The following is a 132,529-nucleotide window of genomic DNA, read 5'->3' as shown; positions in this document are numbered from 1 at the left end:
AGAATTTCCCCTCAAGCAAAAGTTTTACAATCACAAGTACACAGTTAATTTACTTGCCTCTTCTTTCAGAGTGAGTTTGTTGGAACTTTTCAACTTTGACTTGGTGTTTTGTGGTGCAAAATTTTCTCTAAGTATTCATTTAGAAGTCTTTGTAATTCAGCAAGGTTGTTGAGGTCCCTGTTGTTAAAGCCAGTATTTGCCCAGTTGTGGTTGCTATGCCTGCTCAGCTGTTGGGCTGCAATTCTGAATCAGTTTGGTGGTGGTAAGCAAGGATGAATGCAATTTAATTATAGTACAAATGTAATCAGACTTCCTGAACATTCATAGAATCATCACAGAGCAGTGTGGGCTGGAAGGGACCATAAAGGTCACCCAGTTCCACCCCCCCTGCCATGGGTAGAGACACCTTCCACTAGAGCAGGTTGCTCCAAGCCCTGTCCAATCGCCTTGAACACTGCCAGGGATGGGGCACCCTGTGCCAGCACCTCAGCACCCTCACAGGGAAGAACTTATGTCTAATTAGGACATTAGGAAACATTGTCTTACAAACTGGGCTGCTCCATTGTGAGTAAACTAGTGGTTATACCAGCTGTGTCGGTCTTGGGTAGTGATGGCTTCAGGAATGCTCTTCACAGTTACTGAACAAAGTTTGCTCTTGAAACGTCTTCAGAGTAATTGCTTCTTCTTAGACATTTGGACTATGTTAATTTTGCTGACTCAAAGGAACCAAACAGCTTTGTGTAAGTACTAAGTGGCAAGCAAGGGGGCTGTAACAAACACTGTGGAAGCAGCACCATGGGGCCATCTTTATCTCAAGGAAGTTTTCCCATATGTAGTGGTGTGGGATACTTAAGACTATAAAGGTTATCAAAAACCTAATGTATCATTTCTGTATGTCTTGTTCTCTAGGAGAACAGTATCTTTCACTGGCCGTGCCAACTAAGCCTGAGCCAAGGTGGACCTTTTCTAGGACTTGAGTATCTGTTACACTTTGATTTAGAAAAAACACTGCCAACAGAGGAATTGTAAGAGCGGTCATGAGTACATAACACCAAAGAACATTCTTAGTAAGCTTGCAGCTGTAATAACAGAAAAATCCAAACTTATAATAGGTTTTAAACATTCCTCGGTTTTGACCAAAACACTATTACCATGTTTGCAATGAAATAAACTGAGATTTTAATTAACATGTGCCTTTCCTGGTTTAGATTGTGCATATCTTCCATTCATTACGCTTTGTAGGAGAGCAATGCTACCAAGTTGAGCCAAGGTTTCACTCTAATTGGAGGCAATTCTGTCTTGCAGCCAAACTGCAGAAAGCGTTGAGCATCGGGAGGAGAGAGGAGTTGATTTGTGGTGAGTACAAAGATGTGGGTTGCAGCAACACTGCCTTGGGTTCTCTTTTTATTTTAGGGTGACTGGTGCGGTTTTGTAAGCTTTGCTAAAAATATCCTGTATTTAATAAACAAACACATTGTATGTATTACACATTGCATTGCATTTACTACTTTCATGGTTTTATATCAGAAATTACTCATGTTGGTGGTATGACAGTAATGTGGCAAGGTATGTATATTTTTAATAGAGCAATTCTGGTGTTCAGGGAAGGATCAGGTTTTATGTTGGTGTTGCTGCTTCCCATCCCTTCTCGGTTTGTTGGACAAAAGCAGCAATACGTTTCTATGTAGGTGGACTACTTTGAACATCAGAGCATGTTCCTGTGATGCCCAGTCCTGAGAGATGCTTCTATCTGCTGTTCCTGTTGAAAATAAATGAAGTATCAAGGTAGCTCAGAAATCACTTGTGCCGTGCTGACAGTTTAAAAGAGGTCATTCAGAACAGCTTCAAAGAGGTAATCCAGAGAAGTGGAATTGTGGAGCCTTGGGAAATGATGCCTCTGATTTACTGAGACGTGTGGCAATGAAAGCTGAAATCCAGCATTGGACAGCACATCCTTGGGCTCAGTACACCAAATCAAAGCAGGAGGGTGTTTGAGTTGATGTTGGCAAGTACAGTCCTGGTGACAGTTTTCCTGCAGATTAGATTTGAACTTGACATTCTTGTTAAAGGCAGCAATATCGCCATTAGCCAAGTTCTTTCTATAGCCAAGGCAGCAGGAGCTGTGCTAAATTATCTCTTCTGGAAGCAATTCTTGAAGTATCATGTGCTCACGTATCTAACCTCAAAGCTATGAAACCTTGTTTTAGGGTCAGTTAACGCTCTGTTCCCCTTGGATACCTGCAAGCTGTATCTGTAGTTGAAAGGAGCCTTGCATTGAGGCTTGGCAGTATCTACTGTTTTGAGACAATGTCCTTAATACAGTAGCAGAGAAACCACCTATTAGGCTAAAAAATTGAGTTGTCTTTAGTCACTTAAAATTACTCTGACATTGGAGAAGGAGACTGAATTTTGGTCCATCTGAGGTGTAATGGTTTATGGTGCTTGTTCAGCCATTTAGTGACCACAGGCTATTTCACCTCCATGCAGGCAGCAGTAAATTCTCTAGCCAGTTTTTGTGCTAAACCCTCATTAAAACCAAGAACCAAAGCCCCACTGTATATTTAGTAAGTGATTCTTTACAGTAGATGTTCTGCTAATGGCATCAGAGTGATTTTGTGGAATCAATCTATCTGCTTTGTACATCTTATGTTCAAAATGGCAACTTTTTATGAAGTAAGTTTCAGCTTTTGATCTGGATACACATAGTTTTTTATTGCTATTTAATTGATCTGACAAGTCTGCTTTCTGAAACATTAACATTCCAGCAGTCCCATGTTCCTGTAATGCGGACTTTTGTCCCAAGGGCAGTAGATGCTAAGCTCTTGATACGGCAACCACACCACAAACCCTAAGAAACCAAAATACAAGCTTCATAGTTTCACATACCCACGGTAAGGAGCAGGATAATCTGTGGTTTATCCCTGGTGAGAGCAGAAAGAGCACAGTAAGAAACCAATACACAGTATACTCAGTTTGCAGGTATTACAGTTTACCTGTAAATTCTCCTTACAGTGCAAGGAAATGAGCTAGATCTTGGATAAATCTTGCCTGTAGAAGAAAGTACTCTCACAGGAACTTAATTTGGGAAGGGCTCTTGGACTATTAAAAAACATGGCTGTCTTATAATAACAAGACAGCAAGTTTTGTCTCTAATTACTGGCTTTGGCTTTGCTGTAATGCTGCAAGTAGCTGTTGACAGCCTGTGGTGATAGTGAGATGGGTATCAAATTATCAGTGTTATGATTTCACGATGGGATAATACAAGTATGAGGACACCTGGTAACCTTCAAACACAATCTAGCAACAGCTGTAAACCAGAGCTCCCTAATTAATGAGCTCTGGCCTAAAAGCCGTGTGAAACCTGTTGATTTTGTTTAGCATATATGGAGCATTTGAAAGTCTTTCGTGATGTCTTGAAGAGAAATTGGTCAGGATAATGTTTTTCCCAGAAGAAAATAATCAGGGATTTTCTGCTGCCCACCATGGGGTAATGCTCAGCAGACTGGGACTTAGATTCATAGAATCATGGAATAGTTAGGGTTGGAAAGGACCTTAAGATCATCAAGTTCCAACCCCCCTGCCATGGGTAGGACACCTCACACTAAACCATGTCACCCAAGGCTCTGTCCAACCTGGCCTTGAACACCACCAGGGATGGAGCATTCACAACTTCCCTGGGCAACCCATTCCAGTGCCTCACCACCCTTACAGTAAAGAACTTCTTCCTTATATCCAATCTAAAGCCTGTGTCATTTGTAGGCTTGCTAGTGATCTATAAAGAGCATATATATGATTTTATTTATAAAGAAAAAAAGAAGGGGCTGATTAATAACTTCAACCAGTTGAAAAAAAAAACAAAATCTAATGTTTGAAAATAGTCTCTGCAAATGTAGAACCTTATACATGAAGTGTAACAGTAGGAATGACATGTGTTTGGGTGCATGTTTCCGGAGTTGCATTTATGTTTATGTGGTAGGGACAAAGCAGGGTAAAGGCTTCCTTCATTGTTATTTCATTCTACTAAGCAGTGCTATCTGCCCCTTCAAGACAGTCTCTAAACCAAATCAGTCTCAGAATGAAATGTGGCTGTAACACTGGTTAGTGGGTGCTTTTGTTCCTCTTGCAGGGCACCAGGTCTTCAAAGTACAGTTGCCTCTGCAAAGGTACATGCTCAGGTCCTGGGGAAGGTCTTCCTTTGAGCAGCATTTCTCTGATATCAGACAAAAAGCCCTGGTAGAGCAAGAGCTGAGTATGTAAATGAGAACAAGCCCCCTTGTTCATGGATCGGTGTAATCCTTGACTTGTTGACTTGTGGAGTAAAGGGTGGGGGGACTGGTTTGGGGCACTTTATAAGAGCAGATATTTCCTCTCCTTTGTTACACTGCTCAGGAATTTGGCCAGGTATGGTTTCCCTCTGCTGATGGGTGCCAAGGTGAGGCTATGGCCTGATGTGAACTCCAATAGGCTCTCCTGGATGTAGATTGCTCGTAGAGGCCTTTGTCAAAGCCCCCTTTGTAACCGTAAATAACGTACCTTTGTACCACAGTACAGAAGCTTCCTACTTGACCTCATGTTGCAGTAAGTAAATGGTACATTTGCATCCAGAGAGAATCATTAAGAGAGACTTCTTTTACATCTCAAAGCTGACAGCTGAGAGCCCAGGGTGAAGGCTGGTGCTGTGGCAGTGATGGTGATAACATGATTTGGTTGGTACAGGAAGAAGGCTTTGTTCTACTTGCCCCATGTAAAATGGGGCGTGTTTGTGTGTCGGCATGTAGCAGCCTGGCATACACCATGGGAGATGAGGGTAAGAACATCTGAGCTACGGCCAGTGCCTCATAGGAGGTAAAAGAGGCATTTATAAGAGTTATCTTACAAGTATAGCAGCTCCAGCCCTTCCACTACGGGGCCTTTTCAAGCTACTTGCTTTCTTGGGCCGCACATGCACACAACAGTCACAGCTTTTAAAGAATCAGGGAGGACAGTCCAGCACACCAGGCTACAGCAGCCAGTGGGAGACAAATGTCAAAATCTGGGTCTTTTGTTTTCCTTCTGCTGTCATTTCCTCCTTGTTTCTCTATGTTGGCACTCATCACATAGTCCAGCCCTGATGGCTGGGTTCCCTGCCATGAGAGTGGTAGAGAGCAGCCTAATGCCAGGGCTGAGGTTTGTCCTCTGCGCTGTTCAGTTGTTTTCTGTTTTACTTACTGCTGCACTCACTCCTTTTACTTGTTTTAACCTTGTTTATCAAGGTATCAAAACCTGGAAAGAGCTTACTCTGGCTCAGGTCCTGTCCATTGCAGCATCCAGTTCATGTACTTCCTGATAGATATTTACTTAACATCTTCCTCAGTCTTAAATGACAGAGATTCCACAACCTTCTTGACCAGCAAATACGTACACTACTGTCCTGGGTTCAGCAGTAGCAGTCATTTTTCTCCTTCTTGGTAGCTGGTGCAGTGCAGTGTTTTGACTTTCAGCCTGGGAACAGAGCTGATAACAATGATGTTTTGGTTTGGCCAAGGACTTTGTGAGCCTCATGCTCTGCCAGGGAGGAGGGGAAGCCAGGAGGAAGCAGAGACAGGACACCTGACCCAAACTGACCAAAGAGGTATTCCATACCACAGCACGTCATGGCCAGGATGTAACTGGGAGTTAGCCGGAAGGGCTGGGAGACGGCAGGGTTGGAGGAGGTATGGGTCGGTGCTTGGTTGGGCTTGGGGGGTGAGTTATCAGTCGGCTGGTAGTGAGGTATTGTATGCTCTTCCCTTGTTATTTCCTTTATCATTGTTATTATTGGTGGTAGCAGTAGTGATTTGTGTTATACCTTAGTTACTAAACTGTTCTTATCTCAACCCGTGGGAGTTGCATTCTTTTCGATTCTCCTCTCCATCCCTCCGGGAGCAGGGGGAGGGAAAGAAGGGGGGAAGTGAGTGAACGAGTTACCTGACTGGGTTTAAACCACGACAGTTCTTTTTGGCGCCCAACGTGGGGCACAAAGAGTTGAGATAACAACAGATCTGACCGGATTAATAGTCACTCGTCACAATGCTGATTTATTGGCTCTCAGAGTTGTTCTTGTTGATCTCACAGCTTCAGACCGTTGTAACTTACTTAGAGCCGGTATTCGCTGTGATAGTGTTTATCAAGTGTGGGGCCTGGGCTAAGGTTCTTGTCTCACTGTGCTTTATGGCAATGGCTTGTAATACGGGCGGGCTCCAGCAGCAGGGCGGGACGGACGTGGCCGTGGACTTGTACCTGGTCGTCCGGCTGCTCTTCACCGTCCTGGCCCTCACCCTGCTCTCCATCTTCGTGAGGCTGCGGGGAGCTGAGGGGGAGCGGCCCCGGGAGCCGGCGGCAGCCGAAGCGGCCCGGGAGAGCGGCCCCGGGGACCAAGCGGCGGCGGGAGCGGGGCCGGAGGCCGCGAGGGGACGGCTGCCGGTGGAGGAGGTCGGGGCGGTCGAGGAGCGGAAGGAAGGGGCTGCCGAGCAGCGGGAGAAGGCGGAGGAGGAGCCGAGCCCCGCGGAAGAGCCGAGCCCCGCGACGGCCGAGAGCATTTCCCGGCAGCCGCCCGCCGAGCCCCAGGAGGATGCAGGAGACCACGCAGCATTTCCCAGCAAGGCAGAGGAGGAAGAGCTGGACTCAGGAAAAGAGAAGCTGGCGGTGGGAGAGCCGGCAAGCAGTGACAGCAGCAGCTACACCAGCCCCAGTGACAAGTACAGCAGCATCGTTTGAGAGTTCTGAAGGTTTTGAATGGCCTTTGGGTATCCTTGGTACCTGCCTGCTGATTGTGATGGGGATCAGCATGTTGGCACACGCACAGACTGTGTTTTACCCACAACCATTTTGTCTGATCTCAAAAGTTAAGCAGAGTCAGGTTTGGGTCTTGTCTGGGGTTAGATGAGGATATAGGAGGACCAAAAGGTTTTCCCCAAGGCTGGACAGTGATGAGTGGCAGGGTGTGTGGGACAGTATGGGCAAGTATCTAGTCCACTGGGCCCCTCCAGTGCTTTGGAAGCATCGGAGATGGAAGGCAGCTGTATGGAGTCCCCAGCAACAAGCTGCAGAAACTGCTTAAGGGGACAGTGAATTATTTTAAGCCTGGTGGGCCCATGGCACTTCAGGCCATCAGAGCAGAGATGCAACACACAGATGGACTCATGATCGAGGGGTGGACTTAGCAATGGACACTATTGCCCAGGTTATTCACGAGTGTGAACACTGCACACAGTCTCTCCTGCTCTGGAAGACTGTTACAAGAGATGGAGCCTGCCATCATGGACCAGATGGACTCAGCAGCTTTATAGCTACTGGTCCATGCACTTAGATAAGAGTGATGGTATATTGAAAATGTGGGATCTGAGCATGACGTGAATGGTATGGAATAAGGGGTGGATAATGTCCTGGGTTCAGCAGCAGCAGCAGTCATTTTTCTCCTTCTTGGTAGCTGGTGCAGTGCAGTGTTTTGACTTTCAGCTCAGGAACAGAGCTGATAACAAGGATGTTTTGGTTTGGCCAAGGACTTTGTGAGCCTCATGCTCTGCCAGGGAGGAGGGGAAGCCGGGAGGAAGCAGAGACAGGACACCTGACCCAAACTGACCAAAGAGGTATTCCATACCACAGCACGTCATGCCCAGGATGTAACTGGGAGTTAGCCGGAAGGGCGGGGAGACTGCAGGGTTGGAGGAGGTATCGGTCAGTGCTTCGTCGGGCTGGGGGGGTGAGTTATTGGTCAGCTGGTGGTGAGGTGTTGTATTCTCTTCCCTTGTTATTTCCTTTATCATTATTATCATTGGTGGTAGCAGTAGTGATTTGTGTTATACCTTAGTTACTAAACTGTTCTTATCTCAACCCGTGGGAGTTGCATTCTCTTTGACTCTCCTCTCCGTCCCTCCGGGAGCAGGGGGAGGGCAAGAAGTGGGGGGAAGTGAGTGAACGAATTGCCTGACTGGGTTTAAACCACGACAACTACAAATGCTGTTATTACCTGCAAGACCTTCCTACTGCCTGCTTTAGGTCTTCCTTACTGAAATTTAACCTCTGCTACTTTTACCTGCCCTGGGCATGGAGAATAAATTTCACCTTCCTCTCTCTCTCTCTCTTTCTGTCTTACATCCTGGCAGCTGAGTCTGGTTCATGTTTCCCTTCAGGCTCCTTTGCTAAACCACCCTGATGTGCTTGGACCAGGCACAGAACTCCAGCTGATGCCTTTCTACCCAGCTGAGCCAAGCCCGAGGATTTCATCAGCCAGCTTTTAGTTGCCATATCCTGGTACGGGATTTACCTCTTAAAAACAGGATATCACCTCTGACCCCGGGGAGCTTGAATGCGCTGTGAGATTGATATCCTTATTATGGAACTGCCTAATTGTTCCCAAGCCTACACTTGTGCCGCAGCACAGTGCTGCCAAAATGTAAAATCCTGTATTAGGGCTGCTTCGGCTTAATTTTTTACCATGTGTTTCTGTGGTTAGTCAAGTTTGTGTTGAACTCCTGTCATGTAGAGTATCCACAGCCCTTCCTTCCTTTACGTTTCTCTGGCACCAGCGCGATCCTACTGATTAAAAACACTGAAAGCAATGGAGCCTGAAGAGCCCTCTGCAGGACCTTACTGCTGTGTGATGATGGACTGGTGATAAATACTCCCCAAGCAGAATTACCCAACAAGTGTTGTCAACTGCTCCAAGCAATTTCAATCTGTTGTATGTTTCCTTAGTTTGAGAATATCATGTGAGAGAATATCAAAAGCCTCTTGAAAATCAACATATGTGATTATCTGCTGCATCTCACCTTCTGTTGAAGGGAAATGCACTGGTTTAAAATGATCTGACAAATTTATGCTGGCTTTCATTCATCATTGTGTTACTCTTCAAGCATCAAAAGAACAAACCCAGATCTGATTACTTGCCCAGAAAAATTCTGGAACACTGCAGTTGGTTTGCTCTACAGTTTCCTTTTTCCCTGTTCTAAAGACTGCTCTTTTAAATCACAAGGAAACTGCTAATGATTGCCACTTTGGGGTTTTTTTTTGTTTGCTGCCAAGGATAAGACCTGAGCGGAGTGAAAAACCTCACCTACCTCAGTAGTGATGTGACAGGGTCTGTGTGAGTCCCCATGAAACTGCTGGTGGTGTTTGGTAGGGAGAAATGGTGGCTTTGTACTGGTCTGATTTGTCTTCGTGTGGTGTTCCGACAAAGAAGGCTGACACGACTCAAGAAGCTCTCATAATATGTTGTGCAAAGCCTTACTAATGTGCCTTCTGGTGCCTACAGGGACAAAAGGAGGAAAGTGCTAACCTATCACCAGAATCCATGTTTATCAAAGGGCCTTACGGAAGAACAGGGAACAAATGGGATAAACCTCTGAAGTGCCTTGTGATGTCCTAATGTACAGTGATGAGAGTCAAGAAAGCAAAGCCCTGTCAAAGGCAGGACAGTGTGCCATCATAACCCTCAAACACTGGGTGAGGGCTGCAGCTCTGCCCTGTCCTTTGCCACACAGGAGAGGCAGCAGTGTGCAGATCAGGCAGTATTCAGGTAACTAAAACATTCAGGGAAGGGATTTCTCTGTGTTCCTTCCTGTCCTTCTCTTGGATTTACAATAGCTACCTGATTTCTGCTGCGCCTTAGACTTTAGTCCAGATTGAGCTGTTACTGCTTACCGGTGGGCTCCTGTTACTCTTTTCCTCTCAAATCTCACTTAAACCCTCCACGCTCTGGAAAGCTGGCAGACAAAGAGGCTTTCCTTGTCAAGAGGGTTCCCATCTTCCTCAGCAGCTCATGCAATGTTGTCACATGGCTGAGGATGACAAAGCCATCCTGCAAACATCATCTGTGCACTTGTCTCCAGGACGCATTTGGCTCCACCTCATCCTTGACTAGAAGGATAAAGATTCACAAGCCTGGAGCAACATCACCACTACTTTCTCTACTATTTAAGCCCTTCTTGCAAGTATCTTAGCTGAGCAGCCAGGATCACTTGGTGTGACTGTTACTGTCTTTGTGCCTCTCCAATGACTCTGAGGCTTGGGTGCTGAGAGAGACCCCATCTCCCTGCGCAGGAGCCTTTCTGTTGCACCCAGCTGGAAGTCCCCCAGTCCCTGCTGCTCTTTCCTTGCAGTGATGACTGTGAAATGGATTTTCAGCAAGTCATGTGTTATTTTTGCAGCAAAGAGCAAATTCTTACTTGCTGGCAGGATATTGGAGCAGCAATTTAAACCATCTTTAGTCTGGTGGCTACCTGTTAAGGGAGGAAGCAGAGGAAACCTTCAATATGTTCATTTCCTTTCTCCTCACCCTAACAGATAGAGCAAGCAATGAATCACTTTCTTTATAACAATATAAGACTGTTATCATACTGTCGTGGTTTAAACCCAGTCAGGTAACCTGTTCACTCACTCCCAGTGAGTGGTGCCGAGCTGACAACAATCGAGGTCCATGTGCCCCCCCACCGGGGCTCTCCCCTTCCCCGGTCCCGGAGTAATGGGGAGGAGGATCGAGAGAGTGCAACTCCCACGGGTTGAGACAAGAACAGTCCAGCAACCAATGTACAACACAAATCACCACCGCCACCACCAACTACAACAATGACAAGGGAAAACAACAAGGGAAGAGAATACGATACCACCGGCCAAGAAAACCAGTTCCACCCGGAATCCCGTGTCCTTCCGGGTAACTCCCAGTCACCCCCCACCCCGGCCATGACGTGCTATGGTATGGAATACCTCCCTGGCTAGCCCGGGTCAGGTGCCCCGTCCCTGCTTCCTCACAGCTTCCCCTCCTCCCTGGCAGAGCATGAGCCTCACAAAGTCCTTGGTCAGGGTAAACATCACTTAGCAACAACCGAAAACATCGGCTTCACCAACACTGTTCTCAGGCTGGAAGTCAAAACACAGCACTGCACCAGCTACCACAAAGGAAAAAACATGACTGCTACTGCTGAACCCAGGACACATACCTCTTCTTGATCATCTTTTTTCTAGGCTAAAGCTGCTTAATGTTCCTTCCTCTAGACTCTCTGTAACTTGTCTGCATCTTTGAAGTGTCATCTCCAAGAGGAGAGGCAATCCTGTTGAGGCTTCATTGGGAACAAAAACAACAGAATAATGGTTGCCTTTCACTTTATGCCCCATTAATGTATCTTATAGCTGATAAAGTAGATCTTTAACTTGTTTCTGTCAGCATAAACTTTGGACATTCCCATGTAGTGGTACAGCCAACTGCACCAAGTCTGGGCTAGGCTTTAAAAGGATTTAGATGGTAATTAATTTTGTTTATTTCCTAAATACTTTTAGGAAACTGATCTCTTGTATATTCTGTTGAGATTGTTTTTCTCTTTATTAAGGCTTTATTAGCCATAAATACAGATGAATGGTTTTGCTTTGGGACCCTGATGCCTTGGTTACAGATAATCAAAAATCACCTTTTTTCAATACCTGAAACAGGCAATTAAGATGCAATATCAGCTCCACTTACAGTGTCACTGTCTTGATGTGAAATCGGAGAGGTAGCACCGTGAAGGAGATGAAAGGTGCAAGCTTTGCCTGATTTCCTTTGCACTTCAATTCTCTTTAAGCTTCCACTTCCAGTGAGGTGTCAAAGATTTGGGTGTTATATTTTTGGAGGAGAATTGAAATAAAATGCTTCAGGCAAGAAGTTAAGTCCCTGAGCCTGTACTCTCAGTGGAATACCAGCAGATCACACAGAATCAGAGACATACTTCACCCTGACAGGTTTCCCATCCGATGAATGTATTTCATACAGTGATAATTCAGTGTAAAGACCCCACTCTTATCTGAATGAAGAAAATCTGAGGTCAAATACTTGTTAAAAAAAACAAACAAAAACTACCCAAACCATAACCTCAGAACACCCCCCCCCCCCCCCCCCCCCCCCCCCCCACACACCGTCTTTTTAAAGCAAATGACAGCAATTTCCAGGACACTGCAGTTTGCAATAATCTTCAGAATGTTGTGGGGCAGCTCCTCAGTTTGAGCTGACTTTTCCTAATTAAAATATTTAATTAATAATTCCTAGGCTGTAAGTTGAAAGCACCAATATAGCTTGCCCTTCAATGCAGTAACGTTTAAAGATACCTTTAATCTGAGGTAATTAATTAGGAAGCATACTATAGTTCCCCAAGGCAACTCCCCTAGCTAACAACTGGTGCTACTTAAAAGCCTGTGTCTGCTTGAAAGTGATATACATATTAAAAGGTATACCTCAGCTTCTTGTAATGGCTTTCACTTAAGTCAGAATCCGTTCTGCTTTTTGAAATGTACAATAAATCCCTGTGCAAATATAGCATCATGCTTCCACATTTCAGCCCATAATCTCAAAACCGATAAATCTCTATTAAGCTTCACAGCAGCACATTCTCCCACAGTGGGACATAAGAGACTATTTCTGCTTAAGAAATTAATGACACGAAGTACAGGGAATCTAGCATCCTGACCCAAAATCTGTTATCGTAAGGAACAAGGCCAGAAGGATCTATAGCACTGGTCCACGGTAAAGGCAGCACTGCCCTGGAGCAAAGGAAACTGTTTGTTTTACTGTCATTGCATGGGGCTTCATCAAGGGAATGTGTAAGGGTGTTTCAAGCCTGGGATTCAGGATTATCCATTCTTAGTGGATAAAATTCTGAGCAGGTTCACCCTGCTCTCAAGCACCTTGATTGAAACACACCAGGAGATGTGGAAAACACAAAGGTTTGGGTACCATTTTCTTTCCCTGGACCTCCAGGACATGTTTTATATTACCATTATTCTTTATTTTTTTGAAGCTTTTGTCTGTAACTCTGAGAGCTGGAGGCTTTTTCTGTAAACTAAATACATAAATTGCAGATTGTCAGACAATCAGAAGACCCCAGGAGTTCCAGCATTAGGAAATACAGTAAGTGCAAGTACTGCAAGACTGGCAGGACTGCAGCGCACAAATGAGGCTTGCCACCTTAACTAAACATTTTCTCCCTGGGGAAAATGCTCCTCCACTGCAGAGAACCCACCAAAGAAGTTTTGCATTGTATTACCATATAATTATATGGGCTTATTAAGAGCAATCATAGTAAGAACTGAACAAGTCCTAATTCCCATCTCTGTCATGAGCACACTAGTGAGTATTGCCTTGGCTGTGTGTGCAGCTTCATTTCAAGGCAGCAATTACAGCAGACCCTTTTAGGAGCAGGGTTAGCTGATATTTCGCTTGCAGAACAATTTAATTTGACTGAAAAGCTGTCAGAAGTTGTTGAGTTTGCAGTCACATACAGCTCTTGAGCTAATAATATGCTGATAACACAGTGAACACTTTTTCCTTCTTTAATCTATGTCTGAGATAGAATGTGTCTTCCTCTTTCCTGACCTCATGATTTCTCAGTGTCTTTGAATGGTACAATGAGAGGTGAGAAGGCAGGTCTGCTCCAGTTCTGATGTACCACTGCACCAAATTTAGTATGGCAATCTAAAAATGATTGTACTGCTTCAGTGAGGTAACACATATATCAATCACATCTACTAGCTAAGTTGTGACTGTGGCAGCAATACCCTACTGGAGCTTCTCGGTTCATCTGGCAGAAGTGGCATTGGCTATAGTAGAAAGCTAACAGTGGGATCCGGATTGGATAAGTGCTAAAAAAATATCTTTTCTCTATTTTCATTCCATTGAAGCAACATCCTCCAAAGCTCATCAATCTGTGTGCCTGTTGCCGAATCCCGGCCTATAAATCGTTCTTAAGAATGTGATGACATTCACTATGCTCACATGTGTGGAGGATGTGCTCTGTATATATTTCCCTCACAAGCAGGAGTATTTGCTGTTTGACAGCTATAACTACTGTGTCAAGGACAACCACCGTGCTATAGTTCAGGTCACATTGTGTTAGAGGAGCTACAAACATGTAGGGAATGACCATCACTGTGTAGACAGTTGAGGATATTAACTGATGATCTGTTAATTTGACTTGAGTGAGTACCATTTCTTTTGGCAGTATTCCCCTGCAGAAGCTGAATGGGAGCATGAAAATAAAACAACACAGCAATGTCTCTTGTGCTAAACCAGGCAGTTTTCATCTGTTCATTACTCTATTGAAAAATAAATCGAAACTATCTAACTCAGCTTCAGGTTGGAGTTTGTGATAGAATGGTTCTCTTCAATGAACTCTTTCAGTTGTAAAGCTCAAACTGGTAGTTCAAATTTATCTGTTTCCAAGCCAAATCACAAAATTTAAATCAAACCATTCTGTTTCAAAATCCAAACATAATAAGCGTGGATAGTTCTAGCATATAGAACTGACCAAAGACATAGTAGCACTGTTCAAAACAAATGCTGTTTTTCAAATGTTCCTCAATGCAAACACACTATGTGTTCCATTAAGTTCAGAGGGCTTTATTAGGAGACTTTCTTAAGAGAGTCTGCAAGTGGAGTTAACACTCATCTTCATTGTCTTGTTCATGATAATGCAATGAGAAGCCCTAGAACAGCGAGGTTACTGTGCAAAATTCATATGGGAATTACACACCATCTTCACTCTGGGTTGCTGCACAACTGAACCAAGACAGAGAAAGCCCTGAAAGGTCTTTCAAACTGTTTAACTGCAGGAGGAAACTGAACGTGGGATGCATCATTAATGTGATGCTGCTTGTTGACAAAGACTGTGGTGGTGGTTAGAAGAGCCCGAGAAAGATCAAACAGGACGGTGCTTCCTTTCTAACATTTCATCAGCCTTGCAACCAGCACCTTGGCCCAGAGCCCTGTCTTCACAGGTTTTCTTTTAATGTCCTGCTACACGCGCTTTTGCAGCTGTACCCCTGGCAGTCCCCGCTGGCTTCCTCTCTGAGTTCTTTTTCCTTCTCTTGTGCACATATCTATGCCTATTTAAGCAAAACCCAAGTGAACTTTGTGGCTTAGCCTTGTCCTTAATAAGATTCATGGAGGGTTTCCTCTTTAAACAGATATCACTTCTGAAAACACATCCACTTTATTATAGCAGTCCTGTTCCCTTGTTGATTATGGTTTAAATGGGGTAAATCCTGGTAACTGATGGAAAGAAATGAGTTTGAATTAGACTGCCAAGGCTTATTGTGGGGCTTCACACCACGCTTTCCTTCCTAAACAATGACCCTCCTTTTAACAACCATCTTCTAGTTTCAATGTGTTTGTTTCCTGTTACAAGGCCTTTCAACACTTGAATAATCTCATTTAACCTAATGATGTCTTATTTAACCCAGTGGTTCCCACTGTGGGCTTACAGGAGAGCTAACCACGGCAGAGCACAACGATCATCAGAGAGTGTCCAAGCACACTGAACAGCAGCTGCCTTTCCAAAGAAGACCCTTTTTCACTGGCAATAGTGAAGAAATGGAGATAAATGCAGTTATGAACTAGTGCACAAAGAGGGTTGTCAAGAATTTCTCATTTCCAGTCACTTAGGACCACCTTTTCCATAATATCTGGTGTTGATACAATAATCTCTCCCTCTCTGATCTTCCCACTTCTCTACTGCTTATTTCTCTCTCGCACAGTTAGTGCAAGTTGTTTGTGCCTTTTCATGGCCACCATATGCTGGAAACCTGAACTCTGCAGGGAGACTCAGTCAGCGCTGCACAAGCTGTCACAGCGTTTGAACGGAGCTGCTGGAGTTCTGCCAGGGGAGGCTGCTCCAGACCCATCCTGCTGGATTTGTCTCTGTGTTTCCCAGATCCTGTCATATTCCTGATAGTTCTGATTATCAGGGAAGACTCTTGCACACACAGATCTTCAACAGTTGAGAGACTGAACTGGAATCTGGTATCCGTAATGGACTCCAGGGAGACATTTTCCAGCATTATGTGTTGCTCTGTCCAGTTTGATGTCCAGCTCTGAAATGTAAAACGCTATTGTCACCAAAATTCTTCTGATGAGTATCTGAGAATTATTTCTAGTGCAGTCACTATTTCCTCTGAGGCTGCTATTTAAAAAGAAAGCAAAGTAAACCTCTTGCATATTATTTTGAAAATAAGCCCAGTAATTCCCAATGGTTTTATACGTATTCTGACCTGAAAAAAATTAACTCTTTGCATCTGGGATGTATAATTTTCTGCCAGGTAACTTGTCTGTTTTCAAGCTACAGTTGCCCTATCAGTGATTCCAGTGTAAGTCCACACAGCCACAATTGTCTGAACGAGGGTCTTGGATTCCATCAAGCAACAGCCCTGCACAGGAAAAGGCTGCTCAAGCTCTGCCTGTCTCTTAGGTGCTTGTCAGTACTGATGGAGCACTGGGCTGACAGTTTTTGGATGTCAGACATTCCTTCATGATGAATGCTGGCAGCACAATGTGGCAGGCTAACACTGGTGTCGACACTGCTTCATTTGCCAGTCTTGCTTAGATGTGTCCTTACTTTTGCTTTGGCTATTAGCATGAATAGTTTTGGAGAGCCTGGTCCAAAAATGTTGTGTAGAGCACAATTGTATGAAAAGAAGGGGTTCCTTTGATTCTGAGAGCGTGAAGGAGCTCTCCATGACCAATAAACACCATAAGGAAGGCAATATTCACCCTTTATGGAGAATAGAGGGATATTGAGTGATGCAGGCAGGATATGATATGGACCATTGCATGAGTGGAAATATCGCATGAGGGCGAATAAAACTCATATGTCTGTAGTCAACCAAATTGCAGATAGAGAGAAAGAAACAGCTGAAGAGGATGAGATTTCCAATAGTTCAAATACTTTTTATTTCCCCTCAAGGCATAACTGGATGCACCTGGAAACTACTGAGAGAATGCTCCAGGTTGAACAAAAATATCTCTGTTTCTCTGCAACTGGGAATTAAAATAACTGGTTTTTTTTTTTATGCCTTCAGGATGCATGTTGCTCCAAACTGCAGGAGGGAGGATGACATCTTCCCCCTTTCAGCTGGCTGCAGACTGGACAGTGAGCACCACAAACACTGAAAACAAAGACTCTATTGCAGCGTGACCCAGCTGCCAGCTTAAGGATGGATATTTTCTTTATTCAGGCTCTTCCAAACAGGTAATGGGAGAGGTTTCAGCACTGTCATTTGCTTGGTGAAGAAGAAATTTTTCCTTACTCCTTTTTTTAACTCCCTTTTTAAGCATTATTTCTATGCCTTTAAGCAGCTTTGCACTGTGAATCACATCTGTTTTGAAACCCAGAGACTAAGTTTTGTATGAATACCGGTTAAGGAACTGAAACCTTATCAACAAGACTCAAATCCCATTAGTATTGCATTTTGCATAAAATATTCAAAATGAATTACAGATATTTGTAGGGCAAAGGAGGAGTAAATTAGCAAAAAAAAAAAAAAGTGCATTTTATGTAGGAAAGCATGGCCTGACGTGTGTGTCTGAGGCTTGGGAAGCTATGTGTAATGAATTGGTAAGTGTGCTCTTGAATTTGGGTATTTTCTGTAGGTGGATGATGGAAATTTTGCAGCACTGATGTGTAAATAATGCACTTACGCTTTGTAGCTCTGACCAGTTACTTCTAAAACAGAGGAGAATGCACCAGAAGGAGCCTGACAATAATGCTCAAAATAAACCTCTAAATCACGTAGATGCATACAGTTCCCAGCACCCAGGCAGACTGTCAATTTGGGAACTGTATTTCATGATTCCTTCTCCCCTCCTGCCCCCATTCATCACAAGGATTTTGTTGCAACTATATGAAAGGGGGCTTCCAACGCATAGCTTGTTCAAATACTGAGCTTTCCAGCTGCTAGAGGGTAAATTCACATAAATCGTGTGCCCTCTCTGTGTGCTGCTGAAAACAAGTGCATGTGGTCTAATTTGTTTATAAAATTGTAACGGACGTGTTCTTACAACGGACATGTGATATGTAGACAAATCTGAAAGAACAGCTGGCTCAAACTAGATGCTGTGGGTTGGAAATACTAATTAATGTTTTTCTAAAGGCTGTATCTCATACTGCAATTCACCCCAGGACTAGGGAAAAAAAGATACTCACAGCAAGAGACCAAGCACTGCAAGTGTTTGTGTGCCACTGAAACCTTCACTCAGAAGCAGCACAAATTTACCTTGAGCTCTTCCTCTGCTTTCACATCCCTAAGTGGCTCTTTGCAATAAGAGGTCAGTGTTCGTATTTGGGGCAAAATGATTGTAAATAGAGAAGGCAGAGGGCAACTAGCTTTTGTATATCCTGATATTTACTGCCTTTCTGTTCTGGTAGATGCAGTGGTCTTGGCAGTAGAAGGAGCCTCAGGCAACCCTGCCCAGTGGGAGCATGAAGGCACTAGTGAGTGCCTTCTCAAAGCAGGGCCACATGCTGGGAAGTCTTCCTTCAGAACATCCCAACATGTTTTGGTAAGTAAAAATAACCAAGTCTTGTGAAATCCAGAGAAAATAACTCCTCTGAATTACACAGGACAAGAAAACCTTGCCCTTGATCTCCTAGATTAACCCAGAGGACTTAGTTGAAGGTTTGGGTCTTCCTCCAGTTGACAGCAATGTTCTGGTCTTTATTCCAGCCTCCCTCCTCTGAGGCACCAGCACTCCTGCTGTCCTGGCAAACCTCTCCCAAATAAAACAATGTTGTGGCTTTGGTAGCCTCCCATTAGGCTTTTTATTGACTCGCTGGCAAAGTGTCCTTTCCTTGCTGTTTGTTGAAAGAGCTTCAACAGCCTCTTACTGCATGCTAATAAGACTGAAGGAAGATCTTTCCACAGTAAACTTTATCCCTGTCTGAAATACTGTCTAACAAAATTGATAAAGGAATTAAATCTTCCAGTAAGCATTTTAAATAGATGTGATATTTGTGTGTGGAGGTGATGTATGTTCTGCTCTGGAATGGAAAGCTAGCTCCCGTCCAGTGCAGTCAGAACTGGTAAACAAGTTGTCATGCATAATTTTAATGGGGCAAATAACTTTTCATGGGTGACAGAATGAGGATAAATGTATTTAATATGAAATGCTGTTTTATATATGGACACATAGGCTATATTTCTTGTACATAACAGTGTAACTCCTAAAGCATTTTTAAGGTTTTTATAGCTCCAGTTCTGCTTAAAAGAGAAGTCACCAGACTGTGTGGAAACTCTCCCCCTCCTGTAAGTGGTTTAACACATGGGTAAGCCAGGCAGTTGCTGAAGCAGTTGCTGAAGCCAGAAGCCTGACAGGGACAGCCAAACCCCTATAACAGGCAGCCACTGCCTCCTTTGCCTGCTAGAAAGGGAACTGATGCTGGTGCTGAGGGTTTTGGCTGTGTGAGGCAAGGGTGTGCCAGTGGTGGGGCAGAGGCAGCTCTGCCTCCATTCTTTGGTGGGAGCTGTATTGAGGAGACGTTCACAGCAAAGAAAGAGAAGTTCAGCTTTGTCTACTCCATCAAGAAGACTTGCATCGGTTTTGTCCCATCCACACCTGTGTGAAGTTGAACCTGTGTTTGTAGCACAGTGCTCTGATCTCAGCTGAGATCAGTGTTGCAGGGAGAGCAAATAAAAGCATGAAATGGTGGCTAAGATATATTTTGAGTCTTCTGCACTGATGTCAATGGCCATGAGAGCTGCAGGATGTCATGCTGAAGGCAGACTTTTTCTCAATCAAATATGACAAAAGGAAAAAGCACTCAACAATGCTAATGCCGTAATTTAATTTCTAATGGGTATTCTACTATCTGAAACAAAAGGTCAGCACTGCCAGAGGGCTTTTGTATGGTTGTGACTAATATAAACAAGTATTCAAAAGTGATTCTTCCTTTGCAAGCAGATCCCATGGTGAATTTACCTCAGCCATTCTCTTCTGGGGATAGCTTGGTGACACACTTCAAGCACAGAATCACTAAATTAGATTTAGTCATACATACTTGAGTCATGGTTTTGTGTTACTTAATTTAGTACAGGTCGTTCAATATTTTTACCTCTGTATTGGGTCAGGACAGGAGAAGTGATCAGGTGAGATTCACTGAGGCTTTATCTGTCTTCTTCCACTCTCAGATTTACTCCCCATCACATGTGACTGAGACAAATACATGGGGGTCACATATTTCATGTATATACATGTATATTTACTTGTGAGTTTGGTGAGGCTATTGTGCAAGTGTGCAAGGGCAATAGTAAATGTTTAAACCATCTTCATGCAAAAGCAAAGCATTTCAAGGTGAGAATGAAGACGTTCGAGGTGACAGCCAGAGCAGAGGCGCAGAAGCCCCAGCCTTGTCTGACCTGCAGATGTTTTGTTGGTACAAACGCATCAAGGATGTGTGGCAGTGGCACAAAATACTGCTTAAGTCAGGGTGGTTACCTTGGTGCAGGATGTTTGCTGAGGTTTCAAAGCACAAGATTTATTAATATATTAATACTCTGGTGGAAACATCCTTGATACACAGAAGCCTGAAAAAAAAAGACACATTTGGCAAATCTTAATTTGTTTAGCCTTTTTAGCATTCATCTTGTTAAACATGTACAGCACTAAATGAATTTGTGCTGCTTAAATATTTATCAGCTGTCTCCCTGCATGTTTAAATAGCAAGCAAGCAGCCTGTCATAAACATCAACATGGCTTTTTACCACCCCTCCAGGATCATCTACATTTCTTCTTTTCCCCTCAAAGGCTCAGCATCATGGTCACTTTAGTCCCACAGCACGGGGACAAGCCAGGCAGGGTCTGATAGGCTGTGTGGGAGCTGAGACAGAGCCTGGGACCCTGCCTTGGGGCTGAAACTCAAGTCCCTGGCATAGCAGCAGATCCCCTTCACCCAAGCTGCAGGGCTGGTGCTGGGCTCAGCCACTTCAATGGGTTACTCGGTGCTGTTTGTGGCACTGAGCAGGCATTTTGTCACATTTTTATTTGGAATGAGTTTTGTTTACCCGTGCGATTCCAAACCTCACTGCAGCTTCACGCTGTTGATTATTATAACCTTTTGCTGCAAATAAGCTTTGGAAAACTGGTTTGCATCGTTGCCAGAAAGATTAAAAGCAGAAAGGAAAGAAGTCAGCTATTTTAATATGAATGACAAAATCATAGCAACAGCCACTAACATAACCTCATCCCACATCCCATTTCTACTGGTGACTGGTGCATTTTAATGGTGAGAAGGTTTGTGCCAGGTGAACGCAGGGAATTGTAATTAGAATTTGTTTCCAGCTGTGTTTCACACAGCCCTGGTGCCAGCCAAGCACAAATGCACATCCTGCTGACCAATGTTAGAAGAGCAAATCAAAGCAAAGTGTCCTGACAAGACCCCAGCATGGTATAGACCTCGGTTCTGATACCAAGAGTGTAGGTACTACAGATTCACTGGCTTCATCAACATCAGTTTCCACTAGCATGAGTGATGCCAGTGCTGGATACACAACCATTTATATTGTGCATTTCAATACCATCCTCCCCCAAGAAGCCAAGCACTTCACAAGCATCTTCATTTCCCTTTTACAGACAAGGAATCAATGAAAAGAGAGGTTATAATAACTTTTTATATATGTATTAAAAGTTGCGGGAAAATGACAAAAAAAGTTAAAACTCTCTGTCTGACTCCTAGTTTTGTGCTATTACGACAAAACCTCCCTTAACCCTGCACCACATGCAAACAAGCAAACCGATGGCATGTCACTCTTTTCATTGTATGCAACAGGGCGCTTAGGTTTCAGTGGCTCAGTGCCAACCTCTGAAGGCATTTGAAGTGGGGTCTTTTTGGGACACAGTTCTGTGCCTCACAATACTTTCCTCAATGGTACAGCAGGAGTGGAGTGTGTCCTTATAAAATATGCAACTGATGCCAATTTGAGACATAGCAAGCACTGTGGAGCCAGGATTATTCAAAATAATTTTTATAAACTGAGAAAGTCCTAGATCAACTATATGAAGTTAAAGAAAGCAAAGTAAAAAGGAGGGAAAATCAAACACACACAGAAACCCCCAGAATTACTTGCCTAGGCAGCAGTACTGCATAGGAGATTCTGGATATTGCAGGGACGAGCACACACACTGATAATGCACCAAGGACAGGATGTTCTTACCAAGAAGGCAGATTCAGCAGTGCACAAAGAAGAGGCTATGTATGGTATGGGATGTCATCAAATTGCTTTCCTGAGGAAGGGAGCCCTCAGCTGGAGTTGCATGTTTACACAGGAGAGCTATATGTTTTAAAAGACGTACACAAATTGGAGACCGGTCACAAGACAGAAATGAAAACGTGACTTTTAGGATAGCTTTGAAGATCTGGTCTTCAATCCAGAAAACAAAAGACTGGGAGAAGGACATGGTAACTTATCCCAGTGTGAGTATTTTGTGCAGTTCTGGTGTCCTCAACATAAAAAGGACATGGAACTGTTGGAACAAGTCCAGAGAAGGGCCACGAGAATGATCAGGGGACTGGAGCACCTCCAGTATGAAGACAGGCTGAGGAAGTTGGGGCTGTTCAGCCTGGAGAAGAGAAGGCTGCGTGGAGACCTCATAGCAGCCTTCCAGTATCTGAAGGGGGCCTATAGGGATGCTGGAGAGGGACTCTTCATTAGAGACTGTAGTGACAGGACAAGGGGTAACGGGTTAAAACTTAAACAGGGGAAGTTTAGATTGGATATAAGGAGGAAATTCTTTCCTGTTAGGGTGGTGAGGCACTGGAATGGGTTGCCCAGGGAGGTTGTGAATGCTCCATCCCTGGCAGTGTTCAAGGCCAGGTTGGACGAGGCCTTGGGTGATATGATTTAGCGTGAGGTGTCCCTGCCCATGGCAGGGGGGTTGGAACTTGATGATCCTAAGGTCCTGTCGTGGTTTAAACCCAGTCAGGTAATTCGTTCACTCACTTCCCCCCCTTTCTTGCCCTCCCCCCTCCCCCTACTCCCGAAGGGGCAGAGAGGAGAATCGAAAAGAATGTAACTCCCACAGGTTGAGATAAGAACAGTTTAGTAACTAAGGTATAACACAAATCACTACTGCTACCACCAATGATAATAATGATAAAGGAAATAACAAGGGAAGAGAATACAACACCTCAGCACCAGCTGACCGATAACTCGCCCTCCCCAGCCCGACCAAGCTCTGACCAATACCTCCTCCAACCCTGCAGTCTCCCAGCCCTTCCAGCTAACTCCCAGTTACCTCCTGGGCATGACGTGCTGTGGTATGGAATACCTCTTTGGTCAGTTTGGGTCAGGTGTCCTGTCTCTGCTTCCTCCTGGCTTCCCCTCCTCCCTGGCAGAGCATGAGGCTCACAAAGTCCTTGGCCAAACCAAAACATCCTTGTTATCAGTTCTGTTCCCAGGCCGAAAGTCAAAACACTGCACTGCACCAGCTACCAAGAAGGAGAAACATGACTGCTACTGCTGAACCCAGGACAGGTCCTTTCCAACCCTAACAATTCTATGATTCTATGTTCCAGTATTTCAAATGCTGTTATAGAAAGAATGACAATTGCTTTCCCTGTCCACTGAGGGAAGGGTGAGCAGAAGCAAACATAAATACAAAAGAGTATTTATGTAAGATATTAGGAAAACTTTCTAATTATAAGCATAATTAAGTGCTGGACCAGACTGCCTGAGGGATTTTGCCTTCACAGGAGGTGCTGGAGTGCAGGTTGGGCAAGGATGGTCTGGGCAGACTTTGCAGCTGGGAGAGGAACTGGTGACCCTTCTTGCTCTGCTTCTATGTCTAAGTGGTATTTGTGAAGTTCTGAGATGCGGTGCCCAAACGAAATATAATATTTCTGATGTTACTATTTGTCTTAACGTTCATCTGGTCTTCATAGCAGTTTCTAGAGCTAAAAGTTTGCTTCGCCTGATAAAACAACTCAATTGGTAATACTGAATGAAAATGCTCCAGAGGAAATTTCTTGGTCACAAATAGTTCAAAATGACTTCATACTACGATCAAAGCACTGCTAAATCTGTGCTAAACCTCTTCCTGCCCACTGAGAGGAACTGACATTCTGCAGATTTGAAATACAGCAACTGAGGCAGCCTGGATACAAAGGTTAACCTAGACAGATTAATATGAGCTCATATAAAGCTCTTAATGCTATTCCAAATGCTAATAGTGACTGACATTATAGGGTTTCCTGGAACTGATTTAGAAAGTCGAGAACTGCTTGCAATTAAAAGTCTGTTTATCTAATAAGAAGAGCAAAAATTCCTTAATTACCCGGCAATTTAACCAATTATGATCTCATTTTACAGACAAATCATTTCTAAACATGGCATACATCTGCCTGATTTCCCAAGACACTGTACTGTACAATACAGTGCTCTTCAAACAGGGCTCCAGAGGCACTTATGAAATACATGCTGACAGAAAGCTGCAAAAAAAGGCAGGTTTTATTGTAACCATTTTGCTTTTGCCAGCCAGCAAAGTGAACTGCAGCAAGTATACTGTGTTTCTCAAGGTGAGAGAAAGTGGGACAAACAGATTCATAGAGAGAGGTTTTAGCTTTACAATGTCCATCCCCTAGGTTTTTGTTCCAAGCCCTGGGATACACAGCTTCTGGTTAAACAGCAATGCTCTTCAGCACATAGGTGCTCTACAGAGATGCTTTTGAAGCTTTTCAGGCATGCACATGCTTTTCCTTTTTTTCCTTTTAGTGGAAATATAATGGAAAAAATATAATACAGTGGAAATAACAAATATGAGACTATTGTGAATCTGGCAAAGGCATAATGGGAATTTTGAGAACCTTGGGGAGCTGAGCCATTTATTTCACTGAGAGAAATCCTAGCTCACAAACAGAACGGCAGTTGCTGGTAGTATTGCAAATCCTGCTTCAGCAGCAAAACCAGGGTTTTTTCCGCCCTCCCCTCTAAAATCAGCAAGAAAATGTATATTAAAATCTTCTAGTGATTTTGCCAAGAAAGTTTGGTCCAGATGATCCTTGAAGTCCTTTCCAACCTGGTATTCTATGATTTAAGAACCCAATTAGAAAAATAATATACCCCCCCCGCCCCCACCCCCATGGCAGAACTTTAACATTAAAAAAGAAATTGGGCTTCTCAGTCAAAAGCAAAAGATGGGATTTTACTGTCTTTCAGATATTGCCAAGTGACTGCAGAACATAAATATCAGAATGGTTATAATATGCAGAAACTTGGGGTGGAAATTCAGCTGGAAGGCTTTCTCAAGTGTATGTGGTATGCTTTGCCACTAAGTACAAACTAATGACATTTGATGTATGCCAGAATTCAGATTTGGCTGACAGCTACACACACATATATCTCCTCTTGTTGGGTTCAATGTAAACTGTATTCCCATCTCAGGGCAGGCTTTGTTTCCTAGTCTTTCTGGGAATTTTCACAGATTTCACACAGGCAGGAAATATTTTGCATGTGATCTCTCTGCTCTTGCTTTGGCAGCTCCTGGGTGAAATTACTATGCACACTTCTTTATAATGTTTTGCTGGGTTTTGCTCTGAGTATTGAGATATTCTGCCAGCTACTTAAATCCAATTACAAAACCACTGCAATGTGAATGTTTGGCAATATGAAACAGCTGCTAAAGAAAGCTCAAAATACATCTGATGTGCACTTTTTAATTGCATGCCTTTACTGTACCAACTCTCAGATTGCTCCTATAGAATATATAAACTAGCATGTTTTACTGCAGGGAATTGTGGGTTACTTTTTATAGGATGATTGCTTCTATCACTAAAGCATGATTTGGGAATTTATTTCTTTTCCTTACTACAAATAGCAGAGGGTAAAAACTACAAATCTGCAAAAGCAAATATTCAAGCCTGTACAGAGGTAAATGCTTGGATGAGCAAGGTGTGACAGAAACAGAGAACTGGTGGACTGGGTGAATATGGTGAAAATTACCATGGACTTGTTAGGACTTGTAAAGTCAAATATGACAAAACAACAAGCACAAAGTCATTAAGATTATGGGAATGATCTGCCTGGTAGGGAGCTGCCCTTGATTGTCCTGTACTGCCTTTCTGTGACTGCCTCTTCAGACAGGCAGGATGAAACGCAGAGGAGTTAAATGAAGTGTCCATTTAGCGAGAGGAGAGGGAAAAGGAGTTTGCTATCTAAGCTCAGTCTATTAGACCTCCAGCTCTTCAAATGTTGGTAATTCAATATTCAGGGAATTGAAGAGCAGAAAGAATGCCACAATATGAGTCAGGCTCAGATTTATGGATAAAGCATTAGAGTAACAAACAACGGCTTCCAGATTTGTCAAAAGACCTTTTCTACCTTAGCAACTGTGTAGAACTTGCAGATTTTATATGCTGAAGAGAATACTGCTGCTTTCTAGTTGGAACTGCCATCAAAATCCCAGTCTTTTATCTGTCATGTCCACTTTGGACTGCTGCCTCTTCAAAGCACAGATCCTCTTTTCCTATGCTATATAGATTGCACCATATCCATCACAGGCACTAATTTAATCAAGTGACCAGGCAATACCAGTGCTGGTGGGTGTTAAAACATATTATTTAACATGGCTTTTACTAATACTTTTTTTCAGAAAGTGAGAGAAAAGCATCAAAGTTCTACTTTGCAAGATTGTCTTCTAGAACAGTGCTACACTGTCATAACAGCTTTAGTTTGTCAATGGAAAAGACTAAAAGGAGATTCTTTTGTTCAAATGGCACCAGTGTTGGGCCAACAGAGGTTAGGCTTGAAGACTAGTATCTCCACTGTGTGGTACCATGCCTAATTATTCGGTATTGCTTGGTACTGTGGAGCCACTGCACTGTTTATCACTATCACAAGGCTGTTCAAAAGAGTAGAAAAGAAACTGGAAACTGAAACTAGATACCTCAAATGAAGGCTAAAATGTTAATCTTTAATATGAGAGAAGATGGTCATTCAAACAGTTCACAAAGCAACCAAGGTCTGCTGTCATCTGAAACCTAGGTACTCCAGAAGTCTGCCATACTAATGAACTTGATGTTGAAACTAGCATGTGACTTTTCATGGCTTGATGCATGTTTTGCATATAAATCACATGCAAAGTAATCCTAGCAGTTCTCTCTGACTTAAAAGAAAAACCTTACGAATCAAGGAACTTATGAAACAACACTCGATCATTTATTTCTTCATCTGATGCAATGCAGACCAAAGAGTGCATAACTTACTGCAGCCCCTTTCATGAAAGTATGTGATGAGTTAAATATGATGATGAAAGTTAGTCTTCTTTGTTTTGCTTAGCTCTTGTGTGCAACATCTCTGTTTTCTGTGCCTGTGTGGTCCTCTATTCCCAGGCCAAAGGATGCAGCAGGGATGTGCTTAAGTGAATGACCCGCACCCCAGACTTCACTACTCCTTAAACTGTGCCAGCCTGGAGACTACACATGAACTAACACTTGTGCAGCCAGAGACTGGAAACCTGAGCAAAGAACAAACCAGCATGATGACATGGCGGAACCCCTGCTGTACTCATCAGCTTGATTGTGAACTCAGGCACAGAGGAAGGGAAGATGTAGCCTGCAGCAGGGCAGAACCAAGAGGCACACTTTGGCTCTTGAAGCATGAGAGTGATTCTTGCTCTGCTGCCTGCACAAATATAGCTATGTGCTACCTCTTACTCAGGCTAGATTTTAAGCCTACAGTTTAACTGTGAAGTGACCAACCTCTGGTGTCCTCTGAGTGTAAATGTTCCCTGTTCTCAAATGCTTAGTGTTGCCATGGAATAATATGGAAAATCACTGAACATTCAGATGTGCAAAAAAACAAGAGAGCAGAGTTAAAGGTCAGCTTCTCTTTTTATATCTTGCAGGCTTCAACAACTGAAATACTTTTCCCTTACTTGGTCTCTCATAGTTTAATGAGGTGAGAGGTAGAACATGGGAGATAATAAATTAATGAGACCATTAGGAGAAGGAAAAGTAAATCTCCTCCATAAAATTCTGAAAAAAACCTTTCTTGACAAAAACCAAACAAATCAGCAACACCTGGTTCACCCCCCTTATATTACAGAGGGTAAAATGACATTTACTTGGGGCATGTTATCATTGGGGCTGCGATCTTTTGCTCAGCCATAATGAACATTTTTGTACCAAACCAGAGAAGACCGAGGAGGGAGCTGGAGCTGTGAGGTGGCAAAAGGGAGAAGCTGCACTTCTATTTTGCATGGTAACAGTCTGTGGGTAGTAGGCTTCTGTCCCAGTCATCCAGTGGAAAATGGGGGCTTGGTTAGGAAGGAACAGAAGTGTGTTTTTTTTAAGCATGCATTTTAACATGAGGAGAAGTTCACCACCTAAACCAGAAGCCTAGACAAGGTAACAATAAGAATTGTATCTACACTACAAGAAACTTAGGGATCACATAACTGGCACACCTCTGTGAAGGGCATATAAAAGCCAGGCCTCTTACCATCCTGGTAATAAATTTTCAGCTGAGGTACAGTCTGTGTAAGATAAATCGTTATACCTCATACAGTTCATGTGAGGAGACTTGCACTAGGTGTAAAGTTAATAATAGAAACTAGAGCGAAGGGGCCCTGTCAGGTTAATCCTGCAATGTGTGTTGTTTATGTGCTTCCCGCAAGATGTTGTAGGTGGTGGTGTCACTCTCCCTGAAAACATAATGAACGGATGACTTTCTTTCTTGTATTTTGTTGTGCTACAGATTATTTTATACTGATATTAAAAATAACCTTCTTCCAATCTTCTTCACTCACATCAGACAGAATTTACTCCAGAGCAAGCAGACAAAGGAAGGTCACTGCAGCAGCTAAGCTTCTAAGGTAGGATTACATTTTGTGGGCAGCATGGGATAGTTGCCCTGTGCTAAGGGGATTTTTGTTTATCATAGGGTCAAAAAAAACAGATGAAAACTGATCTTTTTTTCTCCTGACAACTGACTGCCAAGATCAATGACTTTGCTTCCGTGCTAGTTTTTATGACTGTACTTGGTTTGTCTACAATGTTTTGTTCTTACTGACATACAGATACTCCTATTAGATGCATAGCTTATTTAAAGCACTTCTCACAGCCTCTCTTGCCTCTGTCCAAGCAGTCCAGCTTAGGTCCTACCTTTCAGAAGAGATGAATAAATGCATTCCTTAAAACAACATCAAACCAAATAAATAAGCCACAAGAGAGAACGAAGAATCTATCAGTCCTGATCACCAGGTGTCCCCTACTGTAGCCTGAGGTGAGGCAGCAGGCTAGGCTCAGTGCTGTACCACATACAGCTCCTGGACACTTGCATCATGTGTGTGGGTGGCTTTGTTAGTCGGGACTCAACTTCATGACTATACTTGTGGAATCCAGCCACAAGATACCAGTATACCACAAGAAACAGCTGTAGTGGTAGTCAGTGATTAACTGGTCACAAGCAAGGAATTACCAGTAGTTTAGAACAGACGTGCTCCATGGACATACCCTCATTTCTGAGGGAAAAAGGCACCAAACCATGTGTGTGAGTTTGGTAAACAGGAACAACCTTATTTAAAATCCATTTTTCTATAAGGTGACATTATAATTGTGCAGGAGGGTTTCATGACTTCATTTGAAAGCTTTTATTTAAGGTTATAAGTTGCTTTCTAACAAACCGAAATGCCCTTGATGACATGGCCATGTCACCGAATCACAGAACTGCAGAATGGTTTGGGTTGGAAATGACTTCAAAGATCATCTAGTTCCAGCCTCCTGTCATAGGCAGGGACACTTTCCACTAGACCAGGTTGCTCAAAGCCCTGTTCAACCTGACTCTGAACACTTCTAGGGATAGGGCATCCACAGCTTCTCTGGGCAACCTGTGCCAGTGTCTCACCACCCTCATAGTGAAGCATTTCTTCCTAATAGTGCATCTAAATTTACCTTCTTTCAGTTTAAAGACATTCCCCCCTTTTCCTGTCACTACCTGCCCTTGTAAAAAGTCCGTCCCCAGATTTCTTGTAGGCCCCTTTAGGCACCGGAAGCTGCCCCAAGGTCTCCCTGAGCTTTCTCTTCTGCAGGCTGAAGAAGCTCAACTCTCTCAGCCCTCTGTCAGGCAGCTCATTACATACAGCTCCCACAGAGAGAACCTGGGAGCTGCTGTTCAGTACCTTTATTCACAAGTGTAAAGTGCTAGAACTGGAACCAAAATCTGGGGAGGTAGATGGCCATTGCTCCTCAAGCTGCTATCAAATAGCATAAGAAACAAGTAATGCTCCTTTGGTTCCAGTGTCAAAAAGACATGTGCCTTTCCCATTTTAATTTCAAGCATTCCTGACATGGTAATTTATCAGGATGGCAAGTGTCAAAGCTTGTGAGCAGAAATAAAACATAGAGACGATGATAGAAAAATGGAGTTGGGAGGAGCTCATAAAAGAAGCTACAAGTTCCAAGTACATGCATCATGTAATCCCTGTCATTTTGTATCTTTGTTTAGCTGTAAAACATGTTATAGCAGCTACTAGTGGTTTCCTCTGATGAAAAGCAATGAATGCAATTTTTAACTTCCTTGATGAGTTGTCATACAGATCTATCACAGTCACTAGAAGGGGGCACAGCATAGCATAATGGCAAGACGTGTAGCTAACAAAACATCAGCTCTCTGAAGGCATCCTAAAGTGATATACAGCAGCATAAATCTTCTGTTCAAACAAAGGCAAGGCTCACTGAAATCATACCCTAAACTGGCATGAATCAAAAGTCTACAATGAAATGTCGTGTTGTTTTCTAGGTTTGAGAATGAATGTGAGTAAGATTGTCCATTTCCTTCTTTTATCTTCCCTCAGGAGTAAGAAATTAGGCAAATAAATGGCAGGCTATAGCACAGAGCAATTGTAAGGTTTCCCACTATTTTATGGATCCTAATCATTCTTTCAAATTTTATGTATTTTATGTCTAACACAGCAACTCCTGCCTGCTGTAATCCTAGTTCCCTGCTCTCCCAGAGCCTGCAGAGCCTGGACTAGCCTTGGCTCTAGCCTGGAAGGATTGGAGTTCAGGCCGTGAACTCACACAGCCCATAATCCCTTAAGCCTTGCATCCCACGGGAGAATTAAGGATAAGGAGGGATGCAGCTGTGGATGTCAGAGAAACAGTGTCAACAGGGAGCTGAGAAGAAGGAGGATATGGGGTATGTGAGTAGCTGGTGGGTGCTGCTGGGCAGCATTAGCTAACTGGGAGGGCTGGCAGAATCCAAAGGGCTAAGCCAGACCTGGAGGGAAGGTGGGCATCAGGTGGCAGGAAGGAGGGCACTGCTAAACAGAGGGCATGGAAGAACTGGGAGGCATAGCCCACAGGAAACTGGGCAAAGCAGACAGGCATCAGGCTAAACTCTAAAGCTGACAAGAGGGACAAATTGCATTTTGGGGTGTTGGCAGAATTCACTCTTCAGTGTGATCTTGACAAAGGTGTAAATCACTTTTTCTCCATAGCCCTGGTGCAGTGAAGATATGCTGCTCCTCTCTGCCACTTCCATGCACCCTTCTTTCTCTGAACACATGATCAGGGGATAGGCAGAGGAAAACTAAACACAATGTAAGAGGTTTTCTACTTCAACCTTTTTCTTTTGGGGAGGTGGTAAGGGTTGGAGTTATGATTTTAGAACTCTTCAGGCAACACTATGCTTTGCTTAACTCCAACTAATGAAAAAGGCTATTTATCTAATAGACCTTTAATCACAAGCTCTACTTAAAAATCAATTACGTGATACAACCATTACAGTTAAGCTCTAAATCTCATGTATCTTCCTGTTATATGAAGATTTTCCTCTGAGATAACAGAGATGACTGATACACAGACAGATTTTCAAATGCTCACCAGAGAGTACGGGCCAGGTTTTATCATCCAGCTGTTCCTGTTTTGGATGCTTATAAAGCAGGTTTTCAAAGGCATTAGCACCTACTGTGCTGTGGTTTGAAAGACTGCTTCCTCATTTATGTGAGCAATTAGGGGTTTAGCTGTCTCACTAACCTGACCGCAGCTCTGAGTGCTGCGATCATTTAAAAGTTTGCACCACAAAGAATAAAGCTAGGAGGCATCTTGATTAATTTTAGCCCAATTGCCCTGAGGCACAAAGGACCACATATAAAAGATGCTGCAGTCCCTGGAGGACAAGTTTTCTTGATGCTCTCTGAGCCTGCCAAGACTACACCATTTTTACACATTCTGCTTCTCTAATGTGCCTGCGTTACACTGTGCATGCAAACCACCTACCAGCAGCACATCCTTTGCAGAACATACAGCAAAACTCCAAGCAAGTAAGTGCAGCTAAGCAAGCCCTGACTCAGTTGCAATTTGGATGGCAGGGAGATAGGGAGTGAGGGAAAGGGCTGCTAACTGGTGCAGTATTTCCCACTTCACCATTGTTCGCCTCTACCTGACATGCAGTTAGTGGAGAAGAAGCATCAAGGAAAGGTCAACAGCTGCTCAGAGCACTTTCAGGTCAGACATTTACTTGGAGTTGCCAGCAACGTAGTAGGAGGCAGCTGAAGAGGTCATGCTTCCATTTACCATCTCACAGTGACAAGCTCTGACATTTTAACTATGTGCTACTCGGAGAGCACATTTGCAGTACCTAATACAATATAAATTATTTTAACTCGGTCACTTCCAGAGATCCGAGGCAAACTCCTTGTATCAGGCTAGATACCAGTAGTACAAAGAAACTTCAGATGTGACTGGAAAGCTTTCTTGTAATAATGGCATCATCCATAAAAAAACAGGAAAGCTGTTATACATGGATAATACTAATCAGAAAATAGGTGTTGGCTTAGTCTGCTGAAGAAATGCCTCTGTTAATAGTGTTTGTCTTGATTTAGTTTCAGTTCTTCTCCAAAAGCTAATATCCTTTTTCTGTAACTCCATTTGTATGCTCTTGTTGATGCAAACTACCATAAATGGTAGTAAACCTATAACTTATATAAATTAACAATCCAAAAGAAAATCTTAATATCTCTGGCTCAAACAAGGCAAGATTTCCTAAAACTTCACTCCATGCTGTTCCTTTCCACATTTCCAGATTCTCTTCAAGTTCCTTCAGACTATTCCACCCTTGCAGTTATTTATCACTGTAGCTGTATGCCTTCACACTGCAGTTTAAACTTGACACTGCCTCTGTCAATGAGGCCATTTTGATTTGGCCCTTTTGTTTTAACCCTATGTGGAAGCAAGAGAATAAAATTCACCAGATCATCTCAGTTCTATGTAAGGTCTTCAGGTATCTCTGCTTAATAAGAGAGATATATTCCCTTCTGCAAGTTTACAGTCTTTGAGCTGAAAAAATCCAAACTCAGGGTGGACATTATCACTCTCTATAACTACCTGAAACGAGGATGGAGAGGTGGGGGTCAGTCTCCTCTCCTAAGCAACAAGCGATAGGACAAGAGCAAACATTCTCAAGCTGCACCAGGGGAGGTTGAGATTGGATATTAGGAAAAATGTCTTCAACAGAAGGGTGATCAGGCATTGGAACAGGCTGCCCAGGGAAGTGGTGGAGTCACAGTCCATTGGCAGTGTTCAAAAAACATGTAAACAAGGCCCTTAGTGACATGGTGTAGAGGTGGTCCTGGCAGTCCTGGGGTAACTGTAGGACTTGATCTTAAAGGTCTTTTCCAATCTAGTTGATCATGTGATTCTATGATTGAGGGTGTTGGGCACTCACATGCCATTATTTGGAAAGGAAATTCTCATGTATTTGGAACAATTTTCATCTAAAGCTTAAGACAGGACCTGTACAATGGATTTGGGGACTACATTGCTAATGTAACACATTTGTCCTTTTGTCAAGCTGTTCTGTGTTTTCCCCAAGACTACAGCATTGCCCCTCTTTGACACATGGCTTAGGGCGCATAGAACTATAAAAAGAAGTAGGTCAAGATCCTTTCTTTGAGCTCTGTGTCACTCCGTTTTGGGTTGTGCCACTATGTCCTCCCGCTGAACAAATCCAGGATTAGCTGGAGTCAGAATAACTGTTCTTTCTATGGGCAGCCAATGTGTCAACTTGTTCTTTGATGCGTATCACTGGCACACCTCCTGAGCTGAAATACAGGTAGAGTTCAGCAACACCAAATAACATCTATGGGAAAGCTGTTCAGTGTTTGGCCAAACACGTTAGCAATACAGACTGCTGCCACAGCCTTGATTTCTTTCTGCCTGCCAAGAGCGAGACTAAACACCTTCTCCATCAGTGTTTTAAGTACTTCCAAGGAACCAGCATGACCTTGGATATCCAGTGCAAATTCTTGCTTTGCCTTATTTGTGATGCTGAAAAATAAAGGGTCTAGTCACAGAGATAAGAACCATGGTTGTTTTAACATTGCAATGGGGGAGACCATATTAAAATACCAAAGCTGCAAATAAAACCTGCAAAGGGCAGGAGGAGGAAAGCACAGGAGCCTTTAGAAGTGTATGTTACTGTAACATATAGGAAAGGTGCTGCTTCTCGTTTTACCTATAAATCACACGCCCTCAGAAACAAACAAACAAGATCACTTAGGAAAATGAAACATGGATACCCGCCCGACACAGAATGATAACCCCATTAGAAACTAAGGACACCCCTCGGGAATGGTAAAACAAGATTTTTTTCCAAAAGATAATGGGGTAAGTCACCTTGATGTGAAAACAAACCCGCCTGAACTCACACCAAGCCCTAGAAGCACCAAAAAGGGTGTGAGGCACGACCACACTTGGGATGGAAAGGACGGGTGCGCCTCGGCAGAGGCCAGCCCTTGGTCCCGGCTTTCCCAGACACGTTATCGGTAGGACGAGGGCAGGAGACAGGTCCTGCCTCGGAGCAACAGGTCGCCGATCGCTGTATGCGCCCGCCGGCCCGAGTACAGGTTCAGCCTGATCCTCTCGGCAGCACTTCAACATCAGCGACACGAAACCTCCCGGGTCCCTCCGGGGTTAAACCCCTCACGCTCCTCCTCTTCCTCCCCCCCTCAGCCCCAGCCTGCCGGGGTGGTCCCGCAGCCCCGACCCGGGGCAGAGCCCGCCCTCCATAATCCATGCGCGGGCGGCAGCACCAGCACCACCGGCCCTGCGCTCTGAGGCGGCAGGCGGAGCGGGCAGTACCCGCCGCGCAGTGGCCCTCCGCGCCCCGCTGCCTCTGTCTCGCGTTTCCCGCTTGGCCGGTGAGTGCTGCGGCCGGGGGGGACCCGAGGAGGCATCCTGGGGGCAGCGCTGCCCCGGTACCGCTCTGCCCGCGGCGGGGCCGGCAGCAGGTGGGGGTGGGGCTCCCCCGCCTTCCCGGCTGCTCCCGCTGCGGGCGGCGGAAGGTCCTGGCCGGGAGAGGAGGGACCCTTCTCCATGGGAGGAGAGCGGGCCCGGGGCTGCTGTGAGAAGCCGGGTGAGGGGGACTGGGGGGGTGAGTGACCGTCGAAGGAAGCGGGTGCCCGAGGGAGCGGGGTGCTTGTGGGAAGGGGGTCGCTGTGGGTCCCGGCGGGCTCAGTCGGGGCTGGGGAGAACGACCTGTGGGAGCGGGGAGTGGCGGGATGGAAGCGCTGAAGGAGGGAGCCCTGAAAGCGCGGGTTGAGGTGGGGACAGAGGGGCCGGCCGGCGGGTTTGTGCTGAGCGGAGCCGGGGAAGCGGGCTTGCGGGCAGGGGCTCTGCGGGAGGGACGCGTTTGGCTGGGGGGAAGGGTCTGCGGCACGGCGGGGCGGTGTGTGCCGGTCCGCGGGGAGCGAGGGCGGACCCGCCCGCTGACGAGAGCGGGGCGGGAGGCTCTACGGGGGAAGCGGATTTGCTGCCCGGGGGGCCCTGTCTGGCGGGTTCGGTTCGGAGGGGTCGGGTTCGGCTGTGAGTGTTTGCCCGCTGAAGAGAGGAAAGGCGGGAGCGGGGCGGGGAGAGCCCCGGAGATCTCCAGCAGAGGGGAATCGCTCCTCGGGGAGGAGGTGCTCGCTGAGGGCACCTGCCAGGGGCGAGGAGCGGGCCAGGCGAGTGGTGGGGCCTGAGCAGCCCGGGAGGGGCAGGGGGACTGGGACATGGTGCTAGCCTCGAAATAGGCTCGTCAGGGGTGGAGGAGGCAGGAGGCAAAGCCTCTACTGCCTTGGTTTTGCGCGGGTGCTGTGGATGTGAGCGGGAGCGGGACCCGCCCGCCGCCGGGGGTCCCTGCTCGCTACGGCAGATCGCTGCGGTGGTGCCGCCCCGGGGGAGTTAATAGAGGCGGTGGTGCTGGTGGCTGCTGCGCTGTGTGTACGTGGGCACATCGCGACAGCTCACCCCAGATGGTCAAACCTTTATGTCGGCAGGGGTGAGCTCTGCGGTGAGCTGGGGACCTCATCCGAGAGCGGGGGAGAAGGGGCAGTTGTGGCAGTCAGCATGGGCTGTGTCTCCCTCTGCACGCGTATGCAGGGGAGTAACTGAAGAAACTACTAAAGCGGTCGATGTTCCAGCAGGGCAGAGTTGCGGTGCCGTGTTAGTATGCAGTTTGCAGATCGAGGACTAAGCACAGTGGTAGAGGAAGAGATCTCTACAGTTCTAGTAATTGGAAAGATGACGGAGGAAAGACTTGGTCTCAGCTGCCAGTGCGAGTATGTGCGGTCTGTTGTTGCAGTACGTTGGTATTGGGACACGTACCCAGCCCTCATCACTTCGCGTTAGCAAAAAAACCCTGCCTGTTTATGTGTTGGCTTTACTGTGTTTCAGCATTTTCTATGTGATGCTGAAAAGTGCACTCACAAGGAATGCTCTGTGAATGCTAGGGTAAATGCACCACTTACAATCGTTAAGTATGTTTTTTTTTTATTGTTCAGCTAGTGAAAATATGCTTTAAACATCTAAGTAGTCGGCTAAAAATCAGACCTTCTCATGCTCTGGGGAACATATCTCACTTGGAATTATTACAGATCTGTTTCTGTTGTTTGCAAATGGTTATGACTTGTAAAACAGTGGGATTTTTTTGGTGTTGGCTTGTTTATTTATTTATTTTCAAATTATTAAGTAGCTGCTCAAAGAGAACTGGCTTCTGAATATCCAGCTTTTCCTGACTTGAACATTTGCTTGTTTTGAGATGTAGCAAGCACGTCAGATGCATATTGAGGCTATCTTGTGTGGAAGATTCTGTTTGTTTGGGTTTTGTCAGTGCTGCCACTCTGTTCTGCAGTCCCTCGTGCTTATTAGGTTTATTTGATTCCTACTACTGTGGCAACAGGATGTAATTGTTGGTAGGCTTGGGACAGACTTTTGTAACAGAGAACTCTGCATTTTTAGCTTGCTGGTATCCAACTTGGCTTGCTCATCATGTCTCTTGAATGGGAAGGTGGTGGTGTGGGGTTTTTTTGATACCTGCTTGGGAATTTTAGTGTACTGTAACTACCTGTTTGAATGTTTTAATTCATTTCATTCTTCTGGTAGTTGCTCCCACTGGAGCAGCATCAAGGGGGATTATGGAGTTGGGTTCTTCAGATGACTAATTAAAAGATGCAACCAACATAGCCAGATCCTTTGTGTTCTTATGTACAACTGCATCTTCCAGTATTCCATCCTATCATGCTTCATGGCCAGCAGGCTCCCATATTGAGCTTTAACAATCAAGCCTTTGGCTGATTGAATTTCAGTTCACAGGGTTAATCATCGTTGCATCACTGCACTGCAGTGTTGTATTTGCATGGATTGCAGTGTTAAACAGAAGGAGGCCAGCCCTTTTGAAACAAAGAGCTGGACACCATGCTGTTTCTGAGCTTGGTTGTTTTAGAGTTGATGTATCATGGAAGCAGTTCCTGAACTAATGCATTTCTTGCTCTGTCTCCTCTCCGCCTCTGAAACTTACAGTGGAGTTCCTGAGGCTTTATTTGATTGGAAAATATTACAATCTTTTTAATAACAGGGTATATCAGAGATACGATAATAGTGCGGCATATTTGGTAAGAGGGTGATGGTGTTCTCCACAGATAGTGTTTAAAACCCCAGGAATTATGTTCAGTGGCTTGTACATGTGGAGTATTAGCGACAACCACAGAATAAAAAGCAAAAGCTCTAGTATTTTAGAGGTGGACACTGGGAAACCACACAGAAAATAAACACTTTCATTATTATGAAGTATTCCAGGTTTGTGTTGTTTTGTGTGTTTTGTTTTTTTTTAATTGAAGCATACTAATCAAATGGCTATCTTGATGATTAATGTATCTTCAAAGATGCACGCAACTTCTTTTCATTCACTATTTATTTGAACTTGGGGAGAGTTGTGCTGGCAGTTGCTGTAGCTCACTGACTGCAGTGATGCCATGCTGGTTTTGAGGAAATGCGATGGCCACATGCTGCAGCTAAGAGCACCATAAACTGCTATGTGTCTCTCTCTGTGACACTTGTGTGTGTCATTTTGCAGTTCTCACAATTACAAATTTCATGGATAGATTTTTTTTTTTCCTCTTTAATGTTGTTTGTCTAGCATGTTCAACTACTAATATGCCCTCACCTAAGTTTCTTTCAGCTATCAAGATAAGGATAACTGCTGAGAGCTTTTTATATCTGAGTTGCTTTAGGTAGGTTGAATATGTATTGAATGCTTGGAGGTAGTAGTGTTTCTGTGAGTTCCTGATCATTATTAATGTAACCTTGAAAATGTATTAGGTTTTTATGTAATATAGAGAAGATCTGGTGTCAGCCTGGAGGAGTTGCCCCGTAAGATTACATATAGCGTGTTTATCATGATATATTTGCCAACAAAGGGAGAGGAAGAAAGTATGGTTGGAATTATGCAGATTCTTTCATTTGCGAGAAACTCACTGCTCTGTTGAAAAAAATCTGAATTTTATAAAAGCTTAACTGAAAATTATGTAGAGTTGGAGAATTCAGCTGGTTATGTACCTCCGCTTAGCAGGGTATTTTTTTGTATCTACAGTATAGGTAGTGTCCTTGCACTTTCAGTAATGTCCTTGTCTTAAAACTGCCAACTTTCTGGCTTGGTTAATACATAACTTCCCATTTCTAGCAGACACAGTGATTATTTCCCTGGATTGTGAGGATGTTTTGATGTTGCTTTATTTGTCTGTTTGTACAATTAGGTCCAATTTAAATTGTCCTTAACCTAAAATCTAACAGCAATGAAGAAGTTGTATGTGCTTTCTGTTCTAATGCCATCTCTCTAGTATAACAGAACTCACTACAGAGAACATGCCCTGTCTTCTAGCTTTGCCTTAAGACACCAGTTAGGGAGGCCACTTTTCCTTTCAATTTCATCTTTCTCAGAGGCACCTAATGTTTCCCTGTATTGTATGCTTTTGTTTCTACTTCCTTAACTCTTGGAAGCAAGGCTCAGTCACTGTGTGTGAGCTTTTTTTCTGACTCACTGAAGTGTTGCAACTGTACTTGAGAAATCCCTAGAAAGCTTAAATTTATTTAGAAAAGTCTTTAAACCTTTTTCTTTAAGAAAGCCAAGTTGAACTGTAAGTATTGAACGTGCCCAGTCTTCACTGTTCTGTCATTAACACAAAATACTTTGGTTTTTTACACAGTTCTGATCTTGTGATATTTTGTCCCATAGAGCTTCTGTAGATTTGATAATAAACTGCAGCATAAGCAGTTTTCAGTTTTTTACCCTATCTGTGTTCAGCCCTACAGTAATAGGCACATAAAGGACAAATTCACTGAAAAATATCTTTTAGGCTGAAAAACTGTATCTCAAGAAAAAATGAAAGGAGGAAAAATATTTTTGAGCTTTACCTTTTTTTTTCATCCACCCCCCCCCCATTGTTTAACAAAACATTCTTTTCCAGATAGGAAAATACTCAGTTTGGTATGTTCTAAATTCTTATGTTCCCGTGTTGAGCGTCATATTACAGAGTGATTACTGACATCACCTTCTGAATAAGGCTTGGATATTTCTGCTATTTGTAGCATTATTACTGTTCATTCTTCCTGATTTTCACTATCCATGAGGGTGAAAAGTAGATTTGAATTTTTCTTCTTCACTCAATTGGACTTCAGGGAAACAAAACTTGTCTCTAGTTCTTTGATGTAGTCTTGTATTCCTCTGTTCCGTGTTTTCATGATCTTGAGCTGTCCTTTGAGTGCAGCACAGACTGCTAAACAAGCCTGCAACATGGGTTCTTGTTGGTTTTCAGAAAGGTAGCCTTTGTTTTAACAGAGACTGTAAAGCATGGGAGAGACATCCTACCTTGTTACTGATTTTTTAGGTCTTTTGTCTTCAGCATCTCTTTGACCTAGAGGCACCTTGGAAGTCAAGGTGTTGGTGTAGGATTGCTCTGACTGAGGCTGTGAGGTGTTTGTGTTATTTTGCTGTCATTCTTGTAAGTGAATAGTCTGAACAATACGGTGGGGATTAAAACATTGCTGTTGGGTAGTGCTGCTGAAAAAAGGCAATGGAGGCAGAACTATGCTAAGCAAATGCAGTTTGTGCTTGGTGCTCCTCAGTTTGAAGTGGGTAGCTTGTCATGAAAACCGTGTTCCCAGGTATTCCCAGCAGCAGCACTCTGGTAAATCACTGAAGCCATATCAAAGATAAGCCAGTCTGATGGGTGAGAAAGTCAGTGTGATCACTTCCATGCTCTTCAAGTACATGCAGCTTTCTGAAGTCAAAAAGTGGCAGAAGTTTTCTGTTCCTTTTTACTTAATGGGTTTTTTCTTGACCTGTTTCCTTGGAGGCCACCATGGCCCATGCTGAGGTGAAGAAATCTTGCCTAGCCCCAAGCAGATGGAGATGTGGTCAGTCGTTTTGTTGGAACCCGAGGGTGTGTGTATGTATGTTCTGTTTACATTTCATCCACCACCCTCATGTGGTGGATGATTAGACTACTGTGATTTTGTAGTTTCAGAGCCTTCTTAAATGTGTAAGCATCCAAACTCACCTTAATGACACTCAGCTTTAGCAAGCCATGGATAAAAATTTTTGAGTTGACTTCTCCAGTTCCTGAGGGGAGAATTGAGATAGCTTGAGTTAATAGAAAGTAATTATTGTCACCTGTCAGGAAGGTGAAGTTTATATGTTATGGTGTTAACTTTTCAGTCATAATTTCTTTCCTCAGTCTTAGAGGATGATTAGCTGGCATCTGGAAGGTTTTACTGAAAGGCTGAGATTAAAGAAGCTATGGGATATGACTTGTAATAATTGCCATAAACTATGGTAACGTCAGGTGGCTGATTAAATGCGTTGTGTAACTGTTGTGATATGACATACTGTACTTAGTTGGAAGTGCAATTCAGATGTGGTTCCTTTAGTTTTGTTTCCCTTGGAGTTGTCCCAGTGCTCTGCTTTGTTTGTATTTGAAAACTCACTGACCTGGAACTATGCATAATTGTTTTTTGCCCCTCTTTCAAGTGCAGTGTGTGTATTAGACCATATTCTTACCAAATCTTGATTTTATTTTTTTCCTTTTCTGTCCGATCTGGCTTGCTTTTGCAACTGTCAGTGTGTTCAGTTTTCACAGAAGATTGCAGGTTATCTTGCACTTTAATATTTGCTTGCATGCACCTTATCAAGCTCTTTCTTGTTTTTGCCAGAGATGGTGTGCTGAGTGATTTCCACAAGAGGCTTCTGCACCCCTGTAAAGCAAGAATATATTAAAGAACCTTGTGTGAGGACACAGCAGTGTATTCCTGGCTGGAAGGCTAACTCCCAGGTGAATGTATTGTGAATGTATTGAAGATTTCTAGACTTGGTGGGACAAATATCTCTACCTCCAATTTATGAATACTGCTAGCTATGGCTGTGGAACTCTGTTTGCTGCTGCTACTATTTTGTGGAAGTACTGTTTCAGAGGTACAGCCTATATACAAACCGCTTCCTGGGACTTTGGATTTTGGATTTGTACCAGCCAAGACATATGATACAGGTGCATACCACGAACCTGGGCCAATAGGAATTTTGTTTAAAATAGTACATGCATATCTGTACTTAGTGCAACCAAATTCTTTTCCACAAGGTAAGCAGATAAATTACTATTTATTTTTATTTTTGTTTTTATTAAATTGATGCATTCATCGTGTTGTAGATACCAAGACCATAATCTGGAAGTAAATTATGTGAAGGGCTTTCTTAGAAGCACATGTTATGGCCTGGAAATGTGTACAGTTCCGTATAAAATAAAATTTTTCTGCTAAGCATAGTGGGGGAAAGGTTGTTAATGAAATTTCTTCAATTTGCTTACATATCGCAAAGCTGTCACTGATGCATTTGAGGCCATTTTTTTTCCTTTAACTGACTTTTTTTTTTTACATTTGCTCAGAAGCATGAGATAGGAGTAAACTGTTTCGTGTTTAATATTAAATTCGTAAGGGACAACTCTTAGATTTTTATGTTATGATAGTCAGGTGGTTATGGTATAATTTAGGTTAGGAAATGGCAACTCAGCAACTTGAAATAAATTTCATTTGCTTCAGTATCTGTGCACCCACAGTGAGGTTTTATATAAGGGCAGTTCCTTTACACAGCTGTGCATAACTTCTTATTCCTTTGTAAGTGGTCAAGACTTGAAACTACATCTGTTTTATTGAAACTTTCTTTTTTCCACTCCTTTCCGACTAAGTTGTCCCTTTTTCAAAGGAAAAGTTAAGATACAGAAACGCGTGCTTATTGAGGTTGCATTGATTAAAATGTGCTTTTGGGAACTGTCTGTGGATGTGAAAGTTAAGTTGTATGAATTTAACTTTCCAACATGCTTTTTGTTTCATTTAGCTCTTAAAATGCTAATGTGTTTGTATAATACTGCCATTTTAAATTATTTTAAGGTGAAACTTCGATAAAATCTAAGAAGGGCTTTGGTTTGTTACCATTTCCTTTTGTTTAGCCATAAATGTATATAATGGGTGTTTATATTTTGTAGCGTGTCTTTCAATTTGTATATTAAACCCTTGAGTATTTTAAAGTCTAATCCTTTGGTCATGTACCGGTATGATACCTGTGAATTATTATTTGCTTGTATTTTTGACATTTCTTCAATAGCTGTAGAAGAATGAGCTCAAATGAACTTGAATGAATGAATTCTATTCAGACAAGTGCCCAGTGTCCCAGGTGTTGAGGAGAGCAAAATCCTGGCCTGTTTCCTGCAGGATTACAGGAGGTGTAATGAGGGCAATTGCATGAAGCTGACAGTAATGTCACCTTTTGGAGGAACTGTTTCCAGATACCTCTGCTTTTGTGCCTTTTACCTTCCATTAAATATATAAACAAACATACATACATCTAGATGAACATACTACGTAAGTATGTAGATGAAGATGATTTGCTTTTCTGTGAGACCTGCTGTGTTAGGATTGTCATCTGCATTCAACTCTTAGGAACAGGCCTTCATTCTACCTGAAGCCCTGCTGGAATATTTTATTCTTTTAGGTTTGTGGAAACTTGATTTCAAAGAGATATTTGCTGTGTCTTTATATTAACAGGAATTTGGTCTATAACCTTGTATGTCAAATATAATATTATGTGTCCTAAGCATGTAAATAATTCTTGAGTATCAAGTTTATCATCACGCTTATACTACTGTGGGACCTCCTGTAGTAAATTCTGCGTCAAGCAGGTGCTGTGAAATCCAGCCTTAAAGAGAAAAGGACACATCCAGAAGAGTTCAAAGTTTGTTCTTTGTTAGCATTTCTTATCTCTTCTTCCTTCCTGGCAGATACTTTTTGCCAAATCAGTTATTTTTTAGAAGTTTGGCTTTCATTATTTGCATTGGGTGAAGTCCTTTTCCCATGGCCCCGCTTTCCTCACTGCAAAATACGGATCCGATGGATTGTGTTGGTTTGAGTCATACCATTTAATTGGTTAATCCCCATAATCTCTTTTGCCATATGCTGTTCTATTTTCACATCAAGTGTATTAATGATGTAGCTACATATTGAAAATAGTGGGTTGTTTTTTTTGTTTTTTTTTTTGTACTGCCAAGTTGACATGGAGTTAATTCTGCTTCAGGGGTGAAAACAAATGTAATCACAAATGTGCACAGAAAGCAGACCTTTTGATGCTTCTAGCTCAAAACTTTGTCATTGTGATTGAGCTGGTGCTTCAGAAGAGTTAGCTCCAGATTAATGCCCCAGTGTATTGCATATAACCATAACAGAGGAGAAGTGTGATTTGTGTGCAGGACTTGGCATCAGTCACTTAGACCTCTAATCTTAGTAGTCTTATATTTTCTTTCATAATATTTGGGAGTACTGGATGTTTGGTTTTCCAATCTACTGCTAGTACTCTTAGCTGGGAGGAAAAAAGTCTCAGGGTTGTCTAAGTGCATGTAGATATTCCAGCCTCTCCAAATCGTCCTTATGCTTACAGTAGCACTCTGATGGAGCAGAATATATACAATATAACATTCATACCCCTTCAGTCCCATGTATGCCTTTTAGGAAGAAAGCCAGTATGAGCTTTCTACTGTTACGATAAGTCAGAATATGAAGTACGTCACAGTCTTTGGGAGACATTGTTCTTAAAGTATTTGCATGCCGCTAAGCCTTACTGTGTATTTAAAAATTCTTATATGCTACTTAAAAGTTGAAAGGAAACATTTAATTTAAAGGAAAAAAAATGAAAAAATTTTCAAGGCTTGTTTTGAGTTCAATACGAGCAAAAATTTTCCATGCCATCCAGTTCGTGGGCATACAACTTAATCTAAGTTTGGATTTAATAGGTAAGATGTTAATGAGATTAAATATAGTGCTCATGTAAAGCACAGTAACAGAACCAGGGCAAGGAAGTTTTTTTACATTGCTGAATCTTTCGGACCAACACTGTGCTCTTTGGATATGGCAAGAAACTAGTTTAAAAAAGTGTGCTAGGATATCTGATTACAATGCTTCAGTGAGCATAAGTAGATTCTCTTTTTTACTCCACCAGTCAAATACTTTTGACCTCACTAGATTATTTACTGGTGTAAATGGGAGTGATTTTACTCCCAAGCATGAACTGTTATGCCGGGAAGCAGCCTCCACTTAGAGTGATGATACACTGGAGTGCAAAAGACTGTGTTTGGTCACTGGTTTGCTACCTGAGGCTCAGTAGGTCACTTTAATCTTACTGTGCCTTGGTTTCTGCATCTATAAAATGGAAACGGTGGTTCTACTACTCCTTTTGTTGAGGACTGTGTAGTAGAGCATCGTTATTCTTTCCTGTTAATAGCACCACTTAGAATAAATAGATGGTAATAAGAAAATTATTAGTTGCTTCCATCTGTCAGCTAAGAGGACATCTAGCAAAGCAAATTGTCAGTTTTTTACTTAGAATGTGTCATAAACTGAAGCATTCGTTTATTAATAAAGTGAAGTCAGTTCATGGCTGTGACATGATGCATGTCACCTCTTGTGTTGGAGACCTTCAGAAGTGAATGTGGTGTAAACAGGGCATGGTCAGTATGCTCCCCTGCCTGCTGTGAATATCTTATCATGGTTTTGTCTTTGTTCCCGTGGAAACTAGTTGTTAGTTGCAGTAAGACAATATTAATCCGAGATTCCACTTGCCAGCAGGATGTGCATGGCAAATCTTCAGCTTCCCAGCTTGTGCCTTGTAATGAGAATGTGAAGAGTTTACAAAGCAAAAAAGCTGGGGTTAAAGCTCCTGTTTTTAGGTGAAGTAAGACAAAGACTACAGGCCTGTTTACTGTACACTGCTGTTGCTGAACATACTGCAGAACTGTGCCACTTAGGTTAGTTATAACTGCTTTTTTCCAGCTTCTGGTTTTTATCCTGGATAAACCTGTTTCCTCTGTAGTGGGAGTAAAACTTTAACGTAAAAATCAACTGTTGAATGCAGGTACTTCCTGGGTAGAATATAAGATGAAGAGTTAAATATACTGTTGGCCTGTGGGGAACAAGAACAGGCTGTTTTTCACACCTGGACTACACTCTTTCTGTTTGTGGAGCCTCACTTGTTGAAGAGCATAAGACTGAGGATCAGAACTTGACTATTTTAATGCAAAGTCCTATCTCTGACCATTTTGGTTGTCTTTCTCCTCCCCTTTGCCAGCCTTTAAAGTAGCTGCAAATTGTGTAGTTCAGCAAGTTTATCCTGTGTTCACTATCTCTGTAATTAATACCTGAAGTGTGTTCAGCAATTAAAACATTTTTACAGTAAAAAATAATCACTTTAGGTGAGAATAAACTGTGTCTGTAGCTGGTGTAGCTGTAATAGAAAATGCATATGTAAAGACCTGTTGAAGGTTGGTTTGATGAGCTCCTAGAATATTGATTTTTAATATATTAGCTGTGTTGGATGTAAGCTTCTAAAGCAAATAAAATGCTTTATCACCCCCTCAGTTAAAAACTCAAATTTTTTAAAATCTTTTTTCTTTTTTAATGTAAAACTGATTTATTTGCCTTTTGTAACCATTTAGTTCTTGGCTGCTTGATTTCTAGTTTTGCTTCCTGTTAATAATAAATTTTCCACAGCTCCCCTACGTAAAAAAGTGCATGTGTCTGGATGTTGCAGCATTGGAGCTAAACTCAGCAATTCATAGTTGGTAATGCCCTTTGTTTTCAAACTTGAGGCTTTCCCAGGAACTTTGGGCATAACCACACTAGCATGTGGTGAAACAACTGTGCTCTGGCTCTGACTTGAGCTTTGACTTGCGTGCAGATGCTACAATCCGGCCCCCAAAGCAATTATGACCTTTTTGTAAAAACATAAATTACAATGACCTTTCTCTTGTGTGCAGTTTTGGTGTGAAACAGCACTGATGTGACAGACTGCTTGTGTTTGACAGTTGCCCCCCTGTGCTTAGGCACTGGTCTTCTTAAAGCTTCTGTGCTGGTGCTGGGTTGGGAGCACAGATGTAGTAGCTGGTGCAGGAACTGAGAAGGGAAGAGGAGCAAGACCTGCCCTTCAGTAAGTTAGCTGTTAGACTGGCTAAACTGTAATGTGAAATGACAATTTCGGTGAGCTATAGAGTCAGTGCCTTTACCACATATGATTGTTAGGGTTGGAAAGGACCTTAAGATTGTCTAGTTCCAACCCCCCTGCCATGGACAGGGGCACCTCCCACTAGACCATGTTGCCCAAGGCTCTGTTCAACCTGGCCTTGAACACTGCCAGGGATGGAGCATTTACCAATTCTTTGGGCAGCCTCCTTCAGTGCCTCACCACCTTCAAAGTAAAGAACTTCTTCCTTGTATCTAACCTGAAGTTCCCCTGTTTAAGTTTGTACCCATTACCCCTTGTCCTATCTCTGAAATCCCTGTTTTCCCCCCTTTTTTTTTTAGTGGTGTAGCTAGAGCTGTGGCATAAATGTACAGTAGTAGCTAAAGTGTGTACAATAAAAATACAGATTTCAGTGACAAGAGTTGTATGTAGCAAGTAGTGGTGGTGTCATTTGGGTAGAACTGGGAAAAGAAGGGGAACTTAAAGCACTCCTTTATTTGGTAGTATGGTGTACACACTGAAAGAAATTTCTTGTATCTAATGTTGGAAATACTGGGGAAGATGGAGCAGCAGAAAGATACAAGATAAATTAGCCTCTTTTCTCTGCCCACTCATATACATTTAAGGAAATAGTGTTTATAAAAAATCACTGCTCGTTTCATGTTCGGAAGTTAAGAGATGCTCTACTTGATGGCATACCCATGTAAACAAGGAACATGCTGAGAATGTTTCTGAAGCAGTTTTAAGGTCTGATTTTTTTTGCTTTCTTAGGTGTCAGAAGAGTGATACCTCTTTCCCTTAACTACTCCAAACTGCACGCTATCTAACAGATTGTGTGTCAAAGGGATTTTCTGTGGGCAGGGAGGAGACAGGTTTTGGGGAGGGGAGGTTTATACCCATTATCTACTAGAGAGTGCTGGAAAACTACAGTTGCAGTCATTGACACTTCTTGGAACATTCGTTTGGATTATGTAAACAAGGACTCTCTTTTGCAGTCAAGTATGATGTGGAAAATATGCAAGTAATTTTTTAATCAGTGCAGTATAGCTGGTCATTTGAAATTCTTCCACTGTACACACATCTGGAATCTACAGTACCCACAGTGCTTTCCCTAATCTGGTTTAATATTGCCTGCCAGCTGTGCCTACGGGAAAAAACATGCCTTGACAGCAATTGGACAATGACAGTCCAGCTTTCCAATTTCAACACTATTAGTTCAGAAGGGAGAAACTAATGAAAATCAACCTCAAGCAGAGTTTGAGGGAATTGAGTTACTTTCTGTGGGGAGGGTGTTCAGAAGTGGCTTTACCACAGATGTCTGTGGTAATAGACTGGAGGGTGCCTCAAACAGTAGTGCTTTTTGGAGGCTAGCTTGTACTAGTAAATAAAATGGTCCTACAGTTGTGTGGTATTGAGACTCAGCTCATATTTCTCAAACCTAACCTGCCTTCCACCCCTTCCAGTCCTTTCAGTCTGTTTGGAACGTTTACTGGCAAGCAGGTTGGGCATTTTCTGGGTGAGGTACTGAGGAAACCTGCAATAGTTACAGCATGGCAGTGCCAGGCCAGTGCTTGAAACTGTCCCAGCCCTGTTCTGTTTGTCTGTGGACATTACTGGGAGACACAAGGTCTCAGACACAAAGAGTTGATCAGCATTTCCTTCCTCATTGTGCAGGGGACGAGTTCTGGGCACAGCTAAATCCATGGGTGCTGCCTGCAAGGAGCAGAAGGGAGGGAGGTACACGGTAGTCTTTTGACAGAAGGTGTCCCTGTTGTTCATTTATTATTCTAGATAAAGAAGCTTTGTTGATAGGGTTTGTATATTTAAAGAAAAAAGCAAAGGCACCATGTCCTAAAAATCCATGTATCTAGATAATTGGTACTACTGTGTGGTGTGTGTATTGGGGGTAGGAGTGATAATGTTGGATATGTTGAATGTGGTGTGGTGTCTGTGTGCCAGCAATTACAGCAAAACATTGAATTAAGTTCTTTGTGCATTCATTTTTCTTTTCTAAAAGATTGCCCATCCCATTTAGTATCTTGTAGCAAAGAGATAAGCACCTTGGGCATCAACCCTTGTTCAAAGCCTAAGTTTTGTCTTTTGGATGCCAGTGAGTCAGAATATAACGATGTGAACAGTTCTTTGTGTCCCTCCCTCTGTTAGCAGGAAATCTAAACCATTAAAAGCATGAAAGCTTATTTGAGACTTCAGAGCATACCTGCAACATCTTATATGGTGAGAAGTGGGATTTAAATAAGTTTTGGGTCAGACACACTTTCTGGTAACTTACATTGTGTGTGAACCTCTTTGAAAATTATCTGTGGCTGCAGACATCTTATGGGTTTTCAGGCCACTCTGCTGAGGCTTCATGAGTTTCCTAGCTTAACAATGGCACCTGCTCTGCTATCAATCCTCCCCCTCCATTTAACTTTTACAATCTCATCTATCTGCATAGCGTTGTACCTCATTCTCTTTTGCAACTTTTGTAGTTCATGGAACTGATGGGGGATGTCTCTGAATTTACTGGAATAATGTTTTCACAGGCCTCTAAGGGTCCTCTCAGTTACTTCATTTGTCTTGGCTGTTATGAAGCATTTGGAGTATTTTGTGAGATACTTACAGATACTGCCTGTTATTGGAAAAGCAGTCATTTGACTTTTTTTTTTTTATTACAGACCATCATAATTAGATAACATTAGCCCAGCCTTCTCATTTTTTGTCTATTTGGTTTGTTGTCTTTTACAGAACGACAAATTCCTATGTTCCATACAATGATGGCTTTTTCTTGAATGATATCAGCTGAAGTAGTAAGAATTTGATAGATCTTCACAACAAATCTTCTTCCCACTGTCCTCACATTCAGTGTTTAATTACAGTGAAGATTGAGAATTTGAATATTTCCTCTCCCTTTTTCTCACATTTTGCTTCTCAAGATGCTTTGCGTAACTCTTAGATCTCAACAAAAGTTATGCTTTTGTTTCCTAAGTGAATATGCACTGTTCAAAAGTTGCTGGAGAAAAATGTGTAAATACTAGTTTTAGTGGGTTTTGTCATCCTTTTAACAGTATTAAATCCTTTCAAATTGATATGAAAGCTTTTGAGTCTAGTTCTTCCTTTTCAACAAGCAAGTTACCTTGTTAGAAGGGAAACCAGCTGCCACAAGTGTCAGCTATTGTAGTTTAAGATGACTAATCTGTCAGTCTATAATTGTAGTGTAAGCCTACCAGTTACAAAAAAAAACACACACACACAAAAAAACCCAACAGTTTTGACACTTTTTTTTTCCCAATATGTAGCTGTTTGGTTTTTTTTTTCCTCATCTATGGACAGTTCTAAGATTAAACTATGATCTGTATTGTGTCCGGATCTTACTTTTCTCTGAAAATACATCAAATTAGTTTATTTTTTGTACTTTTAACAGTGATTACAGTTGTGAATGTGGATATCTTACTAAGTATCACTTTAGCTGTTTAACTCAGCTGAAAGATGCCTGGGTGTACCTATATAGAACAAACACAAACTTGATGCCTAATTAACTTCAAAGCAGCGACCTTTACTTTTGCTTTGATTTTTGAGTGAAGTCACGATCTCTGTAATACTTTAAACCTGTATGCATGGCACAGATACTGAACATATGTGGAAAATTGTGAATCTTGTAGAAATGGGAAAACGGAGAGAAGGAATTCTAAGGAATCTCAATGAAGCTCCCAGAACACCAGTCACTGAGGTAATTAAAAGCTGGTAGCAGCAGGGCTTCAGTGTGTCATTCCCAATTATCTCTGTTCGTATTTCAAATAATTGAAGTTACGCAATGTAAGAGGATTTTATATGCTTCCCTCAGTTTACAGCAACTTCTGAGGAGAGAAGGGGGTAGGAAAAATGTTGTTCATACAGTCTAAATATTTACTACTTTGATCAAAGTTACAAGTCCAATATGTCTACACTGTCCACGCTATCAAGAAGTTGCTCAGTCTCTGCAGTGTGCTAAAACAGTGCACCAAGTTAAATCATTGCCTGTAATCTGTTGTAAATCCTTACCAGATGGTGGCCTAGGGAGACCTTCAGGTAGCTACTGCAGGCATAGTAAGTGGCAAAAAATAGCTGCCATGGCACAGTGTGCTACAGAAGTTTTGTTGCCTTCACAAAATGAGAGAATGCAGTTTCTGTGTGGAATACTTCTTCAAAGCTTTCTACTTTGTGTCTGCGTGATACATGCAAATTTATTACAGCCTCCTAAGCAAAGATTTTTCTAAAGGCTTCTCTCTTTTTGTTCTTTTTCCAGAACTTCAGCAAGAACAGAACTTTCTTTGTAGCAAAGAACAGCTAGAAAGCCCCTGCAAAGGTTATTTTCAAAGGAGAAAGCTTTCATTCTAAGTGTCCTGTAACAGTCAATATTGTGGCTCTTTCTTTTTTTCTCCAAACCTTTTTCTGACCAGGCTCTTTAATGTTGCCTGTGCATGCTGATGGAAAGCAGAATTGCCTAAACAGAAAGTGTGACTGCACTAATGGAAGAACCTCACATTTAGGCAGCTATAAGGTGTGAGGATTTTCTGTGGAAAACTTAAATTGCCCATTTGATCTTTATGACTAACAACAATCCTGAGAAAGCTAAACTTGGAAAACTTCCATATATTTTGAAAATTGGGGAACTTTTTGCATGCATGAATGAAGTTCATGGACTGTTACTATTATCTGATCCTCTGCTGTTTAGTTTCTTCAGTGGATCAGGGATGTTTCTGTCAGGAAGCGTCAAAGGGGGTCTCCTTAATTTCATGGCCTGGCTCCTTCAGCAGCTGTGGCTGCCGTGCAGTTCCTTGTCTTCAGCTGTTCCAACATGCCTAGTCCTACCTCTACTGTGATTAAAGCTCACCCTGTTTAGACTACTTCTACAGTTCCAATCCTGCTCATAGGTGCTCCTCAACTTTCCAACTCTGGAGTTGGAAAAGAACAGTCTAGGCTATGAGTGAGCACATGGATTAGATTCCTCATCTTTGTACTTACTGTGTGGGAAGTGGGAAGATTTCATCTGTGAGGCTTTGCATTGGCCTACAGAGTGAGTCCTCTTGATGATCTGCGGAAAGACGACAGACTGCTTAGGGTGAGCAGTGTGGCAGGACCCTTTCTGCAGTCTCTGCACCAATGAGCATGGTGGATGCTGTGGCCATCAGTATCACTGAATTCTTGCCTCTGTGGAACCACAGCCAAGTGATCCCTGTGGGATTAGGGACGCTGAGAGTGAGCAGAGCCATTAGGTAGGTGGTGGCAGTGAAGGGGACCAAAGGTGGGCTTGGGATACCTGCTGAAGGAGACCTTGTCAATGGCAGGTGAATCTGACCACAGTAAAGGCTAATGGCTCATGGCTGTCTAACTTTGGGGAAGTAACCAAGTCCCCACTCAAGGCAAAGCAAGTATTGTGAAATGACAATAAACTGAACTTGCAGGAAAACTTACCTGAAAAGTTTTTATCTCTGATAAGTCTGAAAGGCTAATACAGATTTCCTGGTTTTCTTGGACTTACAAGAGTTATTTGTTAGTCTGAGTCATAATTACAGAGGAAAAAAACAAGCTCGAAGTAATTTTAATTCATAAATTTCAGTCTAATTCTCGCTACCTATTTATTACACTAAATGTGGTCAAACTGACCCTTATTCAGAGAGATGCTGAACTCTTCTGTATGTGTGTAGTCCATTGAGTCTATTTATTATAGATGAAAGGGAATGGGATGAAATACTGTTTTATGCATTAGAATGAGATATCATTAAAACAGTTATTAATTTATCATGCATATTATCTATGTAATTCTCCCTTGTTGCTCTGAGAAATCTCCATTCAGTGTGACATGAATGCTTCAGCGATGGTTCTTACTGGTTTGTTTGAAGTCCTTGTCAGAATAGAAGCTCAGTATTTTATATTACGCATAAAAAGATAAATTAATTTCTGGCATAATGTGATTAATGCTAGAGTTGCACTATAACTGAACTGGCTCAGTGGAATTGTTTGAGTGAAGAGGAAGTGTAGCATTCCCAAAGGTTTTACTCCAACTATTTTCCCGTCACCTAGATTTGAAAAGCTTTCTTGGAAGAAGAATTTGTAACTAATTTATGTTGGTACTTAATAGCCAGACAGCTTATTTTTAAATCTGTTATTATTTTTGCTATCCCTTTTTGTAGAGCAGTTCTGAGAGGCAAGCCTAGGGATAACCTCATTTTCTCGCTTGGGTAATGAGATACTGAATGTATGTACACAATACTCACGCAGTGCAGGAGTCAGTGATTATGTTTTCTTAACTGGGATTCCTCAGAGGTGCTTAATATTTCATCACAAATCACATTGGTAAATTAACAGTTCATCTGGCTAGTTAGATTTACTAGGGCAGATGGCATTTTGCATGTGTGATGAGAACAGGGAGGATATAGAGAAAACAGTAATGTAATTAGCTGTGTAAATGAGCCTCACAAAGTAAATCGCTTTAACCCCAGTAATAAAATGTGTTCTGTGCTAAAGCCTTGGATTACTGGTCCTGTGAAACAGTGTGTGCAGTTGGTCAAGCTGAGATTTCAGAAGTAATCCTGTTAATTTGAAAATAGAGGACACTGGTTTTTACCACACCTTCCTAGCACTTTTGTGTTTGAAACAGAAATCATCCTCAAGGTGGTGTTCTACCAATAATGCGGAAGAGTTGTGTGGAGTCACCTTAGTTTGATTTTTAAATAAAATCTTATTCCAGTACTAGCTAGACAGGAGATGTACTAGCTAGGGAGGAAAGATGCTTCATAAAAGCAAACCAAAATCACAGGCTGAATTAAATGTGAGCAGAGGTGTCTTTTCACTGAGCTACAGTGAGAGCCGTGTAGCCATACCTGAAAACATGGTGCTTCTGTTTGCAGAGTATCTGGCACAGAACATTCCCTAGCTTAACCCTTATGTGTTGCAGTAGTAGCTGTGATTGCTATGAATGTGCATCATAGTAGGATCATAGAATAGTTTGGCTTGGAAGAGACCTTTAAAGATCTCTTTAAAGTCCAATGCCCTCTGCAATGAGAAGGGAGATTCTTGATGCTGCAAAACCACTAAGGCATGTTTGTACTTGCAAATGTGTGGGTGAGTAACTGCAGGTACTCTTGCATTCTAGGCTGAGAAAGTTGGGGCTGTTCAGCCTGGAGAAGGCTGCGTGGAGACCTCATAGCAGCCTTCCAGTATCTGAAGGGGGCCTTACAAGGATGCTGAAGAGGGACTCTTCATCAGGGATTGTAGTGATAGGACAAGGGGTAATGGGTTAAAACTTAAACAGGGGAAGTTTAGATTGGATATAAGGAGGAAGTTCTTTACTGTTAGGGTGGTGAGGCACTGGGATGGGTTGCCCAGGGAAGTTGTGAATGCTCCATCCCTGGCGGTGTTCAAGGCCAGGTTGGACAGAGCCTTGGGTGGCATGGTTTAGTGTGAGGTGTCCCTACCCATGGCAGGGGGGTTGGTACTAGATGATCTTAAGGTCCTTTCCAACCCTAACTATTCTATGATTCAGTTATAGCCCAAATTTTTTTATGAGAAATATGACTGCCACATTTCATTTGAAAGGAATTAACTGGGAATATGTCTAATCCATTTGATACTGAAGGCTATTGAAATAGTAAATTTGTGGCAATGACTGGTCAATCACTGTGTGCTGCCTACTGAGAAAAACACTCTGAAGCATCACGTTACGTCTGAAAAATCATTGCAGAGTAATATAAGTAGTAAATCTTTATTCATCAGGAAACTCTCAAATTCTGGGAAATTAAGGGGAAAAATGGGCTGTATAATAGTGGCCACTGTGCTGTGAATGAAACCTATATTGTTCTCTCAATTTGACTTATTCAATCCATGTGGGAACTTTATGTACCTATTTTCAGGCTTTCTTATTTATAATAAATCTAAAAGTTATTAGGTTCTGATGAGCAGGATTTAGAACCTCTAAATTTCAAAAACACACTGAAAATGCTGTTTTCTCCATCAGTTTGTCAGTGTATTCAGGTTGATTTCTGTCATTTTTTTTGACTGGCATGCTATAAATTACCGAAACAATATAAATAAACAACTGAATCAGGAACATTCTGAGCAATTTAAACTTGCAAGTAATAGCAACAGTTTTGGTTGATGTTTTCGTTTGTTTGTTTATAAAGTATTGTCTGTTCTCCTTGGAGATACTTTTAAAGCCTGACTGGATGTGGTCCTTGGTAACCTGAGATGGGTGAGTGTGCACTGAGCTGGGGGGTTGAACTGGATGATCTTAGGAGAGTTCTTTCCAGCCTCAACAATCCTTTGTTTTTCTTGAGTAGCTGTACATATCCATACAAATGTCTTTAAATATATGTTTGTATAGATGTATGTAAAGCTTTATGTAAAGTGTTGGGGATTTTTTATTTTAATTTATGAGTGAGACTCACTCAGCTAGAAAAATGGTTAAAAACTTTCAACTTTTATTTAACAGGAAAGGCTAATGCTTTTGAAATTTTACCTTGTACTAGTTCCCAGTGGTTGGGAGTTCAGCTTTCTAAAATGCTTCCTGACAGTGCCTTCACTCCTCCATTAAATAGTTTATAATAAAAAGTCATGATGATTATAGGATAACTTTGGAGTAATTCAGATCGGATGGGACCTCCGGAGGTCATCAGGTCCAACCTTTTTCCAGAGCAAGAGGAACCTCCAAGTTAGGAGCAGTCTGGAAGTGAGGTTGCTTGGGGGGGTCTTCCTGGGTTTGCATCAAAGTAGCAACAAGGAGGGTGATGCCACAGCATCCTGGGCAGTCACATCTGTCATTTGACCACTTGCACACCCATGGTCTGTACTGCCTCATGCCACTAAGGATCACAGAAGTTATCACTTTTTCTTCCATTCCATTGCACTCTCATTTAGGTTGGTAGAAGTTTCTCTTCAGCGGCTCTTCTTCAGTGTGTTGTCAACAATGCAAAATGGTTGAATAAATACGTAAACAAGAGTGCTGGTTTAGCTCTTTTCTCTTCCTGCTTGCTGACAGGCATATTGCTATAGAGAAAGTTCACTGCGCTTGTATTTTGTGAACCAATATTTCTTATTTACATGGTAGGTATATAAGCAAGAAGAATGAAATGTTACTTCTACTGAGGAAGAATTGTCTGACAACATCTTTGGGTTTTGTGCAGTTCTGCCTCAGTTGGCTGTAAACCTTCTTGCTGCTGAAATTCCCAGAGAAGCACAGATGCTGCCTGGGATGATCTTGATACAGGGAAGACTGTTGATCATAGGGTGCAAGATGTCTCAGAGCTGTAGCAGTGGATCAGTTGTGTGTTGCCTATACTGTGGCGTATGCCCTTCAGTGGTCTCGTAACTCTGAAGATGCAGAGCTTGAAAGGATTTGCAGGGATCGTAACTCTTTTGTTCTTCCTGGGTTATTATTCTATGTGGTTTTGGTTTACTTCTGTTACTGTGGGATTCAGCTTTATCTTCTACCTTATGTATGGTCTTTCCAAAATGAGGTTGCCTCACCATGGAAAGTCCTTGATCATCATCTACAGCTAGCACTCTTTCTGTGTTACAGAATATGCTTCCCATCTGTGGATGATTTGTGGCTTGACACTCCTGTGATCCGTTAACAGGTTTTCATTTTTCAGTTGGAAGTCCTGCTGGCTGCAGCTTCCTTGCTGGGAGTGTCTTCCCTAAAACAGCAGTTGTGGCCTCGCCATTGTCTGTTTTCTTTCCTTGGACACAGTTTTCTGTGAGGAGCTCCTCAGGATCTCTGCAAGTTGCAGATCAGTTGAGTCCATATTTCCCTCTGCAGGGTATCGGGGAGGGAGGGCGATGGGTGCTGTTTTGTCAGGTGGTAGTTTTCTGAGCCACATGCAGGGTTAGAGAGGAGTGAGATCACAGCCTCTGTGAGCTCACTGAACGTATTTCATGAGTGCTACAGTAATTTCTGAGAGGGCTTGGATTTTTGGGAGGTCAGCAGTCAATTTTGAACCTTCAGGTCCTTTACTGATCCCCAGGATAGCTAACTTACTGGAGGGTTTTATCAAGTATGTTAATTTCTGTATGGGGCCACTAATGACAGGGCAGTAGTAATACCATGAAGTCCAGCTCTGTATGAACATGGGGGGCAGAGTGCTCTTCCTTGAGGTGTAGTGTGCTCCTTCTTAATGTGCTTCCTCTTCATCAGAGAACAGAAGGTCAGTCATTTCTCCCAAACATCCAAACATCGCTGCTTTTACACAACCAGAGGGTCTGCAGAGCTGGTGGTGCCCCTCTTCAAGTGCAGGGCATCACAGAAATCAAAAGCCACAGTTCCCAGCATAGTTCCCATAGGTTTGTCAAAACCTTGATAAGAGTGGGCTAGTGATGTCCCCAAAAGGAGTTCCATTCATTGCAGCTGCCAGGGTATATTGAAAGAAACTGGTGTGGTGAAATGATATTTACAATGTGAAGTGGTGCTATTTGTATTATATTCCTACTTCGTAGTTTTGATTGTTGGTTTGTTTTATTTTGTTTTTTCTTTTTTTTTGGGGGGGGGGGGAGTTGTTGTTTGTTTTTTTTTCTTTGTGGTTGCTGTATTTTGTCCATACTGTGACTAAGTTAAAGATGAGTGTGTTAGATGGAGCTGCAAGCACAGGAAGTTGTCATCTGTTAGGCTTTCTGATTTGTTGGTGGTGGTGTGTACTCTCATGCAAAGTCTGTTGGTCCAGAGACCAAAAGAAATGAGGGGTATGAAGGAGCAAAGACCAAATGGTTGAGATAATGCTGGCAAGATAAGGGCCTTCTTCCTTGTACCATTCAGTCAAGAAGTCATTGTTTACATGCTTGTTTTATACATTTTGTATTGAATGCTTTACGTGTATCTATAATGTATTCATGTATATACTTGGCATAACCTGAAGCAGAGCTGAACATTGTCCAAATAATTGATAAGTTTGTGATTAACTTTTAATAATGATTTTATGATACAGAGGATGACTGCAGAAAAACCTTCACTGTATTTTGGTGGGAATTGATTCATTGACAGATCACCTGGTTATCTTCCTGTGCACTCAGAGTTAATTAAAAATCTTTTTAGTAGACAGGCTTATGAAAACAGTTATGTGTTTCACTATCCTGCTGACGTCTGTTCTTAATTTTGTTGTGCCTATCTTAATAATAGAATTTATGCCTTCCTCTCTTCCCCCATTTTTATAATGTATGTTGTTTAAAACTTGCATATGCTTGCTTATTTTCAGATCTTGTCAGAAAACTGGCACAGCAGAAGTTTGGAAATGCACAGGGCGATTATCAAAAGGTAAATTGTTTATTTATCTCTGCCTAAAACAATGAAAACTGACTTTGAAATTTAGTTTTGTTTCTAAAGCAGGGAATTTAAAGCTTTAACAACAGGATGCAAGAATCAAATTTGTGAATAAGAAGTCTGATGGTTTCATAGAAAATATGGGACAAAATCCTTTCAAAAAATATTACAAAGAAAATTTTGTAAGATACTATAAAGAAGCTAAGCATAGTTAAGGCTTACTTATAAATTCCAGCTGTAATGTGATTATGGTGTCTGTTGCACAAAGATTAAAGGCTCTTTGTACTGAAAAATACTGATTTTATTTAAAAACACTTAGAGGGAACCATTACTGCTCAGCTCTCATGTTAGCTTCAGCTGTTGTCCTTAAAAAGCTAAATTTATATGCTGGTTCTTGTGCAGCATGAAGTTCCCATGTAAGTTTCCGAGTTATAAAGTATGTTTTATTTTATGTAGCATGCTAATCACGTCGAAGATATTTTTCATTCTCTCTTTTTGGTTTGTGATTGTCCTGTAACAGTTGAAATTCATAGGGTACCTGGTAGCAAGAGAAGATAGAACGTAACGTCCATCTGATTCAGGCTGTTCCCAAGGAGAGTAGCTCATTTTTGAAGCAGTATCACTGGTTGAGTTCCTGCAGTAGGAGCCATGCAATGGACAAGTTACTTTGTATGAATTAGCTTATAGTCCCTGCAGTGTGGTGTACCTGTCAGGAAGATGAGTATGGCGCTTGGCATACAGGCACTCAGCTGTAAATCAGGATGACCTGAATGATTCTGGGATTTGAAGGGGAAAAGTCATGTGCTTCCGTGTCTTCCTCACAATGATCCTATTGCTCCAGTAATAACCTCTTCGTGACATTGAAGAGTGTGGGTAGTGTTATGATGCATGAAGTGACTCTTGCAGATCCCGTATGCTTGTTTGGCGGGGCTCTGTGAGAGTCCTGCATCACAGACAGTGCCTGCACACCCATGAAGGAATGTAGAGTGGACTTGATTGGCAGTCTATGGACAAAACCGTTAGACCATAGGTGGTATACATAAGCACAAGTATAGTATTTTGTAACTAGCACCTACGTCATGAGAAATTTAAGATGAATGACAGCTGTAATTTTGTGTGGTGGAGGCACTTGTTAAAATACAGTGTGATTATAGGGTGGCAAATATAATATTAGGTGTGCTTAAAAAACAAAACAGATATGGATCCTAAATGTGACCTGACTACAGTGCAAAACTTCAAAACAAATTTGGAAAAGGAGACTATATCAGGGCAAATAGAGGGTCCCTCAGAAGCATCAGTGAGAGATAGCTGTGCAGAGGTCAGTGTGGCTGTAGAATGTACCACAGATGAATTTCCAGTGGGAATATGGAATTGCGAATGTCACTGAAGGGTGTGGGTAAGTAGTTAGAAATGTCTGTGGTTTTGATGACTCAAATTCGGGGAGAGTTAACTTGGACTAGGATGAGTTCAGAAAGTGTCTAGTAGGGTGATTTGGGAAGCATGCAGGTCTTCAGAGGAGACTAGAAGAGTTTGCTTTGCTTAGGAAAAGAATTGATAAGGGGTGTGATTTGCCTTTTAAAATATATCTGGAGAGGAAACACCAGGAAGAAAGCACTCTTGTTTGGGCAAAAGATGGTGCTATCACAGAAGCAAAGGGACAGAAATGGGCCATGTGAGAAGACTCATTCACCAAGCATTAGGAACAGACCTTCAATAGCAAGAGCAGACCTGCGTCTGCTGTCATTCCTTCCTATCTTTTTTAATGCTTGTTTTTAATCTATATGTAGAATGTGTCAGTGGCCCAGGAGGCTCTTCCCACTTCTGTGCTGTGTCCCCTAGTGTTCCCAGTTGGACTCTTTACCAATGACATGTCCCCATCCCCTGCCACAGTGCGCAGTCTGGCAGGCCAGCCCAGCTGCTGTGCCTGCTCAGGGAGAGCCAGCTCATGGCTGCTGCTGTCGCTTTACCTCTGCTGGGAGATGTGTTGCTTAAAACGTCCAAAGTTGTACTTGGAACCAGGTTTATAAGGGAGAGTAAGCACTAGTTTTCCTCCCATTAAAAATACAGTTCTGATTTTAAACGTTTTAAGTATATTGTACAGTAGATATTTCATAAAGATATGTGCAATACTAAAGAAAATTTCCCAGGACTTGAGAACGTTTCTGATTTGCACACATCAGACCTTGGGCTGAGTGGTCTTGCTGTCTTTAGCTTGTCTGTTTCCCATTTCCCTTCCACTTATGAGAAAAGTGAAAGTGTTATCAGCTGTGAACTTGTCATACAGAGATGAAGGGGAAAAATACAAGAAATTCTATTTCCATTTTGGAAACAAAGGGGAAGTTGGGTTCTTCTGAAATTCCTGTCATTGAATATTTAGTTTTCAGTGTTCTTCTGAAATTACAGGTGAGAAGACAATTAAGAACCTGTTAAATAGACTTCTTCAGTTGTTCTTGAATGCCTGTTCTTTTTTTACCTTTGAATAATTTAAAATTACCCTCTACATAATTAGTTAAAAGTGAGGGTGAATTTTATCTGTAATGCGTTAAGAACCTAAAACTGCTATGGAAGCTGCTTAAATAAATGTTGAAAAGAAAAAGTTAGTCAGGAATATCGTATCTGTTATGACAGGTGGAATTTATGAAGAAATTGCTAAACCAGAAAGTAATGTGATCTCTGGCCTTCTCTTTTAAGAGATGTGTTTGGATCGATATGAAACAGATGCTCAGTGTGGAAATATTGGTTTAAGATGGAAATATTTGTTGGATAAATCTTAGATTGCTTTCATTTACCAAGAAAACCAGAAATTATCTGTTGTGTATTTTATCGTAAATATTTTTCCATAATTATTTATTGGTGTTTCTATGCATTGTTTTACTTCAGTGGCTTTTTGTTACTGTTTCTATGTCAGTTGTTTTGGTCATGGTTAATTATTCATTATTCATGTGATTTGTTTTTGTGCATGCTGCCTGTGTATTATACACATTCTCCATTTGTTTTGACTTCCACAGCCAGAGAATGTTGTCCTGACTCTTCAGGTAATGTCTTATGGTAGAGGTGCAGCTTTGAAAAGAAACTAACCATGTCTGTATGCACTACTTCTATTAAAACATCAATAACTATTTTCAGTGCTATTTTTAAGTAGCATTTTTCTATCTAACCTATATTAAAATAATATATGTTTTCAAATAATTTCTGAGGTGCTCAGTTAACTAGAAAAAAAAAAACAACAGTAATTCTTTTGCAAGGTCTAGTCTTCCAAGCATCTATTTCATATTCTTCAGAAGGGATAACAGCTTTTAACCAGCAGTTAATAACGATAATAATAATACACAGCCCCCCCCCCCCCCCCGATTTCAAACTAGCATTGGTAATTGGGTCAGAAATTTCCAACTCTGCTAATGGTGATGGTTGCTGTATGTGGATCGGTTGGTAATTAAGGATTGTGAGGAAGGGCATCAGCAAAGCTGGAACTGGAGCATGACTGATAGCTTGTGAGAAATTGTAACTTATTTTGCAGGGCAACACAGAGCCTGCATTTCATCCTTTTACTGCCGAGTTACCCTTGTGCTGGTAGATTTGTAGAATGGAAGCAGACTCTTAAGTACTAGAGTGAGAATTGGTTCTCATAAAATTGAGAAAGGAAAAGAGATCTTTTATCAGGGAAGAAAGACCACCGGGGTGTGCCCAGACTGCACTGTTTAGCTCTGTGTGCGGACACTTGCCTGATCTTGTTCGGGATGTGCTAGCTTGTGTCTGCAGCAGAGGGAAAAATGCATGGCCAGCTCACAGCTTGTCCCCTTGAGGCCACATTGCCTCGTGTAGGACTGTGCCAGGGCTGCCTGCCCCAGCTTCTCTGTCCTGGAGCACTTGCACTGTTTCCAGTGTAAAAACTAGTTAGGGTATTGCACTGCATTGTTCCCTTTCACTCTTTCCAGCTTTTAAAAGCATCCTTGTAGTTGCTGCTGCTTTGCTGTTTGGCAGCAGAACAAATGTCTTTACCTGGGAGAGCTTAAAATCCACTCCTTCATGTTTTCCAATCCCTAAGCACTTTTAACTTCAGCACTTTGGAGCAACCTCTGCCATTGCAATCCATCACCCAGTGGAGTACTTCCCTTTGTGGTCATACAAACAAATCTTTCTCCTCGTAACTGATTAAAATGGAGAACAAGCTAAGCCTCCTTCCCCCCTCCCAGATGAAGTGTTGATCTGGTCAGCCTTTCTGGCATATGTGGAGCCTTTTTGGAAACAGATGTGAGAAACAGTAAATCTGTGGTCTGGGAAATCAAATGTGTCCATCTTTAACACATTTCAATTGCACTGATTCACATTTGTCTCTTGTGAGTGTATTTTTCTCCTAGTACTCACTCCTGTAGTTTACCTAGCTAATATTCTAGATAAATAATTATTAGCTATCAGTATTTGATGTTATGTATCTTTTTGTTAGAAAAGTAGTCAATTGACAAAATATACCAACTCCATAACCTGAGTAACTTAGTAGATGGTTTAGTCTGTAGTTTGATCTTTAATTATTTGCTCTATATTGATTGCAGTTACTTTGTGATATCTGCTGTTACCACTATCTTTGTCTGAATTACAGGCCATCTACTATGAAATCGGTTTTATAGTCTCCGCAGCCTTGGGATTCGTATTTATTTTGTTACTGCCTCTTGTGGGACTTTGCTTCTGTATGTGTCGTTGCTGTGACAACTGTGGTGGGGAAATGCATCAAAGACAGAAGAAAAATGCTGACTGTCAGAGGAGCTGTTTTGCAACATTTCTTTTTGTTGCTTCTTTAATAATAAGGCAAGTGTAATAAAGAGAACAATGCGAAGCTTGGTATAGCACTAACTTTGCAGTTTCATATGACAAATAATGTTACTGTATTACCCTATGGGTGCAGAAATGATTTTATTAGACAAAGTAATACATTGCTTATTAAAGAAAATATAACTGCATTATGAAAATGCTGATACCATTGCTATCCACAGGTCATTGTATACTCGAGAGGAATATAGGTATGAAACCAAACAAAATTTAAGCTTGAATTTGGCAAATGAAGTTTTTGCCAGTCTTAAAATGGCAATTGCAGAATGTTACATTGAATTTATGAACATAAGATACTATGTCCTATGTTCAGTTAGCATCCTGTTGAGAATCTGAGGTACAACGTAATGCTTTGCTGTTGATAGGGTAGTAGGGGTGAAAAAAGCAATTGTGGGACTTCCTTTACTATTTGCCGTACTTGAGATTTTCTCATTAGTTCAAAACAACGGTTTTCTTTGGGACACTGAGTTGTTTAAACCATGCATGCACTCACTGTAAATTTGTGGAGTCTGGAGCTCTTTTTCCATTATTGGTGTTAAGAGCATACATACTCCTGAGCTGGGTGTGTTAACGGGTGATGAGGGACTGCAGTCAAGACTTTTCTTTTTCCTTTAGATGTTTTCAAAATACATTGTTTGCTTCAAGCTTTTTATTTTCCTTCAACTTCTTCATATTTTCACTTGCCTCCTCTCCTTATTTCATGACTTTTTTATATATTAAAAAATCGAGTTTTGCTCTGTACTGTATGACTGTTCAGTCAGATGGGATTTACTTTGTCACTTCAGTGTAATCTAGATTTTTTTTCTTTTTACTACTGTTTGTCCTGACAAATTGAGACCTTGCCTATGCTCAAATGTAGGCCGTGCTGATATGAGATGAGAATACATTCTCTTCTCCCAGCCATCATTAACAAACATGACACTTCAGTATTCTAAAGAACAGGAAGCCAAATGGTGGTGTGGGTGATAGTGCATTCCTGCTATGATGACGGGACGAAAGTTCTTCATAGGACAATGAAGTCAGAGTAAGTTATTAAATTACCTCTTGGCATGCCAAAACTGAAGTTGGCTCACAGAGCTTGCCAGCTATCTTTACACCAGTTTGTAGAATGCTACAATCTGGTTATAATGGCTGAGGAATGTTGCATGCCAGCTGAGAAACTAAGAGATTGTCCTCCCAGTTGTTCTCTCTAACTTGTGTGTTTGCTGCCAGCTATTCTAGTGATATTAACCATATCCCAGCACTGGCAAATGTTCCTTCTCAGGTCATGACTGGCAGATCAGTGATCCATAGTAACATGCTTTCCAGGAGCAGGGAAACTGCCTCTTTAACTCACCCTTTCTTTTCCTTCTTGTGTAAGACATCAGGAGTATCAGATGCTTACCCAAAGGGAGGTGTTGGCCTGAGCTCTGTCTGCAGGTTTCACAGCTGAAGATAATCTCATATGACTCCCTGGCTAAGTCTCTAATGCTGTGAGTGCTGTGTAAGGCAAGATAGGGCTTTAAAAGCTAGTATTACCGACCTCAGTCTGATTGAGTGCTCTTGGTCTCCAGTACACCTCTGTATAAAGCAGGATTCTGCTGTCCCTCCTGGATCTTCTTTCACAAGGGAAAGAAGATGCTGTGCTTGGATCTGTTTAAGCCCATGTCAGCTTTCTAACAACTATGCTTAAACTTGAAAGGACAGTCTTGTTGGTAGCCATTGCCCCAGCAAAACAAGGAAGGTGCTGGAAGGAATGGGAAGGTTTTCTAGGGGATGTACTTCTTCAGGTTTATCATCTAAATGTATGTTATGGGTGACTTTTCTGTGTGCCAGCATGCAGATTCGAACTGACTTACATATGTATGCTGTTAATGTAGATTTTGGAAGATTTCAGCTACTAGATATAATCACAAAGAACATTTCTTCTTACTTTTTCAGTGATATAGTGCTCTGGTAATTAGGATGAGGTTTTAATACCAAGTTTACTGGAATGATGTGTAAATAATATATAAAGATGGCATATTTTTTTATTAAAAGATCTGCTAGATCTTAGATCTGCTCTGTGAAGGTGAGGTATACATGGGAATTATGCTTTCCTCAAGGCAGAGGTATAAGAAACAAGTCAGAAGACTTGTGATAACATGCACAGTTGTTCATCTTAAAGTAAATAGGCCTTAAGTGTGTCATTATCCAGTACACGTATTTTGTGCTTGAAATATTTCTTTCGATAGAGTCAAAAATACATTCAGAGTCTTTGGTAATTCACAGCTTTTATACGTGAATGTTGTCCAACAAAGTAGGATTCTATTGCTGAAGAGCACAGGATGTAGAAATAATGTATATAATGTATCAAATAGATAGCTGGGTAAGTTTGACATTCCATATTTATTATTAAAACAATTACATGTTTTTCTTCAAAGGTTAAGAGTTTAGGGGCAGAGAAATGGGAAAGAAATATAATTTCATCAATTCCTCTATATTGTAAAGGCAAGGAAGGGACATTTGATTTTTAAGAAAGTGTACACTGAATACCAAAAATACCAAATTTAATAGTGGTGGTAGAAACTGTCATGGCTATTGGACAGACTTGGCACATAGCCAAGTTTTTTGTCCTTCCCAAGAGAGCTTGTGTTAAAAGCCCTTTCTTGGAATTGTGAATGTTGTTATATATGAAGCTAGGGAAAGCCAAGTCTGAAGGAAGGGAATTATACTTGTTATTGTGGTAAGTACCTCATGCAGGCTTCATAGGAGTCCTCTTGGCTTTGTGAGATTGGTAATGCTTTTTCAGAAACTGGGAATCAACGTTATGTGAAAGAATTGGTGAAAAAGTTGGTACAGAAATCTGTGGACCATTATTGTCTTGAATTCATTAGCTAGCAGTGAGGAGGTGACATTTTTTCAATACGTAAATCTGTTTCTATTCTGTGACTTGAAATTTTTTGCAAGCACAGCTAAAGGGAAAGCTTGGGTCCCCCTCCTGCAACTGGTTTAGTAACATTTGTATCAGCCTGTGAAACCTGACAAGAAATTGAGGGTGGAATATCTGACTCCTGAAGAGACTGTTTCAACAGTTCTCTAATCTGTTACAAAAAAAAAGCATGTCCTTTTTATTACTGCTTTATGACTTTCTCCTTGTAGCTGCTTACTGAATGTTGGCTGAAGCCTCAGCTACATAATAGATTTCTTCCTTTCTCACATTGTGTGTTTGTTTAGTTATATTTGGAATGTAGCTGCAATTGTCTGCTTAAAGCATCTCTGCTGTCTTGTTTCCTCCCACTCCTTCCATTTAGAAGACTGAAAAGAAAAATGATCGTGCTCAAGTCTTACAAAGTACTGTTTTGTTAGCTTCCAATTGACCTTTCTGCTCTGTGAGCATAACATTGAAAGGACATAAAAATGCTGGCGGGCCGAAGAACAAGGATGTTGTTACAGACTCCAAACCTCAGAGCAATAGAAAAATGTTTACTTTTCTTGATAGCTTGAAACAGTTTGTCTTCTGATATTAAAAAAAAAAAAAGTTTTAAAAAACAATTACCATTTATAACTGTAGAAGAAATAGTCTATTGCATGTGTCTAAAATGAAACTGCTTGCTTCTGCTTATCATGGAATCATACAGTGGTTTGGGTTGAAAGTTACTCAGTTTCTTGGGTGCATTCAGAGTTCTCATTCCATGGACAGTAGCCGATGATTGGCTGCTTGAATGTTGGTCATAGTGGAAATTAAACTATGCCATTTGCTGTTAGTTAAATAAGTAGCAAGAAAAATGTTGGTGTCCCTTCATTCATTAGTGACTTCTGGGAAGGTAGTTAATAGCCAGTTCTGAATACGTAATTGAAATCTTGGGCAGAGGAGCAATCTCTTTATCTCCAACTCTGTCATCCTGTTCTGAATGTTTTTGGATGTTGAGAAAAACATTAGTGAAAAAACCCTAGTAGACCAGCACCTGTAGCATATGGCCTTGCCTTCTTTCCCTGTCTCGTGCTTTGAACTCAGTTTTCTAACTGAGAGTATTTATTTCTCAGAGCAGCAAAAATTCTTGTACTTGACCAGTTTTACAGGGAGAACAAGTCTTTAGGAAGCTAAAGTAGGCAAAGTAAAGATGAAGATTTGGTTTTTGGATCACTGGTAAGAGGAGACAAGCATCATCAGGGTGCTTTCACCTGTCTTGCCCTGGTAAAATACATAAATTGTGTCATTTTATGTCCCCATTTGCTTTCCACCATCTAATTTCTCATTTGTGTGGCTGTATTATGGCTTTCTTTGAACATACATTTGGATCAAGAATTATACTTACCATATGTATTTTGTCCTGTATGGAGCCTGGTATGGGTTTTTCTTTAAGCCTTATTTAAAAACAGTAGTATTTACTACTAGTGGTCTTCACACTCCAACTCAGGAAAATTATCAGTCTGGGAAGAGTACAGTTTTATTAGTGACTCCCTTCTCCTTTGGCTTGGATTTTTGTGATGGCTTCTCAGAGTGCTGCCTCTCTAGTACTGAGCTCCAATGCAAAGTAAGAGGCTGAATAAATGTGCCATCCAGGAATTGCCTGTGATGCACCTGACTGCAGCTTCTAGTCAGTCTCTGCCCTTTGGGGATATTTCGTGCCTGTGTGTTGAGTGGATCTGTGCTGCTCACAAGTTAAATCTGTGGGAAGTCAGTGCTTTGCACAGCCTGCTTTTGAGGCTGTTGCCACTCTGATGGTCCCTCTTGATTTTTCCGGTGCTATCTGAAAGGTTAGCTGTTAGTGTGAGATGTTTAAAAACAAAAAGTCATCCTTCTGTTTAAGTCTGTTTTACACCTGAACTAAACAAAAACCTAAGGATCATGTACACTAAGAGAGCTTTTGAAGCCTCTTATGGGACTTTTAATTGCCTTTTTACTTACTGTTTGTGCAGATCTTCTGGGCTGTAATTAGAATTTCACAGTGGGGAATGATCAAATAGAAAATAATCAGCAGTGCTGACTGGATGTCTAGCGCACTTTCCATCGGGAAATCCTCATATATTATTTTAGTGACTATTCAAGTGCTTTTAAAAGATCTATGCAGTTGTGTAAATAATTTGGGCCATTATGAGTAAATGTTGCTGAAGTTCTCAAGTGTAAAATATTCCTTTTCACAGTTAACTCGGAGCATTTTCTTGTAGCTGTATGAGGGTTAATGGTACTTGTAAAAGAGCCTAACATTCCAAAGTCCCCTCTAATTTGCCTAGGCTGTTTTCTGACAGAATCAGTGCAAATGGATAAGTAACTGACTTCAGAAGACTTTGGGTTAACTTTGATTTTTTCCTTTCTGTTTTTTTTTTATTAGTAGTACAATATCAGCCCTTATGGCAAATTCTTTTACTCCTGCCTCATGGTGCATGTGAGAAGAAAAAGAGAATATGTAAATTTATGAAGCCCTTTATTTTGATAATGTTTACCTTTTATTTGCTGTGATTTTTTTGTTCTGTACAATAATAAATACCCATTATCTGTATTTTTTGTAGTGTTGGAGTGCTCTGTGCGTATGCTGCCAACCAGCATTTAACTAACCAAGTCCGAGGAGCAAAGAAACTGGTTAACAGTAATTTCAAAGATCTGAAAATTTTCCTTAACGACACTCCAGCGGTAAAGAATTTTTTCTCTATGGGGAATGGGGATGGGAGGGAAGAGGTGTAAGAAAGAAGTGCTGCAGAAAATAATTGTTTCTTTCTATACAATATAAATCACACCTGCAGTATTTTGCTTATTCTTTGTGTGTCAGTCTCATGAAGTAGAGTAAATGATGCAAGGTAAGATGTTTTCACACAGCAGTAAATGTTTGGGAGTTATCCTGATGGGTCAGAATTCTTTGAGCAGCTTCTGAGCTGTATTCCTGGGATATGCTATGATGATGCTTGTAGGCCCTTTTCCTCCTGCTGAACTAGTGTAGATCACTAGCAGAAGGTGACTCATTTGGGAAAATATGGTTTTAAAAGGAATACGTATAAAAAAGATACTGTATGAAAACTTGGATTTCTTGTTGCTCTTTCCTGTTTCCTCGTATTAAGGGCTGACTTATATGTGCTCTGGGACTGAGCTACAGTAATTTCTTTTCCAGAAGTATTTTTGACTGCTTTTTCTTTAAAGCAGTGTCATACTGTGCCATACGAAACAGGAAATACTGCCTCTTTTCTGCATTCAGGCTTTCCTTAGAGCCCCAAAAGCAGTCCTCTGCATATCCTTTTTGCACTGAAAGCAAAAAATAAATTCTAGCAAGGAAGACTTGTAAACTTTCTCATGTGCAAACTCCAGTTCTTTATTGGTTAGGAAGAAAAAGGCCAACAGTCCTATTACCTTGGCTTTCATTCATTTTAATGAATTAAATTTAATTGATCTGTTTTAATCCCACATGGCTGATAAATTGGAAGTAGCTGGCATTCCCACAGTTATGAGGGATTCATGAGTATGATAGTATCCCAGTGACAGTAACTCTGGGCTGGTTTTCTGCTGACAGAACTGTACGAGAACAGGAGACATCTGCCTAAGTCATTTTCTCAGACAAGGTACATGAATATCACACACACACACACACACGTGAGAATTTCTTGAGGATAGGAGAAGGACTTCAGCTTCTTGCAAAAAGTTGTGGAATCCAACTAATTGGCTGTAAAGCTCTGAAATCCTGACTGATGTTCTTGACTCATTGGTATGAGGTGTACAGCATATAAGAGGATTTGGAAAAAGAAGTCCCATGTTAAGAGTTCATGTCATAGAAGATTTGCGGACTATGAGTATTGAGCGATAACACCATTAGTTATACAGAATTACCTTTAATCTGTGACACTGCTGGAAACAATGGAAAACCTCTAGCCCTGCAAGCTCTTAGTCCTTAGGTTACCCTAGGAAGACAAACAAATAAAAATATACTTACAGCCTTAGTAGTAAGAATTTTTTTTCTCCTTTTTAGGGAAAGGAGGTCTGACTCACAGTTTGTATTTTAATTACATCCACTGCTGTATGATCAATAGGTTGGTTAAGGGTGCTTTATTGTCTGTTGTTTTGTATTGTTTTTTTTTTCTTTACTCCACAGAAAGCATGAGACTGCCAGATTGGTCCACATTTAAAATTGTAAACCCATTTGTCAAGGTGTTACTTTACATTATTTTAACTCATTTGGGGTAGGATTTATAATACATTATTTTAAACATGCAGAAATCAGTTGAAGGTTATTTAATGTTGTTTCAAAAGAATCATTTGGGATGGTTCTTTTATAGCCTCTTGTCCAAAGCCAGGGTCTGGTGGTAACTAAGTTGCTGGTTTCTATTGTTAAGGTGTCTTGGTAGACCTGAAGTTGTGACTGAACTGGGCCAACTGGGAGTTAGGAAAACCATTTGTACTGAGAGAGAGCAGCCAGCTCCTTTCTGCAAGTTAAGCTCTGAGAGGCTGCCCAGATAAAAGTCAGTTTGGTTGGTGAATTGCCTAAAAATTGCCACCCCATTAACTTGCCACGTGTCTCCATGAAGGAGGACCTAATGACACTAGAAAATAACAGAGGTGAAGACATGCAAAACCTCATTGGGCTGACTGACTTCATAAGAACATGGTTCCTGCTACTGAACACTTATAAGCTGAATCGTTTACCCCAGAGATGTTCCAATAGATTTCCCAATTAAATACATCTTTTATAATGTGTAGCTCTGCCAAGAAAGGTAGAAAACAGTAGAGCGCCAGGATTTTGAGGGTTTGCACAAATATTTTGATTGTTTCAGAAGAGCAGTTTGACTCATTATTTAAAAGCATTACTTTTTTCCAGCTCTTTCAACATGTTTTTTATCATCTTTTCAGCAAATTGACTACTTGGTGAGCCAGTACAACACAACTAAGGATAAAGCACTCTCTGACCTAAATAGTAAGTACTTTGAATTAAAAGGGGTTAGCGATGTGTATTTAAAGACTTCAGTAAGATGATGCAAATACCTCATAATGCAAAGTGAAATTTGTTTATGAGAATGGGGTTTTCAGACAGAAGCACTAGTCTCAGTGATAAATGAGACTAAAGCTGAAAATTCTTTTCACATAAAATGTCTTGGAGCTGATATAATGCCTATTACTTCCTGAAATAATAGTATTTTATTAAATTGCTTATACAGTAAGTCAGGTTACTATTTTATTTTCCATTTTTATAGTTACATAACCACATAGACTTAATGCTTTTTTAGACTATTAGTCACCAGTTTTTAACTGTGGAGCCAAATGTCAAGGAACAGAGCTACTAGCCCTTTTGGTGGTGTGGTTCCAATGAGTGAGAGATCTCTGTTTATTTTGTTGTTATATCTTTGTCCTCTACTCAGCTAGAAGCTGAGGTATAAGCTTATCTTCTTTTTAAAGCTGCTTAACGTATTTACCATTTCAGAATGAGCAGTTGAAGAGCAGGAGGTAGCACTTGAAACAGGACAACTACACTTTCCCCTTCAGTGCAGTTACAGTACAAGGTGTTACCTTTTAAAGCTTTTGGTAAAACAGAAGCAACCAAACAATTGATTTCTTTATTTTTATTTTTTCAACCTAAACATCACTTTCCAGAACTGATACGGAAAGGGCTGACCACATGCAGTGCAGATTAGAATTCAAGATATGTTGTTAGTGGGCATTAATAAATGTGTCTGCATTTCAAACTGAAGTGAAATACAGGAATGCCAAAACCAATTTTTAACAGGATTGTTACTGGGATCAGAGTATGCAATTGTGGCAGCGTGCCACTTATCCTAAATTGGTTTATCATGCCAAGAATCCGTGCTTCTGTCTAGTCTTAAAATGTGTTTTAAAGGCAGTTTTCAAGGCAGCCAGCCTACCTCAGGCATACCCTGAGGCCAGTGTGTCTTATTTGAAGCTACTAAAGCACACTGAATGTGCTTTAAAAAGTATTAATAGCAGTTGTAGCTAACCAGTCTTCTTACTTAATCCTAGGCAGGAACACCCTGGTCTGAAAAAAAAGGTGTGTCATCTTTAGTTCTATAAAACTAATAAATTGACATCTGCATTTCCAGGAGCTTGTAACTTCTCAGCTACTCCAAACTGAAATTTCAAATATTTATTCATTCTCAGCGCCAGTTTAATACAGTAGCTAATAGCGACTTAGGGGGATCTGTGATGAGAGTCTCATCAATAAATAAAGTTAGCTTTCATTTTTGTGAAATATCAGAATTAAGTGTGTGATACCTGGGGACAAAAGGATTTCATTCTAAGGGAATCAACAGTAGCATAAATCTCAAGAGAAATGTAGATGATTTTGGTTTGCCCACCATAAGGAAGTGCTGAAAAGTGTTTTCTGCTTGATAAAAATTCTCATCCCAAGCCAGATATGACAGTGCTGACAGTAATGGATTGTTCTGTACCACCCATCTCATCAACAGCAAAAAACTCAAAAGCTGTTTACCATGATCTGGAAATGGAGGGCACCCAGCAACTACAGAAACGATGTGTAAAATTAAGGTGCTTCACCAAACTCTACTTGGTGTTTATTTGTCATTTAAGCTTCATTTCTGTTTGTGAGCAGGAGGGTTTGGAGGTGGGGATAGCTATGGGTAAGCATGCAGCCAGCACTGTGAGCATCAGTGCTGCATGCACTGTATGAGGGCACAGGGACTAGAGATGCGTGCTTAACACGCTTAAGGGATTTCAGTGGAGGTGACTTGGCAGATCTGTGTTGCAGGTGACCTTGACATTGCTGAGTATATGAGGAGCAGGAGAAAGGAAAAGAATCCGTTTTCTCTTACGCTACAAAGATACAGCGTGTAGCAAAAGAATATGCCATAAAATTCCTGTCCAGATGTTGGACTAGATTGTGGGGAAAAATGTCCAAAAAAAAAGTAGTAAATGCAATAAAATCTTGAGTTTGAAATGATTGTGTTTTTATCTATACGGTCAAGTGCTAGTGAATATTCTCTGCCATATTTTGATTTACTGCTTTTGTTCTTAGGTCTATAGCTAGCTAAAGGAGAACTGTTTTCCTGCAGTATCTTCTGTCACTAAGTTCTGATTGTCAGGCCTTAGAGAAATTTTAATTATCTATTTATACTTTAAGTCTGACAGCACCTAGACTAAGAGGTATTTTGAATTGAACTAATGTATAATGTTTTGTTTGTTTGTTTTTTAATCTCTCCATGCTACAGATGTTGGACCTTTGCTTGGAAGTAGAGTTCAAGAACAGCTGGGAAAGGAAGTACGTCCCGCACTTGATGCAGCTCTGACAATGGCAGGAGGTAAAGATGTACATGTTGTTATATTCTGTTGCCATGGTAAAGCAGGCATCGTCTTTCTAGTGCAGAAGTATGGGATGACTTTATGCAGTACCATGGTTCAGCTTACCATTTTTCTATATGCCTTGAAGCTTCTTTTAAACTGAGGATTTCTGGTATTTTAAGGTTTATAAATGCATTTTAAAATTAAATCAAGATTTATGTGCTATTGTTGATAACCTAGTTTCAGCAGTCATTGAAGAGATGAAATCCAAATCCCCTGCTCTAGGTTGTTATTCTTTTCCATTGAATGTAAGGGGGACTAGGAAAGCTGTGCTTTAAGAGTGTCCGTAGGTCAGCAGGTTAGTTTTTAATAGGTCAGGAACATGTGATGGCCTCATCCTGTACACTGCCAAGCTTATTATGAGATGCTGTCTGTAATGTCTTCATTGTGTCTTTGTGTTTAGCATTCCTCATGCTTAGTTCTGTCTCCTTTCAAAGAAGATATTCCTTTACTACTTTTTCTATCTAAGGCTTTTTTTCAGGAGTCAGGCACAGCTTATAGAGAAAAAGGCATCCATGAATCTGAGTTACTTTTGGGTTTTTTTACCCATGAATTCTTTCCCATTTACTTGTCGTCATTGTCCTTTTTTGATTTATTTCTTTTGTTTGTCTTGAAGTCAAAGTGGAAAGGGCTATCAAAGGTAAAAAAACCAATAAAACCTTGTGTTGTGTGAAGTGCGCTATTTTTGTAACTTGTGTATTTTTAGTTATATGTGTGTGGTTTTTTTGTCTACTAAACACCTGTTCAGTGTTTTGTTTTTTGGGTTACTTCATCTGATTGGATGATTGGGATGAAATCTAAAGCTCAGACAGTGTTGAACATTCATTAATGCTTGGTTGATGCAACACAAACTCTTTCCCTTTTGTTTTGCAACTGTATAATTTGTGAGTTGGATTATAAACAAAATACTGAAAATACTGTTTTGTGGGTATGGGCTTTCTTCTAATTTCTAGTGACTAAGTGTTAGAGTTCTTTGTTGAAACCACTGAGTAAGGAGAGGTAGGGAAAGGGTAGAAGAGTGTAATCTGGGAATCTCAATAAAAGTAGCCTGAGCATATTTGTTTGTAAGAAGATATAAGTGATGCATTTTTATGTGCAATAAATACATATTATATGCTAGAGGGTTTTTCTGGGAGGGAGTCAGAGTTATTTGAATCAATATTATTCAGAATAAAGCATTCATGCATGTGCACTTCCTCTTCATATCTGTATCTATAGCATGGTTTCTAACTAGAGGGATTTTTTGAAATTTCATATCCTTGCAGCCATCAGAGAAACAAAGGAAGCACTGGAAAATGTGAGCGTCTCTGTAGAGGTTTTGCAGGAGGGAACAGAGAGGCTCCATGCAAACTTGACAGATGTTAAAATGCACTTAAGCAACACCCTCAATGATTCTGCATGCTCTGCAACTCAGGCTGCCTCAACTTGCAATATCATCAGGAATTCACTAAATCAACTGAACATCAACGCCAATTTTAGTGGGGTAAGAGAATGTTTTTCAGAGTCCTATGGTGTGATTGCCTTGAATAAGCCCAATAGTATCTCTGCAAGTTAATGGCTTGGTGTATGCTGTCACTGGTGAGATAAATGACCTTCCCATAGTCTGTGTTTCTAGGTAATTCTAGTCACTGTTTTCATCTTCTGTGTAGAAGAGGATAAAATGTGTGTCAAGCAGTTACATTAAAGTGCTGCTCTGGGCAGTGAAATAGTATGTCCTCCCAAAAATGCTAAGGTTAAGCTTTGCTGCTGTACAGCAAAGGTTTCGGGAGTGTGCTACAAAAATTCTACAAATCAAGTTTCTAGTTTCTTTACCCTCTCTCCTACCTTTGTGATGTTTACTAAATTAACGAGTCTACTATTTTGATGTGAGTCAAGAATGCTTTTTGCTTTCTAGTTGCCGGGAGTGAGCTCACAGCTTGCGAAGGTCAATGATGTCCTTAAAATAGACCTTTCTAGTCTGGTTCAAAAGGTATGTTTCTTGACAGGCTAGTAAACTGTTAATTAATAAACTGGGTTACTTGTATATCACTTGTTTTTCCTAGGCTTTCTCATGCAGAATTCTCTTGTTCCTGCCTCATCCTGCCTCATGGTGGATATTTCTCATTATTCCACTGTTTGGCCAAGATTTGAAAGTATGAATGTAGTGCTTTATATCTCAAGGGTACTACAGATCAAAAATGTATTGCTAATTTAATGCTTGACAGAACAATCCTTAAGAAACAAAAAGGCAGAAACATGGATCTGCTGGTGTGCTCTGTATTTTTTGCTTCGAACTAAAGAAAAGTCCACACTTTCCTAATTATTTTTATTGTATTCCAGCTATTTTGAAGTATGTCTTCCAAATTCTTCATGTAAATATTTGGTATTAAATCTGGTGCAATGGACCTAATAGGATTACTGTTTGTGTTGCAAAACACAATGATTTTCACCTATAAAAAATGTCTTAGTTTGAGCAATTTAAAAATCTAGCAATCTGAAAATGTTTTCTAGGAATAGCAGGCACTTTCTGAAATCAAAGGCTATGTAAAGGGGACTTAGAACCTTGCCTGCTTCTGAAGTGATCAGGTCTGCGGGAAGTAAAACTTCAAATATCCGCTGCAGTGGCAGCTTCTTTCTGTCCAGATGAGCTACTGAGCTTGGTCTCTATGGCTTAGACTCTTTCTTTCCCTTTCTCACTGAAGAAAGCATTAACAGAGTCTTCAAAGGCAGTTGGATTTTGTTGTTTGTAACATGCATTTCATTTTAAGAAAGCACACACTTGCAAAGAGGAGGCACTGACTGGTGCACAGCAGCTCCTTTCACTTAATGAGTCATCATATGTGCATTCTCAGTTTTATATCCGATAGATCTGACAGGCAACAGTGCTATAAAGTCTGAGATGTGACTGATGCATGTGTATTTAAATTCAGATATTTTTTTTTCCCAAGGAATATCTTGGAGAGCAAACTGAATCTGCAACAGAATTGAGTTCCTGTTTTGCTTTGACCTTTTATAATGGGCAGCAGTAAAAACGTATTTTTGATGGTATCACCACAAACATTTTAGAATGTGTATAGTTTTACTTCTTGTAGAAAAGCAAAAATGCAGTAAATAATTTAACAGTGAGAAATTTATTACAGTTTTTTCAACTTTTAGGGTTATGCGGCATTTAATGATACTCCAGACTTAGTGGTGAATCAAACGCGGAATATTTTATCAGGTGAGGACAAACTGTCTTTTAATTTTGATTGTTTAATGTCAATGAAACTTACTGATGTTTTTGTTTTGTTTTACCGATAATATATTTTCTGAGCTAAAGAGCATGAAAATGGAAATGTAAAATTTGGGGTATTTTTTTTTAATTTGGCGACACAAAAATCCCATAGAAAGCCACTACGTGTTAATGAGGATCAAAAATTAAATCTAAAAATAGAGCATATGGTATTTTATGGAGGAGTTTTATTTGTTAGGCTTTTTACTGTTCAAAGTCACACTGAAGCTTTATCTTTTTTTGGTTGAAGAGCTCATTTTCCTTGACCAATGTGCCTGTAACATATTTAGGAGTGTGGTGTTAAAAAAACTGAACCTGCGTGCTGCTGTATTAAAATGTAGTGGATGGCAAAGGGGAGGTAAAATTAAGCCTTACGGATAATTTAAATGTCTCTTTTAATTATTTTGGTACTTGGGTTTACACTATGTTCCTGGTTTTTAAACCATGACACATTGTTACTCTCTGATGGTACCTGGACACTTGACATTTGAATAAAATGTAGTATAGTGTGTGTATACTAATCTGTTTTAATTTTTGTTCTTGCATTGTGGACCTGTTCTGCATATATAAACAGCTGTTCCTTGTAAGTTTTTCTTTCTATTTTTCCCCCTCCTGGGCAAAATGAAACACAGTATATATACAACCAGAGGATACTGTGTGAACTTGCCTGAACCGAGCTAAAAGTTGTATTATGCTTTTCATTAGGAAATACAGTATCTGCTGATACATAAACACAGACAAGCCATCTTGATTTATCTATTTATAAATTGCTGGGAGTTTGGTTTTATAAAAACTGAGTTTGAATTACAAAGCAAATAACCTAGGCTTGCTAGGGGAAAAAAAAAAAAAAAGGCATTTATTTGTAGACTTTCAAAATAAGAGTGTTTTGGAATACAGTTGAATTTAGAAGAGTAAGCATCTGAACAAACAGCCAAAAATTTGTCCAGTTGTTTGAGAAAGAGGAGACTGTTGCCTACTGCCAAATAGCAACCTATAGTTTATAGGTCCTGCTGTTTCAAGTACGCTCCAAGTTGAAGGATGGGGAAAAGTGAATAGAAACTGCATTTTACAAATAGAAAATATGTATAATAAGTAAATTAATCATGGCTTTGTGTATCTAAATAGTGTGTACCAAAACTGTAAGCGTAGGGTAGCATATTCATTCTTAATTTGAGGGGGAAAAGTGGCTTAGTTGATCATTATCTCAAGAGTGTTGCTAACTAATTAGAATGACTTTATTTACGTAATCTTTGTTAAGAAGGTTGAAAATAACCAATATAGATTCTCAATATAGGCAGTCTAATTTCTTTCTCACTGTTGTATTCCCAAGGGATGGAATTTAAATAGATCTGGATCATGTCCTCTGTAAACTTAGCGGCTAATTGTCTTGCTCAGTGTTACCGTATGCAATATTGCATGAAAAGCAATATTTAAGATGGCTAGATTAGAAGTGACACAGTAATTATAACAAAAGGAAAGAGAGAACTCTGGCTTGACATCTACATCTTTCATCATTAAATTAAATGCTAAAAATAAAATGTGTGTTTTAAAATGCCATTGTGTTACTTTGAAGCTCAATGTTTTTTGTTGCTGCTTGTCTCTTCCTCATGCTTGTTTTCCTGACTTGCTTGTTTCATGTGGCAAATGGCTTAATAGCTTTTTATAATGCATATATGGAATGAAAATTTCTTCTATGAAATCTGTAATAGCACACTATGTTCTTTTAGATATCAAAAATGTGCTGGAATCCATTGGTTCAAATATCACTACCTTCGCAAAAACCCTCCCTGTTCAGAAGATTTTGGCAGATCTGACAATTTATCTTACACAAAGTGAAGCATACGTTCAAGATTATTTTCCAGTAGTGGAGCAGTACGATTTCTACAGGTATGTGCAGGAAGTAAATCAAGAGTGAATTGCTACCTGTTGGTAATACTTTGTAATATTTTAATGTTCTGTAAAAGCAATTAAAATATTAATGATGAACACTGTGAAACAAAGATGATATAATGCATTTGTTTGTTACTGGCATTTTGGTAAAAATCAAAACTGCAGCTAATCAACAACTGGTGCTGTTTCACTACAGAGCAAGAGGTAGTTCCTACTGTGTAGGCCTTCAGGTCTTTTTCAGGAAGGATAGATGTAGGTAGATGTCAAAGGTATAATACATAGAAGAAGGGATTTTTTCACAATGCCAGGGTGATTTCTTATTTAGGGCTTAGTTTTGCTGAGTTTGCAGCTAAATTGTAAGAGCATGGGAATGTAGAGGCCTTGCTAATCTGTTTTTATTTCACCCTTTCTACTCTAGAGAGTAGTAGGGATTCTGCTTCACACCTTACAAATCTTCATGCACCCGTGGTTGTTCCTGCTGGTGTAGTACTTGTCCTTGTGAATGCTTAGGTTAATTGTACCTTGAGAAAAAAACATATTCCATATGCTTCTTATTTGAGACTTGTGCGACTCCTATAATTAATAATCTCACAGTTTGAAGCATAAAGCTTTTTATTTTGTACTATTTAACTTTGTCCAGATTTTGTCATTTCAGTCCTCAAGCTCATCAAGTTCTCCATACATTTTGAAACTTCAGTTATTCCCGTAATCAATAATTGTTTCTATCTTTGTGTCATAATCAGTTCCACTGCTGCAGAATGCGTGCTGATGGCATTAATGCAATTTTAAATCAAAATAAGCAGACTGAACCTTACTTGCAATCTATAATCTTTAACCCATTCTTTGTCAGGCAGTTTTTTGTGGTGAGCCTTGATGTGTCAAATTTATTAGTATTTTCTTTGAAGCTCAAATTACATTTAACCAAATAAATGCATTGCTTTGTTCTGCTGCAGTATGCCTCTGTGAATCTTGTATTTGGATTCAAAGAAGTGGAGAAATATCTTATTTGCATGGCATTTAAATACCCATTCTTGTTGAACCTGACCTAGTAGTATTTCCAAGTACAAGTGAAACCAAAGCTTGTTGCTGTCCAGATTGTTTTCTATCTGTCTCTTCCTTAATTACAGATGAATTGTTCTTAATAAGTATTCCTTTACAAATGTGCCTGTCAGCACTAATGTTTTTCTTTCTGTTTTGACTGCGCATATTTATTATGATATTCCTTTTTCTGGTTCCCACTTTCCCTCTACAGAGGTACAGGGAAGAGAAAAGGGAACTTAAGAAATATAAGCTAGGAAAAAGGGAACAAAAGGGGAAAGGAGCAGCAGAGGGAATTGGGAGGAGTTGAAAGGCTAGAATGAAATACAAAATGTGTGAATAAATGGGTGTGCTCCAAATATGTGGGCATATAGAACTGTTATGGGATTTAATTAGTAAAAATGAAGGTTTAATTCCTATTCAGTATCTCCCTTCTGATCAAGTTCTGTTAAATGCTCCATACAGTGAAAGCATTCCAGCACTGACAACATAAAGCTAGGTATTAATAGCCTTAAATACTCTTACTTACTATTACAGTCCTGTCACACTGTGTGCAAAAAGTAGTAAGCCTTACAGTAAGAGTAATGTACTTCATGACCAATGGTGAGTGCACAGTCATAAATTTCTCCATTGTTTCTTGAATAAATTACTGTTTGAGCATCTGCCTCCTCCGACTCATTATTTGCTCCACTTGGCGCACTTTAGAGCAGTACAGTTCACCTGCAGTAATGGGATGGGAGCACCACGTTCCTGTGATGTTTGTTCCCCAGTCCTTCGGGATCAGCTGTCTATTATCCAACAGTGATCATGTTCTGTCCCAAAAGATATGCAAGTACAGGAAAACCATTTTTGCTAATATTTGTTGCTCAAACAGAACTATGAGTGGGCCAGTTGGGAATATAGTATTGCCTTACATATTCTGCAGGTCTTTGGTGTATTCTTTGCATGCTAATAACCAAACGCTTTGGGTTTTATTCCTTAGGTGGCTGGGTTGTCTCATCCTGTGCTGCATGGTGGTCCTGATTCTGATCTTCTATTGTCTTGGATTGCTGTGTGGCACCTGTGGTTATGATAAACATGCTTCTCCAACAACCAGAGGCTGCATCTCCAACACTGGAGGAAACTTCCTCATGGCGTAAGTTTCACTTACTGGTGAAAGATAAAAGGAAGGTTGTTTTTACTAATTTTCTTTTTTTTGACGGGCATGTGCATGAAAAGAATTGATGCTTTCTATGTGTATGTGCTGGAAAAAAATCAGAACAAAAATAAGTACTGATCTCATGTACTTCCACTGAGGGTCTTGGGAGTTTTGGGTTCTCTTTCATTAAGGACAAAATCTCTGAATCTGCTGTTCTAAGGCGAGTGCTATAGCTGATAATATTTCTGTGTAATGTTGTTTTTTAACCCCAGGCAGCAACTAAGTACCACACAACAGCTCACTCATGCCCCCCGGCCCCTGGTGGCAGGGGGAGGAGAATCAGGAGAGTTTAATACTGGCGGGGTATATAAATAATGCTAACAATAACAATTATAATGAAAAAGAGGCATAGAGAGGAATAAAACCCAAGGAAAGAAAACAAGTGATGCACGATACAATTGTTCGCCACCCATTGACCAATGCCCAGCCTGTCCCTGAGCAGTGATCAGTGGCTCCCAGCCAACTCCCTCTGGTCTATATACTGGGCATGATGTGCTGTGGTATGGAATACCCCTTTGGCTAGTTTGGATCAGGTGTCCTGTCTCTACTCCCTCCTGGCTTCTTGTGCCCGTCCTCACTGCAGAGCATGGAAAACTGAAAAGTCCTTGATTCAGGGTAAGCATTACTTAGCAACAACATAAAACATCAGTATGTTATCAACTTTATTCCCATACTAAATCCAAAACACAGCACTGTACCAGCTACTTAGAATAAAATTAATCTCTAATCCAGCTAAAACAAGCACAGCCCATTTGGAAACTGCAAAAACTGGGAACAGGTAATTGAAAATATAAAGAGGGTTTCATAGCCTTTTAGTACACTTGAGCAATTGCTTAAAAGAAAAAAAGCCATGCAAGGAGTCAAGAAACACTTGACTTTCTCTGGCCACTTTAGGAGTTTGGAGGTTGCTGTTGGAAGTTCCTAGTAGTGGTTTCTGCTAGGTGCAAGAGAAGCTTGCATCTGAAATTTGTCTAAAATTCTTTTGAGAGCACAAGGCTAGAAAGTTGAATTTTAAAAAGAAAATTGTATGCTTTTGTGGCTTTTAAATTTAATTCTTAAAAGGGTTTGCACACCCGGTGCAGATGCGGGCATTTTAAATGTTATTTAGCTGAAGACTTTACAGAGCTGAAACATCTAAGTTGTTTCAGAGGGCAAAAACCTATGGAAAACAGAAGTATTTCAAGGTCTACCACTTGTTATATTGTAGCTGCTAACTGTTAGCTTCACTGTTGCCCCAAGTATATATACTTTGTTCTTCAAAAGCAAAAACTTACTCAACTTACTTTCTTTCAGTGGTGTTGGATTCAGTTTTCTTTTCTCCTGGGTGCTGATGACTGTAGTCGTGCTCACTTTTGTCACAGGTGGAAATGTAGAAAAACTGGTCTGTGAACCCTTTGAAGATAAAACTTTATTCAAGGTAAAATTATTCGCGTTATTAAACAATGACTGGAATCATCATGAGTCCTGATGGTTTTGTCAGTTATGTATGACATACTATTTTTTTATGGGATACTTTAAGTGAGTTTGGATCTGGTTTTAATTTCCCATTACACACCGAATAGAGACATTCATCCTTTCTTCGTTTAATTTGCTTTGCAGTGTAAATACTGCATGTTTGTTGTCTTGTGGAGATACTTTTTTTTTTGGTGAATTCAGCATTTCTTGGTGAAGTTCAGCTTTAATGTTCATTTTCTGCACCAGAGAGGTTGAATTTGCTGGTTTGCTTGTGTTTCCATTAGTGGGTGATAAGCTTATACGTATGTGTCAAAAGATTGCATATGAATAAATTCATTAATTGAAAACTCAAAATTATAGTGACATTACTGAATTTTGTCTTCTAGGTTTTGGATACTCCCTACTTACTAAATCAGCACTGGAAAAACTATCTTTCTGGCATACTGTTTAAAAATCCAAATATTAACTTGACTTTCGAAAATGTGTACAGGTACTAAAGTTATGGTCAAGATTTAAGTCAATTTATGCATATTAGTTTTGTGATATCTTCCATGCTTGATAGTTAAAGCACATGCAAAAATGGTACACGTTCCAGAAGATGTTCTGATTTTCCAGTGAATCAGTAGCAAAAGCATGAGTTATTAGGGGTAGTATTAGTGCAGTATGTATAACGATATTAGTTGAACTCTTTGATAAAATATTTTGCATCGGGTGGATTCTCTTAGAATATGAAAACATTGTGAGTCATTCTCTTAACACTTAGTCCTCAAAGTGGTTTTTAGGCTGATATATTTTTATTTTTACAGTGATTGTAAGGAAAACAAAGGAATTTATACCTCCCTTCACCTAGAACACCTGTTCAATATCAATGAATTCCTAAATATTAGTATGGTAAGTAAAGAAAGTATGAGGAAGTGCATGATTACTTCTGAAGGCTGGAGAAGTGTTTGAACACAGTATGGCATGTCTGGGGTTTGTGGGATTTTGGGTTTTATACACAACATATCCTGTAAGGAGGCAAAAAATGGCCAAGATAATTTGAAAGAAAGGAATCTATTTACAAACAAGATGTCCTTTGCCCATCTCAGTAGACCACAGAAGGTTCTCTGATACGTTTTTTTATGATAATAAAAATATAGTTGATTTTAATTTTGAAACTTGCACAGAAGGTTCAACTCTAGCATCTTCCAAAGACTACTTATGGTGTGTAATGAGAGTCTTGCTCTTTAGTTAAATGTTTGTCTTAGTGTGTTCTCTTCTGATTTCAGTCAGATTTATATTGATCCAGGATACGATATACTGTGCTCCTAAGAATGGTTCCCAATTTCAGTGGGAAGGGGTTGGGATAAAATAAAATCTTTTCAGTTTGAAAGTCTGTGTTATTACACGACTTCATTGTCATTACTTTTACAAGGGCATGTAGTGACAGAACAAAGGGGAATGGTTTTAAGCTGAAAGAGGGGTAGCTTTAGATCAGATATTATTCACTGTGAGGGTAGTGAATTACCAGAACAGACTGCCCAAAGAAGTTGCGGCTGCCCCATCCCTGGAAGTATTTAAGACCAGATTGGACAGCTCTTTGAGCAATCTGGTCTAGTGGAAGGTGTCCCTGCCCAGCTGGAACTGGATGAGCTTTAAGGTCCCTTCCAACCCAAATCATTCTATGATTCTATAATCACATGACTGTACTAATTCTGGGATTGCCTATAATACTGATCTTCATTACAGCAGCCCCTAGGGGATTCATATTCTGTTCTGCCAGGCACTGTACACACACTTGATAGATATAGACCCTGCCTCAAATAATACACCAAATGAACAGGGAAGATTATTTTGAGTGTCCACAGCAGACTGGGAAGGCGGTAGAGGCTAGAAAGGAAGTCAGGTTTCCAGATTCCTCATCTTTTGCTCTGTGGCCTGTGCAGGAAAGGTGACATTTTAGATTTGGATGCCATGCAGGAAGACTTCAGGTAATGATAAGCAGGTCATCTTTAGTTCCCACTAAACATATTTAGAGGAGTCTCATTTAGTCCTATGGCCAACAGAGTGGACAGTGCCTGTCCTGGCCACAGCAGAGATACCGAATTCTCTAGGTTTCCTTGGTTAAATATTAAATATTTAAACATAAATATTAAATTTAAAAAAATAAATTTAAATTTAATTTAATAAAATTTAAAAATTAAATATTTAAACATAACGTTTCCTGAAGAGGAAAGAGAATTCTCTTTTATCTTGGTCTCCACTTGGGAGGGACTAATATCTATTCAGAGAAGCCTGCTTAAATGGATGTCATGAAAGGCGAGTAATTCATTGGTATGAAAGATGCATGGCTAGGTTACAACATGGCATGACTAAACTGTGGATATTGCAGGGAAGAGAAGAATGTTACCTGGTGGATTCCATCAAAGTTAATTGAATTCAACTGATGTAAGCAAGAATCAGTGTGTGCTTCTTCATGAAAGTGATGAGTCAGCAAAAGCAAGATGCTTGGGGAGGGGCAGCTATAGACTAATATACACTGGGCACAAACCACTTATATGCTTTATTTTGTTTTCCTCTCAGTATACAGAAGATGTAGCTCTTAAAATTGAGCATATTCAGATAAACCTCAGCAAAATCATCCTGCTGGATGAAATTGGGAAGGAGAATCTTTTGAATTTCAGCTCTTCAGGAATAGAAGGAATAAACTTTGCAGCGTATTTGGCAGAGGTGAGACTGTAGTCAACCGAGATTTGACTGGGACAAAGCATAAACTGAAATGTTTCTCTTAACAGTGGGCAAAACAGAAAAATCTTCTTTTGTGTGAAGGGGTGTGTTTTGGAGAATCACAAAACAGGGAGCAAAAGCGCTTCAGAAGTTAAGCTCAGCAAACATTTAAAGAATAAAGGGTAGACAAAGTTTGTATGCAGTAACCACATACACTCTTTCTTCTGCTGTTCACATCTTGTTTCAGATCAATAAAAGTGTTACCAAAGTTGATCTTCTGTCGTTTGCTAATGACTTAGAAGCAAGAGCAGACCAGCTGGTAAGTTTAATTCACTAATGCAGTAATACATAAAATGTATCGTTTATATACTTTGTAAGTATAAATACATAGACAAGCATTTAGCCTTCCTGTGGGAGTATTCTTGCACTTCAGACACTTATATAAATGATGCATTGTCACGTAAGGAAAAGCTTTCAAGAACAATATTGGATATTAACTGTATTTTAAATATTGCTAATTACTGATTTTTCTGTTCTGTTGTAGAGTTTCTGCTTTGGAAGTATATTTTCTGCTTTGGAAGCATAATTTCTTGAATTCCACTGTTTGCTTAAGAAATGAGGGGAATACTCCGAGTATTTCCTGTTTATGCTGTTTATGTTTTAGGGTCCCAGTTGGAAAAAGAAAATAGATTAGACTGTGATGCAGATGATGATTTGAATTAATTTTGTTTCAGTTACTGAGCAGAATGTTTTGCAATTAGCAATAAAGTTAATACTGTGGCAGCTCATAAGAGCTCTAATGAGGACTTGGGCTCCAGTGTGGCGGGAGAACATGCAAAAGAGATCCTGTCTTGCTCTGAAGGGCTTTTTTGCCTGCAGGCACGTGGACAATGGTCAGAGGGTGCAGCGACAGCGTTGCTTGCAGATGAATCTGCAGAATGACACAGCTGTGTTAAGTTAGTGAATATTCGGCTAATATGTTTGTATGAATGTCAAGGTCGCTTCATATTTGTTTTTCAAAATGAGGGTCATAGTTTGGCCACGAGGTTGGAGACTGGCCTAAGACAAATGCCTGCACTGTGGTGTATGAGAAAGAGTTATGCTGCATATGTGCTACTATTGCTTGGATCACTAAGGGACACAGAGAGCAGAGTGAGACCATGGTGTCTGGAATTTATCAGATATCCATCCCTCCTCTAGGGAGAAGAAGGCACAGTAGAGGCCGCTGGTGTGCTTACTCCGTATAATTGGATCACACATCTTAGTGCTTTTTTCTGCCACGTGTGCGCTCACATCAGGTTTAGGCTGCTCAGAGTTTTTCTTGTATTGTAGCTAGCATCCTCTCCAAGTACCACGAGTGAGCCACATGTTGCCTGTTTAGTCATGTAGTTTGCTAAATTTGACAGATACCAGTAGCTTCGGCCAGAGTTCACTTCAATTTTCAATTTTTACTGTGCCATTTTGAACCTTATACAGGTGGGGAGGTTTTGCTGATGTTTTGGGTTATTTTCCGAGTGAAAGCTGAGGTTCTTCAAATGTGTTATGCTTTACATAGAATTGCCTGAGATGTCTCTTTAAAGGTATATCCTACACAGCTCCATAAAGGAAAATTTATTGTGCTGGTAGATAGGTTTTTTTTTCTTTATTTTTAGTAATAGAATCTAAAAGAAGTATTCAAATTGAGAATAATTAGGCAGAGTAATTTCTTCATATAGAAGATAAAGAAAACCACAGTATTAAATGTGCTCACTGTCACAATGTATGTTTTTATTTCTTCCTTAGTGTAATCTATGAAATGCCTTAAAAAAAGAAAAAAAAAAAAAAGCCCTCCAAAACCCCACAACAGCATGACATAGTACAAAAATTAGATTGTTTCAAAACTGGTACTGATTTCCAAGAATATTTTGTAATCCCGCTTTATTATTAATGTTAACTCTTAAAGTTTACAAGAACCATCAATTAAAGAATAAACTAAAACTGTTTGGAATTAATTAACCATGGGGTTATAGTTTACCCATGGGGTAATAGGTTATATTTTCTGTTTAACCATGAGGTTATAGTTTGTATTTTCTGACACCTTACATGAAATTGAATGGATGTTTTTATACTGGAAGGAGTAAATGGAATAAAACTTGTATCAAAACACTGGGTCAGGGTATGGAAGAGGGAGCTACCACCCACAGGTGTTGTTAGGTAAGGGAATTCAGCTTGTCAGTGCAGTACATGAAGCATCCTGAAGCTCAGTGCCACAGCTGACCACTTACATGAACACAGGAAGCAAACACATCTCTGAGGTATGCCATTAGTACACTTTCAAAACAATAAGCAGCGTGTATTCAAGAGTGTATGCAGGGAGCCAAGTGATTTTGCCATCAAAAGTAAATGGAAGAGAAATGTATTTCTGAGAATAAAATCAAATTCCATGGTATTTTGCTACAAGTGTGATCTCCAGACAGGCAGTCAGTCTTGAAAATCAGGGCACAAACTTGTATCTTCTGACTGAAAAGCAGGAGCTGCAGAAATGAAGAGTAACTTCCACAGACACATTTCCAAGTTACCAGCTGGGAAACTTCTGTGCCCCTCAGAAAGCAGAGTGTGTCTCAGGGTGATGACCACAGTGCCCAAAACAAAAGCAAGTACCTGTGCCTGGACAATGCTCATCCCAGCTGTGGTGCCATGCTGCAGGGTTCTTGCAGCGAGTTAGAGGGGATGTGCTAGCTCCTCTGTATTTAAAATGACTTAGTTCACTATGTGAAAATTCTCTCCAGTTAAATATGTGCCAGTTAAATGTTATAGCCAGAAAAGCAGTATAATGTATCTGGTTCGGTTATTGAGGTTGGAATTACTAATATGGTGATTTTTCTTCTCTTTGTGTTGAAGAATTCAATTTGCCAAATCCCGTTGTTAGCATCAGCTGTTCTGCAATGGATGAGGATAATGTGCAACTTTCATTGTTTCTTGCTTTGTTGGAAAGCTTTGAGACTGCTGAACAATACTGCGTAATTGTGTTTTTTACAGCCAAAAGGAGCACTGGAAAATGCCTTAAAAGGACATGCAAACAGCATTCGAATGATTCATAACCAGCAAGTCATTCCACTAGAGCAAGCTATGGTAAAATATTAAAGCAATACTAAAATGTAGTTACAGAAAATACGAATCTTTAAATATCTTAAATACAGAAAGCTGGACTTTTGCTAGTACATAAGCACAGATTGCATTTTCACTGTATCACTGAAGAGTAATCTGGTTAAAGTACGTGTTTAATAAATAGTTTTCCTACTTGTAATACTACTACTTTATAAAGCTTTCTAAAATCATGACCTTTTTCCTCCCCGTATTTTTTTCTATATCTATTTTTGATTATATATGAATAAAGTAGGAAATGGGAGAAATTTACAAAATCTTAACCCTAATTCACTCATTTTCTTTTTTTACTTAGCATTTCTCTTCATTACTAAAAGCAGTTACCATTTTCACACTTTATTTCTTGGAATTAGCAATCACCTAACAGTGTTAATTAGAATTGGAAACTCCTGACAGGAGTATTTAGAGCCAAAGAAAAGTATTTTTTATTGATGCCATAAAAGATACGAAAGAGCTGCTTCTGCCTGATTTTGCCAAGCTTATAAGTATCAAGCTGTGCATATGCTAGGTGTTGCTTTTTCTTCTAGGTAACATGATGACTTTTAGTTTATCCTATCATCTGATACAGTGTTCCTGCCCTGTCAAAGCCCTCTGGTAGAAAAACGTAAAGTCTTCTCTTCTAGTCTAATTCTATGCTGTTCTTCCTAATTAACTCCTAATTATTCTCATCTCTTTTTCCTTTTACAAAACCGACTGTCAAGAAATATGTTAAAGCTAGGGTAAGTGCTTTTTCCCTTCTGAAATTGCACATTATAGAATTTTCTGAATGCTTGGTTCTGATTTTAACTGTTCTCTCTTCACTCCAAATAAATCTTAGTTAAATCTAAAGTCTTCCAGTACATAGTGCGTAAGAGTCATAAAATGGTTTGGTTTGGAAGGGATTATTAGAGATAATATAGTTCCAACCCCCTGCTAGAGGCAGGGACAGCTTCCACTAGACCAGGTTGCTCAAAGCCCATCCAACCTGGCCTTGAACACTTCCAGGGATGGAGCAGCAGCAGCTTCTCTGGACAACCTGTGCCAGTGCCTCACCACCCTCACAGGAAAGAACTTCTTCCTTATGTCTAATCTAAATCTACCCTCTTTCAATTTAAAGCCATTACCTCTTGTCCTATCACTACTTGCTCTTATAAAAAGTCATATTCATTTTAATACAACTGTTGTTACTATATATAGTGTGATATATTGTATTATATGAAGTAATCTAGAGAAGATCAAAGTATGCATATAATATTAAAAGAGATGGGCTCTTAACCTGTAGCAGTGACTTGAATGTTTTTTTTCTCCCCTCCTTTCTAATAGAGCACTTTAAATCAGAGCATCCGGTTACTGAAGAGGACATCATCTGAACTTATGGTAAACTTTTCTTTCTGGCAACAGGAACATTTTTATGTGTTTTAAGTTCATTCACTGCATATGCAGGGCATATATTTTCAGTACAGCTATTTCTAGCTGTTCTGTTATTGGGAGTGCATTGAAGTAGTAGCAGGGATTCAGATATTTCTTGTGCACAGCTTTTTCTACCCTGGCTTTCCCTTCCTTACAGAGGGGGAAAAAAAAAAAAAAAGAAAAGAAAAAGTTGGGTTTTTTTTTTTTTTTAAACATGATTTGTAAACTGAATTATCACATGGTAAACTAGACTTCAGTTCCATATGGTGTGTTACTCATTTTCCTAAAACTGTAGTTGTTTTTTCTAGAATCCTTGAATGCAAAACTTGGGGAGTTGGGGCGGAAGGCAACCAAGAACTAAACCACAAAAATTCAACTGAGAAAAGAGAGCTTAACATGTCTTGTTCAACTACATCTTGTCCAACATCCAGCTCTCAGGGGCCTGTTTCTTTAGCACAGGACTTGTTACCTTCCTGCTTCTGCAGCTTCAGCCTTGCTGTGGGAGTCTGGACCTGTATAGAGGCTTCCCCAGGACAGCCGTGTTTCCTCTCTAAGTAGCAGCTCATGTCCACACAATGGGACTGCTGCCTTCACAGTCTGCTGGACTTGGGAGAATAAGCAGCAGGATGGTTACTTTTCTGCAGCAAAGCTTTCTGTTGCCACCAGCCTCCCTTGGCTCTGCTAGCAAGAATCCAGCCACACTAGCTAGCGCTTAAGAGTCATAGTCGCAACAGCTTGATGGGCTATACCTAACCCAGTTCTTCCCATTATGGTTTTCACCTGTCCACAGCAGCAGATGAGCTAGGTTTCCTTTAGAATCTGTGATTTGAACCTGGAAGGTGGGGCTAAGAAGTCATGAAATCAGGTGCTGATAACAGTGTTTGACCTGTAAGTGTATTTGGGAAACACCTGTACAGTTTCAAGCTGTATGTATGTTATCCTTTGTGTGTGTTCTTTGAGAGACTTAATAGGGTTGCACATGCATTGAAGAAGTGTCTCAGTCCTTTTGCATATTGATTAGCAGCATGTTCCAGCTGTATCGAACCATACTCTAGTAAGTAAGAGTTGTAATAGTAATACAGGCACTGTATTCTTGCTGTGCACTGTATGTGTCTGTAACATATATACTACATTGATGAATGTATTTCTACTTTTACAGAAATGAAAGAGAATGGAAGAGAAAGCTGATCTAGTATATAAATTGGTAACATAGGATTCAGGAAAAGATACTGTTTATAATTATCAATGTCTTCCTTTCTTAGTAGTGAGAGAATTTTGTCAGGTGATCGTGAATCTATAGGCTGGCTCATGTTCTGTCTGGATTTGCATGTTTTGACAGGACAGTAACATTGGTTTTTAAAGAGAATAGGGTCCCAAAAATGACTGCAGAGCCATTGTAACAGCATGAAAGTTATTTATTTATATTAAATGCTGTCTCTTCCTCTCCAGGTTAAGGTAAAAAATGTCATAAGCGCTGTTAATGCTGCCCAGCTTCTCATAAATAACAACGCTTCTCTAGTTATTGTACAGGTGAGCTTTAGTTAATTAAAGTACATTAATTTATGATTTCATGGAGATAAAGTTTCATTTACTTTTATTCACTTCACTTTTTTGTGTTCCTAGGAGACGAAAAAGTACATGGATACCATTGTTGGCTACTTTGAGCAATACATTGAGTGGGTCAAGGAGTCGGTAAGATGCATTAACTTCATGAGAGAAGCTGTGTTTGAAAAGGATGTGAAAAATCTAGATGATAATAATGATCATGTTGCTTTGATAGTATGTTTTATAGTTTCAGTTTGTAAGAGATTTGTACTTACTATGAAGGGGAAAACTTGTCTTCTGTAAATAGTTCTGTTGTTTTTGAAATAGAACAGAAATGATGAGTTGTGTTGATTGGAATAAGATGTAAAAACTACGTTTTTTTTTTCCCAGGGCTAGATTGAAATCTGCCATTAGCATTTGTGCTAATACTGCACTGAGCATGTCCCTGCTTAGTTCAAATTGATGTCATTAGCATCTTTTTTGATTTTTCTTTCTTCAGCTGCAGCCTTTAAGAAAGTAAGCTGAGGTTTTAGAGTTGTTCAGTTGATAGCATACCCCCATTAGAATTTGATAGGGTGAGAGAAAACAATTTAATAGCATCTGTAGCTATAATCTGTAGCAAGTTTTGAGATTCTTATTTTATTCTGTTACATACTTTGAACTATATACTTATTTTTTTAATGTCTTTCAGATTGCCATGGAGGTAGCAGCATGCAAGCCTATTGCCAATGTGATAGATACAGCAGTAGATATTTTTCTATGCAGCTATATAATTGATTCTGTGGTAAGGAATATTTTCTGTTATTCAGAACTGGGGCAGTGGGAAATTCTTTGAATGTACATCTGCATTTAATTATTCTGGCTAGGCTGTTCTGAAGTATGACAATAAAGTGTCACGTTCAAAGTTATGCAGTGGAAAAAAAGAAGTTCAGATCTGGATCAAATCCAAAGCTAAACCAGTTCTGGACTTGTTTTATGTTCCCTGTAAACTTAGGCTTCTATTAGCAAGAATGCTGTAAAATTAACTATTCTTATTAAATTTCTTACAACTTGAATTGCAAAGTAAATACAGTACTACTGGTTTGGAATAAAAGATCTTGGAAAAAAATAGCTGGTTTTCTGTTTGATTACTTGATTCTGAATGACCTTGAAATGGAAAAGCATAAAGATCTGAAGTTTTCAGCTGTAAATGTTTCTGACTTAAGGAGAGGGAGTGGGGGAAGGAAGTGAGTGAGAAATGTGAAGGAAAAGCTTTCTCAGGTATCTTCCCTGGAATCTAGAAAACCTGAATGAGGTTTTATCATTTGACTTGTAGCAGACCTTGATACATTCCTATACAGTGGAGACTTGGAACATGACTGGTTGCAATATATAAGGGCAGTATTGGTTTTTCATCTTGCCAAAAGAGCTTGGAAAGAGGGCAGTATGTATTAAAAAGAGCATAAGAAACCATGTCTGGAAACTACCTAAAATATCTCCTAGCTATTGCTTAGCTTTATGGCACTTGTAGCAGGGTCCTAATTATACCAAGAGTAAATGTGTATAATCAATCAAAGCCAAAGCATTCAAACCCTGATAGTGCTTTAACCACAAAATGCTTAATCTTGATAATGCTTAACCCCATAAACCTCCTAGCCTGGCAGAATCATCGATTATCTGGCATGTTACAGAGCTTCTGTTCTCCTTTGTGTAGCCACTAACCATCTGGTGGGAGATGGACCATGATTTTCCTGATGATAGAACTTAGCTGAGTCACTTGAAAGTCACAATGCCTCCAGCCAATACAAATCAAATTTGAAAAATGATCTTTTTAACATCTGGTGATAACTCAGTTCAACTGTATGATAATGAAATCAGTTACACAAACAGGCTGCAGTTAGCAAGTTTAAAAGTACCTTGAAAAAGTGCTGGAAACTTGGATTTTGAGAAAGAACCATGAGAAAGATGAATACTTTAAAATACCAAGAAAGGAGAAAGGAAAAATGTGACTGGTAAATTAATGCTGAGATGCAAAATTACTTTCTCGCCCAAGGCTGAGTACATTGAAATAACTTAGGGCACTATGGCAGTGTAGCTTTGAGCAACTTCAGACACATTTCTATTTGGTTGCATTTGAGGACAGTGCTGTTCTTACTTTAGTTCACACTGACAGTAGAGAATACCTAACATGCCCTACCCCATGTAGTATAAGGAGCTTCAGATAATCCATAAGGCCAGTGCCACTAATTTTGGCTGTGTTCTTCCAGTAACAATGATTAGAATGTCAATGTCTTTTTCCTGGATTCTGCTCTGTTTCAGAATACCTTCTGGTTTGGTTTGGGAGGCTCTTCAATATTTTTAATTCCTGCCATAATTTTTGCTGTGAAACTCTCCAAATACTATCGTAGAATGGATACAGAGGATGTATATGATGAGTAAGTATATACTCCTAAGTAAGCTAAATGGCACATGGATTGAAATATTTTTGTAGTATCTCACATGAAGGCACTATAATCCTGAGACCTTCTGCACTTTCAGATTAGAACTGTATGTTCTTGTAAAGTATTGCAGGTTTGGGTTGGTGCCTGCACAGTGCTTTGTGCAGGTGGGATGTGGTTGCCTTGACTTGCTGTGACTCTGTGCAGATAGTGTCAGCCCTGACTTTGAGAAACTTATTTCAGAATGAGGTTTTCAGAGCTTCATGTACAGTGATTATATAAATGTATTCTAAATGTACAAGTGATTAGCTTTGCTAAGTAACCTGTTAAGGTGAATTATGCCTGCTTTGTAATCTTCTTGAATGAATTTTTTGCTTTCTTTCTGTCTTAGTTATTCCTAACAAGTCTTTCCTTTTTCAATTGCAGTTCCTCTGTCTCAGGGACTTGGCATTTTACTTTATGATAACTGTTCTTGCACATTTTCCCATCAGTTTTGTTTTCACTGTTTTCTACTCTTTGGTTTTGCTCATTGTTCAGTTAGCCTGTGCACTGCATTTCTCAGTTTTCACACTGGTTATTTTTCATTACACATTCACTAGTCAGTGGAGCAGAAACAGGCATGTACAGCTAAAATTACTCACTTATTAGTGTCTAGTTAATTACTCCTCCTTTTCTGTGTTTTTTAGTGGTGAAACCATACCCATGAAAATGTAAGACATTTTTGCTGGTATTTGTTACAATTATTCTGGTGGGAGGGTTTATATTTTTCATGTAACTTGTTGCTTCAAATGAGGTAACGTGTTCTGTTTCCCCAGACAATATAGATTATATTAGAATATCAAATTCAAGAATACCAAAATACTTAATTTTTGGAGAATATATAAAAGTATTTAAAAAATATTAAATTATAATTATACCACAACTCCTGAATGTTATAAAGGAAAAGTATGTTCTATTGTACAGATACAGTTTATCTTTGCACATAATACTGACATCCATGTACATGTCTTAGAAGCCATACTGTACATAGCACATTTTATAGTTAACATGGTCTTTCTTGGTGTATTTATTTTATTACAGTACGGAAAATGGTAATAATGGTTATCATAAAGAGCATTTATATGGTATACACAATCCTGTTTTTACAAGGTAAACCAAGTCTGAAACTGCATGCCTTCATGTGTCCTTACTTAATCTACTATATTAGTCACCTATCCACTTTTCTGCACGTTTTAAAGAGAATCACTTATTTATGTGGGGTGTTTGTTTTTTTTTTTTGCATGGTTACTCACTATAGAAAATTTGTATGATTTATATTTCTCCAATATTCTTTACGTAGCAGCAGATATTGTCGTCATTTCCAGCAACTTAACACAGTAATTGCCAAAATTAGGTCTTAAAATCCAGGTGATTAGGTATTCATCTAGGCCAGTGGGTGGTCCTAAATTGATAAACACATTAAAATACTCTGATAGTCATTGAAAGTGATAGGATGGAATGCATTCTTAATCCCAAATTGTTTCATTTCTTGGATTGTGACAAGAGTAGTTTTTCCTGTGGATGCAGGGTATGCAGAAAACACAAACAGAGAAAGTGGGTGTTTCTGCATGGGTGGAACTAGTGTAATGTCACAAAATAAGAAAGTCGAGTTTTGTTTACAAAGAAGGGGATTTGAGTTCTTTTCTGTATCTCCAACTTCTGTGCTGTAAAACCTTAGCTACTGTGAGACTTTCAGTTTCCATAGGGACACCATAGAGTGTCCCACAGTTTTGATAGTTAGGGTTGCAAAATATCTGAGTTGCTTAAGGAAGGATCTAACTTACAATTGAAATCTATGCTCACTGTGCCTTAACTTGCGACCTCGTGACTGAAAGTACAGGTTGAGTATTAGTAGAGAAATTCCTTTCATAATGGGTAAATACCAAGAGAACTCACAGTTTGGAAGTCATGCCAGATTTTGTGGCTGAATCAGGTGTATGTTATTATTCATTAGAACTCTATTTAACAATAATTAATTTGCTAACCAAATCTTGATTCCTTCTGAAGGAAATTTTTATATGTAACAATACTTTTAGGGATACTTACAGTTACAATTGTCATGATATGTTCTGCAACTTAAGGGTACTCTCTGAATATTAAAACCTAGTATGTGTTTAATTCAAAAATACTTTCTTCTGGCATATCGAAGGACTTTCAGTGCTAAGGTCTTTTGATATTTTACATAAGAGGAAACTAATAATTGTTCAGGCCTTAGAAGCACCTTTCTGATCTTTGAATCTTTAATATGAATGTTAATATTCTTGACATTCATAGCATGTTTTCTGTGATATTTTGGTGATTGATGAATAGTGATTAATACAGTGCTCCTGAATAAGCTAAAAATTACTAACCTAAAAGAATCATTTAAACAAAGACCCACTAGTTCAGTCTTGACTTTATTTTCTTAAATCTTAAGTTTTAAGTTACTCAAAATGGGCTGCCATAATAAAATGTAGAGGTTCAGCAGTGCTGACTTCTGTATGTTGACATAATTTGCAAAACTGCTAATTGAGTGAGACATGCTTTTTGAATTTCTCAGTCTGGGATTCCTGCAGCACATAGAGTCTTGTTTCTAATTTTGATTTTGGCAAACTCTTCACTCTTACGCTATCCTTCCTTTTTCTCGTTTCCTGTAAATTATTTTGGGAGACACTTTGAGACATGAATTCAAATAGATTTCTGTACACCTGCACTTTTGCAGGTGTGAAGAATCCCATAGGGATTTTTTGTCCTTCAGAATCAGATGGATTATTTTGCTGGAAAGAGAAGCCAATATTTTTCTTTATAAATATGAAATATGTAAATACAAGTATGAGATCTCTATAGGTATCTCACACAAGTGTTTTTATATATGTGCCAAAGATACAAATAGCCTCAAATACAGCCACTGCTTTTATGAGAGCAAAATGGGAGGCTAGGTTATGTTCTCAAAGGAGTGGTGGTGAATAGTAATGCAAACGTTTCTTCCTATCATGAAACAAAGATAAAAAAGATAATAAAGAAAGGTTGGTAGAGAAACCCATGAATCTATTTCCTCCTCTTTGGAAAAATTCTTGCTTAAGTGGGTACAAGTTTGAGAATAGTTCATGCCAGCTGAGCTTGTCTCACCTTATTCAGACACAGTATTTCTGTTCCACTCATGGGCAAAAGAAAATGATGGTTTTGGTTTGTGGTTTTTTTTTTCTTGTATAGCTCTGTGGAACAGTGGTAACACATACTGGAAACACGAAGGGGTAAGTAATGAGCTTTTAAAGTCAATTCTAGGTTATTACTACTGTACTATTTTTAAGAAGGCTGCTCTGCTTTCCATAACATGAGTGTTTTAAGTTGAAAAAGTAAAAAATAACCTACTTATTGAACCATATTGATACCCATGTGAAAATCTATGCCTAATTCTACTTAAATTACATTATAATTCTGTCTTCATGAAGATTCCCTGAATTGGTTTTGTGTTTATTTCCAGGCTATATAAATGAGGCTCGAGATTCTTCTGTGGGAATATATCATTATTCTTCCAAGTGTATTGGCATTTGCATTCATCTTCTAAATCCTGAGCCACTCATTTTATGTCGCCCATACTGTAAATCCCAATTGTACTGTTGAATGTTATGCCATAAACTACTGTACAGAATATTTTGCAATCAGGGCACTGCCTCTTAAATACCACTGTTCAAAGCTTGAATTAAAATGGTTTTTGTTTTTTACTTTTTTACACTGGGCTTTTTACCTTACATCACAGTATATAAATTAATTAGATTAACGGTCTTTGCCTAGCAATCCTCTGACAACTGGTCAAGTTCTTAAATTGTTGATTTGTGTTAAAAACAGTGCATACACGTTTACATAAAAATGCATTTTGTATACAGAGACTTTTGTATATACATTTTTCTTAAGACTTGAGTGTTTAGTTTTTAATCTTGTATAGTGCTCTTCACAAATTTACCAGCATGATCAGTGTTGCTATTTGGTGCTCTTGAATGATCACTTTGGACTAAATTTGAAGTGTAATGGGATCCACAGTGTCTCTTTGTGTCTCTGAAAACTTCAGTTGCAGTTTCATTTTGCTCCCTCTTTTTAAAAAAAAAAAATATTTAGTATTTAGTGGGTTTCGCAGTGTAGACCTAAAAGGGAATTTTTTTGGGAGAAGTTTGTTTTGCAGCTCTTTGGGTGGGAGGGTTGGGAGTGTCTGTGATGCATAATGTAGTGCAAAAGCTAAGCTTTCTAGAGTTCAGTAGTACTCAAAAAGAGCATGAGAAATGCCATATGTGGGTGATTTTTAGAATGCTTTATGTTTTCTGCCTCCCTTTTCCTCATTCACACTCACTTCTGTGATGTTCTTAATAGCACCACTGTTAAGCTGCGACTCTTTTCAGGGGGCAGCAATATTATTTTTGCTAAATATTTTAAAAATATGATTTCTAATACTGAGACTCAAATGTGTTTCACAATTGGAGTTAACATTTCTACTGCTAGAGTTACTGCCTTGAATTTAGGCATACAGTTGCATTGCTGAATTAATTAACAGCAGAATTCATCAACAAGGCCCAAAAGTATCTCTGTTACTAGAGTAAAACATTAAGGTGGGTGAATTAATTGTGTATATTGATCTAAAATATTGTCTCTTCATATGTCAGTATTGTTAACTTTGTTTCCAACAAGTTTCATTGGCTTGAAGTAGGGGTAATTCTGTCAAACAGTCATGTAATTGTTAAGACATGCTGAAAAGCGATACCAGTCTTTAACCTGGAATAACCTTAAATTTTTCATCTTTAGGTCATAAATGAAAGCATTTCTAATTGCCAGTATGTAGCATATGTGTATATGTAATGTTCAGAACTGCAGATTTTTAAAAGTTTCTATTTTTAATTTGAGAAAATTCCCAGTTTCCCAGTTCATTTAAATAAAAAAGAAGTTGCTTAACTACCTGATGTTTGATTCTCAGTTGTTTTGTTGCGTAGACCTGTCTCAGAAGATATGAACTGAGTTAACTTCTTATGAAAATAATTTTTTTTACCATGATTAAGTATTTCTGCTATATTTGACTTCTGTTAATGACTTTAGCTTAAGCAACATAAGAGACTAAAAATTGAAGCAGGAAGAACTGAAAGAATATTGAGTGGGGGAGCTTCCAGCTTCTGTAGAGATTATGCAGAGATGGAAGGATTTGAGCTAATGAGTTGTAGAGGATACCCACATAACCTGCAAGTGCTCAAGGTGTTACCACTTGCCTGTTGGTGGTGGTGCTGCAGCAATGACAGGAGAATTAAATATTTGCCAGTTCTTCTGCTCCTGTAGTTCACTGCTGGCATCCTGACTTAACTTGTAAAAGGACAGTTGTTTTCCACTGGTACAACAGACCATGAGCTGTTTCATGTGATGTACAGGCAGACGGGGCACACATGCCAGATGGGAGCAAGACAAACACTGATCATTAACATATTAACTGTAATACATAAATATACCAGTGCTCTTGAGTCCAAACTTTGGTATTGGTCCTTGTAGTCTGTTTTGTTTCCATGATTGCACTTTAAAAACTTTCAGAACAATAGGTCTGAAACTGTTATAAAGTAACTTTTGAGTAGTTTTGAACTTTTTAACAACTATTAGAACAAGAGAGATGAATGGCTTTAGTTTCTAACCTAGGAACTGTCAGTGCTGTTATGCATAACCAAGTGTAAATAATACATTTGTTTGTCAAATATTAATAGTTATTTGACTGTTTGCAGTAGGGATTTTAAATTCTTGACATGAAGGTGCGGTGAAATGAAGTGTGAGGTAGGCAACAAGATTCTTCTGGCTGGCTGGATGTTGGGCAAGAAGACCTCCAGAAAAAATAGAAGAGTGAATTGTGAATCTGAAGTAGGTTTGTACCATTGCTGTTTCTCCTAAAACTTGAGACTCCTAAGGCTGTCCTTTGAAAGAGACAGTCGGGGGGAACAAATGGCAGAAAGATAGAAATGAGACCTCTACTAAAAATGTGATTAAAATTGCCTTAGAGAGGAGAGGGAAAGAAAGCTATGTTGTTCTCGCTAACAAATGGTGTTTAGTCATGGGGAACTTCATGGCATGTTCACTGGAAGAATGAGGTTCAGGCTACCCAAAATGGCTGTTCCAAGTGGTTCCATCTTGAAGCAGACAACTCCCGGACAAGCTGGGATGCCACAGCAGCCAGGGTCTCTAAGTGTTAAGTATTAGAGAAGCACCTTTTGCAATTTTAGTTTTCTGTTCTGCTTCACTGTCTGTGTTCAATGAATGGTTTTACCTTGTTATTTTCTTTATCAATACCTATTGAACTGCTAGATATACAAAATAGTGTTCTATTCCATTGTGTATGGCCATTCTTATACCCAGGGTTTCTAGCACCCCAGTTATTCAAGCATACTTAAATTATATGCTCACTATTCCAGAAGCTGTTCAGGTCAGACTTGGTGTATCATACATGTCTGCTGGGGTCTTATTAGCCAGAAATGTACTGTGGCTTGCAGAATTTTGGAAGGGATTCTTCTCATGACCTCCTGGATGCCAAGAAAGTTACCATGATTTTCCTTAGCTCTGCTTTTACTTGCTGTAGCAGAAACTGCTAGTACAGGACTCTGCAGTAATACATTTCTGTTCTCTTGCCTTTGTTTTATGGCAGTTTTACGGCAGTTTTACAGCTCATTTATTATGAACAGGAAAATACCTATTTAGAAAAAAAGTGGAAGGTGATAAAACACAAATATCTGACATACTCTGGGGTCTCTTCCCTGCTGCTGAAAGCCATGATAAACTAGCTCTGTTGTCTTGCTCCTTTGGCTGAAAACAACCCATGGTGTGACAATGGTGATACACTTCCAAATGTTTGGTTTATATTTAGGCCTGTAATACCTTATTTTGCTAAACCTTTATTTCTTAACATGCTTGAAAACTGCAAGTCTAAAAATCTTTCACAGCTCAAAGAATGTGCACTTGATTCTTCAATGTGTCCCCACTGTGCTGACTTGTGTCATGTGCTGATGAAGTGTTAACGTTGGATCCTTACTGTACAAATCCACAGAAAACCCATTCCACAAATCAGCCTTTATTAGTAAGACACATTTTAATCACCCAGATGTAGCGGCATAGATTGCTTTGGCACTTTCATCTGTTTTTACTTCAGTATGGTCTTACAAGCTCTGGCATGAAGATAGCTGGCTATAAAGCAGCTGGAGAATGGAAAATATCTGTTCAAATCAAATATGACATGTTCATCCTGGATAGGAATGTGCTTCTCAGTTATACAACTATCACTCTATATTTAACTGCATTTACAAGGTTTGTCCTGTTACCTTCTTGGGGGTTCACAGGTTATTTGACACTCCCTCAGGCTATAAATTATGGCACATGCTTACTGAAGTGTGATTTATTATTTTTATTAAAAAAAAAATAAACCTTCCGTCCCATGTTCCACTGGTAAGAGGCTCCTTTGTGCACCAAGCCTTTAAATTGTGAGCAGCCACTTACTGCTTTCACGTATTTTGGATCGTGTTGCCCAAGGATTTCAGTCATCTCCTCTCACCATGAAGAGTTTTGCTCTTCTTTTCCTAGTAGTGATCTGTGGCATGGGAGGATTGGGACAGAAGTTGAAGCCAAAGAAAAGAAGCAATGGTGCAGTAATCAATTTTCGGACTAAAACCAAAGATGTTTGCACAATGAGCATGAGTGGGGATGAGGAGATGAAACTTAGAATTGAATGCAAAAGCCAAGGCATGACCTACTGGTGTGAATTCACTGGCAAGCCATCAGTCTGTCGTGCTTTCACAAACAACCCAAAGATTTACTGGAACCAGATCGCCATGGAACTTAGAAAGCTCCCGCATGCCTGCGAATCCACACAAGTGTTGAAGATCACCATGTGCCAAAAGGCTCCCTCAGAAGCTCTCATGAAGCAAATAGCTGCTGGTATGGAACCAGGAGATGCAGCAAACCGAGTCAAATCAGTCCAGAAAACTTCCACTTCTGGAAGGGGAGCAGGGAAAAGCTCTATTAAGAAAATATTAAAACCTCCAATACTACCACTTACAAAACCAACCCAACATAGTCAAGGGTCTGAAAATGAAACAGAAGCAATGAAGCTGGCCCGGGAACATTGCTGGGAATCCCTGCACGGTTTCTGCTCCTACATTATTGGAATCTTCAGAGGTTAAGGGTTCACTTCAGGTAAAACTCCCACCTTGAAGCACAGCAGAATATACCTAAGCGTAATCCTGTTGTAATTTTGTTTAATTTTGATCCTGGGGGTCTTATAGAGGTGGGGAGGGAGGTTCTAGGCTCATTTACTGAAATCTAACATGGCAAAGTCTGTACTGTGGCTTCTGAGGGGCTGGACAACTTAAACTTCAGTGATGTTGCTAGTTAAGGACTACCTCACAGCCTCCTGTGGGGTCTTCAGTGCGTACTGAGATGTTTGTTCTATCTATTATTAATTCTATGGTATTTCAGTTCTACCTGTTTGAATTGGGCTTGTTTTCTGCCTTCTGTTACTCCTTCCTTCTTGTGCTGACTTTCGTATTTAAGCCAGTGAGGTAAGCTAAATAACAAATGCATCAGCTAGAACGATTTATACCTACATTAAGAAATCAGAGGATAAAGCTTGTTCATCACAATGGCTACTTAATAATAACTTTCATTTTAAGAAGTAGTTCATAAACAACTAAAAGAAATGAGTAAAACCAAATGGACTGTCTTGGTTTGAGACTCTGCGAGTTTCTGTGCAGATAGTAGGGGATTGCATGCAGGCGCTTGTTGGGCAAGTCTCAGGTTTTCAGCCAGGATTTAAAAAGACAAAGCCCTTGCGGAAGTGATTGGTTTTATATCTACTTCCATTTCGGCTCAGGAGCTGGTGACTGAATCTGGCACAATTTTGACAGAAATGAGAATAGATGCAGCATGAACCAGCAAGTCTTTAGGCTGCTGCTGATCTTTCTTGTGCTTGATACAGCAATGTGACTAATTTTGTTTTCTTCTTTGTTTTGCAGAGCAAAATTTTTACAGCTGAAGAAGGGCCCTTGCTGTAGTTTAATAATTTAGACGTAAGAATTTTGGTTTAAAAGTGAGTCATCTCTGTAAATCTTGTAGCTTTTTCTTCTTTTTGCACCCCTAAAATGAAACTTAGGACAGCCCTGAAAAATGCATGAAGCTGGAGTGACTGTACTTAAAGTGTTTGGATGAACTGACTGTTCTTAGGTCTGTTACACACCAAGGTGTACAGCGCTTATGTAACCAAGGTTCCACTTCAGCAGTGCTGAGCTTGGATAGGTTTTTGTTTGTGCTGATTCTCTTTGATGTGTTGGAAATGAAAGCTGTAAATGATGCTACAGTTATTACAAGCAATAAAATGTATAAAAACATATTCATTGTGCTTTCTTACGATTTTAAATGGTGCTACTTGTATAAAGTCATGGTATTTGATGCTTGTTTCTTAAGAGATTATTGGTGGAATGTGTAAGAGAAGTTACAAGCTTGAGTCATTACTTTCCCACTGTGAATGTGTTTTTATTAATATTAATATTTTCAGTGTTATTACATTTATATTGCAATGATAAGTTACAGAGAGCAGGGAGGAAGGATTGGAGAAGTAGAAGAGAAATGTAAGAATACATTTCCAAACACAAGAGGATCAGAAGCGTTTTTCTGTGATGCATCTGCAGAGTTCACTGTTACTAGCGTCTGTTAGTGGAAATAGTACTGTTTGGGTCCAGTAAACATTCTGAAAGGTAATTTGCATCTCTTCACTTGGGCACTTGCATAAATCTCATCAAAACACAAAGCAGACCTAATAGCCTGTTGTCAGAGATTTATATTCAGTTTATTTTTTAAGAGTAATCCCTTCTATTCCCAAGGGAGCTTCACAGCAGGGATATAACTGGAAAAACTTCATACCACAGAAATTAGTGGTGCTCTATAGTTACTGTTAACAGTTTCTGCAGGGTGTTACACTTAAGTACTTCTCCAGTTTTACTCACAGATTTATAATTCTCACTTGATAATTCCAGATTGTAATTGTCTAATCGTTTAACTTTGTACCTTATACCAAAACTGGAATAATTTTCTGTTCCCAAGCCTCTTGAAAAGATATGGAAAGGAACAGTAAGCAGTGAACACGGGATCATTGGAGAAATAGAGCTTGGCTGCTGGTAATATGCACACTCAAGTCTGTATTTTTGTCAGCCTTAAGTCTAATGTGGTTAATCTTTATTTATAACTTCAATGATAAGCCTTGCCAGGCTCTTGTGCAGTGGGTATATAAAAAATGTCACAGTACACCTATTCACTTATTTGTCATAGAAAATAATGTAATCCATTTGCTAACATCAATTGCATTCATCAACTACAATGGGAACTATTTGGAAACGCTAAGGGGAGGTTGAGGATTTCCTTGAGATGTGCTTTCAAAAACATTTTAAAACGTTTCTTGTATGATGCTTATCGACTGGAGAGTGACTGTTTTGCCATAGTATCCACTACAACAGTAATGCCCTCAAAAATGAGCCAGTGCTTTGCATTTAGAGAAGTCTGGCAGAGTAAGTTGCCCACTGTACTGATAGCAGCAGCAAAGAGGTTTCATTGATTTACTAGCAGAAGACTCTTATGTATATGCATGGAGCATAGAAGGCAGCAAAGTTCTCTGACACTTGTAGAACTCTTGATGATACAGTCTTTAATATGTGGCCATTGTTGATTCCACTTAGTAGAGGTGCCCTGCTAGTGCACTATTTCCTGGGGAACTCTTATTTCACTGGAGCAGAGCTCTGCTGCACAGGGCTCTGCACTTGGCACTCTGTAGTCTGAAATGACCACCTGAAGCTTCACTGTTGAAACCAGAAATCGAGCAGACTTGCACCAAAGGCCCCTCTTTCATTAAATACTTTTTGTAGAACATTCAGTGGCCAAAATATAAGCACTAAATTTTTCAGATAGATTAAGGTTTTGGTACCATAATGATGCATGACTTGGACTGCATTTCATTGGGCAATACTATGCACCCTCAGCACATCAGTTTAATGATCTTGCTTTAAAAATGCTTAAAATCTGGATGGTATGGGAAGTCCCCCACCTTAGTTGTAACAGTGCTGTGACTGTATCAGCTACATTACTATTTAATTGTGTTTAGCACTAGAAACATACAGTTACAACATTTCAAGTAACCTAAGTATGAAAGTGCTGTTCATTAATGAAAGGATGAATTGAGAGGTGTTTGTGGTGAGTCTAATGCAACCTTCAAGTACCTCATGCATGAATGAAACCTGGTGTTCCATTCATTTTAGTTTAACCTGTTAGTCCCCATATACGTAAGCACCTCAGGAAATCTGCTCAAGTTGGAGGTAGAATTTGTCTTTATTTATTTGACAGGAACAGCAGGCAAAAACATTTGTCTGGATTCCTGCAACCAGGGAGCCCCAATACCCAGGCCTGCTGCTTCTGCTGCTAATTTGGTGCAATGTGAGGTAGTCCACCTCCTTCAAGAGCCTCACGTTTAGGTTCCCACAGAGGCATCATGAATATTGACCACTTTGACAAGGTAAGCCTCAAAGAAAAGTAGGATTATGCATTTGGAGAACCTGTGCGTAAAAGGATGTGTGTGTAACACACATAGTTAAGATCCAGGAAAGACTGGAGTGAGTGTAAGTGGAAAGCCACCAGAACAGTCAGGATTGGAGCACACTCCTGTGAGGAAAGGCCAAGGGAATGGCTCTTGTTCAGCCTGGAGAAGGCTTTAGGGGGGACCTTATAGCTAACCCCTAATATGTATGAGGAGGCTATAGAGAATAAATCTCTATAGCCTCTTCACTGGCTTTTGTGATAGGAGAAAAAGAAATCATGGTTGCAACTTGATACAGGTGGGGTTCTGATTTGGTGTGAGAAAAAACATTCATTGTGAGGAGGATAAATACATGAATGGGCTCTCCAGAGTGGCTCTGAAATCTCCGTCTGTGGAGTTTTTCGGGACCAACTAGACATAGTTTAAGCAGCATAGTCTGAATTCACTGTGACCCTGCTTTAAACAGAAGGTTGGACTACAAACCTCACAAGATGCCTTCTGGCCTGAACGATTATATAGTTTACAATGGAAACATAGAAGAAAGGTTCTTCTATGTTTAATTTGTATAATTCTATGGTTAATTTTGTATAACCAAAAGTTCTGGTTATTTAATAATGAACATCTCTGTTAGCTGCCATGTCTCCTTACAGTATGAAAAATGCTCTTGGATGATCTTCTATCAAAAATGAGAGACAATTTTCTTAAGAATCTTCTGATGGCAGATCTCATCATTAAGTTGAGTGCATCATCTTGGATAACTTCATGTTCAGTACCACTGTCTTTTGATACCTATTTTCATTTAGCCTGGTTTCGACAGCAGAGAAAAACAACAAGAAATTCAGGTGTGAAGGAACACTGAGCATCAGGTCTCTGCCTTAAAATTAAATACCCAAAACTAAGAAAATCACCATTAGCAGCATGTGAAGTAGACCAAATGCACATGTCAATAATAACATTTAGTCTGCCCATAAATCATCTTAACTATGCAGTAGTGCACTCTGGTGTTTTCTGAGAGAATTGTTCAGGTGTGTTATCTGGTTATTTTTGCATAGTTTGCAGTCTTAGGTTTTGCATTCTTAATTTCAGTAGGTGTTGTAGTTGATAGATGGATTGGATTATAGGGACAGAGATCTTCCACAAAAATAAGAAGACAAAGGAAAAGCTAAAATTTCCCAAAGTTGCCCATTGCCATTCCTTCTTTTTCAGGAACTTTATGACTGCTGTTTTCTTTTTTCTGTTTCTCTTGCTGTTACTTTTCCCAGCCTCTGCTTTCTTCTCTTGAAAGGAGTCAGATGCAGCACAGGAGGTTTCTTTTAGCTCTCAAACAAGAGAATTGTTCTCATGAGACTTCACAGATCATTTTAGAATTACAATATGTGATATATATATACAAAAACAGGAATAAGAAAGCAAAGTGGAAGAGATGCAGTTAGTATGATGACAAGACATCAGTGTTATCTCATGGACACTTCGTATTAGATGTACTGAGAATTTGTTTATTTCACTTTCACATCTTGTATACAAAGTTAACTGCATAAACATTAGGCAGGAGGCCAGGTGCTGAATTTCCAAAGTAGCTATAATACAGTATGAATAGAGCAAGAAAAACACAAAGCTGATGCCTGATGCAGAGTGGAAGTCCACTTTCCCCTCCTCACCTCCCTCAAAAGCTGTTTGCATAACCAGCAGCTCACTATAGGCATCCATCCCGTGGTATGCAGCTGCCTCCAGCCTTACAATGCTCATAGTCATGAGGGGAAACAGAGGTGTGCTTTCAGGTCTGCTGGCTGCAGATGTAGAAAATTGCATGGCTCTGTCGCTACTGCCGCCATCCATAAAAATTAATGTGCAAATGGTGAAATAGGTTGCCCCTGTATTTGTCTTACCAGCGTAATGTGGTGTGTGAGGGGGCCCTCCCCACAAATGCGGCTGGAATAAAATGAAGAACTTGCCTAGGAGCTTAAGAGGGACAGAGACTTCCCACCAAAGGAAATGGTGAGCAGAATTTGGCTCAAACTATGCCAGAGGGGCCTCACCACTTCCTGTGCCTAAATCCTTATCAGCAGACAGGCAGGAGTGCTGCCCACCATTCTTCCCTCTCAACCCCCTTCAAGGCAGGCACAGGCTGTATGGGTGCTGTCACCAAGGCACTAAGATGATCCTGTCTTCTGTACTCCAGAAAGTTAACACTTTAACCTAAGGACGCGGAGCTGTTGGAGCAAGTCCAGAGGAGGCCAGGAGGATGATAAGGAGGCTGGAGCACCTCCTATATGATGTCAGGGCAAAAAAGTTGGGGCTGTTCAGCCTGGAGAAGAGAAGCTGTGTGAAGACCTCATAGCAGCCTTCCAGTATCTGAAGGGGACCTACAAGTGTATCAAAGAGGGACTCATCATTAGGGATTGTAGTGATAGGACAAGGAGTAATGGGTTAAAAAACAGGGGAAGTTTAGATTGGCTATAAGGAGGAAGTTCTTTACTGTAACGATGGTGAGGCATTGGAATGGGTCGCCCAGGGAAGTTGTGAATGCTCCATCCCTGGCAGTGTTCAAGGCCAGGGTGGACAGAACCTTGGGTGACATGGTTTAGTGTGAGGTGTCCCTGCCCATGGCAGGGGGGTTGGAACTTGATGATCTTAAGGTCCTTTCCAACCCTAACTATTCTATGATTTTAACATGAGAATCCACAAATTCATGTGTGCGGGTGGGGAAGGTTATCTAGTGCCCTTGCAATAATGTGGAAGACCTGGTCTGTGAGGGAAGGTGACAGGAGGAAGCATGGAGAAGAGTTTCCATGTCTGTGTGCCAAAGGTATTGCTTGAGTCCACCAAGGTTCTTTGATGCCTCAGATGAGCATCATAGAAGCTGGAGGTCAAGTTTTTGAGCAGTGCCTGTTTTTTCCATGGGGAAAAAATCGCATGGCCCCTGTGAGGGTCGTCTCCTGAGTGAGATGCCTGTGGCCCCAGTGCATGCTCCTGTGTGATGGGGCCATGTAGCAATGCTGGGGTTGGGCTGGGGCTCTGGGCGGTGCTGAGGAGGGTGGTTTGCAGATAGATACAGACATTTTGACTGCTCTGCAGGATGCCGGCATTCTGGGTCCCAGTCCAGCTGGGAGCAGCAGTGCTCAGGGAGGTGTAGCTGGCAGGACCCTGCCAGGGGCTGCAGCCAGAGTGGGATGGACGCCAATGTCTTTCAAGTCATGCTGGTGGACTCAGGCCATGGGATGGTGGGTTTGCCCAGGGGTGGATGCCGGAGCAGGCTCTGGAGACATGGTTCATCAGACAAGGTCTCCATCTTTCCCCAACACCTGCCTCGAACACTGCTATCCGCATAACCTGTCCTGCTCCACTTCAGTTTATCAGGAAGATGTTCCAAGAGCTGTTGTTAAAATCTGTCCATAGAAATCTGTATTTTGCCCGCCATGAAGGTAGGCTGCATCGGGATGGCAGGAGATGTTTTTCACAGGATACCAGACCAGAAGAGGTAAGAGCCATGGAGTAGCATCAACAAGGAACATCACCTGTAGCCATCTGCTTCCCCTTGCCTTTTGGGGCCTGAAGTCTTTTGTGCGGTTGGAATCAATTCAATAACCTTTGGTTTTGCTTCATACTGATCACATGGCATCTGGACATCTTCTTGGCTCAGGGTGAGTTAACAACTGAAAGAAATCAGAAACATTTTTCCTTCAGCTTAGGGAACTATAAAACTTTTTCTTGAACACTAAATACTTCACAGCAGCAGCAGCAGTGTCCTTCAGCAGGAACATACTTCAAATGAAATCCAATAAATATATCACAGGGATCTGATGGAACAGGCAAACTTGTTTTTTCTTCCTCACTATTAATCTTCCTGTTCTTGGGGGGAGGATTGTGTTAGAAGTGTTTATTACTTGGAAGGAGCCCAGTATCCAAAATTAAATAGTACCTTAAATCCTTACCACCAGACAAATTATCTATTGGGTATATCATGCTCCTTTTTAAACATCTACGTGTTTGCTGAACTCCAGTAGCAAAGAGCAGTATAGGACTCCTTTGCAGACTCGGCAATATTTGCATGAGCAAAGGAAATTGTCAAGCCCTAGAAAGTGGTGTACAAGACTGCTTTCAGCATCTGTGAAAAGAAAAGCACTTTGCAAATGTGTAAGAAAGAGGAAGAAATCCATCTGAGAAGGGAACCCCTGGGTAATTAATTTGCACATCGTCATCATGTCTTTGTTTTCTCTTGTGTTAATCTGGAAGTTAATGTAATCCAAAATAATCCTTGCTATTTAAAAAGACATATAACAGTGTAATTGCTAGTGTGCTTTCTACAACAGCTTTGTGTAAGTGCATCACACTTGTCAGCCTGTAAAGCTGGAAAGGAAAACTGAATACAACAGCAATATTGTACTCAGCTAGAAGTTAGCTTCTCAGTTGTAGTTGTTTAATATTACAAGACATTTTGTTTCCGTATTGCCTTCTATTTGTACATTTCCTCATAGCAGACCTCATAGCAGCCTTTCAGTATCTGAAGGGGGCCTATAGGGATGCTGGGGAGGGACTCTTCATTAGAGACTGTAGTGATAGGACAAGGGGTAATGGGTTAAAACTTAAACAAGGGAAGTTTAGACTGGATATAAGGAGGAAGTTCTTTGCTGTAAGGGTGGTGAGGCACTGGAATAGGTTGCCCGGGGAAGCTGTGAATGCTCCATCCCTGGCGGTGTTCAAGACCGGGTTGGACAGAGACTTGGGTGACATGGTTTAGTGTGAGGTGTCCCTGCCCATGGCAGGAGGGTTGGAACTCGGTGATCTTAAGGTCCTTTCCAACCCTAACGATTCTATGATTTTATGATTTCAGGATGTTTACGAAAGAAATATAAAGGTAACTTTCTTGCATCTCTCTGACATAGACTGTCATGATCCACCTTAAAAAGGTAAGGAAAGAGTGGAGGGGACCCACTCAAAACACACAGGTTTTTTGACAGAAGCTGCTCTGTTAAACAGTGCTAGGTGTGTATTTGACAAAACCAATAATTTGACACATTTTTGTAACTCTACTGGATGAGTACACACATGGGAACAAAGTCTACCCCTCACATGCCCCACCCTTTGACCTTGAGCATCCATGGGGGGCTCTCAGAGAGCCCCTGCAGGACCTTCAGACCCCACTTTTCCTGTGGCTGTCTCTGAACCTCAGCCCCACAGAGCCCCTGGCTGGGAGATGGAAATGGCCTGTGGAGCAATGGGGCTGTGGGGTGCTGGGAGAAGAGACCAGTCCGGGCAACCAGGGTGGGTCTGTACCATCCCCGTGCCCTTGTGCTCTCTCCAGCAGGACAGGAGCAGAACTGAGGAATCCGTCTCGGAGCCTGCCATACCCGCAGAACACCTGTCCCCCCTCGCCTGGGCTCTCTGCAGCTCTGTTCTCTTCCCTTCTGTGGCAGCCCTACGGCTTTTGCTAAGAGACAACGACCTCCGGGTCGCATGCCTGGCAGTTCAGACCATCTCCATCATGAGATATGCAAGGATGCAGCCAAGACAACGATGGAGCCTGTGGGTGCTGTGCTGCTGTCCCTCACAAGCCAGGCAGAAGTGAAGCTCTGGTCCAGAAAATGGTTCTTTTGGATTAAAGCTTGAACCTCAAGCCCAAGCCCACAGTGTACTTCACACGAAGCTGCTCCAGGCTCCTCTTGCCAGCTCCTTGGACAGCTGCTCACCCCGTTTTGCCCCCCTGAGTAGGATGGGGAGGAGAATCAGAAGAATGTAAAACCCACAGGTTGAGATAAGAACAGTTTAATAATTAGATTTTAGTATAATTCTACTACTCCTAAAAAGGGAAATAACAGATATATATAAAACTAAAAGGCGGTAAGAAAAAAACGCAACAATGAACAGCAGTGATGCATAATACAATTGCTCACTACCTGCTGACACAATGACCAGCCTGTCCCTTCTGGGTAACTCCCCCTGGTTTATATACTGGGCATAATATGCTGTGGATATGCCTTCAGCTAGTTTGGGTCAGGCGTCCTGTTTCTGCTCTCTCTTGGCTCCTTGTGCCCCTCCTCACTGGCAGAGCTTGAGACACACAAATGTCCTTGATTAAGGTGAGTGCTGCTTGTAGGAATGAGACCTGAGGTCCTGAGATAGGTGGTGAAGGGATTAACGAGGTGTGTTAGTTTCAAACCTCTCATGGGGATGATGGGCTGCTCAGTGGGGTGGAAGAGGGAGTGATGTGAATGTTTCATGGTTCTATTCGCAAGTCCCACAGCCCAGGAGCAGCCTGACCAAAGGTAATTGAAACTCTTCTTAGCTCTCATTTACAGATTATATATACACCAAGTGAGGCAGTGGCTGCCCCCCTTCCCCTTACCTCCCCATTTGTGGTGGCACCAATAGGTAATTTGACTGCAGCCTTATCTCCACTTCTCTCAGAAGTATAAATTAGGCATTTGAACTCCTCCATGGGAGTGGATGAGAATACGGCCCCACTCTGCAGACAAGTGGATGGGCTCGCTCCTCTCTCCTCGGCAAAGCAGGGATGCCTCTGGCAAAATTTGTGCCTCTGACTAGGTGGGAACTAACTTTAATGAATAACCAATTGCTTTCTTCATCTAGATGAGCTCAGTCGTTGGCAAGCTTTGGATTTTAGCACTAACGCAGTTAGTGAATGTGTCAACAGCAATTCGAATCTGTGCTTCTGTTGCTTCAATAAGATGCACTATCCATGAATCCAGAATCATGGCAGTTCTTATTGATAGTGACTGGCGACTGACTATGCTCTTAATGCAACACTACCGAACAACAACAGTTTGCCCCAAGCCTAGTTCTTATTAGTGTTTAATGAAGTCCTATGGACTGTGTGATCATCAGTACACAGATAATACGAGATATTGGATAATCTAGGACTCAGTTTCCAGAGGCTGTGGACAGACAGTGTGGGAAGGGGTATGGGAAGGCTGTTCTTTACTCAATGCAGCCTTCAGCTCTGTTTGCAACCAGCAGGTTAGTTAACCAGGGTTTAGGTCCTCTTTCCAAAGTACTGGAGAAAATCCCCAAATTCCCCAATAGCATGAAGTAGGACATAGGTGTGAGATTCTTATACAGGCACACAGGAACAAATGGAATTAAACATGAGTAAAAAGCTAGCTTGTGTAATTTATGTGGTAACAGAGGAAAAATGGTAACTTAAACCAGAACTGGAATTGTAACACCATAGCATTAGCAGTAGCATCATGATCTACAGAACTACTGCATTGCTTTTCATCTCGTTACAGAAAATGGGGTTTCTGGCTAAACAGGGTTGAATGCCTCTAAAGAATGTACTAAATAATTAGAATACTGCTAGTCCTCTGCAAACCCATTAAAAAGTAAGGAGAGTATTAATACCTGGTGTTTAGGATCACTGATTTCTTATTTGTTACCAATCTCCACATGGAGGAGCTGTAGAGTTAGAAATGATCCAAGAAAAACACCAAGCTTTGAAAGAACAATGTAATCAGAGACAGCAGATCTTCTCTTGCTTAACTAGTCAAACCCCAAGTCTATCATAAATGCTGAAGGATGCGTTCCTTTCAGTTTGTTTTTTGGTAACCATAACAGGTTGCACTAGAACCTGGAAAGGCCAAGAAACCTTTCTTCTTTGTTAATGTCTTCTATTCACTATATATCCAAACACGCTGATCTCAGTAAAATGAAAATGGTAGATAAGATTTGTCCATTTTCTTTGTCCTTTCTCTGTGCCTTCAGAGACCTATGTCAGAAACAGGGTTACAGTGAGGAATTATGCATTCCTGTCCCAGCTCTGCCACAGACTTTTTCAGACATTCACTAGGAGATGCCAGATGTTCTTTACCTAGAAAGGCAATGTTCTTATAGATAATGTTGCAATGATTTTTTTGTTGTTGTTTACAAAATACCATTTACTGGTGAAACTAATCACAATGTATGGAAAATACATATTAAAACCAGACTTTTGGAAGTCCATCTATTCTGACCATGTCTACATTGGAGAAAAACTTGAAAAGGAGTCTAAATTGACTTGATTTCTTAAAGTAAATCTGGAAAGACAATTGCTGCATCTTCCTTGGGAAAAATACTGTTGATCATATCGGTTCAGATCAGGTGTGGTTTACGGAAGCCCAGAAACAACCTCAAAAATGTGGTCAGCAGCTAGGAAAGATTGACTTTCTAATATACCACATCTTTACCCGTGCATACTCTGTCTTCAGCTCCGTTCTCTGTCTTCAACTCCATTCATGTTCGTCCTGTATCAGTTTGCAACCACACCAAGGTGCAGTAGAATTGCACCACTGATCTAGGCAATATTATAGATGTTCCAAACCGCACTGTAGCCTCAGCTGATCTTGGTTCCCAGGATCAGTTAGTATCTTTGTACTTATAGAGGAAGTAATTCAGTGGAGACCACTGCGTATACACCAGAAAAATCCCTAGAGCAAGTGCCTCAGTCTTTTAAAGTTCCCACTAGGAAAAGATATCTTACCTTTGTGAGAAGGTGGAGTAGAATTTGAAGAGGGTTCAATCTCATTTTTTACCTCTGTTTGCCTGTAGCAAATCTACCAGAATTGCCTTAATGCAAGGACTTTTTTCAGGTACTCCTCTGAATAAGCATATGGGGAATTTTTGCTGCAATGCTTTCAAGAGAGATCAGATATCCATGACAGCTGAAAGAATTTTTTGGTAAACAGCACTGCCCATAAGAGAGTCCCTTGTGTTTTAGCAATGTGTCTGATGATTTCATGTCATGTGTCAAGTTCTTCCTTCTTATAGATATGCATGACTCGCTGGTACCCTGAGTAGATTCTAGTGTAATGGCAGGCAGTAATGTACAATAACATCTTTTTATTATCTTACTCATTTTATCTCTCTGTAAGAGAGGAATCCTTTGTCTGGTTGTGTTTCTGAAGCTTTTCTGGTCAGACAGACAGACTCTTGCATTGCTCTAAGCTATAGAAGTTTTAGCAGGCTAAGACGGCAATTAGTTGCTTCCCCTGGCTGCCAAAACAACTTGATATGTCCTGAATATAGGGAATATCTATGCTAATAAATCAAGCAGGCAGCCTGCTCAAATAAAACCACAGGACAAAGAAATGATTATGCTTGTACAGTCTGTAGCTGTTACTGAGGCAGACAAACAATAACTTCTGTTAGAGCCAAAATTAAATGAAAATACATAAAACTCTGATTTTGAGGTTAAGTACTTCCTGTTATTGGAAAAATCAATATGAAACACACACTTCAGTGTAACATCCCTCTGTTTTACATGATTTTTCTTCATCTGGTAAAGATAAAGAACACATGGGCAGCAATGATCTCTGGTAAAGATAAAGAACACATGGGCAGCAATGAATTTCAGGTTATTTTAACTAAAACATTGCCAACATAATGCCAACAACTAAGTTAAGAATAACACTGCAAGTAAAACCTACTGAATTTGTAGATGAAGAAAGTAATCAGTCAAACTAGGGTTACAAATGATGAATAAGATGATTAAACTGTTAGTTTCACTCATACATAACTACTGTATGAAGGAGAAGTGTTCATTTTGGTTTTGGAGCAATTATTTGGTGATGCTTAAGTGCTAATTAAGCACCTATGAAATGCAGGTCCTACTTTAACTGTGTGTACTTCCTTTTCATGATGAAGAAAACAAACCTTCTGATCATCTGATGAGGCAACTCCCAGCATTAATTATTGGGGTACAGTATGAATATATACTCTATGCCCAGGTAGGTGAAGCACATCCTTAAAACAGCAGTTCATGTCTAACTGACAAAACCCCAAAAAGATATTCTGGGTACATAGCAAAAAACCTGCAGGGTATCCAGGTCAGCCTCCTTCTTCTGAGACTATACTTTACTTACCCAAATAAGTAAATCCTGGTTTACTGTGATTTTGAACTAATCTGAGTAGGCAAGAATTCTAGCTGAGCTAAGATGGATCATCTCAAAGATGTAATCACCCATATCAATAATTGACTGCAGAATTCTCTATAGAGTTTTCTGCATGCTAAAGACAGGAAGAGTTGATGTTTGTCCAGTCTGCCATGGCCTCATAGAAGGAATATCAAAGCAGCTGAAAGGCAAGTCTTCTCTTGTGCAGCCTTTTCTCTCCCTGTCCTCCCTCATTTTTATGAAGTAGGAAAGCTAGGCTGATATGTCTCACCAATAATGCTGAACTGAGCATCAGCACCTGAACCAAGACTGACATTAAAACCGATTTTGCTTCTCAAAACTGTCAAAACAGGTGATTTTAGAAGTGATGAATGATGGAGGGCTTAAATATTTTCCATACATTGTGATTAGTTTCACCAGTAAATGGTATTTTGTAAACAACAACAAAAAAATCATTGCAACATTATCTACAAGAACATTGCCTTTCTAGGTAAAGAACATCTGGCATCTCCTAGTGAATGTCTGAAAAGGTCTGTGGCAGAGCTGGGACAGGAATGCATAATTCCTCACTGTAACCCTGTTTCCCTACATTGCAACCGTCCTCCCTTACTTGTAGATATTGTTCAGCCACAGTAGAGAGGTAGGTGTGTGCTGGTGGTTTGGTGTTGGTTGTCTGAGGCTCTTTTGTGATATGTCTGAACTACCCTCCTAATCTGTCACAAAAAAAAGCCTATTTTTATATGCTTACACAAGGCAATAGGGCATAATAAAGCCCTACCTGAATTAGATCCAGAAACTGAGGTAGTGTAGCCATCACTTTGTCCCCAGAGTAATAGCCCTGATTAACTAGGGCACATAGCCAGGTTAAGGCAGCTGCACAGTTTTGAGGATCCCTGCTAAATGCTGATATTTCAGATGATATTCTGCATACTATGTCATGTTAGTTCAGGATTCCTGAGCAAGATAGTCCCTCCCTTGCTTATCTCTTACCTCGTCCTCATTCTCTGATTCCCATCCAGCCTGACACACAGTTAAATATTTTCTGACCCTTGAATCATTTTACCCTTATTCATTAGTCTTTGCCAGTGCTAATCACAAATCTTTCCCACTTAGGGGACTGTTGTGAATATTTTCATACTAAGTCATGCCAATTAAAGGGGCACAAGACAGATCTGATGGCTGAACTCAACTGGAAAGCATCAAAGGTAGCTGAACACACATAGATAAGGAGATAATCCCAGCATACAGATCAGACCCCACATCCCTGTCCTGCACTCACTGCATAATTACACTTTTTCTTCCTTTTTTGGTTTCTGGTTTTTTTTTACAGAAAGTTAACAGTTTAGACAATGCCTTGCCTATAGCTTTGTCCTTTGTCTCACATTCTATTTCTGTCTGATGGGAAAGAGTCAAAGAGGAAGACCTGCCTGTATCTTACACCAATTTCTACTTTTATTGATTCTGGCATTCCACCTTTTAATCTTGTATTTCCCAAGCATATGTAGCAAATGTCCCACTTACTTTTCACCAGTAAAACCACCTTAAGCAATTGAGCTACAAAGGCGCTAGCTGCTCCATCAGTTCTTTAAGGGATACCTATTCCCAACTTCTCTAATGCTTGTTCTTTCACTGTCACCACCTTTTTCAGGTTAATATGCATTAGATATAGTCCCATAATGAAATCTCATGCTTGTTTCCATATGCAAAAGCTGGCAGAGAGAGGGAGGAGCATAGATCAATCAGAGCTGTGCAGTTGATCCCAGCTCTTAGACCCCAGAGAGTCACTAATTTTCAGGTAGCTTGAATTTGTTTCTGAGCTTTGCACTCATAACCATCTCACCATAATGAATGCTGTCCTTAATGCAGAATACTTCATACTTATATTGATTTTTAAATGTTCTCCAATACGTTGCTATGACAGGAGGTAACAAAATGTTCAAAAGGTAGTTTTGAAACTCATTGTGGAATTGTTTTAATTTCACAAAGAATCACTGAACTCTACTACCCAAACTCTGCTAAACACATTGTGGCGCAACTTGAGGGCGTTGCAAGATACATCCCTCAGTGGCTGGGAAAAGCTCTTGTAGAGAAGCCCAGGATGTGATAAAGTTCTTATCATTGCTCATGAAGAGGGAAGGACTTGGCCAAAGCAACATCCAAATTACGCAAGCATACCTTGTACTCCACCAGGGCTCTTCTGGTTTTCTGCCTTTTTTATGCTAAGAACTGGCACTTTCCCAAGAAGGTGTGTCAGAGGCAAACGAACGCTGCACTGGAGTATCCTACTGTGTTGTAATAGACTTGTTGGAGACCTGAAGGTGTGCCTCTGCCTTTATAAATACCACGCTGCTTTCACAACTAGCTCTTGAGTCTTCTGAAGACCAGTTGTATCAGGAGTTGCGTTTGGATATCTCCAAGCCCTGTGCAAGGTATGTCTTTTAGTTATCTTACTTCTGCACTGTTCCGCTTGCAACAGAAGGCTACTGTTATATCATTATTTATTTTAATGATATTAATTGCTGTAATTGCAACAGAACTGTAAATACTACATGATGTTCCCTAAAGAGGATCTTTATGGAGTGAAAATCTCTGTGCAGTGTAAGGCATGAAGCAAGTCAAGTAAAAGCAATGCAAGAGTAGGACCTGCTCACATCTGCTGCTATCTATGTACCCTAGATTCTAAATTTCTAACTAAAGGTATTTGCAGATAGTTGAGTGCTGAAACAGGTTCCTTATTAGCATGCCTCCACATGATTTTCTGCTTTCTAACAGAGAAACTTGGCCACAGAAATGGCTATAATGGAAACATCTGAAACATACATTTACAGATTTAACCAACTAAATGCCAAATTTAACCCACCCCCTACTCCACTCCCATCCCCCCCCCCCCCCCTTATGCTATGCTCTGATCCTGAAAGCTGCTTCATAAACACCTACAGAAACAAATGTGCTCCGTGCAGACACAGGGATCAGCTTGATAATTATTTGCTAACCAGCTGCATTTCAAAACTGGCGTTGCATATATATCCCTTGAATTTGGGAGATTTAGGAACTGCAGGTGCTTCAAAAGCAAAAGGTAACTCTGTTTAACAGTCAAGGCAGCAAAGAATACATCAACAGGTACTTTTTGGTGTCTGGAAAGACTACCACCTTGTTTTTTTCTACCACTAAACTGAAATGCTGGCATAACCAGGGAATTGAAGCCATTTTCAAGATGCCTAAGATATAATTTTGCCTAACTTGAACCAAATGATTTCCTTTCTGTGTGACATATTTTTGAAAAATAGCCAGAGGTTGAAGTCAAAATCACTTATGTGCCACTTATAAAATGGGAGATCATGGAAACCACAACTGCTTTGTATGCTGTGACTTAAGATATCTATCTGAGATGACTGACAAAGCCCAGGTTCAAATTCCTTCTCTGACTGCAGAAGAGATTTTAATCAAGGTACCTTAGTCACTGTGCTGTAACATGTCCTGGGAGTGACTACCTTTTGTTCCACACTGCATAGATAATTAAGTAACTGGGACAGAAGGACTTACTCCACAGCCATCTACAGTTCTCAAAGATAATACGTAATGCTTGTAGAAACCAGGTATTATTTAAACAAAGGACAGAGGATTTTGCTGGTAACATCTTTTTAATGGGTGTAAAGAGCAGTGTAATACCATGTCTGAAATACTGCAACTGCCAAATGGAGTCCAGCATTAAGGGAGTTTCTTTTTTTGTTTTGAAGGCCGGTAACAAGCAACACAGAGACCATGAGGATCAAAAGCTTTGGACTTCTTTGTGCGCTGATTCTGGTCTCCCAGATGCTACTGACCAACTGTGAAAGAGAGAAGGAAGGAAAAAAGAGAAGACAAGGCATAGAAGACGGTGGAAAAAAACGAACTGAATCTAACCAAGAGAATGAAAAAGGGCGAAAATCAAGAGGAGGGAAATCATCTCCTAAAGGCAAGTTTAAAACCAAAGAAAATGCTGAATGCACCTGGGCAGTGACAGACATGAATGCTTCTACTGTGCGTGTGGAATGCAAGCATGGTGATGGTGAGTTCTGGTGCGAGTTCTCTGGAGACCCTTCCAGCTGTGCACAGTATGCAGCAAGCCAGAAATCCTATTGGAAGCAAGTCTCCCGATCCCTAAGGAAGCAGAAGCAGATCTGCCAAGACCCCAAAACTGTCCTAAAATCTAAAGTATGCAGAAAAGGCCCACGAAGTGCTCATCTCAAGCTGACCCGCTCAAGCCTACTAACATCAGCAGGTCCTGCAAATGGGAACACAATGCATCATGCAAAAGAAGTTGTTCAGACTCCACCAGCTGTCTCTGTGACTGAAAAAAAGCCAGAACACAGCCCTGAAGACTGTGTAGAAGACATAGATTATATTGATCAGAAAAAGGTGGCTGAGGAATACTGTCCAGAAGGCTTTCTTTCTCTCTGTAACTTTTTTATCACAATGGTCCAAGACAAAAAGTGCTGAGGAAGTGTTTATAAAGCTCTGAGCCATGGAAGCCCGGTATCATATAAGTTACTGCAAACTGCAGATTTTATTCTCATGTTATATAGTGTATATAAGAAAAAAATGAATATATTTTTCTTTTTTTGTATATACACATAGTTGAAGAGTTATGGGTATTATTTGCACATAGATTGCTACACAAGCATTACCAACAGATGTTACACATGCTACCCACAAGCATACAAGTAACCTCCTTGCCCCTCTTTGAGCTGTGCTAGCCAAAGTGACGAATTCAGTGCTATGCACTTCTTGGTTATGTACCGTATTTTTGATGTAAAAATTGTTAAGAAAAATAAACTTCAAAACATTCTCTCTCTCTAACTTGGTTTCTCTGTAAGTGCTAAGAAGCTTTTGTCAAAGATTGATCTCCCACAGGATGCAGGCAAAGTGTTGCTTATAAAGTAGTTTTGAAAAGACTTCCACAGCTTTGTGGCCTTCAGCTTTCTCAGGCAGTGCAAGCAACATTTTGCTAATGATCTACATTATCGTTAGGTTTTTGTCATTGTGATAAAGAAGGGAGACAAGATTTCCAGATTTTTTCCATAATTTTAGACAGCTTCAGCTTTCCAATATCATCAAAGGCTGTCAGAAAACTTTGCAAACTTTGGTTCTCTCTTTTCTCCTATAGTATGAAGAACATATTACACATTTTCTGTCAGGTAAACAGAGCTGCAGAGATAAAATCACATAAAGCTTGTACATAGGCCCAGGATCAAAGCCTTTACTCAAGCAGCTAAAGCACTTGCGCTCAGCATTGCTCCTGTGTTCTTTGGAAATGCCAAACTCGTACATATTTTTATGTATGGACAACACTAATAAATACTTTCCTATTCATTAAACTTCATCTGTATTTTTGAAAAGGAGAAATCCAAACTCTACAACAATAGAGATTTCAGAAAACATAAAGCTAACTAATGACAACTGACCTTTGCTGGTTTTTGAAACTCAAGCTGGAGGAAATGGAATACACAAGATGCACTTTTCCAGTGGCTCTGGGCTAGGAAGGATGGTTTTCTATCACGGTGTTCCACTTGAAATTAAACCAATAGTTCTGTTCCTGGAGAAAACATAGCCAGTTCCCTTTGTAATTATCTCATTGCTGGAATATTTGAGAGAATATTTTTTAGATGGGTAGTTATGAGTAACTCCTCTAATGCCTCTTTTTGCTTTTCCCTCACTCTCATATGTACTCTTTATTTAAATGAGCATGTTTGGGGAGGGCATTTTAGCATTACTCTCTCTTGTTGTTACAGCAATAGACCCGTGCCAATATCTAATATCATGTAGTATTTTCTTTGCAATGAAGAATTAACTTACCAAAAATGCTTAAATGTAGATGGAAGTCCTCAATAAGTGAGGAAAGTGCCACCTAACGCACAGCTTTTCTATTTTTTGCTTGTCAGTAGAGGTCAGGTCTTCTTACACAGGGTTTAAATGATTTTAGCAGAGTCAGGAAGAAGGCGTGGCATCAGCTCAGGCATTAAACACAATATTTCAAAGTGGACAGTATTCAGAAGGCTCTCATAAGTACTTCATAGCATATTCATTTGCATTATTTTTCTACTTACAATACTGTGATCTCTACATAATATCCTGAGTGTGGGATGTTGCTATTAGTCAGGCAAGCTGTGTTTGAGAAGGATTCAGCCTTATTTTAACAAGTCTGAATGGTAAAAATGAATCAGGTTCTTCATACTGAAGTTCCAGCCTCTGCACGTCCTGTGGAAACACCGGGCTGTGCAGACTAAATTCATTCCAGTAAAAAGGGGAATCAATACTAACTCCTGTGGAGGCTGGAAGACAGAGACATTCTGGTGCCAAGCAGGGTGGAAAACCACCTACCAGCTCCTTAATAATAAGGTAGATACATGAATGCTACAAGTGCAGGTGAGTTCCAGCTACTGGACCTCTTGTGTGTTGGCCTACACCACTTCCCATTAGGAGCTCATTGGGATAAGAAAGTCAAAAGATGCAAAGGAGGAATTAGGAGCACACATTTGTCTCAAGCAGTCATGCGCTGCAGCAATTAGTTATGAATATATGGATGCCAGTATAACAGTCCCAGATCACTATGAGGCCTGGTGTAAGAGGCCCAGTTGCTCCAGATGTCTTGGAAAATGTCCAATCCTAAGTACCTTGTTTCCGGAAGCTGATCTGGCCGCTCTGAGCTGCCGGGAGGCATTGCTCTTCCTGTGGCTGCCATCCAGCCAGGCACAGCGAGCCAGTGACATAGCCCAGAGCAAATTCCAGCCCAGGATTCCAGAGCTGTGAGTTACATCTCTGAGTGCAGGACTGTCAGCGCTTGGACGCATGTGTTGGAGCTGCATCCTTCTCTCTAGGGTTGCATTAGATTTCTGCTGCATCGTTGTCTTGTTTTCTTTCAGGACGAACTTTTATCTTCACGTGTGCCTCTTTGCAGTAAGGAAACATGCTTCATCTCATCAGTTCCTGGGTGCCTTTCTCCTGCAATGCATGCAATTGTGCCGGTCTCTTACAGGACAGTGTGGAGCATCAGCAGAGAAAGGATATCTTTGTGCAGCCTTTCTCATTGGAAGGTGGGCTAATGTGAGAGTGCAGATCTCAAAACTGTCTCAGCCAAAGGGTGGGACTTTTAATTTCCATGGTTATGTCATTTTGGCTGTTCTCCAGAAAGGCACATTTTGGAATACCGGGGTCTGAGGCAAATGTATCTGGAGTCTAATCTCATGTACAGCCTTTTCCATAATTTCAGAAACCACAATTCTATGGTGAAGTGCATCCAAGTTCTCATTGCACTTACTAAGCCTTGTGTTTCACTCCTATATCTACAGAGCATTCACTGGACAGAAGTTACCTATGAATCGCTTTCCTCAGGGCAGTTAGAGTCAATTAGGTCAGTACAACTTTGGTGCTTCTGGAGTCAAGCTAAGTAGGAAAAATAAAACATTTCCTGGTATTCTTCATTTTAGGAGCTGTAGTCATTATGAAAAAGCTGAGCTCTATTCTGTGTCTGTTTTCCCACAATGCACCAGTTGTCATTGTGTCAGAACTTCATGTTTGAATAACTCAGAGTAAAGGTGGTAGTGACTTTTCTGACGCCTTCTGTAGCAGAGCAAGCAGGACCATAGCGAAGGACAACAGTGAATGGGTTTAAATTATGTCTGTGCACCCCAAGTCCTGTGTCCTCCCATGCTGAAAATGTAAGGATCTCAGCTTTCTTACTGTCAACCTGAGATGAGGAAAAATCAGCCCCATTTCACACCTGGGCAAATGAGAAAATCAGTGGCTGAACCAGGAACCAAACAGAAATCTTTGGATTTCCAGCAGTGCCCTTCTGATGCCTCTTGATTAAATCATTCTGCACAAGAACTACAGTAGGGTTTTTTTTAAAATATCCTGCTAACTTCTATGTATTTTAAAATTATTGGGAATACCTCTGGAAAAAAGTTTCTCGCTTTCTAGGAAATACAGTTTGTTTCTTCAGACATAACAATACCATGGGTATTGTAATTTGAATATTTATTTGGAAAGAAGCATAGGGCTTTTGAAGATAGGAAGCTTGGTCTAGCTTCAGAGATGAGGAATTTTCAGAGAGTTTCCCTACTCTTGTAGTATGGAATATTTGTACTTTTGGTACCTGCTTTAGACTATGGATGAACTTTTTGGGAGGACTCAACCTCCACAAATTCCCACAAATTCTCAAACTTTCACCAAAATTTGGAGAGTCAAAAAAGAAAATGATTTCTTTTTTTTTTTTTTTAAAGAGGAGAGAAAAATTTGGAAGCTAAGAGCTTTTCCAAAGTTATCTCCTAATATATGTCAGTCTTACCTAGAAAATGTTACATGTATCTTCCTATTCACTCAAAAATGGGGAGACATTGTTGAAGCCCACCAAACAGCTCTGGCAATGAAGTACTGAGTCCGTAACATTTCAGCTCCTTTAACTTCAGAGCTTTTATTATTTTATGCAGTGTGTTTTCTACTTACTTTCAGACACAATTTCATTTTAATAAGTTTCTCTTCCTTTTGCAACCTCCTTTATTCATCTACCACTTCAGCAACAGTACAGATTACATATCTAATCTCATTCACTGCATGACTACTTGTAGTAGGATAGAGCTGAGTGACTCAATCTTTCAACTTGAGGAAGCTCCATGAGTGCTCCACCTTTCTTTTCTCCCCCAAGGGGACCAATGAGTACCTACCGCCTGATATCACCTCATCTGAATTTGACCAACCATAGCTGAGACTGTGTGTTGAGACAACACATTTTACACTGCCGTGCTCAATCTATGTAGACATAGCTGAACCTGGATAATAAATTCCACTCCCCTTTCCACCTTTACCTTAGTTTTTTCAGATGCTGCCCTGAGCAAGGCAGCTCAGTACTTGCTGGTAGCTGCTGCACCTCACCCATGCCTTTGCCTGGTTTTCATTCCATTCCAATGTATTACATTGTTTGTTCCTGTAGGTTATTTCCAAGAGTGATACCACACTGGGAATTGATCAAATGGAAAAAAATGGCTTCAAGGATGGGAAATTCAGCAGGTTCCAGCTTGCAGAGATTCCTTGCAATATAGTCACTGGCTGCAGCATGCATGGCTCCTGCCTGTTAGCACCACAAATGGCATAACTAATCCTGTGGGTCTCAAGACTGCTGTTGGTACCCATGTTCCAACATCTTTGAGCTTCTCTCTGCTCCCTCCCTTGAAAGAGCAGCAGAACTTTGAACCTCAGCTGCAGTCATCACCTCTCTTTCAAGAGTTAGAAAAGAGAAGGCAAAGTGCATGAATCCTAGTAAGGTTAGAGCCACCAGGCACTGAATACCTAGAGGTTTTGAACTGATATCCAGGTGCCTCACTTGCTCCTTCCATTGCCATTACCGCAGTGAGACAATGCAGGGTCACACATAAAGACTGGCCATGTTACAGGGCTTTTTAACTGTTAGTTTCTACTAGAAGAAAAGGATGTGTTAGGATCCTTATCTCTTTAACAAGGATACATGGAACAGACTTCTCCAGAAACATGTCACTATCCAAGTATGTGTTGTATTCAGCTACTAGAACTTCCAAAGTTGCTTATTGATCCCACTAGGAATAGCTGTTTTAAGACAAATAAGTGATGACCAAGTGGAAGAACTGCGAAGACTTGCTATCAAGTTGCTTCTTCCCATCAGTTGCTGCCTCAGCCACTGATCATAGCAGGCCCTGTGTAGAAATGGTACACTTAATTCACCTGAAGCTCCCAATGGACCATGAAAGTCTCACACTGATTTCCAAGCAACAGTCAGACACATCAAAGGGGCTTTGTTGTATAACAAGAGCCTGCAGCATATTCGAAACTGTCTGTGAGTGTGGCCATATAAGCACTCTGTGGTGGTTTGTGTGTGCCAAAGACGAGGAGGGTTGTTCCAGTCAGCCAGAACGTTTGATGTGAAGATGAATTTTAAAATCCAGGAATTACAATATTATCTGTAGCAGGATTGTACTCTATACATCCATAATACGTACAATAATTATATGTAATGAGTGTGTTTGGATAACAGAATATTACTTAAATCATGTGAGTTACCTTTACATCTGTTGCCTGAAGGAGATACGGTTTCTAGAGTCACTCTAGAGGTGGTGTGATTCCCAGAATAGCTGGGACTGCTTTCAGGCTACTGCACAGCAGCCAGATCCCTACAGATGTATATGCTATGGCAGCCTTCTTCCTTGTAAAAGGGTTTTCCAAAGGATGGCTGTGGCGGAAGTGTTCAAAAAACATGCTGATGAGGTCCTTAGTTAAATGGTTTAGTGGGATATTTTGGACCTGATGACCTGAAACGTCTTTTCCAGCATAGCTGATTCTATGATTCTTCCCTGCAGTGAAAGCTTCCAGGGAATTTTGTGTCTTGCCTCTTTTTCCTGCAGGCATGAACATAGTCTTTGCTCTATATGTGTGACAGCCTATAGTCTTTAAACTGAAAGAGGGACATTTAGATTAGATACTAGGAAGAAATTCTTCACTATGAGGGTAGTGAGTCCCTGGCACAGGTTGCCCAGAGAAGTTGTGGCTGCCCCATCCGTGGCAGTGTTCAAGGCCAGGTTGGATGTGGCTTGGAACAACCTGGTCCAGTGGAAGGTGTCCCTGTCCACGTCAGAGGGCTTGGAAGTAGATGATTTTTAATGTCCCTTTCAAACCAAACCATTCTGTGATTATACGGTTATGCAGAAAAAGAAAAAAAAGAAAAAAAATAGAGGAAAGACCTATTTTAACAGAGTAATTTTATTACCAAAAGTAAAACAAAGACCTACCATTGTATTAAAAAGTCTTCTCAGAACCTGAGTATGCAGTTTTTCCTCATCTAGCTGGAGTATATTTCCAAGCAAAGTTCCACTTTTCAAAAGCTGCTAGTGTTTAGCTGGGTGCCTCTGCTATCTTACATATTTCTTTTGTGACATTGCTCTTCAGGAGGATATTCAAGCACTAATTTGTTTTACAGGTCTTTGTGGCAATGGAAGAACAGAAGATGGATGTAAACCACGATCACTCCAGAAGCACAACACACAGGTTTATGTCTCCTTCCTCTGGAAGAACAGATGAAGTATGAGTCAGGGGCATATGAAAAAAAAAACAACCTGTACCAACCAAACCAAAATGAAACAAACCCCCTAAACCAGAATTGTATTAAAGCAGATTTAGTGGTGTTTGGTGAATCATTACAAACTCATCAACTGGCAGATGCTGTTTGCTTTTTGAGCCCTTTCCTTAAAAACTGGGCATTCTTTTTTAATTATTATTTATTATTTTATACCTGTTATTGCAGCACTAATGTTACCTTAATGTCTGAATTTAGACCTCTGTTTGGAGCTGATTATACTGGGTCATGTCTGAATGACTTACCTGAATGTGCCCTCTGCTTTCTCCTGGCAAAAGTATAGCTAATATATTTGCTAGTATATTGGCTTTAGTCTTTGGAATCAAGACAAGATTTACTTAGAGATGAAAACTAACTCACCTTCCTACCAAGCACCAGTTTTCATATCACCCTTGGATCTCTTGCCAAATGAATGTTGAATTTGGCATTTGAAAACTATGTATTTTTATTCATTGAGTGTTTTCCTCCTCAGGTCCTCCTATTTATACAAGAACAGCACTCTCATGACATGTCTGTTCAATACTAATGGAGCTCCTCTGGACTTACTTAGGTATGACTAAGAAGTAAATTTGGCCTCTAGTTAGGATTAATTTTATTCTTTGAAATAGCTGCAGTAATTTACTATCGACCAGTAAGTCAGAGGTGGCCAAGTAATTAACTGCTTCCAAATAGAATTAATTGAACAACTGAAAGCAGTCCCAAAGGAGAAAGTAGCACAAACAACATCTACCAACAGCTCTTTCTTTCTACACTCTTTTAGGTCATGTCTTTTAGGCCATGTCTTTTAGGCTTCTTCATGAATACAAGTGCTGAATGCAAGTTCAGCAAACACTCCAGTGAATATGATCCCAGCAGTACCTAGCGGGTATGTATCTGACCTGGTGGATATGGAAGTTCTTCAGTTTCCAGGAATATGTAGCTCAAGCCTGTTCATGGTGGCTGCCAGCATACTGAGCAGTGCTTCTAAGTAATAAATCTTCTACTTTGATAATGGGGTATCAATTGATGATTCGTTTTGATCATACCTTTCTCTCTTATATTTGCCTGAAATACCTGGTTTGAGAGAACAGCTAGTCCATGTAGAACATAATATTGACTTCCTAATGTTGCCTTGTTAGGTAATTGTGTGACACAAGGAGTTGCTACCAGCTCTTCATTCAGACAGCCTGTAGAATTAATTGAGAATGACATTTGTGGAGTCACCACCTTTGTTCTGCCCAGATAAACAGCACACTGTTACTTTCCCTGTGTCCTGAGTTCAGCAGTAGCAGTCATTTTTCTCCTTCTTAGTAGCTGGTGCAGAGCTGTGTTTTGACTTTCAGCCTGGGAACAGAGCTGAGATGGTGGAAAGGATGAGACTTAGCAATGGACACTATTGCCCCATGTTCAGGCTTTCCTATCATCCAGAGGTTTTCCCAGCCTAAAAGCCTACAGCACCTGGGAGTCCCAGGCAGTCTCAGGGAGGAGGGGAAGCCAGGAGGAAGCAGAGACAGGGCACTTGACCCAAACTGACCAAAGAGGTATTCCATACCACAGCACGTCATGCCCAGGATCTCAAACAATTGCGGGACAATCTATCTGATTTATCCAGCTCCTCACGTGTACCAACACACGTCTCAGCTCTGTTCCCAGGCTGAAAGTCAAAACACAGCACTGAAACAGCTACTAAGGAGAAAAATGACTGCTATTGCTGAACCCAGGACACCCTGGCAATATACATGTGAGGAAATTTTAGAGAAAGGTAGAAGCTCTGTCTTTAAGAATTCGAATAGTAAGATGAAAGGAGAAAAACAAAATGGGCATTGCTGCAGGAATGATAGAAACTTCTCTATTGCTCAAGTTTGGACAATGGGAACAGTTTACGGACTATGGGGGTGCAGAATTCAAACTCAATAGAACTGACCAATATTCTCTTTTTCATGTTTTCTGATTACTGATCTACAGTTTTTGGAAAAGTTGAAAGCTCTTCTGGGTGTGACCTAACCAACAAAAAGATCAAAACCCTGCAAAGCAGATGAAGCCATCATCTGTCTGTAAGTGTCTTTGGCAGTTCTAAAGATAATTGTCTCTCGTGATTTCTGTACAGCTGGAGTATGTTCTGCTACGTATCACAGGGAGATTCACTTTCTTAGAACATGCTAAACAAAACCTAGCCACATTTCATACATATGCAGGATGCTGGCCAGGTGCTGTAATAAATCATTCTTCTGCATTACTATTATTAATCAAAGTCATCAGGGAGCAAAAGAAATAACAAGATACCAAAGATTTCCATTCATATGGAGAGAAATCCAGCTTTGTGCAGGGAAACAAGAAAAGGCACAGCTCAATGAGTCATAAGACCTTCAGAATGAGCAACCTGACCTAGGACTTATATTAATTTGGCTTCAGAATTTACTGATTTAGTGTTCATTTCTTGAGGCCACCACAGAATGGCACTCGGGAACACCATGATGCCAAGAGGCCAGCAGCTGGCAATTTCACTGTAACTTCTGATCAGCCTGTCTCAATGGCACATGTAAATCCTGGATGACTTCCACCTGCACCTACACTCTCCAAGAATTCAAAATGTCAACACTTCCATTGGCTTCTCTCAGTGTTTCTGAGGGTGTATGGCTGAATAGAAGGAATATGAACAAACATGAAGTGGGAATCCAACCAGTTTCTAGATTCTGGAAGAACTGATACATAATGCAAAGCCAGTCTATAAACTTACTCCAACTGCCCTGTTAAAACTATCAGTCTAGTGGACAATCTGTTACTAAATCAACTGAACAGTTTAATTTATAAGCAAAATCAATCAACTTAAAATTCTGGGCATCTTGAAAACATTTTTGTTAGATTGTATAACCAGACACATGAATAGAAATGTATGGAAAAAGGCAGCTTAAAATGACATGCTTACATAAACCATACACACTATGTAAAATGGTTGTGTGCCTGAAAGGATTGAAGTGTTTTCATTCTGCCTGGTTTTATGACTGGGATGTCCAGTTACCATGGAGTGTTACTCTAATTTTGGGCAGGCTCCTGATTGTTATTGATGATAGAAAGTTCTTAGGGTTGCCATTCCCTTGCAACCCAGAGCTCAGACTGATCATTGGTGGTGAGCAATAGTCTCATCCAATGGCTGCTATTATGTTACAATATCATTCATAATTTAAGTACAGAAAGAAACAGATTCCGTTGTTTGTAGTAGCACTTGAAATATTTTTTGGGGGCATGTTCCTGCTAGTTTAAATGTTCTTGTTACTGCAACCAGCTCTGATGAGTTACTGCTCATCATAGTCATCTCAGATTTCATCTACCAATTCCAGGCGAGCAAGAGACTACAACATACCTGTTGTTTGCTAGAAACATTTCTGAGTCTGGACAATCTTATGGTCCTATTTTCTCTCCCTTACTGGGAGTGGTAAGTTTCCAAATGCCTCTGGTCCTCATAAGTCAATAAATAGGGTCTAAAACTTGACCTCTGAACTTAGAATGGCATAAGGAAATATACCTTCATGAAATCTGGGAGTCTTTGGATTTGATCCTTCAGCTGATGAGTTAGAGGTAGATGAATTATGCTTCAGAGCTTTGATGGAGGATGTGTGGTGCTCTTTTTACTGCGTGCCATTTCATGACACAGTATTAAATCACTAAACACATGTACTGCTGGTGCACAGGAAACAACAAATAATGGGCACTGTCTGAGCAGTGCATGGCAGTGCAGACCATTCAGAGGCCTCAGGGGCTCCAGCCAGGAGGTATAAAAGAAACCTTCGTTGGACATCATTGTAGAAAAAGAATCACTCTTGCATCTCTTTTGCCAAGTTGATTTATTGCACACTGGATGTGCACCTGTCTGGCAACAAGCAGCACATATGAACAATGCTTTCTTTGTTCTTTCCAGAAACTAGCTTGCTTCACTGAGATTTGAAGAAATCTCGCACTGAGATGCTAGTATGCAGTGAAGTGTGTCTGATGAAGGCATCGTTGCTGCTGAGCTGCCAGGGGAGATTCAGCTTGGAAAAACAGTTTGAAAAATGCTCTTTTCCACCCACAAGGAAATTCGTGTGCCTCTTTTGTGATAGGCATCTCGAAATCTATGAGCAATGGGTGCAGCAAATGAAACAAGCTGTCAATCCTGGCCACCACTGTGAGTAAGCTTTTAAAATGAACATGTGGTGACTTTAATTTTTTGTACAATTCACAATGTTTTGTGTCTTCTACATCCCCATTGAAAGCACTCAAATCTGTGCATTGCACTATAGAAATAAATTCCTTGGCCCCACTGTTGCTTTAGATTTCTAGGCTGTGTTGACAGCTGAGCAGGTCTGCAGCATCCATCCTGCCTTAGAGGCAAAACACAATGCTCCAAGGAAGCTCCCACAGATGGAGGTGAGTCCCTTTCAAATGCCTTATAGCTGAACTTCACTTGTGTTTGTCACTGTAGGAAAGACACGAATGAAGCTTAAATGCTGTCAGAATACTCCAGAGTTACCACAAAGGTGTACATGTAAAAAATCAGCCTTTGCCCAGAATTTTGGAAGAATCAAGAACAATAATAATGAAACAGTAAGATTAAGTAATGATACCTGCTGCTAGACATTTTGTTTAATAGCCAATCATAAGAACATGTGGATCAAATGCGGATTGAAATATTCAAACAGTCATGCCTAAGACTTCAGTTTAGTCAAAAGCCTACAATAATTCATTACGCATTCATTATATATCATCTCGTAATGAATTTGATTAAGTGCCTCAGGATATGTGAGGGACATATTTGCATATAATGTACTAGCCGAATCTTTGCAGTGCTTAGTTACAGGCAGCAGTACAGAGTTCCCTGATGAGGAAAGCTGTTGGCATTTCGGATCAGCAGTGGTCAGACCTGGGGCACAAATAGGGTGGGAAATCATGACCAGCACCAAAGCAACAGTAATGGTCACGCTGGCCAGTGTAACTGACGGCATGGGTTTAGCTCACCAGAAGCCTTGCACAGTCATTCTCAACCACAAGGGCTATATGATGATGGTGAATGCCTTGTTTGCTAGTAATAGAGCAGAAACCTGTTATAATAAATACTATGAAGACAGGGGAAAAGAGGCATATGTTGCAGCTTGATGTTCATTTAGGTAAATAAACTGTTAAGAGCGATGTGTGTGGTCTTGCTTGAACCTCATCTCTTTTTTTCATCAAGAAATGTTGTCCAGGATTTCAGGCATTTATGTAGGATTCAGCTCATCTAATAGTTTAGACAGAGCTGAAGGAAAACAGTACATGCATAGTATGTTAATAAATTCTGGACGTATTGCGGTCATTCCACATTCTGTCTGCAACCAGACTCAAGTATGGTAGTTTTATTAGACAGAGAGAGCAGTAAAAAGCCTGCAGCAGCTTTAGAAGTCTGTAACACCAATGCAGATGTTATCAATGCTTCTTGGAATTTAAACACATGCTTTTGATGTGTGCTGTTGTCCAAGGTCCTATAGGTCACAGGTTGGATTCCTGTTATTCCTGTGCTATTTCTACAATGACTTACCAAAACATAAAATAACTCCACAGCTTACAAACAGCATATTGTCCATAGAACCTGCAGATGTTGATCCTGTCTGCAGAAAATTAAAAAGCTAAAGCTGAAGCCGATGGGTCAAAATCCAACATTACTCAGTCTTCATTTCCATAGTACTATTGCCAGAAACCTGCCAGGAAAGAGCCTTTACCTGAGGCTACCATGTGAATTTTACAAGCAGGAACATCCCAAGAAACAGTGTTCTTTAAAGGGAACAGTTTGTTCTGTTTCAGTTGGTAACAAGAACTATAGTTTTGTTGAGGCCTGTGTTGAGATACTGTATCCGTGACGGGGAAAATAATAATTACAATAATACAAGCTCTTTATATCTTTATTATGCTAGTCCTCCATCATAATTATCAATACATGCATACTACCAATGAATTTGTACTGTTCATTCAAGCCTGAGTTTGGATTTAAATTCCCTGCATCTGCTGAGCATCACAAAAATGTGGGTGCTTGGAGGGCATTGCTGGGTGCTAAATGGGGATGTAGTCATAGAAGCTGGCTCATCCTACTCTCCTCTGCAGTTTCAGCTGCAGCACGCATGGTGAAGCCTTCTAGAGTTTAAATACTTTTGTTCAAACACTGACCTTTCTTTGGGATAACCAAAAATCCTGACAGTCACTCCAGGAAGAAAAATTCACCCCTGGCAAGGATGCATTGTATTTCTTCACTCCTCCTCCAGCTTTTTCCTTCTGGGAAATGTTTGGTCTCCAGTGACAGAGATCTGACCCAGCCCCTGGGGAGTTTTTTCCTGCAGTGATTCCTGTTTTCCCTTCCTCAGGTCTGAGATGTTCGAGCAGGCCCAGGCAATGGCTGATGCTCTCCTCTGGGGAGTCTTCCACTGCCTGCTCTGCTCTTCGAAATGTTTCCTGTTGTGGATTCCGGTCCCCCCTGGACCAGGCTGCTGGAGCACAGTCACTACATTGGGGATATTTCTCCACTCATGCGCAGGGGGCTGGACTCTTTCCTGGGTGGACTCAGAACTGGGACCAAAGCAGCACAAAAGGCTGGTTCTCTCCCTGTAATTATTAAATGGAATATCCCTGACAATACTAAGCAGAGTTTTAACCAAATTTGGATAATAATGATATTTCTATCTCTGGCTAGGGACATTTTCTAACAGTCTCTACCATGGGTTTATTGACCAGCAGGTGCCTTTCAGCTCATGGGCAGCCGAGCACTTTCTAATTGTGCTGTCATTAATATTTAGTACAACTCACCCACTGCTGGAGGAGATATATGAATAATTTCCTATCCATTTTTAATTTACTACATCAAGTTTTATCATGCCAAGTCTTAGCCAAAGTAATCTTTGCTGAGCTAATTGACAGTAATGCCAATGAAAA

General features: G+C 40.5%; 4 protein-coding genes across 14 annotated transcripts; 3 read left to right on the top strand and 1 right to left on the bottom strand.

Moving 5' to 3' along the window:
- Positions 1–34,753: 34,753 nt before the first annotated feature.
- On the bottom strand, positions 34,754–36,019 carry LOC134172827 (uncharacterized). The gene is made up of 2 exons (XM_062636308.1): positions 35,933–36,019; positions 34,754–35,536 (listed from the first exon to the last, which is right to left on the bottom strand). Exons 1-2 carry the CDS (start codon positions 36,017–36,019, stop codon positions 34,754–34,756), a joined length of 870 nt encoding a protein of 289 aa, XP_062492292.1.
- Positions 34,905–97,962, top strand: PROM1 (prominin 1). Of its 11 annotated transcripts, none has more exons than XM_062636414.1 (28): positions 34,905–34,945; positions 41,271–41,692; positions 57,831–57,889; positions 60,904–60,930; positions 62,493–62,698; positions 68,192–68,312; positions 70,512–70,575; positions 72,839–72,928; positions 74,234–74,451; positions 74,863–74,937; positions 76,104–76,167; positions 77,946–78,105; positions 80,129–80,281; positions 81,638–81,761; positions 82,186–82,289; positions 82,606–82,690; positions 84,362–84,508; positions 84,753–84,824; positions 87,524–87,616; positions 88,351–88,368; positions 88,952–89,005; positions 90,488–90,568; positions 90,662–90,730; positions 91,275–91,367; positions 92,882–92,997; positions 94,081–94,149; positions 96,232–96,272; positions 96,503–97,962. In XM_062636414.1, the coding sequence occupies exons 2-27, from the start codon at positions 41,473–41,475 to the stop codon at positions 96,248–96,250; spliced, it is 2,601 nt and encodes an 866-aa protein (XP_062492398.1). In that variant the 5' UTR covers positions 34,905–34,945; positions 41,271–41,472; the 3' UTR covers positions 96,251–96,272; positions 96,503–97,962. The 11 variants fall into 11 exon arrangements, with proteins under 11 accessions (XP_062492398.1, XP_062492407.1, XP_062492397.1 ...); XM_062636413.1 differs by lacking the exon at positions 34,905–34,945 and adding an exon at positions 40,420–40,501; XM_062636416.1 differs by lacking the exons at positions 34,905–34,945; positions 60,904–60,930 and adding an exon at positions 40,420–40,501.
- A 990-nt stretch (positions 97,963–98,952) lies between these two features.
- FGFBP2 (fibroblast growth factor binding protein 2) lies at positions 98,953–102,409 on the top strand. The gene is made up of 2 exons (XM_062636425.1): positions 98,953–101,217; positions 102,036–102,409. The coding sequence occupies exon 1, from the start codon at positions 100,578–100,580 to the stop codon at positions 101,202–101,204; it is 627 nt and encodes a 208-aa protein (XP_062492409.1). The 5' UTR covers positions 98,953–100,577; the 3' UTR covers positions 101,205–101,217; positions 102,036–102,409.
- A 10,692-nt stretch (positions 102,410–113,101) lies between these two features.
- On the top strand, positions 113,102–119,309 carry FGFBP1 (fibroblast growth factor binding protein 1). Its single transcript, XM_062636311.1, has 3 exons — positions 113,102–113,105; positions 116,864–116,912; positions 118,221–119,309. The coding sequence occupies exon 3, from the start codon at positions 118,246–118,248 to the stop codon at positions 118,960–118,962; it is 717 nt and encodes a 238-aa protein (XP_062492295.1). The 5' UTR covers positions 113,102–113,105; positions 116,864–116,912; positions 118,221–118,245; the 3' UTR covers positions 118,963–119,309.
- Positions 119,310–132,529: the final 13,220 nt, after the last annotated feature.

This window comes from Pezoporus occidentalis, unplaced genomic scaffold, assembly GCF_034315485.1.
Source record: "Pezoporus occidentalis ecotype Australia unplaced genomic scaffold, CSIRO_AGI_Poc_V1 ctg48, whole genome shotgun sequence".
Lineage (NCBI taxonomy): Eukaryota > Metazoa > Chordata > Aves > Psittaciformes > Psittacidae > Pezoporus > Pezoporus occidentalis.
The sequence above is the reverse complement of the archived record's forward strand: the minus strand, read 5'-3'. Positions and strand labels throughout refer to the sequence as shown.

Excerpts from the sequence above, each read along its gene's own strand:
- FGFBP2 (XM_062636425.1), top strand. The coding sequence starts at position 100,578 with ATGAAGAGTTTTGCTCTTCTTTTCCTAGTAGTGATCTGTGGCATGGGA.
- PROM1 (XM_062636414.1), top strand. The coding sequence starts at position 41,473 with ATGGCTGTGGAACTCTGTTTGCTGCTGCTACTATTTTGTGGAAGTACT. Across the intron at positions 90,569-90,661 it reads CTTCTCTAGTTATTGTACAG|GAGACGAAAAAGTACATGGA; the intron begins GTGAGCTTTAGT and ends TTGTGTTCCTAG. Across the intron at positions 92,998-94,080 it reads ACAGAGGATGTATATGATGA|TACGGAAAATGGTAATAATG; the intron begins GTAAGTATATAC and ends ATTTTATTACAG.
- LOC134172827 (XM_062636308.1), bottom strand. The coding sequence starts at position 36,019 with ATGTGCCCACGTACACACAGCGCAGCAGCCACCAGCACCACCGCCTCT. Across the intron at positions 35,537-35,932 it reads CACCACCGCAGCGATCTGCC|AGCCTCCCGCCCCGCTCTCG; the intron begins GTAGCGAGCAGG and ends CTTCCCCCGTAG.
- FGFBP1 (XM_062636311.1), top strand. The coding sequence starts at position 118,246 with ATGAGGATCAAAAGCTTTGGACTTCTTTGTGCGCTGATTCTGGTCTCC.